The sequence below is a fragment of the Lathamus discolor genome, chromosome 1, assembly GCF_037157495.1.
Source record: "Lathamus discolor isolate bLatDis1 chromosome 1, bLatDis1.hap1, whole genome shotgun sequence".
Taxonomy (NCBI): Eukaryota; Metazoa; Chordata; class Aves; order Psittaciformes; family Psittacidae; genus Lathamus; species Lathamus discolor.
Window position 1 is genome coordinate 27,867,385 of NC_088884.1, and position 121,896 is coordinate 27,989,280.

The 121,896-nt window shown below is 40.3% G+C and overlaps 1 protein-coding gene across 10 annotated transcripts; it reads right to left on the reverse strand.

The window, feature by feature from the left end:
* Positions 1-19,570: 19,570 nt before the first annotated feature.
* CPNE8 (copine 8) lies at positions 19,571-118,891 on the reverse strand. 10 transcript variants are annotated; one of them, XM_065665627.1, is made up of 20 exons: positions 118,629-118,849; positions 105,564-105,604; positions 99,827-99,873; positions 89,145-89,248; positions 82,308-82,347; positions 79,233-79,309; positions 68,941-69,004; positions 66,564-66,667; positions 64,725-64,829; positions 59,508-59,549; positions 53,704-53,779; positions 47,255-47,308; positions 44,494-44,555; positions 36,850-36,896; positions 36,032-36,213; positions 34,079-34,206; positions 30,883-30,985; positions 26,536-26,593; positions 23,706-23,779; positions 19,571-21,527 (listed from the first exon to the last, which is right to left on the reverse strand). In XM_065665627.1, the coding sequence occupies exons 1-20, from the start codon at positions 118,766-118,768 to the stop codon at positions 21,339-21,341; spliced, it is 1,737 nt and encodes a 578-aa protein (XP_065521699.1). In that variant the 5' UTR covers positions 118,769-118,849; the 3' UTR covers positions 19,571-21,338. The 10 variants fall into 10 exon arrangements, 9 of the variants coding, with proteins under 9 accessions (XP_065521699.1, XP_065521686.1, XP_065521696.1 ...); XR_010609772.1 differs by lacking the exon at positions 19,571-21,527 and adding an exon at positions 25,083-25,266 and having other exon boundaries at positions 118,629-118,877; XM_065665597.1 differs by lacking the exon at positions 23,706-23,779 and having other exon boundaries at positions 21,407-21,527; positions 118,629-118,875.
* Between the last annotated feature and the right edge of the window lie 3,005 nt (positions 118,892-121,896).

Here is a 121,896-nt window from a genome sequence, read left to right on the forward strand (position 1 = left end):
CAGTTTTAACTTGGAGAGGGGTCGCATTGCTCTGTTTTACCGTATTGCCCTGTTCTTTGGCAAGAAGGCTCAGAGAAGCACCTGATTTATCTTCCTTCTAGCACTTAATTGCTCTGTGCTTACTGCTGCATCCCCTTTTCTGCTTAGCTAAAGCCTAATAGGTCCAACCTTCCTGGTGCCCTCACACAGCAGTCCCAAGATGTTGCTAATGAGAACAAATTATAATTTGGCATTGAAGTTTTTGAGATCGAGAGGAAAGCCTAAGATATGGTAATCTAGAAGGCGTGTAATATCAATTTGTGCAATGACATTAAAATGGTGCTCTAGTGACTGGAAGCTGATCCTGGATAAATTTAAGCTAGCAGCAAAATAAGGACTTTCTGCAGAGTTTCTGCATCAGTAAAATGGCTGGGCTGGGATGATAGAGTATTCTGTGTCTACTGAAGATCGGATGTCTGCTTTCGGGGGTGAAATACTGGAATTTCTTTTCTGGTCTTTAAATTTATGCAGGAATTCTCCTTTGCTCTTTTTACTGTGTTTTTTTTTGTCGGGGTTTTTTTTTTTTTGTTGTTGTTGTTTTTTTGGGGGGGAGGGGGTGGGTTTTGCCTTTTTTTTTTTGGTTGTTTTTTTTTCCAACTTTGCATACTTTGGAAATGTTTTCTTATAGTTGAAATGGCAATTAGCACAGGGACATCCACAGGGAAGTACTGTGATGTGGGCCATCCTAAGGGGAAGACCAGCTATTTCCCTCCCAGACATGTAGGCCTGATTCTGAGTTCCTGCTTTTCTCTGTTCTGTTTAGTAGCTGGTGCCGTGCTCTTTTTGACTTTCAGCCTCGGAACAGCGCTGATAACACAGATGGTTTTAGTTACTGCTCAGTAATGTTCACTCTGACCAAGGACTTTGTGAGTCTCATGCTCTGCCAGGGAGGAGGGGAAGCCGGGAGGAAGCAGAGACAGGACACCTGACCCAAACTAACCAAAGAGGTATTCCATACCACAGCACGTCATGCCCAGTATATAAACTGGGGGCAGCTACCTGGAAGGGCTTAGGTCACTGCTGGGGTCGGGCTAGGTACTGGTCGGCGGTTGGTGAGCGGTAGTATTCTCTTCCTCTCTCATTTCCCTTATCATTATTATCACTGGTGGTAGCAGCAGTGGTTTGTGTTATACCTTAGTTTCTGGACTGCTCTTATCTCAACCCGTGGGAGTTACATTCTCTAGATTCTCCTCCCCATCCCTCCAGGAGCGGGGGAAGGAAGTGGAGAAGTGAGAGAGAGACTGCGTGGTTCTGGGTTACCGGCTGGGCTTAAACCACAGCATGTGGGTAAGCTAGAGCTGGTACCTTGTGCTTCAGCAACTCCAGGGGCTTTGGGGAGTGTGTGATGTCTACAGACATCATGGATCAGATAGTTGCTGTTGAAGGTCCATCTGCACGTCCAGATACTGAAACACATGTGGCCCTGTTTGCCCTGTGTGCTGCCCAGCTTCAGGAGCCACCCAGCACCCTGGGCAGAGAGGCAGGTAAGAGCGCTGGACTGTGGCAGGTTTGTGCCCTGCCTGCTCAGTGGATGTGTGTTTGCTGCATCTATGAAGAGCAAACCAGCATTTTATGTGCTCATGTCAGAGAAGTGGGGAGCAGCACAAGGAGTGAGACCATGGTGATGCTGGCCAGGGAGGACACAGGCTGAGCCTGGTGCCTTTCTTTTTCTGCAGTGTGAAGGAAACTGCGTGGAGTAGAACTGGACTTTAATTAATAGTCGGTTACCCCTGACAGGTTAGGCAAACCTCTGTTGGGAGTGGCTGCAGCAAAGGCACAGGGTCACCACCCTGGTAGCCTTAGGAAGCTCCTTCCAGCCCTCTTTTTTCACAGCTTTAAGTACAATATGAATCTGACTGGCTCTTTCACTGTGTCACACACATGCCAACAAGACCCATGCTGCTTATATCAGGACTGGATCAAGCCCACATTGCCAGCATCTCTTTATCCTGTTTCCCAGCTTGTGCAGTTTTTTACCCTCCTGACTGCAAGCACCCTCATTCAGCCACAAACCAATGCAGCTCAGGATCTGCAGGCATTTGCTGTCAACTCCTAGTCCCACTGTGGCACAGGCACAGGCTGGCACCACTGGCCCTGTGCAAGCAGGGACAAACCACTGATGCACCTTATGTCTGAAGAAGTCATGGGTGAAGCAGTGGGGTCTGCTACCACACTGCCACATCCCCTGAGCACTCTGTCATATCCCCTGAATGTGTCAGAGCAGCAGCATTGCCCTTTACCGGGCTGGGGAAAGAATCTACTCCCAGACTCTCTTCTGTGCTGTTTGCTTGGCAATGTCTCTGGCAGGGAATGTGCTTTGGAGGAGGAGACACATGAACCTGTAGTAAACCTGGCTGATGGACATTTCTCATGCACTCCACTGAAGGACTCCTCCTCAAGCCTAAAGACCTGCTCTGTGCAAGGCACAGACAGGAAAGCAGAATGGCAAATGGCTCTGCACACTGTCAGAGGGAGCTGTGCCAGCATTTGGAAAACTCTGGCCCCGAGCTGAAAACAAGTGTAACACTGGGTGTCAGGATTTCAGGAGACCATTGCTGTACTTGGGAAGAGTGATGGAGCACCTCTTCTTCATGCAAAGAATAATACAGCACAAGTCAGTCTTCACCTGTGAGATTGTCTTAGGCACCGCTATGAGAAGTTCTCTGACCTATACTGAAGAGAAATGCAGATCATGCAGGACATGTAGTGATAGGACAAGGGGTAATGGCTTCAAGCTGAAAGAGGGCAGATTTAGTTTAAGCATTAGGAAGGAATTATTTCCTGTGAGAGTGTTCAGGCCGTGGCACAGGTTGCTCAGAGAAGCTGTGGCTGCCCCATCACTGGCAGTGTTCAAGGCCAGGTTGGACAGGGCTTGGGGCAGCCTGGTCTAGTGGAAGGTGTCCTGCCCATGACAGGAAAGTTGGAACTGTATGATCTTTGTGTTCCCTTCTGAGTCAAATCACTCTATGTCTTTATGATTCTATTATCATAAAGTCTCTTTTGCTTTTAAAAATGGCATTACTATTGTTTAGAGCAGCTCCTGGTAGATAAGTCTGCGTGTGGAAAGAAGACAAGAAAAGGCACCCTGCTCCAGCCAGGGCATTGGCAAATATCTGCCAGGAGCAACTGTCCATATGGTGGTCTCTGCAGCCGGGAGCTGCGGAAGGGCTCACACCACTGCACAGACACCTCTTCCAAGGCAGCCAAGCAGAGCAAGGTGTCCTTTCAGTGCCTAACATCACTGAGGAAGAAAAGAGAGCTTCCAAGTCCTTCCTAGCGGCAGTGAGATTAAACCTGGCCTGGCCCACGAGGCTCAGCAGCAAATGAGCCAAGAACCAGCTGTCACCCAAAATATATGGTGATGGCCAGAACCAATGCAACAAAGTGCATTGTCTCACCTGGAATCTTTCCCCTCCTGGCCAGCTCCTGGATCTCCAGACAGAGCCATGAGCTCTTGCACCTCCAGAAAGCTGTTAGAAGCTCAACATGGTTTATTGCTGGCTGTCTGTTGTCTATTACAGCATTTATAACCAAGGGGAAGGCCTATTCTTCTCTGACAGTAAATCTATGCCACAGAACAGAAGTAAAAGCTTGTTTTGACTTGTAACATGAGTAAACCTGACAAGGATTGAACAGAAAGGTGAAAGAATAAAAGACCATTTGTATAGCATTTAAAAAATACCAAACCAAGACCAAAGCTGAAGTAAAGCTGCTGAAATGTTTAAGGTGCTGCTGCCAGAGCAGTTCCCTCTCTTAGTTTTTTTCCAAAGTCACTTTTTAAACAACTAATGCAACTGTTGTCTCTGCAACCACGTCAAAACCACTTCCACATTCCTCTGGAGGCTTATCAGCTTCAAACAAAGGGGTTGGAACAATCCTACCTATGCAGTATGGATAGCCAAAATCCTTATTATTTGCTTTGTTTGCGCCTCCCATGGTTGGATGCAAACGGTGCTTGAGACAAGCTCAATGTCGAGGTTCTGACACGACCCTCAAAAGGGAGATCCTGGCTCAGAACAAAAGAGAGAGAAATGAAGGGATGGCAGACCTGTGAGCTGAAGCAGGTCATGACAGCAGGATGAAGCACAAGAGGGACATGTACAAGAAGTGAAGGCAATGTAGACAGTGAAGGAAAAGGACACTCAAAGGACATCTATTTCCTTTTAACAACTTAGTAGCAATGTGATAAAAATTCTGTCTTGGCCATGGTCTGATTTAAATATTTTATTACAATTGATTAATATAGAGAGGCAATAAGCAAGCAGTGCTGGGTGCGTAGGGGAGTCTCTGCTCCACCAAGACGCACACCGGGGTCTTTGGGGTCCAGTCTCTTATACTTCTTGGTCTTGGGTCTCGGCCAGTCCCTTCTTCATCTGTACCCAGATGCTGACATGGTCCCTTTTCATTGTTCTTTTCTTGCTGCCGAGGTCTGCTTTTTGGTGAAGAAACTTCTTGGAAGAGGTACTGAACCCCTTGGTAATTTATTAATAAAGAATCGTTTACCACAAGCTTAATCACAGCCCTAGTTCTATCCTTCTATGGTTATTTAGTCAAAGCATAGGTTTCACAAACCCCTTCCTTAAAGCATTCAAGCAGTAAACCAAAACCTTATTATTTTAACAGTCAAAAATTATTAAAGACTATTCTATTCCTTTGTTTCTTCTTCTCTCCCTTCATTATATTGACAGCAACATTTATTATAATCAAAGTAATTTTTATACATCCTGCACGTGGTACACTGGTCACAGGTGCATTGGTAACAATGATTCCCAAGTTCTTGACACGAATCATTCTTGTATTCTTTACAGCAATAGAAGTTGTATGGACAAGGCAGACGTTCATACAGAAAGCTCTTGCAGAGTTACCTGAACAAGTCTTTCTCCTTGTACCCCCAAACAGAAAGGGCTCTGCCTCCCCACACCAGGCAGAGACATGCCACAAAAGAGTAGACCCAAGTGGACATAGCAGCAGCGTTTCCTCCAGTGCTTCACTGAGGATGAAGTGGAAGCTTTGAGACACAAAGAGCACTCGCAGACGTGTGAGGGATGTGGTGGTTACCAGTAATATCTTTAACAGCCATGCCTGAACCCTGCAGCGACCTGCTCCCAGCAGGGACTGTCCCATTGCCCTTTCCTTTGAACAGGGAGGTCAGCCCAGAGGAGGCGGGCAGTGAGGACTGGTGCTGCCCTTGCTGCTCCCATCTCTTCTGAAGGGGAGCCCCTGTGGCACGGGGGCCTCACTGCTCCCTGGAGGAGACAACTGCAAGTCCAAGTTGAAGGGCAGATGCTTCACAGTCTCTATGGGTGAAAAATCAAACAGAGCAGGCTAAATCGATTACACTAATTAAGAGATGCAATGTCCAGAGAAGAACAAGACAGTATCTTCTCTGGGGGACATTAGCTGTTGCCCAGGTGAAAAATACAGCTTTCCTTACTGATCTGTCCTGGCTAATGTCCTTGCAGATATGCTTTGGAATAAATTAAGCAGAGTCATTGGCTAGGGTTTGTGTCTGTTCAGTTATCCCACACCTCCAAGGGTTTTCCTATTTAAGCTCAGACATTAAAAGAATGAACAGAAGATACTCATAGTAACTGAAAAGAAGACTATTTTAACAGCAGCTAGAAACACAGGGCATGTCTTGCATTCAGCTACGTGAGAGCTAAGCCTTGTGTAATCGTAGTTGTAGGAGGCTTTGTTCTGCACCCGTCTGGCCAGGAGGCTGCCGTGGCTGCCTTTACATTCATCACTGTCCAACGTGATTCCTGCACTGCTGGCACAGATTGGGATCCAGCCCATCAGTGCTGAGCCTCTTGGTGCTGCAATAGCCAACAGCCCTATCCGGATAGAGACTGCTGGCGACAGTAACATCTGCCACCTCTCGTGCTTAAAAATGGAACAGCAGGACCTGAAAGCAGGGCAGAGATGGGAACCAGGGCTGGGAAATGAAAGCACTATCAGGAACAGGGCAAAGGGCTTGCTTATTTGTCACTTCTGGGTGAATGGCAGCGCAGCATGCTGTGAGTGGGTAAGTACTAGAGAGATCATCAGTGGTTCTCTCCTGCGCACTGGAAATCCCACTGCACTTGTCACAAACAGACACTACGCTACCAGGCAAATTAGTACTGAAGGTCTCTTTGCTGACTGAGATCCAAGTGAGTTTCAATGCTGTCGTGTGAACTCCTCCAAACATCGCAAAACCAGACTTGGCCCTGGCAAATCATCCCTGTGGTGAAGGGCAGAAGGACGCTGCTGTTGGCAGTCCCACCGCATGGCTGTGAAGATGCAGAGTCTTCCCAAATAGTGATAGTTTTTTGGCTACTCAGTAGATGTAGCCAGATGTAGCTACTAAACAGATGAGTCTTTGTTTATATATTCACATTTTCTTCAGCCTGTTTGTTCATCATCCAAGTGTTTAATCAGTGATGGTGCTTAAGGAGAGGCTGTATTTTTGTTACCTACTTAATCAGATGAAAGAAGGCTCTTTTTTCTTCTTTTATGTATTATCAATTAAAAAAATGCCTTGATTTGTGCATAGGAGGAGCTCAGCCCTGCCGCTCCTAGGCAGGAGTAAGCAATGCTGCTAGGGAGAATGCTTTGTACACAGTCTTCCTTTCACATCTGGTTAAAAAAGGTAACTGGCACTGACATGGTCGATATAAACAGCAACCACTGACTTACTGAACCCTCTACCAACCCTGGACAGTCAAAAATGCTCTTACTAGAACAGTTTACACCTATTTATTTTTGTACATGAATATATAAACCAATATATGTAATTAATACACGGAGGTTTCTTTTCTTTGAGGCTAGTACCAATTGCAACAAAGCGTGAATATGCTGAGAGAGAAAAAAGAAATATAAAATATATGGTTAATTGAAATTTGAAATCCCCTTGCACAGCTCCCTGCTCTTCCCAAGCCATCTGCTTCTCAGCTGCTTGTCTCCTGTCCTTGCAGCAGGAGCACATCCCTGGCCAGACACCAGGCACCATAAGAATGACCCAATTTTACAGCAGCTTCCCTCCCGCATTGGTTTTAGGTCAGCAGCAACTCATCAGTTTTCTCCCTTTAATATTCACTTCACAGCTTTCTGTGTCATTGCTACTCCTTTTGGGAACTGGGGCAGTGCTCAATTCCTTTCCTTATTGCTACAAAGAATTAGACATAAATGCCTCCACTGGTTCCCCTCTCTCATAAGGGAGCCCCCCTTAGCCACTCTCTCATCCACAGGCCGGGGTCACTGGGTAACAGCATCACCAGTGTTGGCCTCTGTGGGATCCAGTGTCACCAGTGTTATAATGCCCACCGACAACTGCAGTGATGGGGCTGCACCACTCTCCTTGTGCTGTGCTTCTTCCTCTATCTCCTACAGCCCTGCCATGGTGCCCACCACCCTCTGACCACGTACCCACCACTGCTCCAGCAGCTGGTCCCTGGATGTCCTGTCTGCTGGCTGTGGGGCTGCCTTCTGCTCTGGGAAAGGAGTGATGGGAGTATTCGGGTCCCTTTGGAGGTGTGACTGTGTTTGCAAGTCCTCTTGCCCTCCTCTAAGTGCAAGACGGATGCTCATGTACACAGAAGTGCTAACACCTTTGCTCTGTCCTGCTTCTTCCCCTGGAGCCCATGGCAACAGCTGAATCCCTTCAAGACAACCTTCGCCTGCATCGCAGTCAACACTTGAGGAGGGATTTTCATTAGCTTCACAGAGCACTATTGCAGTGCCACGTGTTTCTATTGAATTTAAACTGGAGGCTTCCTTGGAGAGGCTCCTTGCATGCCAGGGCCTTCTGTGCAATCACTCCTGCATCCTCCAGTGACCCCCAGGCATCTGTTGAGGCTCCAGGCAGACTCCTGTCATGGGCAGTGAACAACACGGCTGCTGCTGCTGAAATGCCTCGGAGGCAGGGTGCACAGCTCGGAGGCACTCGGCACAGGCTGCCTTCCTCTCCCATCTCCTGCTCCAGGAACACAGGAACCACTGCTCATGGCAGTGGGAAGAGCCTCCCAGGAATATTTGTCTCACTATTCACCTCAGCAAGCATGCCCATGTGCACGTACATGGGATCAGGGCAGAGGCGGATTTGGTGTACGAGGATTCCAAACGTCTCACCACACGTCGGGAGGAGTCCAGGCATGGAGCAGCGCCATGAGGGCACAAGCCAGAAGGAAAAGCTTTCTCAGACGTATGTGTAACATCTTGGCCTCGCTGCCTTTGTGACAAAGTTGGCCGAGCCCACCTGTTTTGATAATAAAGAACAAACACTAAAGCAGCGATCCTACAGCGATGTGAAAATGAACGGTGGAGAGGAGACAAGAAAATGTTGTGGTCTTCAGGCGCAATCCCACCTAAGGAGTTTCAGCACAAGACAGCTTCCCGTGGTTATAGCTGCTATATGAACCCTCCTAACTGGAAGCATCTATTTGGCTAATCCCTTCCTTCTGGGGGTTTGGGGTTTTCTTCTCAGTTTCCTTGTGAGGGCAAATGCCAGCCCCAGTGCTTTCTGGCAGCAGGTACGATTTGCCTTGTTGGATTTTGCCAGCTTCATGTCTTTGATCCTTGTGAAATTCACCTCTCCCCTTTGACATGTCAGGACTCGGGGTTATTCTTGCTTCTCCTCTTACCTCCCACCAGCAGCTGGGAAAATAATGTCCTTATGAGAAAAGAGCCCTGAAAAGGCTCTGGTTCTGCTTTCATTTCGTCCAGGTTGTGCTTGAGTTTAACTGAAGGTTTGTCAGTATCCACACAGGCGTAAATCAGAAACAGCCTCATGCCTGACTCATTCAATGCTCTGCCACATCTTATCCCACCCAGTGAAAGCTCCTGTTTGGCTGCCTCAGTGCAGACCTCTTGCTCCCAGGAGGCGGAGCTGGGGCCGGGGGGTCCAGGAGCTCAGAGACCCCTCTCAGGAGGGTCTTTGCAACCAAAGTCTGACAGGTCAGTGCTCATACCCCCTTATTTCCTGAGCTGTCTGCACCCCATGTCTGAAGCAGACCTGCCCCATTCCCCTGGCTGGTGGGGCTGTCTCAGCCACCCAGCCCACAGGTATTCTGACATCAGCTTTCCTGCCTCTGCCAGATGGAAATAATGGAGGAAACAAATGTTTTCCCCAAAATAGTGCCTCCCTTTGTGGCTTTGAACAGCCGTGTGTCACTCGTGCTCCTGCTGAGTCTGGCTTTAGGTACAGCTGCCTGCTCCAGGTAAAGTAAAGAGGGCTATTGCTTCTTCCCAGAACAGACTGTCTATGGGATGGACAGATTTTGTATATAGTGACTTTCTATATATATATATATATATATATATATATATATATAGTGACTCAATTGCTATAAAACCACCCCAGACCCAGAAAGGAGCTATTGAACCAACCCATCAGGCTGGGGTGGAGGCAGCAGCACAAGGCTGCACCAGCTGCAAAGGAGTCCAGGATAGGGTCCCCACCGGCCCCACTCCCCTCACCCAGAGCCCACCGAACCCCCACTGGGGCTTGCTCCCTGGAGTGCCTGCATGTGGGGAAACGCACCGCGGGGTGGCTGTCACAGAGATGTCCCCATGCTCCAGCCCTGTGCATGGGAGAAGGTGCTGGGCGAGCCATAAGGGTGGAGGGATAGAAACCACAGCAGAGGGGGGTGCCACTGCTCTGAGTCTCACTGAAGCTCTGATGTGAGGTTAAACACAGCACACAAAACAAGCAGGTGGGAGTTTCCAAAGCATGCAGGGACTTTTTCCTCCTCCTTCACCCCTGTGAGACCTGCCTGGAACCATGAGCACAGGCATGAACTAGTGGGGAAGGTGAAGCGGCGCATCCCCCAGCTCTGTGATCCAGCAACTAATGAAAGCAATCGAGATGTCTGGAGCTTCCTCCGCCTGTCACTGGCTTGTTTCTACCGGGAGCTGTAATGAGGTGCCTGGAGGACAGGATCATTTAGTTTTCTTTACAGTAATCACAATTTAGACGCTCCATAATACAATAACAGCAAGAAAGGAACAGTAACTGGAGTGGCTCGCCAGCTTCTCAGGCCTGATGAGCTGAACACAGCAGGCAGACAGGCAGGCCTTGTCCTACCACTTTGGGAATACAGCATCGTGGTCCTATCTTGCAACAAAACCTGTCCATTGCAGGAAAAGCACATATTTCAGCTCCTACCAACTCAGCTGGGCCTCTTTGAGGACCCTCTGTTGCCTGAGTGTGTGGTCCAGGATGGCCTGAGCATCCCCACAGCACTGAAGCCAGAGTGCAGAGGCACATCTGCCCTTGGAAAGCCCTGGCCTGCACTGCAGAGCACTGCCTTCAAGCTGGAAATGTTACCTACAGATTTTACCATGAACATAGAGCTTGGTGCATCTGCTTATGTATTTCATACATAGATGTAGCTGCAGCTGGCTGTGAAACAACTACTGCACTGCACTGACCAGTGGGAACTCATTCAGCCCCCTTTACATCTGGACCGAGCTGGTGTTCATCACATGGGCAAGAGCTGCAGGCCATGTACAGGCTCTCAGGGGTCACCGACGTGATGAGGTTTGGTGCCCCTTTGCTCCACGGATGCGCATCAGGTCTGGGGCTGACTGCCTCCAGCCTGCAGGAAGTGAATCAGCTCAAGCACCAGCACTGCTGCCAGCTGCTCGTGGCAGGGGTTGGCACTGAACTGGTTTCGCCTTCCCCTAACCCTCCCACGTTTACAGCTTCCCCAAGGAAGGGGGTTCAGTACCGTTTGGCTCTGCCTTTGGTGTCTCCAGCAGTAACTTCTATTTCTGCACGATTGAAAACTAAAGGACCGTTACCAGGGATATCCTAAACTCTCGCCTATGACCGTCTGCTGTCTCCAGAGACATGAAGAAAGAAGCATGCCCATTGAGGAGGACATACTGTGCTGGGAAATGTCCTGGAGGAGGATGCAGGCAAAGATGCCCCAGCCTGGACAAGAGCAGCCACGGCTCTGGTGGCTCTGCAGTGGGTGGCTGTGGGGCTCTTGGGTGGGTATCAGCTCCAGCAGCATCACTGCAAAGGAGACACTGCTCTCTGATGATACAAACATCACTAACCCTTCTCTTACTGTGTTCTCTTCAGCAGCTTTCTCAACTGCTATTCACATCCCTCTCCCCTATCACCCTGTCAGCTCTCCATCGTCTCTCAGCTGCCAGACACATTCAAGGTGCCTGTCAAGCTCCTTGCAGCAATCTCTTTCCATGCCTCCATCCTTCCTGAGCTCTCCTTAGCCCAGCACTGCTGCAGAGGATAGCCAGGCTTGTGGCCTGTGGTCCCCATTGCTGCCCCTAGCGCTGGGGCAGATGGTGCCACAGGGCCCCAGCTCTGGTGTCTTTGATGCAGTGAAGTTGCACTGGTTTTGAGTGTCACTGCCCTCAGCTGCCCACATTCCTGGAGAAATAAACTTTCCATTACTCCATTTTCTCTCTTTACAAACCTCAAGGACTACTTCATTCTCTGGTAATCACAGCTAGTCACTCTCATTTAGCTTCTACCCACAATACAAAACCAAGCCTTAAGTGCCGTATTTATCACCAAGGAGTGCTTGCTGGTGGTGGTGCATATTTTCCCTTTGCTTCCCAAAGCTTTCTTGAATCACCGATGTCCCTGCTGCTCCCAGCTGGCCTTACAGGGCACTCTTCCAAAGGAAATGATCCTAAATGGTTGGCTTTTATCTTATTTGCTGTGATGCTCGTGCAAGTGCCCTCAGACCTGAGCCTTCCCACAGCAGAGCTGGGGGTGCAGCCGCTGCCAGGGCCCCACCAGTGCGGTGTGCCCAGGGCATGTGTAGCAGGAGGGAAATGCTATTCTCCCCTTGCCATCCAGCCTCTGGGATGCGACTTGGTAACTCTGCTGGGTGCAGCATGGTGCTGGGCTGGGTGTCCGAGCTCGTTTAGCACCTCACTGCCCATCCCTGCTTGGGCTGCGTGCGGCAAGCGATGGAGAGCAGCTCCTGCCCCATGCCCTTGACCCCATGCAGTGCTCCTGCAGCACCAGGAGTTCAACATTCATTACATGCTTTCTTCCCATCAGCCCCAGGCACTGGTGCGAGGGGTGTCTGCGTGGGACCCCTGCCTGGTGCGATGTGGAGTAAATGCCCATGCAGGGCAAGGGGGAAGAACCTCGCCTTTGTGGAACAGGCTTGGAGATGGAAGAGAAGGGAGGAAAGTGAAGGACAGAAGGGAGCCCCTGCCCACAGAGTTCACCAATACCTTAAGTGTCTTTGTTTTCATTTCCTACCTCAGATTAACACGTTTTAAATAAAGCAACATTTCATCTGGTTTTACCATTGTTAAAAAGAGGTCTTGGAAGGCTGGTACTTCTTGCAGAGGCAGGTAACAGATGGATCTATTGACAATGACACCATGCACATATGAGCAAGTATTTAAAATCTCTCTGTAGTGCGAGGTATCTAACGGTGCCAGGAAAAAACCCTTGCTAATATCACAGGAATGTGCTGAAATGTGTATTTCTTTTCTTTCCAGTTCTTCCAGGTCAGTGGGAAATGCTGCAGCGCTGCTGACAGCACCTCTCAAGTAATGAAACGCTGCGATTCAGTGGTTTTCCACACTCGTGATGGCATCACCTTCTTCCCATTTGTATTCCTCCAAGAGGCTTAGCAAGATGAGAAAAGCTACTTCAGAAGCAATTGCAGCGTGTCTGCAATTGATTTGTGGGTTTGGGGCTTTTCTTCTTAAGGCTTTACTTGCTGTAACACCTCTTATGCTGGAGGGAATTTAGCAAGGGGCAAATGGCTAATTTCATTAGCAGAAGTAATTTCCTCATAGTCTGAGTTGTACCGATTGAATCACAGTGAAAGGCTAAAAGGAGTTTCATTCTACGCTTTTTGAAAGGCTACCAAAGTGGCACTTGCAGAGGAGATTTGTATAGGTCTGAGTTAGAGACAGGTAACAAGTTTTGAGGTCTAGATAGGGGAAAGTGAGGACGACTCAGGTTCAAAAGCAGTGGGGTTTCTTCTATCAAACACTTGTCATAGTTGTAACAGAAGTGTCTGCAACTCCAGCTGGAAGAGGAAACCATTAGCTCGACAGAAGGTCAGTGGAGGGAGAGCACTATTAAATGAGAGCTTGCATTGTAAAATGCCTCCCTCCCCACCAAGGAGGCATTTGTCTCTGAATTCTTACACGAAGAACATGCAAGCACAGGTTTAAGGGCATCTGATAATGTTGATCCAATTACAGTTCAATTCCAACATCCCTTAAATGTTTCTTCAATTCTTTTACCAAGTGACTTCATCCTCTGTTACAAGTGAGGGAACTCAAGATAGGAGCAAAACAGCAGTTCTTGCTACTGAAGAAACAGAGTGCTTCTGTACAGCCTGGTGCTATCAGTCCCCAGGATCCAACAGAATATTCCATGGCCCTCCCTGTAAAGGAATTGTAGGGAATATTTCTGTTGGGATTTTTTTGTTTACCATCCCACATGCTTAAAACATGAGTTCTAGCTCCCAGGCTATTAAGTGTCAGCCACAAGCACGTGTGGTGGTCATTTACTAAATGGCAAAACTGCCTTAGTACATTGAGCCAAGATATTATGATTGTGGAATTGACTACTTAATTATCAATGGGATTTAAGGGCCACTGCCATCAAGAGCTAACGTACACAGAGACTTCCATGCCCAGTGTGGGATGCCCGTGATTTGGATTCCTGGAGTACCCTGTACCCTGTTGTAGCCCACACTGGACACACAGATCCTTCTGGCTCCATTGCTTCAAGCTCACTCCTGAGACTCCTTGAACATTGTGGTCCTCCCTGAGCACGTGCTTTTACATCCAGTCGGAGGCACTGGTGACAGCAGCAAGCTATCCATATGCTTGCCTTCTGAACCACCCCTGCTCCATGAGCCTCCAGGGGCAGTCTAGTGGAGACGTCTTGTGCTGAAGGCAAGTGAGGAAAACAGAACACTGCAGAATTCCCAGATATTGCAGACAATAACCTAGTGTTGGTTCTTCATAAACTCATTTTCTCTTGGAAACAAGCCAGATTTACTGCTGTGCCGACACCTTATCTCAGTTGTGCTTAGAAACCTCAGCTGTGCAGGCAGTGACTCCCATCTTGCTGTCCTCTTGTACCAACTCGCTTGGCATGCCTTGCTCTCCACCTGACGTTCACCATTCTGGTGTGACCACCAAGACACTTTTCCCCGCTCGTATCCTTTGCTCACAAACAGGGGCTGGTCGTCTCACCTGTCCACATAGCAGAAACCTCTGAAGAGCCTCTCCCTTCACCAGCCCCCAGATGGAAATGGACGGAGTCGGACAGAGCCTTGGGTAACATGGTTTAGTGTGTGGTGTCCCCGTCCATAGCAGGGGCTTGAACTACATGATCTTAACGTCCTTTCCAACCCAAAACATTCTATCATTCTATGATTCTATGAGTCCATCACTTTGAAAATGGCTGACTGGAAGCATACTCATATTCCAGACAAATCTTACCAGAGTCCTCCGAGAGCCTTCCTACCCACCCGCTCCAGTCCCTCTCTCCCAGTGTATTGTGCTTGGCTCTATCATATTTAGGCTGAGTACATTTACAGCACTGACAAACAGGTCTCTAGGAGGATATTTAACTGTTTAATGCATTATTTCCCTGCTCGGAGGGAGGCCACACAACTGGATCATCCTTATCAGCTGTCCTGAACAATTTCTAAGACAAAGATGATGTAATTTCCCCGAGATGCACTAGAAGGGGCCTCCAGTTACTTAGGGAGGTTTGTCTATCAGCTCATATAAGCTTTCCTTGCTGCCAAAGATGATAACATCACCCTTCATCGCTGACCTTTGAGAACAGCTCATTACAGCACCCCTTTGCACGGACACAGAGTTAGCACACTCCCTCTGGTCTTCTGCACACAAAACATACCCAAGTGCTCCATTTGTTTTCCTCACAGGTTAAAACCCATCTGCTTTTTTTTCTCTCCTGGGCTCTTTCAAAATTGTTTGCCTCATTTAAAGTGTGGCCCCATGGTCCAGACACAGTTCTAAGATAAGCCTTCAGCACGGCTGTGCCTGCAGCAATGATCGTCTCCCTCCAAATAAGAACACAAGTGCTGTTTAACATCTTCCAGAGTGATCTTTGTTTTTTATGCAGCAGCATCACAATGTGATTCATATTCTGTTTGGAGCCCAGCCGCAATCTGCAGATTATTAAGCCCAGAAGTGCTGCTTAGCCAGGTATTTTTCATTTTCATTTCATTTGTGCTTATTTATTCCCCTCCTGAATGCAGTATTTTCACTCTACTTTTTATCTCACTGATTCCTGACCTGTCCTCCAATTAATCAAAACCAATTCTGAATTCTCATCAGGCCTCCAAGCCTGTAACCCTGGCAAGCTAATACATTCATTGGTTTTATATACAAAGACTATAATCCTTTTGTTAATTGCATTAATGAGAGTATTTGCCAGAAACAGCCATGAGAGAATCCTGCTGGGCTCCTTTCCTCCAGGTTTGACAACCTATTGGTATTTTCTGTCCTCCCTGCTCACAGAAAGCACTCAGTCAAGGCTGTGTGCTTGCTCCTGTTCTTTTGGGTGTTGCCAATGCCAGTGGAAGTATTTAATGACATTGCGAAGGGATTATTCACTCCCTTCTTCTCCACAGAGAAGTTCCCCCTATGCAGCACTCCTGTGCTCAGTGAAACTGGCCAGTTCACTTCCTCCTGAATTCCCTTTGGCTGGTGATTGCATCCTGATAGTCCATTCAGTTGAAGACACAGCATTCAGTGCTGATCACTTGGCACATGCAGTCAATTGCTTTGATTTAATGACCAGCCTGAGGCAAACCTAACTACAGGCTGCAGCACTGGCCACCCAGTTATATTATGACAATCAATCATGCTCCCCTTGAGGCTGGGCAGAGATATTGCTCCCTGGCGAATGGACCAATGCAGAAGTGATGGAATGGCTCAGTGCAGAGCCGCAGCCCACCACAACATGCGAAGGCGGTCCCACCACCCATGGCACACATGGTGCTAGAACCATGCTGCATATCAGAGGCACAGCAGTTGTACACCTTCTGTAGTGTGGAATAGCTGTAAGAACACTCAGTCACTTCAGTGCCTTTGTTTGCAAAATAAAATCATCAAACAAGGATCCTAATGATGGAATTGATTATTGTAAAATGTTTGGCTGTAGGCACACGTTCAGGAACGTGGTACTCTATGCCCTTTGTTTAGCTGGCCAACTTGAAAATACCAGTCATCTGCAGTCACTTGCACTCTAATGGTAATGAATATAAATGCACAGTGCCGGCCTGAAATAAAACCTGAAATCATACCGTATCAGTTCAGTGGCAAAGAAGAAATAATGCACCATGGAGTGTTGAAGAAAATGTGTACTATTGCCATAAAGCAGTTTGAAAGAAAGCAAGAGTGTATTTTCTACGGAAACAGCAGTATGGAACAACAACCTTCTTACAGTGTGAATGGGCATGGTCATTGGAAGTATTTCTGCCACGATGGCACCAACCTGTTTCCCCCCTGCATTCACATCAGCAGGGCTTTGTCTGATCTCACACAGTGACTCCTGCTGTAGTAGCTCACTGTGGTCATCAGAAAGAGTTAGAGACAACCTCTGGCAGGGAAGCCAGCCCCACGGACACCTTCCCTAAACATCTGCCCAATTTGTTCCAGCATTCGTGGGTGACCTACAGCCCTCTGTCATTTCTTCCTATTGATTCACATGTTATTTAAGTCTCAAAACGACCTGGGACTCTGAGCTAAGGCTTTATTATTTTGAGAACAATGAAGGGATTATTTCAGGTGGCCTATATTCGAAACTTTGACACCTTCCCTTCAATGCCATTTTGTGATCCTCAGACACTATTCTGCAGAGCTGCTGTGCAGCTAGAAACTACGACAACCATGTAGTAGTGTTTTGTTACTGAAGCACTCTTTCTTATTTGCCCTGATTTAATTTGCTCCTTTTTCAGGTATTTTCACTAATTCATAAAAGTTATTTAAGTTTTCCATCTTCGGAAGTGATTATCTCCAGTTGCTATAATACACTAATTTAATAACCATCTTTTGTATATTGCATCATCGGTGGAAATGACCGAATAATACCAAAAGTAAGAGAGATCCCTATGGAACATCAATTGCTGTATTTTTCCAGCTTGATAATGAAATACTGAAAGCATTTTTCTGAGCAGTCTAACCAGTTTTGTAGTATTTCATAACACTTCAAATGAGGCCACTAACTCCTGCTTTGCTTTTAAACTGCTTTTAAAGCAGCTGTTTCTCTCTTTTATCTTGAAGCTCATTATAATGCTTTTTAACATAATTGTTTCAAAAGCATGCATTATGAAAGAAATGAGTCATAGATGTAAACCTAGGCCTAGGTTTATTTTTTAATTGACTATTTAATTCAATGATTATCCCTTTCCTGTAAAGTGTGAAGGAGAAAGACATCGAGCATTTCATTTTCCCCTAGATCTACTATTTGCTCGTTCTTTTGTTAAATAACAGACTCACCTTTCCTTCCCTTTATAGCATGGGTTTTACGAGGCTTTAGCAGTCACAATGGTTTAATGGTTTCATCGTTTAGTGGTGGACTTGGCAGTCCTGGGGTAACGGCTGGACTTGATCTTAAAGGTTTCCCCCAACCTAGCTGATTCTATAATCTGCTCTGTGGTTTTCTGTCCTTTCTCACACATAGCTGTGCTATCTCTTACATTTACCCATAGCAACATACTCTCCCTTTCTATTCTTGATTTTTCTGTTTAAAGAACTTCTGATACGGTCATAATAGCCTCTTACTATGCTGCCTGGTTTCCCACTGCATTGGCATAACTTGTCACTGTGTGTCCTTTTATTAGTTCGCAAAGATGATAATCATTTACCATTCTGATTGTTTTACCCATTTTAACAAGTATTCTGGAGTGAATTGCATTTGTCCCTACTTAGGTGAGAATTTCCAGCTTTTCAGAATCTGCCTTTTCAGAGAATACCTGCTCTCCTGCACTTTGTTCCTCTCCTTCAGATACCTCCATGGGGGACCCCACTTCACAACCCTTTTTGTGTACAGAGGCAAGCCGATTTGAAATCCATGTCAATTCTGCTGTATAAGTTGCTATCTTTGCCTAGAATGACAAAATATTATTTCTCAACTTAGATCAAACCAGTTTTTTCTTCCAGATTAGCAAACAATTCCTCATTAGTCAGAATCAAGCCTAAACTACTCACTCTCAAGTTATATCCTCCGTGAAACCATGCCCTTCCTCATTTGTAGCAACATTTGGGCAGCTTGGACACTGCCATCACATTTCTGTCTGTGGTACAGAGAAAATACCTGTTCCAAGATGAATACCAAAGGAAAAGAGCTTTTGTGATGGCCAACAGCTTCCATTTCTGGACAACTCATCTGCCACCTAATACATCACATTATACCTTTCTTAAATACTGCCTGCTGCTCTTCAGTCAGAGAAAACGACCAAATTTTGGTACGAACCAATATTTCTTGGGAAGGAATATGAGGTTTGTGTTCCATTATTCTTGAAAATAAAGCCAGACGTAAAATGGCTGCATATGGTATTTTTGAGATATTCAAGTTCTGACCATTTACTCTCGTCTCATACTGGAATGCCTGAGACTACTACATGAGTCTCTTTTAACAATTCTCATTCACATTACAGAATCAAGATGTCAAACATGCAGGGAATGTCATGGGTCTGGAAGAATTCTCCTTTTCCCATGAGAATAATTAGTCCACTGAACACATCCATACCTTTCCATTAAATAACTTAGATTCAGAATCCAACCATAGAATCATAGAATGGTTTGGGCTGGAAAGGACTTAGTTCCTTTAGTTCCAACCCCCTGCCACGAACAGGGATACTTCACACTAAATCATGTCGCGCAAGGCTCTGTTCAGCCTGGCCTTGAACACTGCCTGAGATGGAGCATTTACTACTTATTTGGGCAACCCATTCCAGTGCCTCACCACCCTTACAATGAAGAACTTCTTCCTTATATCCAACCTGAACTTCCTCTGTTTCAGTTTAAACCCATTACCCCTTGTCCTGCCACCACAGTCTCTGATGAAGAGTCCCTCCCCAGCATCCTTGTAGGCCCCTTCAGATACTGGAAGGCTGCTATGAGGTCTCCACGCAGACTTCTCTTCTCCAGGCTGAACAGCCCCACTACCAAACAGAAGGAAAAACAGCAGTGCAGAATAGGCTGGATAGACAAAATAGTTTTGACTAAATAATACCAATTTTTAAAAGTTCCTTCACTTCTCAAATCAGTTGTCAAATCAGCTTTGAAACTGATCTTTAGATTGATAAAAGGTGCTGGTTAAATGCGAGCTAATAAATTACTGTAAGCGAAATAAAAGACATTTGTAGTTCTGGCCTTAGAATGAAAACCTGCTAAATACACGGGCCACTAGAAACCAATAGAAAAGTCAGCATAAAATGTCTGATCAAATGAAACAACAGAAATCTAATATTATTTCAGTTATTTCTAAAATGCCAACACTGTAAATATGAAAAATAAATGCAGAAGATAGAAGACCACCACCACCATTCAGTAGATTTAAAGTTATTCTTTATGATGCACTTTCATCAAAATTTGCAGTTGCCAAGTATCAAATTTCATTCATGCAACATTAATCCACTAAGAAATACATATTTTGGTGAGAAAATTAAAGTCCATATTTATGTAAAAACTGTCTTGAAATAAAAATAAAACAAGATTTATTTAAAAAAAACCTTTTTTTTTCCTTTTTTCTTTACTAACAGAATAATTATCTGGAAAAAGTAATTTCCCACATGAGATAGTTAAAGTAAGTTAAATATATTTAAAAATGGAAGAGTCTGCATTTACATCGTTATATGCCATTAATATTGAAGATACGCTTTCCAGCAAAAAACTTCTCATGCTTAAAAAATGCACCTTGGTTTTATACTGTACATTACAACATATATTAGTAAGAAACAGAAGTAGGAAAGAGGTTATATGCAAAGGAGAAAAGTTACACTACAAGACAGCTACAACTGTGACACAAAAAAATTAAAATGGTCCATTTTAACAGTATTTGAAGGCAATTCACAATCATTTCAGGAGTTTTGTGAAATTTAAGGCCATTAGTTCTAAATAAAACGTATCTGACACAAACTCACAAAACCGTGTATTTTGTAAAAACTATACATGCAAAACCATTTTATAAGTATATATGAACAGGCATATCATAAAAATTTTGGGTAGATCAGTACACAAAATAGTGCACAAAGTAACATGGTTGTGTGATCTTTAAACCAGTTTATTAACACCATCATTCATGCATCCTGAATGGCAATGTGATTAAATGACAGTATTAAACCCCAATATTAAGAGTCAGCATCGCTTTGAATGGGCAATCTAGACAAAAAAGTTAAAATTTTAAATTAAGTTTAAAGCAGTCCATTATAAAACATGTCCTGTAATCATTCCAGAAGACTTTTCTGATGCAGAATTTCCAGTGCTTTAAGGGATGCACGATAAGATTTAATGAGCTCAGTGAGTCAACTATAATACTGTGATAGTTCTGATTTGAGGTAATTTTCTTTAATTACTTATAACAAGTAACTCTTCCAATTTGCTTCAGTAACTAGTTTAATAAAAGACTAAGCTGAGATAAACTTAGAAATTGAAGAACCTCTGAAAAAGTACACATACCTCCCCCTCAAAGTTTGGAGTTAGTCATAAGTTACATGCAATTATGTTATTTGCATTTTAGGTGTTTATTCTCAAATTGGGAGATGAATGGATTACTAAGCACTGATTGAAGCAATTCAGGTGTTGGCAAACACAAACTTATTTGTCCTTAGCTTTCATTTGTATTTGTCTGGACAAACATTCAAAGAGATATTGCTTCTCTTGTTATCTTGTGACAAACTATTGCAAGCTAGAAGACACGTGAGTCAATATTCCAAACTTTTATTCTTAAGAATAGTTATAAAAGTACAGAAATTTAAAAATAGTAACATGTAAACATTGATATAGAGGAATAGCATTCCTATACATTTATGTACACAGTATTCAGAGAGGACAGTATCTTCTGAGTTGAAATCCTGACTTGTGCTTTCCCCTCCAATAAATACATCAAAAAGTAGGGTTTTTTCGTAAAAAATAAAACAAAGTAAGACCTAGAGAGAACATCAGCATTTTGTTCCTATCATTTAAAAGCTTTCCAGTTGCTTATGCAACCATAACAGAATTTTGGTATGTGAAGAGAATCTTTCCAGCTCCAAAACGTTATCAGAAGCTACTGCTGCATCCAGAGACTCTTACGAGGAATGCTAAGCACTTTGGAGCAGTCAAATCTGAGTTTGCAACACATGAATCGGTGGTGTATAAGGGGGTGGTGCAGGTGATGGCTTTATTCCTCTGACTCTCATGTAGGACAGAAACTGCTCTGGGATCTCAGCTAAAACATCTTTAGCAAGTCTCGCCATGCTTAGCACGTGGTTTCCACTTCGGTCAATGTAATCTCGGAATGGCACAAACTACAAAACAAAAGAGAGGTCCACACAGGTCATTATGCAGCCACAGAATGCAACTTACACAAACTAAGGAAGTTTTATCTAGGGAGATAGAGTACACACATTATATATATACATGTATTTATATGTTCCACATTTTATATATATGCACACACATTTCCTATTATATTTTTATTTTTATAAGTTTATATATTATATATAAAATATATATGAAATATACAAAAATATGTTTTCAAAAGTACCTAAATATATTACATGTTTATTTTAATATATTTATATATAGCATATTTTATATTGTATTTTTACATATAATAACGATATACAAAATTTTCAAGAGACACAACAGATACATTACTATGTTTAAGTATTTTTCTAAAACATCTTTAACAGAAAAAGGACAGAAAGGGAGCAAAAATGAAATAAACTGAGGAAGAATTTGTAATAGTAAATATAGCAGAGACAGTGATGTACTGCTAGCAGGCAATTTTTTGGCTTTACAAAGTTTACTGGAATATTTCACAATACTGTTATAATTAACATTGATTTCACTAGCTAATTTTAACTAATACACAAAAAAGATAAACTTTTTGTATTTGAGTAGTTAATTTCATTAAAGGGAATCAGTTTTATCCTGCCAGATATAGAATACAGGTCACACCAAACCAAAAGGATTTGATGTTATTTCTTTTTATTTATTTAGCTAGCCTATAATGTATTTGTTAGTATTTAGACAGAAAAAGAGCACAAAATGGTATTGCTTTGGGACAATGACTTGGGGCAAGTTCAGACTGCAATATGTTAACAGTAAATAGATGTTTTATTGCATTTCTGATATTCAGTGAATTCTGAAGAATACAAAAGGGTATTCATGGCATATTATTTTTCTCAGCAGAAATTAGAATACTTCTGATGCAAGGCATTTTCACGAATCTTGTTTACAACATTTAAAGAACTCTCTATATTTACGCTCCTTGAATGCAAACCCAGTAGCTTTGGGAGCTGCTGTTTGGAGAAATTATGTGCAATTACCTTGTGTGTATTTAATGCATTTAAACATAAGTGCAGTGCATGCCAGGGATACCCGAATCAGCTTTAAAAATCTGACATGGCACAGGGCTTTGCAGAAATACTAGACTGGTGTCCAGAAACACTTCCAGCTCTGGAGGAATATCTCCATATACTCCTCTGTTGAACAGCACGGATATATGTAGCGTAACAGGTAACATACAGCTCCTCTCTAGCCCGGTATTAACTACCAAGGAACATTATAAACAGCGGAAGTTTAGGTTAGACATAAAGAAGAAGTTTTTTATTGTAAGGGTGGTGAGACACTGGAATGGGTTGCCCAAGGAAGTTGTGAATGCTTCATCCCTGGCAGTCCCTACAGTCCCTAATGAAGAGTCCTTCCCCAGCATCCTTATAGACCCCCTTCAGATACTGGAAGACTATGGGGCTGACTACATGATAGTAGAGAGCAGGCACAGAACCAGAGTACTCTTGCAGAGAAATGGAGGTGTCAGTGGAATGCAGATGAGAGTAGCACTCTTAGGGCTTGGTTCAGTCACATAAACACAGATCACAGAATCATAGAACAGTTGCAGTGAGCAGGGACATCTTTGACTGGATCAGGTTGCTCAGAGCCTCAACCTGACCTCCAGTGTTTCCAGGGATGGGCCATCTACCGCTTCTCTGGGAAACCTGTTGCAGTTATCATCTGAGGTTTCTTAAAACATGAGACATCTGCACAGTTGTATGTGGCAGACACAACACAAAAACTAGGAGACGCTCATGGTCTTCTGGACTGGCAGTTAGAGGTAAGGCAAGATACCACAGGCATCTCAAATGCACTTGTCAGAAGTCTAGGTATTTCTGACTTCCAAAAATTTGTAGTTTTACTTTATAGAACCGTAGTGAGACTGCAGTAGAGACAACTAACTCTTCTCCCATGGCTCTATCCCCCTGTCCTGCCAGCTAGGGGTCATTTCCTAATGAATGCAGGTTCACTACTATGTGTTATACAAAGGTTTCTAGGTATGACAGAGAGTTTCCGAGCTTGTTATGGACACCCCAAAGTAAAGTTTGTCAATGCTAAGGTAAAATGAAATCCAGCAACACAGATAGAGACAAGAATTCAAAACAAACAGATCAGTAAAATCTATTAGAGTAAATTTTCTCTCCCACCTGCACAATGTCTCTTTCTGCAAACTTTCCCCTTGAAGAAATCCTCACTACATCACCATCCAGTTCTTCCATGGCTTAAAAAAAAAAACCCAAACAAAATGAATTCATCTATGAGTTCAGCTACAGAACAAAAAACAATCTTACTGAGAAAAACTTTAGTCAATTTACACTTTAGGGCAACAAACCCAATAACTGTTATTTAGGTAGCTCTTTAAGATCATTTGCACCATAAATTACATAATCTTTTGTAGTCATTTTGCACTTCTTCATACTGAAAATACAACTTTTTTTGCCTTTTTTTTACCTTCAGAAAAAAACCCAGACCATGATACAGTCCTTAACTTTCCAGCTCTCAAAACAGTGCGTGTATCTGTTTTAGCAAGGCTTTATTTATACGTTCATAGATGGAGAAGAACTCTTCTTCAGCTGTTAGTCCTACAGAAGGTATCATAGGATACAGCACAAAGAGGTAATAACTCACATTCATATGGGAAAAGTAGTAACTGTTACTGCATAGGAATGAGGAGGTCTTAAAAAAAAATACTAAATTTACTGGGCAACTCTTCTCATGTCTTTCTGAGCAGCATCCAGGAGAACTCTCAAAATTGGCCAGATACCCAGAAGTAGAAAGGTGTATCTGCTGTCAGTGTTGAAATGGATGGACTTGGCATCACAGATTTTTGCTTGTCTGTTGGATCTGCAATCCTACAATCTTTCTTTCAGCATATGCTATGAAAATCAAAGCCCTGTGCCACTGAGCTTCTCAGGGGCTTACAAACTGGGCTGAGTTCAATGAAAGCTGCATTTCAAAACCTAGTTCTTCTTACGCAAGAAGTACAAAGCACAAATGATGCTACCAGGAGACAAGTTCAAGCCAAACAAAAGAGCATGTTTGTTGAAAGAAAAACCTAGCAGGTCTGTAAAGCACATTGCCAGATTATGCTGTTGATGCAAAGAAACTGACGTGTGTTCAAACCAGGAGACTGAACACGTATTTGACAGAGAGACTCACTGGAAATTTCCAAAATAGATATAAAGCACAGGAAATTCAAATCTAAGAACTGCATTCAGGGAAGCATCATGTTTGCTTATTCTGTTCTTAATGTTCTTCAGATAACCACCCATGGCCATGACAGATACAGAATGCTTGGCAAAAATGGACCCCTGACCTGACCTCCTGTAGTCATCCTCACATCTTTATGTATGTGCCATCTGTCTGAGCTCCAGACTTTTAGAAACCCCTCTGGTAGCCCCCAGGGGCTAGGACAAATAAAGGCAGTGATATCATGAGAGGAGTAGCTTAGTTTTTCTACAGCAGAACTGAAGCTTGACTGGCATCTGAATTGTGTCTGAACATATACCCTCCTACACACGCACTTTCTCAGCGTCCACATCAGACATAGAGTCTGTTGTTTTATCAGGAAGGAATTTCTTTAGATGGAAAAGTCATCTCTCTTCCCTCATAGGCACTGAAGGACTACAGGTTGGGAATAAATCTAACCCGTGATTTTCACTGAGGCAGCATACTCCAGGAGTGGGGTCCAAAGATGTAAATTGTATCCTGCAGTACAAACAGAATCCTGCCTTAAGAAAAACGATACAGGTGACACTCCAAGAACTCTGCAACGACAACCTCCAGAAGCAAAAAGAAGGCAGAATCTACATGTCCTGACTGAACTAAGGGGAGTCAAGAAAAACCCAAGGACTGCACAAACAGGGAGAGAGGGGAAAGGCAAAAGAGGGATGAGAGAAAAGTAAGTAATGCACAACCAAAGTTGGAATTCACAGGGGTAAAAATGAAGTTTGCACATTTCCTTCATATACATTTATGAAAATAAACTGTCTTTTCTCACTGATAGTGGCATACAATCATCTGAAGTGTACGCACCCACCTAGACAACCTCTTCAGGGAACATGACACTTAGATCACTAACACACTACTTGCCAAAGTCCATAAGAAAGTCAACACCCAATAATTTTTTTATGTTATTTTCTCATCTTTTTTTCATGCTCTTAGAATATTTGTACAAGAATTAAAATGTACAATCATCAGTGACTATTTACATTATACATCTGTGGTGGTACTAAGTATGTTTCATGTATAAAAGAAAGAATATTGTTTAACCAGAAGTACTAGAATTAAAAAGAAAGTAAGTAGGACTTTGAGGAACAGATACACAGGGAATGTCTATACTTCATAATGCAGTGATATACGTGATGGCACTTAATAAAAAGTTCAAATAATGGAAGCAGCTTAGTTATTGCAATAAGGAACGATGTTCCAGAATATTACATCAAAGAGTATGCAAATAATCTTGGTAATTTCTCTCCTGCTGTAATATTCTCTCAATGCTGCTACACAGTAAGATTCACTCCCATTACCTCCTGAAACTCAGTTTAACCCAATCACCTCCTCAAATGCATTTATTTTTCACAGTATTTGATTACTGTGGTAAGAACAAATGATCAATATTTCCAGTGAACTGACACTTCATGAGGCAACTACATATCCGCATTGAAGAAATTCAACATTACTTGAACGCACTTACTTTACTGCAGTCTTTTTTTCTACTCGTCTTTTGGAGCTCTGTAAATGCTGAGCCCCCATATGGTTCTGTGACTCGAACAGAGAGCCTGAGGGGCTATGCAGCTCCACATGGTAGCTTGTAATCACACTGAGATATCAATCAGTCCAGCTGGAAATGTCAACAGTGCTTACAGCCGGTTCCATATTATGCTCTTTTACAGGACAACATTTGTTTGAAAAGCCACATATTACTAAAATGTAAACAAATCTAAAAAATTCTAGGAAAAACACTGGGACACTTACCATCAAACTCTGCTGGTCCTACCCCAACTATAATTATTGACATTGGAAGCCTTGAAGCCTTCAAAAGAAGCAGAAAAAGAGGTTTAACGCATTACATAACCCCTGCCAAAACATGTGAAATCTGAGGACTCTGAATGTGGAAGTAATGTTTTAAAAACCATAGTCTTTTCCACCTAGAAAGTTGAGTGGTGTGAACTGTGCTGCAGTGGTACAAAATGTCTGGGAGGAAGAGAGAAAGGCAGATGATTATTTTAATTTATTTTTCCTTCTAAAGTCTTTGAATCATATGGGATTATAATTAAACACAACAAACTGCATTAAGATTTAATACTGATATGACTCCGAAGATGACAAATCTATCTTAGAAAATTCTGTTAGCTGACAATTGCAAATATGTACCTAATGACAGTTTGACATTTATTTAAATGTTCTTTGCTTCTCCTTGATATTATGTAGCTTCTAGATAGTGTCATACTATGTGACACTATCTTTTACATAGATCTTATGCCAATTTTTCTCAAGAGAATAAATCACCTATTTGAGCAATATGTACCTTATATTTCTTCCATGAATAAAATTTTAGTCAAGTCAGTCATTTGCGCCACAAATTAAACAAGATACTGACCTGGATTATGGTCAGATTTGTAATTTTAGAATCATAGAACAGTTAGGGTTGGAAGGACCTTAAGATCATCCAGTTCCAACCCCCCTGCCATGGGCAGGGACATTCATCCAATTCCATGTCAGCTTCCCACGATCCAGCCCCTAAGGAAGGCAAAGCCTATCCCTTCCCCATGGAGAGGGGCTCAGCAGCTCTTTCCCACCAAGTAATTCCTGGAAAAACCAGCCCCAGGTGAGGATCTGAAGCTGGTGGGATGCTCTTCACCAAGAACTGATGCATCACATCTTGTTTTGCTTTGTATTTTTGCAGTTCACAGCTTTGGCATACTCCAAACCACAGAAGTAGTGCAGCACGGTACTCTGACACTTAAGAGGACTTACTTAATCTTTTCCATTCAATGGAACAAAGAAAAGATGACATCTGTCTTTTCCTGAACACACTTTCTGTAAAACCTTTGAAATTACAAAGTCAGGATTATAAATATTGGACTCTCCTGCCCTGATAGTAGCACCAGATATCTGACAGTTGCCAGAAGTAATCTGAAACTGCCTCTGTTGAGGAGGGTAACAACAGGAAAAAAACATCTGCCAAATGTCAGGGATGACAACCGTTTTTTATTGAGATAATCTGATGAACGGTGAAATGTCTACAGGCATTTTAAACAGGAGTATACTCTGGCCAAAAATCATAGAGGTATACTGTCTGCTAAATTAAACTCGGCTTCTCTGAAATCAGGTGGTTTTATAACACAGTATTGTATTTTTATTTTGGAATGTAGAAAGTATTTTTCTTCCTCATTTAAAAGATATCCTCATTTTAGATATATCATCATTTCCCATTTCTCATCTGTCACAATGCTTCATATAAAACTAACTTTAAGCAGAAGATTTGCAGTTAATTACTGTAAACATGCTACTTAAAACAATGAAAATACACTAACTTAGAAATCACTATTTAATGCCCTACACCACTATATGTTATATACATTGACAGCAAATTCATCACAAATTGTTACTACATAGTCAATCTTCCAGCTACAATTTTGTAACAGAGTAAAGAAAAATATGAATAAGCCTTTGTTAGTGAAATACTAATATGCTACTGAAGATAGCAGTGAAAGCTGTCTGGCCATGGTCCTGGGCAAACAGCTCTAGGTGGCCCTGCTTGAGCATGGGGCTGGACAAGATGTCATCCATAGGTCCCTTCTAACCTCAACCAGCCTGTGATTCTGTGATTAAAGGCCATAAATACAGTGTAACTGCAACTGAATTACTATTACTTCCACATAAGTCAGTGAGTACAGAATGTTTTCAAGACATGAAGGCATTTCTTGGACCAGAACACCTTCCGTTTTTCAAGTATTTTCTAGAATCTTGTTGCCTGATTGTAAAGAAAACATTCTTTAAAGAGACTCCTTCTCACACAGACATGGTATTGTGTGATATAATGTATATGAAACAGTAAATGTCAAGGACAGCATAAAGACAAAGAGTTAAACTTTTGCATATAAGTGTTGGCATTTCCCAAATGACAGCATAACCTTTAAACAGTTTGGTAAAACAGAATGTGTCTGACATACATGTAATGAGATAGATGCCTAAAAGCACAATTAGTGTTAAAAAATGAAATATATTCCTCCTGAGTTTTATACATATCAGGCTGCACTGAACATCATTGCCCTTTTTATTATTTATTTATTATATAAGACTGAAAAAACTGCTATTGAATAACATTTAATTAGCTCTGTCATGGTATCCTGTGCTCACACTTCAAGAAGTACACAGAAAGACGAATGCATCTTCATAAAAAGACAAGACAGCAAATATTCCCAAACTTCAACTCTTTCCAAGCTAACAACACATCTGCTGTATTTCCAGATACTTGCAGACTAATAGGTATTATTCCTGGAAATGAACTATTACTGGAAACATGTTTTTTCTCTATGTCTTACTGGCAAATTACTTAACCTTACAAGATACCAGCAACCTGACTTGCTGGTCTCTTACTTAATGGACTTCAAACTGAAGGGGGAGTTGAATTAACAGCTGCACTTTTTTCACCACAGAGCCCTTTTGTCACCTAACAGAAGCTCATCTAAAAGAAGCTATGTTCTAAACTTCTAGGCTAGGCAAGAAAATGAACTTCTAAGCTTATCTCTGTCCTGGGTTTACCAGGAGCCGTTTTGCTCCTTCTTAGTAACTGGTGCAAGCCCTGTGTTTTGACTTCCAGCCTGGGCAGAGAGCTGATAACACCGATTGTTTTTAATTGTTGCTAAGTAATGTTTATTCTGGCCAAGGATTTTGTGAGTCTCATGCTCTGCTGGGGAGGAGGGGAGGCCGGGAGGAAGCAGAGACAGGACACCTGACCCAGGCTACCCAAAGAGGTATTCCATACCACAGCACGTCATGCCCAGGGAGGTAACTGGGAGTTACCCAGAAGGGCATGTTCTCTCTTGGGGGGGGGGGGGAGTCGAACTCGTTCGGCGGTGGTATTGTATTCTCTTGTTATTTTCTCGTATCAATATTATCATTGGTGGTAGCAGCAGTGGTTTGTGTTATACCTTAGTTACTGGCCTGTTCTTATCTCAACCCGTGGGAGTTACATTCTCTTGATTCTCCTCCCCATCCCTCCGGGAGCGGGGAGGGTCGGGGCGGGCTGTGAGTGGACGAGCTGTGTGGATCGGTTTAAACCATGACAACCTCCTTCAAAAGTGAAAGTCAGTTTATCCTATTTTAATATTGGAAGCTGGAAGAGGAGAGGAAGTAAACTGGTACTTTCAAACACAGTAACAGCTTTGGGTGTAAATACTTCCCAGGTGGGCTGCCAGAGTCCTTATTAACACGCAGAATCTGCCTGTGTGCTGCTGGCAAGAACCTGAGGGCATCTTGCTTGCCAGTGGAAGACAGAACATTTCAGTAATATTTTCATGTGCACTCCACACACTGGAATGTATTGAATCTCTACAGGAGGTATGAAAGTGGGGCTTCAAAAATACGCTGCCTAATTCTACACTACTTAGTTTGACATGATGCTTCATTATTTTAATGAAGGCTTTTCACCCACCACTTCACTTTTAACTAGATCCACTGTGGTATGTACCAAATTAATGGTATAGATATTTTCAAACCCTGTCTGGAAGTTTCTGTATGTACTTCTATCTGACATTTCCCAAGGGCAAAAGCAAAATGGAATCTGTTCATAATACAGAGTAATACTTATATAATTACATCCGTAGCAGTTTTGAAGAGAAAAATATTGAAAATAATGCAGAAACTGAGAAACAATTAAGAATTAAGAAAATTCTAGGGGACTATTTAGAAGGAAATCATATTAGTGGTATGTTTGCCATCTGGGGTCAGAAAATTTGGGGCAGTGTTTACAAAGGGGGGGGGGGATCAAAGCTGTCTGCAATTACTAGAAAGATAAAGAACAATTCACTATGAAAAACTGCATGGTGCGTTTTGCATGAGGAAGGAAGGGCAAGAAGCAGATGAACATACAGTACTGGAGAGAAGAGTATCATTTCCCATAGAATACTATCTAAATTAAGCTGAGATTCAAGTTTTGCTTTCTTTATGTTTTTATGCACAATAAACACCTGGTGTTTGAAAAAAAATATTTATGGAACAAAGGTAGTGCCTGAAGTATTATTTAGTTTATTGCCTGAAATAATAATTCATAGCAAAATAATTCTTTAAAATGTCAACACTTTTAGCAGAACTTACATTCACTATGGATTCTTTTGTCTGAGCCATATCAGAAATAACTCCATCTGTAATAATGAGAAGAACAAAATACTGGGAGCCATCTTTTACTGAAGCAGCATATCTGAGGGAAGAAAAACAACATTATAATAGTAAAAAAACCCTTGGAAATATTATGAAAAATAGCTGTATTTTAAAAATTTGACTAATAAGAAATCCCATGATACAGTGGATTTTGAAAAGTGAAGAAATTCATGATTAAGACGGACATTCCATTTTAAATGAGAACATTAGGAAAATGTACCTAATAGAGTACTGAAATTGATAATCTGCATGTGTTGTATCAGTGAAAAGTGGGAACTGTATCACCACCAAGAGAAGCATGGACAGAATGTCCTTTGTAGAATCATGAGTCATTAGAAAGTCTAAGTTATTTAATAGTTACTATCGCTGGGGAACACAGCTTGGTATGAAAGGCATACATTAATACCGAATGGTTGGTTTTACAGCACAAATAAAATTTATCAGGAATCAGCACATTGCATAAATATTTCTTTTTTGTTGTTGTTGTTGTTATAGAAAACCAGTTTATTTACTGTTGACCATGCTTACAGATATTACATTTATGTGCACACTTGTAAAATGGCTGAACATGCACCCCACAACCCTGGCTTAGATATTCGTATCTTTGCACTACCTACAGATGCCCTTTCAAGACTCAAGCTTCTCCCTGTGCTGTACAAAAATACAAAACACTCCCAGTGTCCTCCAGTCCCACTTCGGCCAAAGGACCTAAGGAGCAATTGATCTTTGAAGAAGAGCAGCTTTTGAAGATTGGGAAAGTTCTGAAAACGGAGTCTGTAGCAGCCCCACTGAACTCTTTGGCCTTCACACCAGAAACTAAAGTTCATGTATCTTTGACTCCCAGGGGTCAAAGCGTCCTATATACTTAGAGAAGAACTTTTTTGTTGTGTGGAGCAGGCTGCTCCACTCATTGCTTCACTCAGCAGCAGCCAGTACAGTTCCTACTTCTAGGAAGGCTCTTAGGGCTGTGATGGAGTCAGACACTAGAACCTTGTAATAAAAGTAGCAACAAGTAGTATGGACAGCAGTACAAAATCCAAAAGTTTGTCTTCATATGAATACTGTGGAATATATGTCCAAGTTCAGAAGAGGAGTGTCAAAGAACTCACTGCCTATGAAAGTCACAGACCATGAAAGGCCTGGGTCACCAGACATGATATTTTCTAATGATGCTCATGATGAGTGCATGCGCTTAAGAAAATTCTAACTGATGTTTCATAACGCATTTCCAAGCGAGTAATGCCAATAAATGATGTGGTAAGCACAATATTTACAAGAGTTTGGAGGAATCTGTGTGAAATGGAATCTACAACCCACAGAAGAGTTGCATTTTTCTCCCTCCCTCCCCAAAACACAAATGGGTGGAGAAACTGCACAGACAATAAACCTGTTGAACATCATTATCTGTTTGCATAGTAGGCACTGATCGTTAAGAATCTACATTAGCAAGACCTACTGTGGAATACATTTTTGCTACCAGGCAGACACTTATTTTATCTCATTTTTTCCACAATGCTTCCAATGATGACTGCAGTGACAAGGAATGATGAGAGTAAAATAAAAATTCATTATCCTTTCTGAGCACTTAATACTGTCTATGTACCTACACTGAAGAAATGGAATAGAAATTTGGTAATTTCAAATTTTCCACAGAATAAAATATTCTGAAGTCTTTTGCAAGAAAGATCTATGCAGGGAGGAGATGACAGCAGACACTAGGTTGAATCTGAGGTAGTTTAGGCAACTTCCTAGCCAGGGAAAGGATAATATTATCTGCTTAAAGAACTTCAGAAGTGTTCTGAGATCACAACAGGCTAGTGGTATCTGACATTGTTTCCAGAGATATCATTAGGGGCATATTTTTAAATAGGAGGGATGAGGGAAGAAGAAATTTCTTTGAAGCTGAAGGTAGGTACAAAGAGTAAGTTCAGATTAAGTCATAATTTCTAGTACCATGTCCATGAGAGTCAATAAAGTAGCCAAGAAACTACACCTTGAAGGAAAATGTACACGGATTGTATTAAGAATGATCATGAAAATCATCATGAAGATAGTTAGCTTTCTCACTATAATATAATGTGGTTTGCTACCAGAACGAGTTCCCAAAGTTTGCAATAACTTGATATGCAGACAAACGTTTAGTATAAGAACTACTTTTGTGGGTGACAGGCTTCTGCAATTCTGCCAGAGTTAACAAATATTCCTGAGAAACAACTGGTGAGAAAAGAAACTCAATTTATGCCAATGCTTTGACGGTACTAGATCAAGATTTCAATTTTAGCAATGAACAGGTGGTTTGGGGTTAATTGTGAAATTCTAAACCAGTTCAGCTGATGTGACCAGTTCTGAAGAAGAAGAAAGAGCCAGAAAAGTCAGTGGGTTAGATTTCCAGTTAACACTGCCAATGCCGACACTGAATGACACATATATGGAATCCAGCTGCCATAACTTTTGGCATATTTCTTCACAGTCTGAAAATTGCTAGTGGAGAAATCCTGTCAAAGGAAAGATTAAAAGGAGAGAGCTAGTTCCTGAAGACAAGCAATGGAATATACATCCACATAATTTGAATGGTGTGATTCAAAGATGGAACAACTAATCCTAATGATAAATAACTGAAATCAGCTATCTGGCAATGCTGGGGTGCACAGAGAATTCCTTGCACCATAGGATTTGCACATTAATTTTCATTGGGCTGTACAATTAACAATTAATTTTGTTGATAATTTGGCCATTTGAGATTAAGGAAACTTCACATGCCTAAAAATATGCATTTTAAAATTTTTTGATAGGTTTATGTCTTTTCTCTGAAGCAAAACCTCTGTGCTCCAAAATGCAAAAATGGAACATGGGAGAGTGATCTCAAAATACTGACTTTCATTTTGATTTTAACACGGGACAGATAAACCGGATCACTTGTATTTATTTTTAATCAGTGATGAAATTCTTCAAAATACTAGCATATGGTCTTCAAAGCTACTCAAAGATAGAAGTTAATTGTGTTAGACTGAATAAACAAAACAACTGTAAATACCTTTTTAAGTGTTGAGCATCACATAGCTGTTAGCCTTTTATATGTGACAGTTACAATGACAATAAAAAGTTTCTGCAAAGTACCTGTTGTGATGCTTACCTGGCTACATGATTTATTACCGGGGCAAAGTTTGTTGGTCCATAAAGCTGTACAGATTTTAGACTCCTGTAATATGCCTCCATAACACCATCAATTCCATGGCAGTATGGATTTTGAGGGTTTCCATTCTAATGAAAATAAGAGATGATTTATCACTAAAAGTAATTATGAAGCAAAACCAATGTAGGTTAGCGAACACTACCCAGAGTACATTTTTAAATGGCAACGACCTAAGCATTCTAGGTTCTATTCAGAGATTTTACTACAAATGGCTAATGTCAGTGTCGTGGCTGGTGGGGAGGGTTAACTGCCTAGGGAAGGAGGTTCTAGTAGCCTCATGTTATATGCAGTCTGAATCACTGGAACTGGTTCCTAGGCATAAATACCATCTTCACTGGAATTAAACAGTCTTTGTTACATGCAACAGCAATAAGTGTTTTCCAGTGCACATTCAAGGTATGAATTACAGGGCAGATGTAAAACTGGCATATTTAGAAACTCAGCTCAGGATCAAAGATTTCTTACTTTAAAAACATCAATCTTTCTGCACTGGAAAATTGATTTTCAAGCTGCTATAAACAGATGAAGAAAGGAACTTATTCTTTGGAAACCCACTGACATGGTTGTAACTGTAAATTCTTGAGGTAGGCATTTTACTGCCTATCTCCATAATGACTCTACATAATGAGGATACCTATTTACAGATAACAATACAAACATATAAACTAAATCCCAGATTAACAACCTATCTTGGGCCATACAAATGATCCAAGTAAGGCTTCAAAATCTTCCAAATCATCTTCCTCTCCTTCAGGTGCCAATACCTCATTGGCTTAATGTTCCAGTATCTTATTCTAAGGCACAGTATTCCTCCCTGAGAATCTAGAAAAGTAAAAGGGGGTTTTCATTGAATTGATCTAGAACGTTAAAAGAGAGTACTGAAAACACTGCTTAGCATTAAATGTGAAACACCTGTATATGTTTATATATGGAGGAAGGAAATAAAGACTTTTTCCTCTGTAAAAGCACCACAATGCCTCATGAATTAATTCATTTTAGAAACACGTTTTAAAACTCAAAGTAGTCAGAAGTAAGCCTGCTGTTTTAATAGCCCTAAGATTATATGTATCAATACATTTGAACTTGCTACAAAAAGTCCAAGCAAAGTCTGTGAGTCAAATGAATATCTGCAATTACACCTGTTTTAAATTACTATTCATGTGGAAAATTACCATCCATTGTTTTCTAGCACAGGCTGACTGAAGAAATACACATCTACAATCACCGGTCTTCTGCCATGTCTTTGCTGCTACCTAATTAAAACTTACCTGATATACCTACACTTGCTGTAATTCTGGCAACTTTATCCTACTCAGAGAACAAAAACCTCAAAATAAGCAAGTAGATAAATATCCACACTAATCACAAGCATCAGTTAACACATTAACCTTTCTGGAAAATCCTGTTAAGATTTAGCTTTGTAATTTACTATTGGCACATAGACCAATCTCAGATTTGTTCTTGTACCTCAGCTTACAGTCCACTTAGTTATCTCTAAACTAGCAGCCTGTAAAAGATAAAGAGATCTCAGAAAATTATAGACAACAATAACAATAATAATGAAGGATTATCTTGGATCATGATTCGTTTGCTACTTAAGATAGATTAGCTTCAATCTGAAGTCTTTCAAGCATCTGTTTCTCATGCTGCTACAGCTGAGGGTAAAGATGATTACTTTTCTTTATGACTACTTTTGGCCTACAGGGACTTCTTGGCTCTGTATTTTTCTCAGTGACTTCACTATGGTGAAAAATTTTGGAAGAGTCTTTTATACAGAAGAATTAGCACAGTCTCTGTTACTTGTCCAGTAACTGCTTAAGACTCCAAACTTAACACCCAAAATTTTGTCGTAGTAAAGAAATTAAAACAATATATAGATACTTATTTACTTACCAGTGCAAATTCATGTGACACTCGTCCATCAGGAGGCAGTCTCGCTCCGAAACCTAGAGCTGGGAACATTTTATCACTGTCGTAGTCTTGAATGATTTCTCCTACTGCTTTCAGTGCCATGCCATAGGCATTCAGTTGATAGGGATTCATGTAGTGCAGTGAAGTCGGCTGTGAAGGGTTACCTGTCGGAGCAAGAACCAGATTTACTTAAAAACTGATTCACTTCAAAATTTTCTCTGTCAAAAATAACAGAAACCTACGAAAGCAGAGATTGAAAAGAAAAGATCATGAAAAGAAAATGAAATTTCATAGATACATAACTGTAGTTGTATGAGGTAAAAATGCAACGTTCTGAATTCATTTTTAATAGGTTAACAGTAGTATCTCTAAAGCTTTCCGGCATGGAAAGGACAGCAAGAAATTGTGATTAGATTCATGAATTCATGTCTTTATAATATGATATACAGTTTTAAGATGAAATTTACAAAAGTATTATCACATTCTGAAAGCAGCTGTGGAGGAAGGTCAAAACTTATCTTGCTTCACCCCACTTCAGCCATAATTCCACCTGAAACTCTTTTTTTGCCCCTCTCAATGGTGTCTTCTAAAACAGCCTGTTTGCTCCCAGCAATTAATAAAGGAAAAAAAATCAGAAAATACACAAATATTTTCAGACTGCTCCTACTTACTCAATTTTATATGTAGCAATAACACAATGAAGTTAAGCAGAATACTGATACAGATACATATGCACACACATGTACACTTGAAACTGAACACAGCACATACATACACAAGGTATTTCTTTTTATTCTTACCATTTGAGGCTGTGAAATCAATAGCTACTGTGAAATTGATTTGGGTTCTGTAGAAAAAGCAAATACAAATCTTATTAACAGTTGTACTGTCATGTGGAAAAATAAACAACAGATTATAAGGTTGTTTGTGGACAAACTGTAGGACACTGACTTTCTAATACAGGAAATAAACACTGAGAAACCTCTTTTATAAGATTCTAGCCAAGAGCTATACAACACTACTTTATTAGCACACTGAAAACTATTACTTTTCTCTATCCTTCTTTTTTCTTCATTGTTTGTGAAAAATCCTAAATCCTTAATAAGATTATGAACATCCATAAACATTATTAATTCAGTTTCAACAGAAATACTGGTTACTCCTTGCGCATATTTTAGCCTTAGTCATGGAAGACTTTGACAAGGGAAGTAGGTTTTTACTAATCTGCTCCTTTCAGCATTAAGAAAACCGTCTTCAATAAGAACATGTTTCAGATAATGCTATGCATAAAATCTCTGGATGGGGTATCACAAGTTTTGGCAGTGGACTGTTGCTCATGTGAGCATAGTCACTACTTCAGGCGAGTGTGTCAAGGTAATTCCTGGAAGACAGAAGTAAAATCTGGAAGCAGGAATACAAAGATCTGTATTTGGAACAGTAGCTAAATAAAGCTATTATTGTGGATGGATCAGTTGTTAGCATAGATTTATTGTCAAAAAAAAAATCATTAATGGACTTCTACAGAGCGGCAATACAATTAAATGCAGTTCTGTTCTGCAGCTTCCTTCAGGACAAAATACTGTCATTCTGGGGATAATCATTCAGCTAGTAAGATTCTACCAAGAAAAAGAGCTTGTATGAATTTGCTCAGATTGAGTATTTTCATCTTCCTTCAAATTTCTGCCTCTTAGTATGTGCAACAATGAACTTAATGAGCAAAAAATAAAGCTCTTTGAAAGTTACTGAACAGATTTAACTCATGTACATTTACATTAAACATCAACAATCTGACACCGGGCTCTGCAGTAGTGGTTCTGCTGCTCAAATAACCTGATGTGCCCAGAGAAGATACTGTTCATTTCACAAAAGGATGGGTATGAAAAAAACCCCTAACATGGAATCATTTTATCATACTGATCAAGGCTAAAACAAACTAAGCTAGGTTATGGGTGGACTGTCTCCAAAAAGTAATAAAAACCTACTAATGCTCACAGTATCAACATGGTCAGCCTGGAATACTTCTAAAAATGCTGTGGCCTCAACATGGACAATGGCAATATCTGAGAAGACCTAAGCTTTATAAGAGAAGTTTACCATCAATATTTCTGCATTATGCTTTATGCAGCTTCACCACAACTTATTAACGGCATGACAAGTCAGATTTAATTTGCTCCATTCCCAAATGTCAGGCCCTGTGGCTTGTTAATCACAATGTCTTTCTGCACTGTCAGTCAGTTGTAAGAATAAAGATTCTAAGAAATGCACATCAACTAGTTTTCTATCACCATCACTATAGTGTGCAGACAAATTGTCCTCGTTAGGTGAGAAGAAGTTTGAAAAAACAACAACAAAAAAGTCTCATACAATACCACTTCTATATTTATGCTTAGAGTCCCTGTGGGCACTGCTAAGCAAAATTGCTTTTGGGCTATAATCTGGCTGCACTTACATTTTAAGGGCTTTGGTGTGGTGCAATGTTTGAAGAGTAGAACAAGACTCCTCCAAGCATTATATGTCAGGTACCTTCAGTACAAAAATCTTCAGAATGCTGAAGATTTTTCCAATGAGGAAAGAAAAAAAGCTTCAGCTTTTCCTCAGCCTAAGAACAGCAAAACTTATTTGTAAACCCATTTCCTGGATCTGCTGTTCTGATCCAATTAGGAAGAAGAAAAAGATAAAATGAACATGGCTAACAAAAGAAAAATATTAAAACCATATCTAATGGCAAAAAAGAAAAAAGTCCTGTGACTACAGGTAATGACTGACAGCATTGGTTTCTGAAGTTTTCCTCAAAGTGGTGTATCTGTATTATATTGCTTCAGATAACAGAAACCCAACTGGTAAACTAGAAAAACTCCCTTTCCCATTTACAACCCACTATAATCTGGATGATTTTTGTTCAAGCAGAAGGGTATATATATCACAGTATCTGCAAGTTTGACAACTATAAAGATCATGATATAAAATAAGATCAAAACAGATGTCTACATCTCTAGAATTTGCTCCCATCTGCATGTACATTTTGATGACACCGCTACAGAAAACATGCAAGAACTTCAACCAACTACTTGATGTCAACAATTTATAGATGACTGTATATAGACTGGATTCCAGTTTCTTAAATATAACTTCTTAATGCTATTTAAAAGACCCCAGTGTACTAACTACACCACGGAAATTTTGGGAAGTCTAAAATGGCATTAAATGCCTACATAGTTCAGAAAACTGAGTCCCACTCTAAATACAGCTGTCATCTGCATTATGGACACATGACCACAGAGAACATCATTTATGACTTACAGAGAACATCATTTATGGCTTACAGAGAACCACGAAAGCCAGAACAAAACTGTTGCCCCAAAAATCTGTTGGGGCAAACCTGAAAACCATGATTGCCCTATGTTTTCAATGACCGTTTTGTTTCATGTATCACACAACGTATGTATGGAGAAAAGGAGGCTCAAGGAAGACCTGATCGCTCTCTACAACTACTTAAAAGGGGATTGTAGGGAGGTGGGGGTCAGTCTCTTCTCCAAGTAACACGTGATAGGACAAGAGGAAATGGCCTCAAGTTGCACCATGACAGGTTTAGGTTGGATATTGGGAAAAGTTTCCTCACAGAAAGGACTGTCAAGCATTGGAACAGGCTGCCCAGGGAAGCGGCTGAGTCACCATTCCTGGAGGTATTTAAAAGACATGCAGGCATATTCCTTAGGGACATGGTTTAGTGGTCGACTTGGCAGTGCGAGGTTAGTGGTTGGACTTGATCATCTTAAGTTGGACTTTATCATCTTAATCATCTTTTCCAATCTAAATAATTCTGATTCCATACCAGAAACATCCCTCTGAACCTGATCTCCTGGAAAAAGAGACATGGAATACTAAGTTACACAAAGCACCAGCGTCCTCTGAGGAAAGGAATAATAAATTGCAAAAAAGGTACAAAACACGGGTAAACCCTGTAGTCAAAATTATCAAAATGCAATTAAACCTTTTTTGAACACAAAGCTGGGTCTTTCAAACAATTTAACTTCAAATTAACAGCATTAGAAAAATATTTTCAAAAGCAGCTGTAATATTGTGCATGCATTTTGTGTTAAAGATTATTAAGAAAAACTATGAATTTCTTTACCATTTCACCAAGACTGAAACAATTAACCAGCCATAACTAAAATTTAAGCCAGAAAGGCTAATTTAAAAGATGTGTGTCATGAAAACATCAGATATAAGTACACTGGAAGCCAAATGGGATGACTGGAAAATTAATCTGGATGACATTTGAAGAAGTGTTTTCATGGTAACACATATTATTCTAGAACCAAATTAAATGTAATGAATATAGCTGGAAGTCCACTGTCCTGCTTTTATTTCCACTACGTTTTATTTCTTTTTAATACACTAATTCTTAAGTTGCATCAACTACATATTTCTAAGTTACTGTTATTATTAACCTATTAGCCTTCATCAACAATTACCTATTTTTAAATAGTAGTCTTGATTACTGTATTTTGTATAAGGGACATTAGCTGAAAATTCCTTGATTCGGAATAAAAACATTCAAAATTTAAAAAAGCTTATAAAATTGGTCCTTGACACAAATTTAGGTGCCTGATTTAATGACGCAAATTTTAAAACACAACTTCTGTTTCTGATAAGGACAATTCTTCATCTAATGCCATGTCCTTGCTTCTCCAGTTGTGTTGTTCTCCAAGGAGCTACACTAAAAGCTCATGACACCTGCTACATGAGTGATGCTGCAACGTCATGAGGCTTTGCACAAAAGCTGCTAAAACACTGACACCTGGCTAGGCAGGCTGAGCTGCTTCATGTCCCACCTCAAGGGAGAACTACAGCAAAATATCCAAGCAGAGCAATGTGTCTTACGGATTCAGAGCTGGATAGATCACTACTGCTCTCCCAGTATTTAGCTGGTACAGAAAGACATGGCCTATTTGCGACCTGGACAGGCGATTTTACCCTATACTACCATGACAAATGGAGAAAGTATCCTAAAAGAAACAGTAATCTTCACCTCACAGTGACAGAGTAGCCATTTTGTGTGTTTCTTTAGGAAAGCAAGTCAAAACCTATTGTCTTTTAATAAGAGCTCTATCATCACTGATATACATAAGGGAACAAACTAAGTCTGGATGTGACATTTGATTAGTCTTGATAACATTTGTAACAATTAGGGTTTTTTAAACAGTACATTGGAAGGAAATACGTATTTCCTCCTGTGGCTTCAGAGTGACAGCCAGCTGGTCTGTTAGCAGGGGGGGGAGCTGTTGAAGGTTTGAGGACCACTTACTGTGCAGAACTCTACAGTGGAGCTAATGGAGTAAGTAACACTACCAACAGGCTGCATCCTCTCCATGGTATTTAAGTCCCCAGTGACAGTTATAATTTCCCCTTTGCAGATTCTTGTTTGGCCAAATGCTGTATCAACTTAGAGAACATATTTCTGACAAAGACTCTACAAGACCTTGCTCTTGTATAGTCTTATTACTCATTATTCTCCAAGGATACAAGAAATATATGGTAAAGCCTCCAAAATGTGTAGTTAGGGCAGCCATTGCTTCATAAGTTTATCTCACAGCAGGTCTGCTCTGAACATCAAATATACATGCCGCTACATTATATGGTGTAGTGGTTGGATGGAAATAGCTGTCATGAAAAGAGTTCTAAATTTCCATTTGACCATTAATGATTAAATACAGTTCAGTTAAAAATGCATGTCCAAAGCCCTCAGAATCTAAACAATGTGTGAGTGTTCATTTCCAAAAACCTGAATGAAGGAAAGGCTTTTAACAGGACGTGAGGAAAACATTTCTTCCTATCTTCCACTAATCTAGGACAGAAGAGATGACAATATTTTTGAGTTGCACAATGATTCAGCTTATCGAATTTCATTGATTTAGATGTCTAGAGTAACTTGGTAGTTCACGCCCTGTTCTAAGTCAAAGGGGTTAGGAACTTCTGCACAGAAATATCCTTTCTGTCCTGAGTCTTGCAACTTTTTGCCTCCTGGTTTCTCTTCCAAACAAACCCAAGCAGACTATGAACTAACTGTTTGACAGTCATTCCTGTAAACCAGGATAATTTCAATTGCTCTCCTCTTCAAGGCCTTATACCTTGCATTCCTGAGCTTATCCATATATGCGGAGCTATTTTGACAGGAATATGTTTTTCACTGGTAAGCAGCAGGCAAAAACAGATTTTGAAATATACATCAATTTTTAGCACAATGTACCTATTTTAAATGTGGGAAGGTCAATGTGGCAAAACATATGATTAAGTATCAAGATGTAAGCAAACGCCAGCTAGTAAGATTCTCAAGAGGTTAAGGTGGATGAAAAAGAGACATCCACCTCTTTCCTGCTATACTGCTATAAAATCCAGTGTTGTGTAGTAAAATGGAATTAGAATTCATGGACAAACTTCTATTTAATTCTTCAGACCTCCAAAAAAACCAAACCACCAAACCACAACCAAGTCATATTGATGATACTGATAATGGAATATCCCAATTAAACAGATGCAGACTCAAACCACAAATGAAATTAAGACTGTAATCCCAATTTATTGCAGTTAAAGCTGTCAAGATTTCCATTAAATCAATATTACTTCTAGACACCTCACATCAATTACAATGAAAGTTCTGAACATGAAGTATTTCATAAGCATCCATTTACCAAAGATTCAATATTGTGCCTATTGCAGAATCAGTGTTTTCTTACCCTTGCCTTACTAAATGGAAGAAAACCAGGGAATTAGAAAAAAACAATTTTGGAGGACATGATGGGAAAACAGACTGATTAATGATGAAATCTTCTCTTCCCCCTTCCCTCATAATCTGCCAACTGGACTGCAACTGATATGTAGTAGTATTAAATGAGATAAATGAAGGGAGAGAGAAGCCAAGAGAATGAGTCTCAGCCTCCCGGTCATGTTTATAAAACTGCATAGGTTGCAGAAAGGTAACGTTTTATACAAGTACTTCTATAGTTTTCACTGGCATGTACACACAAATAACGGTATGAATCACTAAACAAGATTCTATATGAAATAATTAAACAATTAAGTATTAATGCTCTGTTCATGTTTTTAAGCACAGAGCATTGTGCTGAATTATACTTTATTTATATAAAAGAATAGAAAAAAATCTTCAACTGTAATTATCACCATAGGTCTTCTTTGACTTGCAGTTACAGAGATAAATACAAAATATCAGTAAGAACAACAAAGTATTATTTGTAATCAAAATTTCTATTATTTGCCTACAGAATGTAGGTAATTAGGTTTATTAACTTGTATTGTAACATCTCAGTGAGAAACGTGTTAAACCACTCTAAAAAGATTATGAATGCACCCACCATATATTTTTCTTTCCAAATTTAGATATAAAACTTAATTCTTCAGTTCCTTATACATACTCTTCTTGTAGAGATGAATGTTGAATGAATGGGGATAAGATGGTTGTGGCAAATATATACAACATGCTTCACAAAACACTAGAGGTAAAACTGTTTCTTTGTGCATTTGTGCATACATATACTTCATTCAGTACAAACTTCTGGTAAACATGGATGAATGGCCATTTTCTGCTTCTGTTAAAGTCCACAACAGGAACATAGGACTGCCACTGTTGGGAACAAAGTCAAAGCCCTATATTGCTACTGGCAAAATACAACACAGAGTTCTTTTTCATTTCAGCTGAAGCCTGGCTGAAGACTGGCACAAAAAATGTTAACTTTTTTCTTCACAGGTAATCAGTGCTTTAAAACACATGTGGGATGTACATTCAGAGAGTATGCCTCAAAACGCCTTACTAAGTGCCTAGGAACATGTAACAAAGTATTTTCATTTTTCATAAAGAAAAACTATGTTCTGTCAGGCAGGTTAAGAGCCTGTGGAATTCCTGAGATTCAACCTAGGCATGCTCTATGGTAAGCCATGCGATGCTTCTGTCTCTACTTCCCTTTTGGGAAAATGACAATAAACGAGAAATTGGACATGTTATAAATCTTACATAATTAGTATTGAAAAAATATCTTTGAAAGAGAAAGGCTCTAAATAAATGCCAATATTAAATATACCAAAGGTCAGTGTAATCACAAGAACTAAACCAGCATTTTACTAATTTTATAGTATCTAGGTAATTCCCTTTCAGTTAATCCAACTTTCACTGGCTGATCAGAGGCCATTACTCGATGTCAGTGTTTTAGTACCAACACCGATTCCAACATTTTAAATGAAGTTCCATGACTTAACTTACATCAGTAACTGCAGGTTTTATGTAGCAAAGGACAGCCTCTAAAACGAGGAAACAATACATCTCTTTACAAATACTACTCAGAGTCATCATATGCAAAGTACATACACAAATTGTTAGTGAATTACATTGAGACTGTGAAAACAAGAAAAGTTTGTTGCCAATCACATACCCGCCTTTAATATAGTCAAGGAATGAAACTTCCGTTTCAATTAGGAAGGAAAGCAATGTTACCTGAAAGTAAATAAAAGAGAGTCAGATATGAATTGTCATTTCCCAGTTGAACAAGTAGAGACATAAGCACAATGTTTTTGGAGCTCTGTCCTTAAGACAAAATTTCCTACAGTATTAGGGAAAAAAGAAGATTAAAAAAAAAGAGAAAGAAACCATTCCAATAGGCGGTCCTTGAAAAGCAAATTTGGAAGTCTACGACAACTGTTTGTTGGGGCATTTTTAAGCCACATTTAAGGGATAGAAGATTGCATTCCAGGGCAGGCTGCCACATGCACATCTTCTGCTCACACGGGCAGTGGTCTAAATGTGTTACTGGCATTTTCAGCACTCGAGTCCCAGAAGTATAAACTCAAATGGAAAAGATCCAGTATTTAAGATCTTCATATACTGCACATCATTTATGAAACAAAGAATTTAATCCAAATTAGGTTTTTTTCATTAACAAAGTGACACAAAACTCACAACAAAAGCGCATCAGGCAGTCAATGAAAACTGCCTAAGTAACTACTCAAAGCAAATTCACTGATAATGATACATGGAATAAAAAGGGGGTGGTAGTTTCTCATGAAATTTGATTTGCCCCAAACTACAGCAAAATATAAAACCTGAAAATATCCTATGTTGTAAATTTGGACTCAGAATGAGATTACAGGTAGAAATTCTGCCTTCCATCCTACTTTCTTTGTCACAGGTTCTCTGTGAGTCTTAGTGACTTGCAAAGTTTGAAACCATCAAATTACCCTTCTAGCTGAGAACAGATGACCATATATAGTTATATATACATATAGTTCCATTAGACTATCAGTGACATAGTCTTGCATATAAGATTGAAATTTTTATGTGATTTCCCACTGGACACAGCCATTTTAATGGTTCATTTGTTATTACAGTTGGTCATCTTGTTCTTAACTAGTTAAAGCAAATGCTTTCAGTGAATCTGATTTTAAAAGATAAAAAATGGAAACAGACAATAACCCTAACCCTAACGCTAACCCTAAGTGTTTACTTCCATACAGACAATACCAGTGTTTCAAGTTTTATATCGTGATTTTACATTTAACTACTTGGCACTGTTCAAAACTAATCATGTGTAAACTAAACATTTCTGCTTAGCATGTTGTTTTGGCTGTCTCACTTAAAATGACCCCTTAAGTAATAATGAATTGATATGGTTACTGTATGCACACTGTCTTTAAAACAGCAGTGAGAGAGCAGTCCATGATAGTTATCCACTTTACTTAAAGTTCTCCAGAAGCCAGCTCCTCCTGTTAGGGAGAATGATAATGGTGGTGCCTGGTTGAAAATTTAGAAAACTGTAATATAAGGAATATCTTGGATTAATGATGAGGAGAGAAAAAAAACCCGCAAGCAAACACACAGGAAAGTGACAATTTGGAGAAGCATAAGGGAAGCCTGAAGGACTAACAGAAGTAAGGGCAAATGGATGCAGAAAGGACTTGATAAAGAAATTACAAAACCAACAGAATACTGACAGTGAAAGAGCAGAGAAAATTGCTAACTACTGTTTACTGGAAATTTCCATGTAATTTGAGACAAAGGCTAACAAGACACAGTTGATTCTGTCTGTTCAAATGTGACTAATACATGTTCTTTCAAATGCAGATACACATGAAGGTGTTAAAATACTTCAAATTTAACAGGAAAATTGAACATGCAAATGCATTTTTTGCTTTCCTGTATCCAAAGCCAGATTTCATACCATTCTGAGTATACTTAGTATTGATTTAAAATAGTAATTTTTCATAAGTTTCTCACTCACTGATTTAGCATAACAGAACTTTAAACACATTAAATTGTAGTAAAAGGAATATGTAAGAAAAAAGGTTACTTAATGAATCAGATCTTGAATGGTAACTGTTCACGGACAAGCTGCTTATGCTAATTCTTTCACGATTTGAAGCAGAGGTACAAAATAAGTGTTTATTTTCCTACTGATGAACAGACTTATACAAGCTTTGAGAATGACAAAACATTCCTTCCAGGCTAGAGTTCAGAGTGAAAGTAGCCCTACTGACTTCAGTGGAACTGTTCATGTGGAAAAACCCCCACATGCTGGATGTTTCAAAAAACCTATCTTACATCTGATTAGTTTTGCAATATACAATTCTTCAACATTTGTCTTCATTTTTTTAATGATAGTTTGAACTTCATGGATGCCAGAAGACGGAAGCTGAGAAATTGGGAATTATTTGTATTGCTAATGGTTCATAAAACAGATTATGGAATATGAACAACAGGACATTAAACTCTCATCCCAAACTGAACTAACAGATCTTTTAACATCAACCTACAAAAACTCGTATGTAATAAAAAATGTTGACTCATTTTGGTTTAGCCATGCTAAGCACACTAGCTTTTACTGATGATAACTCAGCAGATAAATTTAAGAAGAAAATTGACTTCTGAAAGTCCATCTATGTTTCAGATAAATAGTCCAGTAATTTCAGAAATTTGACTGAAATTGTAGTATAACTTATTTTGGAATTCATTGCACACTTGGTCAGAGCTTTTATCAGACTCTTTAAATTAAAAAAATCTGAAATGAGTGCTGTATGACAGTAAATAATTTACTGTTGTGGCCTTCACAGAAGCTTCTGTTCTAATCCTGTTAAATTACAAGTCAATTACAATCTATTTCACGATAAAAGCATCCAGTAACATAAAATATATTTACTTACTGTTCCAGAATTAACATACTTTTTCTTTTTTCCTTTTTTCTTTGGATTTATTACCTAGAAACACATACAAATATTAAAGCAGCATGATTAATGATTTAACATAAAGATAAGCGTTAAGATACTTTTGATGCAGAAAATAGTCTATTTTTAGTGGATTCTAAATTCACTAAGCGTCCTGTTTACTTAAGCATCCCAATGCTGGGATACAGGAATATCTGAAAACCAGTGAATTTATCTTCGTGGTACCTGCTAGGTAAGCCAGTGCTGTTATTGACAAACAGGGGACCTGCGAAACAGAGGTGACAGTGTTCATTAAATCTGAGTACTCAGTGAAACACTTCATTGAATTTTCACAAGATTCTGCATTTTTCTGCATGCCTGATTCCAGTGTTTCAGTGTACTGTGTCACAGCTTCTCCATCTCACAATGTTCCTCTTCACATTCCGGTCAATCTGTTTCCATCTTCTCAGCACTATCTGAGAAACATGAGAGTTGTTCTGCTCCTAGTTTCTGTATTTGGTGCAACAGGATTTGGCTGACAGAAAGAGCAATTAAGGGGACAGATCATACTGTGCCTGAATGAAAGCTAGTCAGTAGCTTTATGAAAATAGCATAGATCACCACCTTACTGATGTACAGGAGTTGCGGGGCTCTGTGCACTCCCCATACCCAAGCATCTTCACAGAACCCACGCCTATGAGATTTCTCACTGTAGCCACCAATAAAAATTGTTTCCCTTCTAAATACCTACCCATTCAAAGGCAAGTCTCAGTCAGTTTTATTATATACATATTAAAATGTACTCCTGCTTTTTTCAAAATAGTGCATGGAATTTGGAAGCAAAACATTATTTTGTTAATTACGTCAATCTATGATCTGCTATATAACCAGGAAACTCAAATCCTTGTGGCTTACTGCCGAGTTTTGATGTAAGCTACTCACAGATGTTCTGTGAATGACAAAGAATGAAAACATTCCCAACTGAAATTTTAGTCACTTAACTACTATAAAACATTTCAAGAATTTTGCCTGAAAATGGGCAAAATTGTAACCTATGTCCTCCAAAAATTCTCTCCCCCAAAGCAAAATGATGTTACATCTAAAGATCATATTCCCTGTGCAACACAGAACAGCTGTGAAACTTAAGGCAGAAACAGGTAACTATCATCTGAGGTCTTCCCAAACAGGCTAAATGACAGCGCCTCTTTCTTTCCTTCCAGTATGCCACACAGTTATCTGTTAAGTGTTCATCACAGCTTTTACTGCCTTACACATACATAAACCCTTTAATACTTAAAAAAACCCCAGATAACCCATTTCTCTTATTAACAATACGACTTGCAAGCAACGGATTAAATCTGTGGAATGGTGGTTTATTAACAATGCAGCAATTCTTGTTGAACCACAATCTTATCCAGAAAGTGACTCCTGCTGACAACTGCCCAGAAGAGGAAGATGAAGGTAACAGACTGCCTGCCTGCCCTGTGGCCCTTCATTCACAGCTCTCCAGAACCCAATGGTCAGGCCTGAGTTAGCAGCATATTTCTTGCCAGCAGTCAGTAAATGCCAAAAAGGAGATTCATCTGAACTTTCTGCTTCAAGTAACTTGATAATTGGATGCTTAGGAATTGCTAGGAAATGCACTAGAGCTTGGAGTGAAATATTACGGGAAACAAGGCATCTACTTGATCACAGATGAATTAAATGACAGCTGATCTCCCATGTAATTCCAGGTACTACTATTACTATAATATTGATGTGGGGTTTGTGTGTTGTTTGTTGGAAGTTTTTTAATATATTTTATTTGTTTTGTTTTGTTTTCTCAAATTTCAGGTAACTATAAACAAACCGGAGTCTCACAACCCCACAGTAACCTAGGAAGCTACATGAACTCTTACCTTTTAAAAAAAGGTCAATTGAAAAGAGCTTGTTATAGCAATGTTTCTAATCTGAAAATATGGGATTCCTACAAATTTCTCCACCTGCCTTGGGTCAGTTTGTAAATGCAAAACAATTAAGAAAGAATTTGTCCAGCCTCTTTTGTTCTGATATTGCAAAGACAAATCAAGTAGAAGCAGTACCAAAATACAGAGGACTGCAGTGTGGGGAGGCAAACATAAGATGCTCAAGAAATGCACGCTATTCATGTGAGTGAGATACTGATATTATATTCAAGAAACTGCAAAATTAATTAAAATGTTATGACAGAATATTCCTGGTAGGGCAGAAGTCATGTCAGCAATACAACAGGAGAGGACATTTTTACTGCATACAGTAATCTGTGTTGTGACACTATCCATAGGAAACCACAGTAATTCTGGGTTGATCTTGGATCTAAATATGAAAAACCCCATAGCTTTCAGTTATCTCTGTCCTGCTCTGCACAGTAGCACCTTTGACCATTTCTTCAATATAATGCAGTACATAATTGGAGCACCCTATTTCCCTGCCTTGCATTAGTGCATGTCTAAACCATCCTACATGTGATCACCTATATTAGGAACATGAAATTCTACAAAATACTGAAGTTAAATGGCAGTAGTCCAAGACCAATTAAAGGATAGCTTAAGGACTAACAAAGATCTGTACACCATACAGGAAAAAAAAAAACCCAGGCTACAGCCACATAGGCCTGCCTTCTCATTATTAGCAAGAATATAATTCCATGAGGATTAAAAAACATAGCTCAGTTCAGAAAGACACTGTGCATGCAAACTGGGTGACATTAGAACTCACGGCGCAAATACAGAAGCTGACCTAAATACTTCAAAAAGCATATTCACAAACCAGGAGGAAGTCTTAAGTATTTACTTTGAGGGAAGAGGTCTTGAAATTAAACTACCATGATGACCATGACTAATTAGATGGATTTGTATTATATCTGAATCACCCTTGGGAGAAGCAGAACTTGAAAGAAGTTCCAGTCATGGGATTATGATTGCACCAATGAAGATCTTGCAGCCAGGCGAGTCAGGAGTTTCATCAACCTGGACACATATATGAGTCTAAATTCAGGAATAGGCTCTCCTGCCAGAACGGACAAAGAGGGAACAGAAGTGCAGTCGTCAAGACAGCTAGTTGTGCAACTGCCCCAAAAGCAGCTACAGCCCATATGAATCCACAAGTCACCAGGTGGCATCACATAGCAGAAGCACTTGTATTACCTGCAGTATAACTTGAAGGCAAATTAGCCACTAATTTGAAAGAGGAGATGGTCATACTAACAAGACTATGTTAAAGGCAGATTTGGTGGAAAAAGCTGATTTTTTCCTGTTTTTTCAGATGGCACATATGCCCATTGCTCATGTTTGGGAGTCTTAGATATTACCTTCCTCTGGGGAAGGTAGTGGTGAGAGGGATATGATCAAAATCTTGACTTCCGGTAACACCGGAGATCAAGGATACAGTCACTAAAGAAATACCAAGTAAAATATCCCATGCAATGTCCCAGGTAGAAGCTGGGAAGGAATACAGGAAAGAAGGAACACTTTTAGAGACTTCCTAAACAACAGGGGAAAAAAATACTAGGTGCCTTTTTTTTTTTCTTCAAGTACTATATTTGGTCTGCATTATATAAGCCAAGGGTTGAAACTGCTAATGCAGTAAGAGGACCCATTTTATGCTATCAGAACTCCTAGAGAGCACGATTGCTCTGTGTATGATGACACTTTTCAAGAGAGGGCTGCTTTTAACTAGAATAATACCTTGGGTAATCAGACTTAGGAAGGAATGGGCATTTGTTGTGTTGTGATGACAGCAATCTGCTGCATGAGGATAAGAGTCAGGGTCTAAACCCAAAAGAGCAAGGCTCCAATAACCAAGGCAAAATGAAGGCAATTTCTAGTAGGATGCACTGTCACCTTTCCTATATTTCCCTCAAGCACCCTGGCAGAGGCCGTGTTTTCCTGGGTTATATTCATTACTCAACTGATACAAACATCTTGTTAAGTTCATTAGAAGAGACTGTAGACTCTTCAAAGTGAAAGAAAGGAAAACACATCTAAACTCAAAACTGGACCACTCCTGTGTTCAATACTATTTGAACACATATATTTATTATATACTATTATAAACTCTGGCAGGGACAAAAGATTTCATCAAAGGATCTGTCAAGAGTTATCAGACACAGATACTGTCTGGAAATTGTAAAAGAAAAAAATGCACACCAAAATAGTCTCTGTATAACACACTGTTCTTTGGGCTCATGACTCTGTGATCTGAAGTACTGAATGTGAACTTCGTGTTCGGACTCTTCTAAAGTTCCCCTGTCCCCAGTATATAAACACCTTAGGACAATAAATACAGCACAGACTGTACCTTGCCTACACAGTAGTTTTCTTGTGTTGTATGAATGCTCATATCCAGAAATGAAAGACGGCAAAAATTAGAACAGAAATGAGAGAGACAACAAAACAGTGAAGTTAAAGATGACTCTTTGCAAATCTCAGTAAGTGAAGCTATAAAAGCCCTACAGAGCAAAACCTACAGATACAGCACTTCACCTCAGAGAAACTGAAAGTATGTGGCACAATTCATACGCTTTGTCTATGAGCATGTGTGAGATGGAGGGTGCTAAAAACCTTTAACACACACGGCTGGACATGTGCAAATGCAGTAACATGTATTTTCACACAGGAGAATAGAAAAGTGCCTGAAATACACATATTACTTCCATGTGAAAATTGCTGTTCATGAGTCCTTGCAGGGGCTATACGGTGACACCGCTCTAATTAAGCAGACCACTGCTCCCGAACACCACCACTACATCAGTATCATGAGACAGCTGAGGGGTTTTATGTAAATGCACCAAGAATGTCTATCATCAGAACAGTGAATTAGACGCTTAGGTACTAAGCACTAGTTGTGTGCTAAGCACTAGGCTACTACTGGGTGAAAAACCGTAAAGGGAAACACAGGGTTTTACACACATACACACACAGACAAGAGGTGGAGCTTGAAACGATGCACATTGTTTTAGCATGGGAAAGAAAACAATTCCTTTTACAGGAATTCTGGAAGACAACTCCAGCAACACAATGCAATAGAGTGCAGGCACTTGATACAGTATGTGCCAGTATGTGTACATAGCACAGAGTAGACTTCCTATCTCTGGTCCTAAAGAAAGGACAACCATGTCATGTCAGCACCAGAACTGATCACTAGTAAGACAACCTAGGCAGAACTTACTAGCATAACTCCAACTCAGCTGTACTGCTTCTAGCTGGAGAGCACATTCACAGTATTTGAAGTTAAGGTACTACACACTGTTACCTACTGAAGACAACGCTGAAGTGACCTAAGTTATGCATAAGATTAACGGGGACTCAAAATGAAAATGAAATTTCTTGGATCTATAAAAAACTGGGGTTTAACACTGCAGAATGTAAACTGACACTTCTCAGTAACAAAATAAATTTTAATTCTCTTCCTCCCATTACCTCTCCTTATTTAACACATTTTGAAATTTCATGATACACTTCTCATTCTAGACTAGGATTTCTCTGTAATATTAATTTAACAATGAAGTTTTTAATGCAGGAGTCCTAATGATTTTTTTTCCAGTCAATTTTTTTGTGCCCAAATCTGGTATATTTTTTAAAGGGCTCTGTCCAAAGAAAGAAATATGACAAAAATGAGTCCCTTTATGACATTTCAATTTTATGCATCTTAATCTTTGTTTCCACAAACTCAACGATTGCTTCTGAGAGTAAATTACAGCACATTTTGATGCTCAATAAGGTTTCATCTTGGAAAGTTTACTTTTTGGAAAATCCCAATAATCTCAAGCTAAATTAAGAAATGAGTCTTAAACTGGGGACTTATTAGACCTAAAATAAACAAGCCTGCACAATAAAACTCTACTACTGAATTGACAACTTCCTGTCAACCCCGGTAGCTGGCAGATGTATGAATCCTAAACCAGAAGAGTGATACAAAGATGGCAACTGACCACAAAAACCCTGCCAACAAATAAGGTAAATTCTCCGTCACTTGTAAGCCCTGCGTCAAAACTCTAAAGATTGTAAAATCTGCACTTATGGGGAAAGGCATTGTGACTCTGCATTTGCTGTAGGAATCACCAGATATTCCTCGGATAGGACAAAGCAGCATACAACACATGTAACAGTCGGCAAAAGAAATAAATGACAAACTGTTCATACACAAGTGGGGGTAACCCAGTATTTACTCCAAGCATACCAACCCAGCTGCTTGAAGTGCTCTTCTTGCTCTGTCACAGCCCAGAGTGCATACACACATATGCACACATACCTACTTGTCTCTAAATCTTTTTATGAAGCAACGCTTTTACATTCTCTGTTACTGTTTATAAAAGGGAAATGTGAAACATTCCAAAGTTTGATTTTTACAAGTACTGTGCAAATTTAATCAATTTGCCATGAAAATATTGGGAGTGTTCTCATTTATTTCCCGATGCTCACAGTACTTACCTCATAGACGTTGAATTGAGATTGCCCCCTCGACAATTCTCTGTAACTTGTTGTGAATTCTCCGATGAAATCATGGCTGTACAAAGAAAAAGTTTTCAAATCAAGTGCACTGTAAAAATCATCTATTACAGCTATTTACAAAAGAGAGGACAGCCAATATGAACTGGCCCCCAAGAAAGGAGCAATGGCAAAAGATAAAATCTTTTTAAAAATCTTTATTTCTTCCTCTGCTGTGTGTTCACTCTATTAGTAATAAAAATTTAGAGACGAAAAGCTTAAACTTTCTGATAGCTTCTGCTTAACTTAGCTGCACAATGAGGACTAGGTTGTAAATTAGTCACCTGACCCCAATATAACCTTATAGAATCTGAAAACCGAAGCAGGTTATCAAAAACTATCACCATTTTTTCACTGGATGACCACTGGCATCCCAGTGTAAGACTATGTAAGAGAAAGGGAGGTATTATGAGTGTGAAAGGAGTAACTTGAACCAAGAAAGACCATCCCTACCAACTTGTGCAATGTGACACTCAACAGTACTTTTAAGAGGAAGACCCTCTGGGAAGAGAAATTTCTGGGAAGATCTGGGAAGAGAAAAGCAGTCCACTGAGGCTAGTCAACTTAGAGCATCAGACAACATTTGAAAGCAGATCTTAAACTAATGCTAAAGCAGTGGTTAGCAAGCTTCTCCTTTCTAAATTCTATTCCTTCTCGAAGAATACATTCAACACTCCTGTGCTGTCACCTGTATTTTGAAAACTCCTTTGTCAACTCTTAATGAGTGGATGTCATGCTGCAAAACAGCCACTGTGAGCAGGATGGCCGGGGAAGTGAAGCATTGCTGAGTAAGGTGGCTGAGTAAGAGGTCAGGAAGCTTGGGCACAGAAACCACAGGTCTGCCAGAAGTGACTGAACTCTTACCTCAAACAGGTACCTGGAATGGAAGCAACCGCAGGGGTGAGTGCCTAACAGATGGCTACACAACTCCCAGCAGTCACAAGACCTGTTCTCATTCTCCACTCTTCCAGATGAACTTTCTTCACTGCTGCTCCAACTCTCACCTACTCCAACCCCAGCTTATGACTTTGTTACTTGTAAAATTTGTTTTTAACAAATACAGCACACTTCTAATTAAGCTATAAATATTACAAGCAAATTTAAATAAATCTCAATGTTGTAAGAAGAGGAAAAATGGAAATCCACAGCAACATGAATTTTTTTCTTCGTTTATTCATAATGAAATGATATGAAAAAAACTCCAAATATAAATCCCATTTTATGACACCAGCATGAACTCACAAAACATGCAAACCAAACATTTCAAAGGTCCAGTCATCACACCAATGCACATGAAACAAGGCACTTGCAAAGCATCCTGCAAGAAAACCTGAGAAATACCTTATGGAGAAGATATTTCCGATTACTCAGATTCAGAAGGGACCACCTTTCATACAACACTCCCCTTCCAGTTTGAAGATAAGGAAATTGCTTCCAAGACAGACTAAGACTCTCCTTAAGAACACAGTTTTGGAGGCATCATCTCCTTTGAATAAATGCTTTCCAGACTGGAATGACTATTTAACTAGGGGAACAGAGGAAGTCATGCATACAGGCTATGGAATTTGAGATCCATATAGGCTGTAGCATGTAAGAGGTATTTAACCTTGGGTAACCATGGTACTGGAGAAAAATTCACCTTGGTTAACGAGGAATCTTTCCCTTTTGTAACAGTTCATACTTTAAATTTTCAAGTCAGCTTGTATATTTCAAAGGCAGAAATTCAAACAATAGCTTTAAACATCCTGTAGCAAACAGAAAAAACATAAGCAATTCCAGACAGGGCTAACTCTGGGGAAAAAACCCAACATATTGCTTAAAAGTGGTTGTTTCTTTAATTCTAAGAGACACTGGAAAGCCTCTTTTCCTTGCAGCAATATGCACAGACTGACAAGAACTGAGTTACAAAGACATAATTCCTCTGAGTAACCACAGTAAAAAGGTATGGACATATATAAGCAGTCTGAGAGTTCTCTGCACTTCAAAGATCATCAGCCCGGATCTTAACACTCAGTATTCAGATGGATGTATGCCCCTGCACTAGGTTGGTGCAGAAAGATGAGTGCCTGTTAGACAGCATTTGCCTTTGTCTTTGCCATTAAAAGGCACTGACCCCTCCTGATATTCATAATCACACTTCCCCAAATGGCTATCCTTATTAGCCTCTGGATTGAGAATCCAAAGTAGATGTTCTCTTTGCCTTCCTAACACCAAATATTCCTAAACTGGAAGACTTTTGTCCATGAGTGACATATCAGAATACTGATATCAGAGGCTCTTAGCACACAGAATAATCACTTGATCCCCATCTCCCTAAAGCTTCACATTTGAGACTGTGCTTTTAAGTGCTGAAAATCACTTTCGGAATTGCATTAACTTAAGATTATTATTTTTTTTAATCATCTAAAGTTAAAAACCAACAATGGAGGAAAGGCAAATAATCACCAGAAATATGTCAATGAGTAGGGGAAAAGTGCAATAATTTAAAAATCAGCTATCTAGCTGGAGAAGGAGGATGAAGATGGAGAACAAGAAATAAGGTGCGAAAGCCTAGAATCTGAGATTTACAGTCCCTCCTGCAGGGTTTAGATTCTCAGATGAATGTTTCGATGGCCCCAGGTTAGCACGGTAATATTTACAGTTTTAAAATTCAAGAAAAACACACTTCCGTGTAACAGATCACAAACATCAAGTCTGCAAAATGGCTTTCGCACCATGTATGTAAGTAGCAATTTCTCTGAAATTCAGTGAAAAAGCCTTCAGAGAGAAATAAAAACGTCAGAGTATTGTCAATGTGCCGATGCAAAGCTGCACATCATCCTATTCTTTCCTTCTGCAAAACTTGTCTGCATGTACTTCCCTGATAAGGACACTCCACAAAAAAGTCTCTCTGTTTCACACAAGTGGACTTGTCCAAAGTAACAAAACCAACTTTGTGATTTCTTATAGTATCACATATTTTGGATTTGTCACAGCTCTTAGAAGCAATAAAAAGGATCATCTAGAACAAGTGGTTCACATTTTGACACTTTTTGTGCAAAAACTGTTTCAAGACAAAGAAATGTTTACTGTATTAATGTTACAAAGGCCCTATATTACTATTACTCAAGAAAGTTTATGTGATGTTTGAATAAATGAGAGCTAGGAATATATAATTACTCTTATCAGTGTAATTCATGAACATGACAGTAAGAAGCTCAACACAAAGCACCCTGGAACCATTTTTTCAAAGCACAGATACCACAGAATGGGGAAAAAGCAAAAAATCCCTGCAAGTCAGGACCTGAGGTCAGTCAAGTCAAGATTCAGAAACCAAGTATGTGCACAGTAATGCTGCCTTACTGATGGCAGAATAACCTGCAATACTCAGCATAAATTGCTTTGCTATCTAGCAGGCTCTCTGATGACCTTTCAAAGGTTGTTTCTGCCCACTCTGCACATCTCTGGAGCAAACAAATTCAGCATAACAAGGTGATTAGTGCAACAACAGCTTATAAAGAGTCCACCAAAAATGGAAATTAACATAGTTAATTAACATAGTTAATTAACAAGTAACAGCACCACTGCACAAAAAATTGATAGACTAATTCTTGAGAGGGATTCACTTCAGATACATTTGGCAATGTCAAAGTTAAATTAGGCACTTAGGTTCTTTGCTACAACCACTAGTAAGTCAGAGGCCCCATGAACTGGCAATTTATTCCAGTTAGGATGGATTCAATCAGACCATTTTTCCCTGTAAGCTACTGAAGTAGCTTAAATGATTAGTCCAATCTAGTTGTCTGATTTTTACATTGTCTGAAGTTACATGAGACGAGTGCTGTCTCATCTTTCTGAAGAATTGAACATGTAAGATGTCAGTGTCCTGCCTACTTCTAAATGCAAATAGGTACAAAGAAAAAGGCAAAAAAAGTCGCGCAGTTAGAGTAAGAAGGAGTATATGTGAATAAGCCGCCTTCACTTTTTGGGTTTTTTAGATATTGATATATTAAGTATTCAGAGTGGGAGGTAAGCAAAAGCAGATAATATTTCAAACTGTTTGGGAGAGTGTAGAGGCTAATGACTGCCTAAATTGCACAGTATGTTGAAGATTTCACTCAGAATTGCAGCTACATAATACTATTTGTCAGATTTCTTCATTTCCTTTTTAATCATACCTCAGATTGTGATTTTGGATTAAATGGGACAGCACATAGAATTTGATAAATTAATAATAAATAATCTTTGCTTTTTATTAAATTGGTAATGTAATTCAATTGTTATTGTTACATTATTAAAAATATTGCTGTTTATACATAAAAGTATAAATATATCACATATTTTAAGGATTTGGTAAATCTAAGTGAGGAATGAAGGATGTTAATAGAAATTCATAATTACAGAGATGAAGTGATTTTTTGCTAATATGGCTTTGTTATTTTAAATCCTTGTATTTTTAATTGCCAAATACGTTATTTTGTCTCTCCAGGGAATACCTAATCAAGAAGGATGAAATTGCATTAGAGGTATTTATAGAAGGTATAAATGTGAGAAGAATGCTTATAAACCAACAGGCTTCATGATGGAACCAAGAAGATGAAGGTATAAGCTGAGAAGTCTGAAACTGGTTTTTGACCTTGTCAACAAGGAAATGAGTGGGAGCACACAATAAATTTGCCTATTATTATTACAAGATCTGTTGGGCCACAGAAGCACAGTATCATTAGATGTAACATTAGAAGCAAACTGCATTAGCAATATTAAAGACATCACTGTATAATAAATAATATACTCTGAAAAATACAAACAAATGCATATCCATATAGTAAAAGATGTAAATTAAGATTAATAGGAAATATTTAAGACAGACCAACTGAAAGATAAATAGAAATCAATATATTCATTTATTGCATACAAGTTCTAGTACCATGATTTATGAGTAAAGTTTATAACCAAAGTATTAAGATACAAGCTCGAACATTTTTAAATGGTATCCCTCCAGTCTGATAAAAAAATAATTCCATCTAGTTTGTCAAAATAAAGGCAATTTGAAAGCAGAATTTCTTCAGAAAAAAGGTACACTCAGTACAGATAGCAAGCTTGAATAATAACAGAGTGCCTTTCTTGAATTTAGTAACAGAAATGCCAACTATATTCTACCAGCCTCTTTCTAGCAATGGAGTGGTTTAAAACCCAGGTCTTTCAACTTGAGAGTTTAGAGCCACATTTTGATGAAGACAGGCATGGAAATGAACATTCAAACCCAATCTGAAATGCTGATAATTAATAGGTAGTTTCCACATTGCAATATCTAAGCAACCATGAAAGAGCAATTGCAGGCTTATGCATTTTATCATATTTGAAAAGCAATGCTTTATGAAGCAGTGGTTTAAGCAAAAGAAAACAGATTACAAAATATATTATGCCTCCCTTCATATGCATACATTAACTGATAACATGAGATTCACAAAAATGATTTTACAAATCAAAAAGCATTTCATCTTGCTTCTTCCATGTATGAAGGTACACGTACCATGTTTGAGACAGGCTTACCACAACTGCAAAACAAAACAGAACTGTAGCACAGCAAAAATTTATATCCAGTACCTGTACCTCTAAATGTTGATAAATACATTCTCTAGTCCTGTTCTGGACACTGTGTATTTATACATTTTAAAACATGCGCATAAATGTTTAAATATATACAGACCAACCTATTTATTAAGCATGGCTAACCCTACAGTTTAACAATAGAATTAATGTCTTACCTTCCATCTCTATCCCAATCATACACTTCTACTTTAATTGTCCTGAAAAAATAGAAAACACAACCAATTAAAATATATATTAAAATGTACCAGGATTACCTTTAATACTTGTACTTTAATAGCACATGGGTGTAACACTTGTGCCAAATCCAGAAGGCATAATTTTCTAGTAATTTCTCATGGGACAGAAAATAGCAAGACACTCAGGTTACTCAACGTATCTTCATAAATTAAAAGTAAAATACAGTGGAAACTAAAGGAACAATTTGAGTTTAACCAATACATTTTTACCTCCTGAAGCTCTGAACTTTTTGTGGGATTTGTTGTTTGGTTTTTTTTTTAAGAAATGATTTTTTAAACCTAAAGTATTATCAATGTTTTTAGGAACAGTAACTATCTAGAACTTATTGTGAAGGTTTCTTTGGTACATGCCTGGAAACGGGGTATCTACTGTGGGGTAATAACGTCTTACAAAAAAAAGTAATATATCCATATTTGAGAAGTGTGCAGAGATTGAGAGGGCCTTTATAACACAAAATCATTAAGTAGCAAAGTACAGATAAAAAGCAATGTTCACAATACAAAGTAAATACAAAGTAAAGCACATTTAAAGCAAAAAGGAATTTTAATCTATAGATTTTGGTTCCTAAATGAAAGTAACTACTCCAGAACACAATAAAACTTCAATCTTGTAGACAGTATTAACCTTTTCTAAACACTGTGCAGTGATGGAAAATGAAAGCTGGTGAGATCCACCCAAAATTTTGTGAAGGCCTTGTCTGTTTGTGTGTTCAGATGAAAGAATTCGTAGCTCTTTACAGACTGCACTCTTCCCCTCTTAAAATCCCCTCTAGCTCTCAATAGAGGAGGAGGCTGCTTGGCCAACTGACCAAAGAGGACACAAAAGTGCAGCACAATTTTGGTTTTTTAATTCCTATAAAGCCAACAGGATAGTTTAGTTCCTTCACTGGACTACACTAGTTAACCATCAGATTATACGACATAACCATGACTCTGGTTCCTTGGAATGAAATGGGACAAGCAACCTGTGGGATGTGGGGAGAACACAACAGACACTGGGTACCAGTTCTTCCCAAACTGCCAGAATGCCCTGGACAGTGTGGGAATACTCATCCTCCTCTTAGTGAGTAAGGAACTGGTGGGCAAGCTCAAATGGAAGATGAATGTGGAGATGAACTCTTTCCTTACGAGTGAAGTGAACCTCTAAGGACAGCTCTAACTATTTTTGCTTCAGGGATGACTGAAAAGACACAAAATGTGGAAAACAAAAATTTCCCATGTAAAGGATCAATCTTATTTTACATACTTACTTGAAGAGCAGATTTCTTAAAATGCAAATACTATAAAGCATATTATCGTCAGCACCAGTAATGAAACAGGAAGCATATCAGGATGGAGGCAGTTTTTAGTTTTATTTATCTCCCTTTACTAGAGAAGGAGTATATATAAATTCAGCAATTAGTACTAATGAATCCTATCTGGCCTAAAGTGAACTGAACATGGGATAGAAAAATAACACCTCCAGACTTTCTATATTTTAAGCAACAGCTTGCTTACTTCTATTCTTTGGAACAGTTTCACATGAAGTGATTAGGTCTGTGTTATTAATAGATGAGACAGGAATCCAAGCAATGACATTATAATTTGCTTCCACGGAAGCTGCTCCTCATTCTTCCTATGAAATACATTTGAATATGTGTTGGAATAATTTTCTTTACAAGGAAGGGACAGTTTTGGGAAAAAGTTGATCAACAGCTGATACTATGTGCACCAACAAATTCATGCCTAGGTTTTCATTTTTTATGATATTCCAGAACAGGCAAAGGATTTGCTTTGTCTGGATGTTTCTCTTTTCAACTCAAATTTAATGACTCTCACCACACCATTTGCTACCTTTTACCCCTCTTCTAGAATTTCAGTTTGGGGTTAAGTCACCTTAGAATGAAAACTGATTATTCTTTGGAATGAAGTCAAGACCAGCTCCAAACTTTCTCTATCCCACCAAGTATTTGACCCTTCAAAGGAAACTGTATTTAATTTGAAGGATCTTCAAATATGTAACTTCATAAAAGCAATTCTTCCTTGAATAGCTCCTATCTCCTGAAATTTATTTCATACTAAAGGCATTGATCACAGATCTTGAGTTTACCTATTTTGCATGACATGCAAGGTATTAAAAGGCCTTTCAAATCTTCAAATACTGGTATTTTACCATTTCTACAGTACTATGTTATCTTAAATGACATGGTTTAAAAAAATCTTAAAAAATCAAGGTTAGAGAACGTTTGGGTTTGGGTATTTGTGTCCTCAAACCTTTATGCAGAAAGTAACTGTGTGTGCTATTTGAGAGCCCAAATCAATTGAATCAAAATTATTTTTTCTATCCAGGCTATTCTGCACTGCCGTTTGTAATTCTGTTTGGTGTTCGGGCTGTTCAGCCTGGAGAAGAGAAGACTGTATGGTAACCTTACAGCAGCTTCCAGTATCTGAAGGGAGCCTACAAGGATGCTGGAGAGGGATTCTTCATCAGGGACTGCAGTGACAAGATAAGGAGTAACAGGTTCAAACTTAAACAGGGGAAGTTCAGGTTGCACACAAGGAAGTTCTTTATTTTGATGGTGGTGAGGCGCTGGAATGGGTTGCCCAAAGAAGTGGTAAATGCTTCATCCCTGGCAATGTTCAAGGCCAGGCTGGACAGGGCTTGGAGCAACGTGGTCTAGTGGAAGATGTCCCTGCCTGTGGCAAGGGGTTGAATCTAGAAGATCTTTGAAGGTCCCTTCCAAGCCAAACTGTTCTATGATTCTATGACTAAGTATTCTCATGAGAAAAGGAGACTTCTTTCAGAGCTGTGACATTCCCTATACGTTTGACATCTTGATTCTGTAATGTGAATGAGAATTGTTAAGTAGACTCATGTAGTAGTCATGTCTCAGGCATTCCAGTATGAGACAAGAGTAAATGGTCAGAACTTGAATATCTCAAAAATACCATATGCAGCCATTTTTACTTCTGGCTTTATTTTCAAGAATAATGGAACACAAGCCTCATATTACTTCCCAAGAAATACTGGTTCGTACCAAAATTTGATAATTTTCTATGCCTGAAGAGCAGCAGGCAGTATTCATGTTTAAGAAAGGTATAATATGATGTATTAGGTGACAGATGAGTTGTCCAGAAACAGAAGCTGTTGGCCATGACAAAAGCTCTTTTCCTTTGTTATCCATCTTGGAACAGATATTTTCTCTGTACCACAGACAGAAATGCAATGGCAGTGTCCAAGGTGCCCAAATGTTGCTACAAATGAGGAAGGGCATGGTTTCACGGAGGATATAACTTGAGAATGAGTAGTTTAGGTTTGATTCTGACTAAGGAGAACTGTTTGCTAATCTGGAAGAAGAAACTGGTTTGATCTAAGTTGATCCCTTCCAAACTAAACCATTCTATGATTCTGTGATCATACATAAAATAAAGCAAAGATCTGGCAGAAAACTCTAAAAAGGTCCATTCCCTCCCAAAATGATAAATTAATACCACTTTCCTGGGAAAAAAAAAATAATAATCACAAATCAACTAGCTTTTGACTTTGTAATAAGCCATTTATAAAAACAGAGCTTTATGACTGTGAAAGCACTCTACTTAGTCTAGTGTATATAAGCACTTTCTACTGTCCTGCTTTTTCATATTGACTACTGAGATTGTCAGTTGATTCAAGAGTTGATTTGTTTATCCTCTGGCATTAGCTAGTAAATTATAATTTTAAGGAATGCTTCCCTGGAAGACTTGGTTTTCATGGTAAGCAATTAAAATAATTTTAGTGTATGTTTCATGGAATAATTAGCTTGATAAAATAATGCAGTGGAGTTATGACATGCTAAAATCATGTTGTATTACAGTAACATAAAGTGCATATGAAGGAATGGCAATCATGTATATGGAAGCTGAAAATAAAAGTTGAGGTAGAGAAGCAACTACTTAAATTACAGATTAAAGACACACTCACAGGAAAATTACCAATTTAAGCAAAGTCTTACTTAAATTCCCTACATGCAGTAATATATTTCAACAAAGGATTTGGCTTCTGCTGCTTGAAACATTAGTTCATGTTTAACAGAATGCAGTACTGAACCTTTTTGTATTTTAATCAATAAGATAACACACCTTTTGCCTCTGAAGTACCCAGACAAGTGCATTCTACATCTCTTGTAGTCTACATAAAGGTGAACTGAACCTTAGCACACCTATCTACCACATTCAGCTTAGGTATTATGCATATTTTTATTCTAGTCTTCAAACATTTTCTTCATGATTTTAAACTAAATATTGCACTCAAGACTGCTAAAAGCATTATGACTAAGTGATAAATTTCTGCTTCCTCAGAGTCTTACTTAAAATAATTCCAGTACTCCAGATTTTAAGTAGCAGAGATAGATAAACCACCAGAAATTTAACTGGGTACTTAATAATAACACCAATACCTAAATGTATTTCAAAAATATGAATGGTGACAACAGAGCAAGAAGTCATCAATAGGAAGCTAAACACTTTTCTTGCTGATATTGCTATAAGTTAGCATGTCCGTGTTTTAAGGAGTCTAAAAATATCCACCATTCCTCAATGTAACTATTTTGCTTGTTACTACTGGGGAAGGACTGATTAAAAACATGGTATTATTATGATTATAACCAACCAAAAGTGGATCCTTTTGCATGGGATCACAGAAAACTTCAAATCCTAAGATGATGATTACCTTCTGCATTTCCTATCTACTTAGAATCTTACCTTATATATTTTAAACGCTTTCATTTATCAGCATCCTCTGACATTACAATGTCACAAAAGGAAGATGGATCATCATTATTTTTCATTGAAACATTATTAAAAATACTTTGCACACTAGGAACAGTGGCCTTTCTTCAAATTAGTCTTTTTTTTTAACTCTTAATCACACCATAGAGAGCAAAGTATTTTTTTTCCAGAAATCACCACTAACATTTCCTACAGAGTTACTATACTGGATTTATTAAATTCTTTAATGTGACGAATGACTTTGAATACATATTATCCTTTCAAAATTGTGATTAAATAACCTTAACAGCATCAGGAACTGAACTGCATAGAAAAACTCACAGAGAAAAAAACACATGAGTTGGGGGGGGAAGAATTGTGTATGCTAAGAAAGTTTAACCTATAGCTTACCGGTCATAGTCTCCATTACACAGTGCTCTGACAGAAATCTTGAACGCCTGCCACACTGGATTTAATGTATTTTTTATGACTTCAGTTTTGTGGCAGATTGTAAAACTGTAATAAAAAAAAAATAATTTTAATTTATTTACTTTTTCTTTTGTGTCACCAGACACGGAATCTCTATTCATTCGCACAATGTCCAAATAGACTTTAAGATAACTAAAAAAGAAATGCAGTGACATCAGAGAGGAGGAAGAACTGAGGAGGATGGATGGGACTGAGAGAGATAACACACTAGGGTGCTCAACAACTTTAAACCTAAAAGTTTTTACCCCAAACTTTAGCAAGATTTACAAGTATCCAGTGAGTGACTTCAGGCAAAAGCAGCCTCCATCCTACTTATTTAAACAGTCCTTGTACAGCCAGGAATCAGCCACAGATCCAGAAAGAAAGCGGTCTGGTACAGATTAAGAAATGGAGCTAAGGGTGTCCCGGCTTTCTGATTCTTGTTCCCCATTTTATGTCTATGATTTTTTAACCAGGGCTGTCTCAGCTAAAACCTATAAGGCTCCTTAAGACCCTATGATCACCTTTTCTCATGCTTTCTCTAAATAATGCAATATTAAAGAGCACGTTTTAAATCCTTGCCTTGGGGACTGAATTGTTCAAAAGAAAATAGGAGGCAAGGTCACTGGTGAAATCACTATTGAAATTCTACATACAGATGTGACTAAAGCTGTCCTGTAAGGGAGTATCTTCTTTATGTTCCAAAGGCCTGTTTTTATCCTGGCTATGGCTCAGAAGGCATGCCTGAAGTTGAGACAGAAAAGTGAGCATCCTTCTGACCACTGCTGGATTTAGGAGACCAATAAAGACCCAGTGGCTCAACACTCACCTCTTGGAAGGAAGTGGAGAAGCATGGCACTCAAGGCTAAGAGAAACTGCATATACGAGCACTCTCAGTGAATGCCCAGAGAAATTCCACTAATGACCTTAATGCAAGTCACAAAAGAGCCCTAACTCCTCTAGGCTCGCAATTTAAGATATTCAGCGCTTATTAACAAAGTTGTTTCTATAATCTGCCTCCGAAAGGAAAGGAGCAGGGAAGAGACACACAGACCCATACATAGGTTTATATTAACACCTGTTTCAGTTAAGTTACTCAAACAAGTAATATCATATATGTCTAGCCTATGGTTCAATATGAAGTTATATGTGACGACTATCAGCTTCCAAGAAAAATTGCCAGTAGACCTCCCACGTAAGTAGTATGTTGACCTGAAGTTAGCACATCGAGTCTTGGCAGCAGAACAAGAGAGATTAACCTACTTTAACAAATTAAAGCATAAATGTAGCAAACTGCCACTCACTTGATAAAAAAAGAAAAAACAAACACGCAAACAAATAAATATCTATTTAAGGTATTTTCGAATTCTATTTCCTAGAAGTCTGACAAAAGATAAAAGATATTTCCAAATTTGCGGTATCTTTTTATCTAAAACAATTTCTTAGGATTAACATATTCAATTTTCTTTGAGAATTCTATTTAACATAAATGCATACTTTTCTTAGCAAAATTAATACTATTTTACTATTTTTATTACAATTAACTTTCATAGTGCTCTGTATTTATCATACATTTAACTCTTAAAACCCTGAGCTGCAATACTTGATCTATTTGTTACAATAGTTTAATTCTTGTACTGCATAACTTTAGATTCTTAAATCCAACAAACACGATCAAAGAAACAGCTTAATCTGACACATTAAAAATTAAAATTATATTACCACCTGCAAATAAGTAAATTGCCTACTGTTTAGCAGCAGAAATACTTAACAGGCATCTACCTGCCATCTTCGTTGCTTCGATGAAATACGAGGAAAGGATCAGATTTGCCAAAAAAGTCCTTCTTGTCTAGCTTGTTCGCACAAAACTGCATTAAAACTGAATCCTGAAATGGGTAATATAGAAAAAATTACATACAGCATGCAGTTTATTACACTAAAATAGAAAAGCAAAATTCACTAATAATCATGTAAATAGAAAACAAAATAATGAGGGTATCTGTCTTCTAGATGCCCTCTACATATTTGCATTCCTGCCACATCCTTTTAGCGCAGTTTGAGCTGCTGGAACCAAGAATTCTTCTGTAGCGGCTGCAGAGGACAGGTATATTTCTGTGCTAAACGCCTCGGGACTTTCCCATTATTTTCTGACATGCAAAATTGCAGCCTCAAGGAAATAGATGCACAGGCAAGGAAGGCATAATAGAATTAATGTTAGAAACTCCAGTGAGACATGAGTAAGCCTCATCTCTTCAATGACTGGAACCTGAAGTTGTCTGCTCCTGCTGTCTGTAAAGCAAGTGGCTTAGTAGCTTGCTATTAAGAGTCTAGAAGCTTCCAGAAAATGAGCCTGGAACATATGAAATACACCCCTTCTGATGACAAACAAGAAGAGTTTCTTTGCTGTGGGCAGGCTAAGTGATAGTCACACACAGTTCATCTCTTTGGGTTGAGTTAAGAACACGAGGATTATACATGCAAAGATAAATCTGCAGGCTCACCTGCTAACTGGAGCAGGGTCTGCTGGAAGACTGGTCTACAGGTGTAACAGCAGCAAGAGGAAGACTTAAGGAAAATGTGGGATTAGCCCTGAGTACAGCAGGGGACCAGGTGACAAAGGACAAAAGCCTTCTATGACTTGGCTAGGAAAACAAACTAACACGAACCTCACAGAGTTCCACAGAGGGAAATGCCAAGTACTGCACTTGGAGAGGAATAACCCCAGCGCAGCTTATGCAACACAGAGCTGGAAAGCAGCTTTTCAGGAAAGGACTAGCAGGCCTTGGTGGGCACCAAGCTGACCAATGTGCCTTTGGCAACAAAGGTGGCAAATGGCCTCCTGGACTGCATTGGGAAGAATGCTGACAGAAAGCTGAAGGAAGTGACACAGCACTGGTGAGGCCACTCTAAGGGAGTGGACCATCTTTCATACGGTGAGAGGCTAACACCTGCAATTATTTAGCCTGAAAAAGAGAAGGGATCTTATCAATATGTATAAACAGCTGATGGAAAGGAGTAAACAGACTCTGCTTAGTGATATGAAGTGGAAGAACAAGTGGTAATAAGTGCAAATTGAAGCACAGCAAATTCCATTTAAATACAAGAAAAAAATTTTTGCTGTGGCTGTGGCAAAACACTGAAACAGAGAGACTATGGAGTCTTCTTGGATGCATTCAAAACCCGACTGCACAGAGCCCCAAGTAACCTGCTCTATGAAGAGCAAGAAGGTTGGACTAAGCAATCTCCCAAGGTGTCTTCCAATTTCAGCAATTCAGTGATTCTAAAAATCTTTGCTATTCTGAATATGAGCTATAAATGTTTGGTAAAAAAACTCAGAAGATCAAATGAGAATTATTCCAAATAATGAATAAACCTAGGAAGAAAAATATCTCAGTGAAGGTATTCAAGACATGGTGATAGATTGAGTGAGAGGGTGTGCACATTAAAGAGCATGACAGGCAACACAGAAGAGAGTGCAAGAGAGACTGAGCTCCAAATTCTTCACAAGTTCTCTTCAGTGATTTTGAACTAGTCATCATGTATGTAAAACCCGAGTGGGGTGAACCTGGAAGAACACGTGGGCCTTGGAAGGCACCCAGTATTTGTCTCCTTAAAAGGGAAAGAAAAAAAACCACAAACCTCTTCTGATTATGGATTTTATGACATATTTGTGGTTTTTAAATAGTTTGTTACAACTGGGATAAAAATGCTTATCTTGGAGGATAAACCCAGAATACCAGGAAAAAAATTCCTCACCAGGTCTTTCCCCTTCACCAGCCAAATTCCCCACTGCCTTTTAATTATAAGGTTAAAAATCCCAAATTTTACTTTGATGTTCATGTAATGTTCCCTTCCATAATGGAAATATAATTCCATGGCTGAAACAAATAGATCTTTGTTAAAAATAATAAAAATAAGAGATTAAAATATGATTGATTAGTTGGGGAAATAAAGATTACAGATTCATCTAAGAATCAAAACCTTGATGCTGATTCTTTTTTCTGCTGCTTCTATCTAAAACTAAGAGTAACTCATAGGAAAAAGGTACTCTAAATTCCATATGTCACAAAATGTAGATTTCTACATCATACCTTTAAGAATCTGGTGCTGTGTAAATCACAAAATTTAATATTTCAAAAAGCAATGAACAGACACTTACTCGGCAACAGCCTAGCTCCTCTGCTGTTACTATGACTGTCCCACATTTCTTCCCAGGAATTCCTCTGCAAGAAAATACAACTACATCACCTCAGCTCCTTGATACCATTTATGAAAGTTACAGCTGACAGATAAACACAAGGGAAGCTTTCAAGTCACAAAACTGCTGACATGCTGTACAATCACCCTTTTTGACACTTGTCCTGTGTAAAAAAGTTGACTTATCCTACGTGAATTGGTACATGAGTTGTGTATTTGTTCTAACTAGCAAGAAACAAATCAGTTTAATTTTTAAAGAAATAGCATGAAAAGCTTAATGGGATGAAATGACAATACCAGAATCTTTATTTTCTTGCCCTCCCACTGGCACTTTATTTAAAGATGACTCTACAACTTACTGATTTGTGAACAGCAAACTTTTGCAAATTTTCTTTAAACAAAATACCTAAAAAATATTTAAAACTATACACCAGCCTGAAATGTCTATGAAGACACATAATAACCTCACCATATCAGATACAGTAGTTGCAACATAAATTATAATTCACCTAGACAGCCATAAATATCATGCTGCTGCAACACCAAAGAGCACAAAACAGATCCTTACATAAAGAACTATACAGGAATGGAAAAGCCACACATAATCTGACAGCATTCAGTGCCAGCAGCCTTTTTTTGAGGAGGGAGGGGCATGGCAATGGGAAATACACATATTGAGATGCAACTTTTTGCATGACGCTGTATTATAAATGAGTAGCTTGCAATAGCCGAACGTCTGCGTGTGTGTCCGTTTACACACACCTTAGGGATTACTTGTAGATCTTCTTTCCCAAAACTAATGCTATTTCTTAGGCTCATTTTTAGTTCAGAGTTTTAGTTTAAATCTTGAACATAGTTACTGATTTGGATAAAAATGCTTTACAAGAAGACAGTAAGGTAATATTACATTTTAAAATTGCATTTCTTTTTTTCTAAAAGAACTAGAGGGCACTCCTGTTCTTCTGTTAAGACAAGACATTAATATAAACATTTACTTTTGTTCTTATTTTGCTTGTTAGTTTCCTTGATCCTTTTGAAATGTTGTACAATGCTCTAACTCTCATTAAGTGAGACTTAACTAGACTTACCAAGACTGTGGTATAATAAAGAACTGGTGGGAAAATAGTTCTAAGAAGCAGATGAAAGTTTATAAATTATGAACATAGGAGCAAATCCTGATGAAAATTTTTGCAAGCTCACTGAAACTCCTGTTTAGAAGTTGGGTTTTTAAGTCTGTAAGTGTTGTGGTTTAAGCCCAGCCGTAAATCAGTACCATGCAGCCATTCTCTCACTCCCCCTCTTCCTCCCCCCTGCTCCCAGAGGGATGGGGAGGAGAATCGAAAGAGTGTAACTCCCACGGGTTGAGAGAAGAACAGCCCAGTAACTAAGGTATAACACAAATCACTGCTGCTACCGCCAATGATAATAATAATAAATGAAATAACAAGGGAAGAGAATACAACCTCTCACCACCCACCGACCGACACCCAGCCCGACCCAGCAGTGATCTAAGCCCTTCCAGCTAACTGCCCTCAGTTAATATAGTGGGCATGACGTGCTGTGGTATGGAATACCTCTTTGGTCAGTTTGGGTCAGGTGTCCTGTCTCTGCTTCCTCCCGGCTTCCCCTCCTCCCTGGCAGAGCATGAGACTCAGAGTCCTTGGTCAGAGTAAACATTACTGAGTAACAACTAAAAACATAGGTGCTATCAGCACTGTTCCCAGGCTGAAAGTAAAAAACACAGAGCTGCACCAGCTACTAAGAAGGAGAAAAAATGACTGCTATTGCTGAACCCAGGACGATAAGGAACATACAAAGGAATGCTGCTCCTTTACCGCTGCAATCATTTTCCAGTCATCAGAGGCGCACATGACTGCTCTCCTGGACCTCCTCAGTGCTGCATGGTAAGTCTGAATTTCACAAGGAAAACAGTGGATAGGGAAACTATTCAAGGTTAGTTGTGAAATTTTAAATGACTATTCATATACACACAAAACTTATGGCATTCTTCCATTTAATGCGGTATGACATAGAGTACAATACTTCAAGACCAAATCAGAGAACTTTCTTCAAATAACAGGAAAAATAATCTGGACATTGCAAATGTTACATGGTATAATTCACAGTTTTATCAGCTTCTTCAAGTCATAAGGTTTTATATCTGCCACTCTTCTACAGCTCAAGACTGAAAATTACCAATTTTAGCCTCTGTAACAATGGGATATTGAAACTGAAAGATCTTCAAAAGATAAAAAAGCTGCATTTTTTTCTTTTGAACAGTACTTCTTGAAGCTTCAAAAACTTCTGAAATGTTGTAGTAAGAGCAATATGGAAACCAGTTAATTGGTAATATTGCCCAATCCCAAGAGATACATATGTCTGCAGTTATCACTCTGAAGGACTGGGGAAACTGGAGAGGCAATCCCCTGAAGATATTTAGGTGGGTATGGGTAGGCAAAAAAAAGAAAAAGGAATTCTTGGTTGTTGAGTAGATGTGAAAAGTACACATAATGTAGTAATATCTAAAAGCACCTAGTGTAAGCTTTCGCTTCATGTATCTCCAAGGTTCTTAAGGACACATGCCTTAAAAAGGAAGGATAATATTGCCATGATGGCTGGCACAGAGGTGAAATGCTTAATTGAGGTTAGCACAGAATTTCTCTACAGAACAGAAAGTTCTCATTATTCAGGAACTAAAAACTCTATCAAGTGACCTCTACAGCTTGTGACACTATTAAGTACAATCTCTGAATGCTTGTCTTGAGACTACAAGCATAAAAATGTGCTCTGCCATTTGCAGACACTAAAGAGTTTGCTCTCATATGAATTCCCTTACAAACTATTCATTAAGGAAAAAATCCAGAAGTACAAAGTCAGCACCCTGAAAAAAACTTCAGTGGTCACAGATCAGCCAAATGGCAAGACCTTTAAATAGCAATAATGCCTTCTGAGAATAACAAAATAATTTTAATCTGGTCTTATCACTGTATGAAAATACAGTGCTTAGAGATTCAGCAATACAGACCAGTCCTTCCCACTGCCACAGAAATACTGACTAATATTACCTTGAAGATGAGCAGGTTCCACCTGTTTAAATCAAGAATTCAGTGCCACTGCCCGTCTTCTTTCACTTTCATGAGTAACTGGTACTGAGCTGCCATGGAGGTGGTTCTATAGCACTGAAGTGACAATACAGAATTTATGTTTAGGCAACCAGTTTCTCAGGGTAAATTTATGTGGAAACGCTGAGGGTTTGTGGGGTAATTGTGAGGCAATCTGTATTGCATAACTACTGTCAACTCCAATACTCAGTGCTAGCTATCCGACACAGATACAGCAGATGTGCCAGTCTAAGTGTGAATAGGGTGCAAACTGAATAAAAGAAGGTAAAATGTGAGGAAGAACTACGTTTCAGTGGGTCCTACTGGTTTGAGAGCTAGAACCTGCAGGTGCTCTACAACAATCATCTCTTTTTGGACAGTATTCGAAGGAGCAAGTAATTTGACTATTAGAGGAATCAAACAGAAAACCATCAAATGAAAGGTCCTCATCAATATATGCATGTCTCTAGATAAGATACAATCTCGAGGAGTAACTGTCTTAGAGCAAATGATTCCACAACTGAGACTCCACACCTGCAGCACCTACAGAAGTTTGAAAAGACACTCTGAAAACCATTTGGGCTTCAACAAGGATGGAAAGGAACTGGTGGTAAAGTTGGAGAAAGATGACAATTTATCTGGGAATTCAAACCTGAGAGGTTAAACAGAGCCTCCAATTTTGCAAGCTGAAATGGCAATGAGCCAGAGGAAGGAACACCTTTCTGATCATTAAAACATTTAGTCTTATCCCTGAATTTACAAAACCTAGCTCTCTGGCAGTCACAACCACAGATAAGAGGATAGGACAAATACATAGGAAGTCCCAGTTCCAGGGTTCAGATGTTTTTCTATCAATTACGTTCACAGAAAGATGGCAGGAGAATGAAATTTCCAAAATAGGCCAGCTGGCTCCAGTACAACCTCATTAGCAGGCAATAGCACTCAGATGTGAATAACTAGCATGGAACACTCATTAAGCTTTGCAATGTCTCTGCCTCATCATTAAAGGGAATCCCTACAGGAATACACTTAGTAGATCCTGAAAGAAGCATTGCTCAGTTATATACGTGGCTAGCATCTTCTCTCTAGGAAGACAGAACATGAAAATATCCAACGCTGAACAATGCCTGGGAAGGTAATGCTCTGTTGAGAGAAAAATGAAGCTGTGTAATTTCTGGAAGTAGATATATCTGTACCTTGTCCTTTCGTGCTAACACAACTGAGACACACAAGGCCAGTCTGAGTAAATCTTACACACAGAGTTTGTCTTGCGAAGCCATTTAATGAATCTAGTAACCCAACAGGTAAAGAGAGTAAATATTACTGTTAAAATGTCAGGTTCCCCATTTCACCTGCTTTGTATGATAGGATTTACTTTCCAAGTGAAATAATCCCAAGTAAATGTTCATCTCTGTATCTGGCCAGTCTTTAAAATAAAGTGCAACACTAAAGTATGTTCTTGAACAGAACCACTCATAGTCACAAGGACAACAGGCCAGCACACTTCCATTCTGGGAACAAGAGTCTTCTATGGCAGACTGCATTGAATTTAAAGCCCTTAATAGCGTCAGAAACAGAAAGGGATGCTCAGGAGACATCTGCATAACTGCCAAGACCAAATAAAAATACTAGGTTCATGCCTCAGATGAACAATCTGCTGGTGCTTGCAAGACCAATGAAACTTCAAGTCATGCCTGTCATGAAGGCAAAAAAGAAAAATGTGTGTATACACATTCTGAAAAATAAAACATCTTCACTTTTGTACTCACCATGAAGGTTAGCAGCAAGGTATTTTTCAGTCTGCCTGACAGACCACTGTCTGTCAACCCTCTAGGCTTGAGATGATCTACCTTTGTTTTAATGAAGAACAAGAGTATCCTAAGGGAATTTTACCTGGTGATATACAATCTGACTTAGAGTTAGCCAGCTCATGGCAGCCATGGAGTCTTGAATCTCCTGAGTCTTTTGTAAATGTCCGAAGTAGACAGATCTGAAATTCAAGCTTTGAGTATTTATAATTTTCATTTCCAAGAAATGTCACAGCTTTCTTGAATGCCAATCAGAAAATGGAATACAAGCTTCTCAAGCTGCTTAAGTACAAAAAGTGCTACTTCAGTAGAGGAGCTGATTGGGACTAAAACAGCACTGGGCATTCTCTTCTTTGTACATCCACTTGCTGAGAATAGAAAAGACAGAATGATGACGACCTTCAGAAATACTGTGAAGAGAAAAAGCTCTCTGAACTCTAGTCACAGTTCATAAAGAACATCCAAATCATGCGAATGCGGACTTGACTTTGTAAAAAGAAGGGTAAATTCAAAGTAGGAAATATCCTTAAGAACAGAAGACATGCGATATTGCCAACTGAATTACTGCTATATGAATATTAAGAGACACTAAACACATGCCAATAAGCAAATAATGCCGAAATGCAATGCTACAGTTTAATGAATAAAGTAAGACAACAGATGTCTCCTAGTCACCAAGGTATCCAGACCTCAGAGTGAACAACCAACCAGGGAGAGTTGTCTAGCCACAGCACTGTCAAAAGCACCAATGACAAAATAAAATCTGAACACTGGGAAGAGCTGATAAAAAGTCATGAACACTTTCTCATTAACAAATATCTACCCACATCACATATACCAAAAGGAAGTTATATTTCAAAGTCTTTTAGGTGGACAACTGATTTGGGTCCATTTAGTAAATGCCATACAACAGAGTATCAGAAGCCAGACCTGAACAATGCTTGTTTACCCAAGAGAAAAATGCATTACACAGCCCCACACAACTGTGAAATAATTGTAAGACCTTTTTTCCATAGAATCTTCACTGGTATCTTTTCCTTCCTGTTAGTCACATCAGACTTCACTTAACCTGTATCAAGTGATAATAAACTGCTGAATGGATGATGTTTACCTACATGTTTAAAACAAACTTCAGGAATTTTCTCAGAAAAAAAAAAAGTGTAGTGTGCTGAATAATTTACCACTTTTCAGAAAGAAAAATCTATAAAAGAGCTTCAAGAAGTCAGCAAGATTTGCCTTACTAAATATGAGAGGCTAAGAAAGTTGGGGCTGTTCAGCCTGCAGAAGAGAAGGCTGCGTGGAGACCTCAGAGCAGCCTTCCAGTATCTGAAGGGGGCCTAGAAGGATGCCGGAGAGGGACTCTTCATCAGGGACTGCAGTGATAGGACAAGGAGTAATGGGTTAAAACTTAAACAGGGGAAGTTTAGATTGGATATAAGGAAGAAGTTCTTTACTGTGAGGGTGGTGAGGCACTGGAATGGGTTGCCCAGGGAAGTTGTGAATGCTCCATCCCTGGCAGTGTTCAAGTGCCAGGTTGGACAGAGCCTTGGGTGACATGGTTTAGTGTGAGGGGGACTGGAATTAGATGATCTTAAGGTCTTTTCCAACCCAAACTCTTCTCCTTTGTTTGCAGAAAAGCTTTTTCAGTCACACAATCTAACACACCTCTTCTATTGTATCACTTAACTATACTTGTCCTCAAGGCTATTTCCTGGACAGGCTTTTAAAAGTTTAATATCCAGAATGGGATTAAGAGGAGAACTGCAAAACACTCTTGTTTAATAACAACCCTATTTTCAGAAGTTAACCATTTTGTATGATTGTATGAGAAATTTGATCAGCTGATTCTTCATTGTGTGTTTGTAGGGGGATTTTTGCAGGAGCTAGAATACAATCAGCAGTTTCCTACTGCTCCACAGTAGCCATAATAAATTAAACAGCAATTTACCACTCATAAAACTGTTGCAATCAATCTTAGGGATTTAGGGGGTTGATCTGGGGTGTTTGGATTAGATTATTTTTTGGGGGGGGGAAGTGTTACCTTTGCTTAGTGTTGAGTTTTATACAATATTTATTGCAGACAACTTGTCATTAGCTACTGAAGTTGAAGGACATTTTAAAAGTTAAAGTTCATCTGCAAACCTTGATGACACCAGGAAAATGACAGAATTTTAAAGTACCTTTTCTGGGTAGCTTTTCAGGTTATTGAAGGAAGCGATACAGTGATGTAGCACTACTTCTAAGATACGTTAACATGTGCATAGATGTGTTTTTAAGTTTAGATAGTGTGTTTCTAAGAGTTTTGCTGAATTACGCTGCAGATACTGAAACCTGACTCATCTGCAGAGTGAAATACCCTTAAAATGAAGCTGTTCCCAGGGTGCACAGTCCCTCCAATATAGAGAAGGGAACATGTAGTGATATTAATAGAACTGCTTATGTATAGGACAATTAAGCCCCAAAAGGCAGTGGTGTAGTCCTTGGGAAAGGAGGGTGAGGAGGGCAGGAAAGGTTGTGGAGGGGGCAGGGAGGATTGCTAAGGAATTATCATGAAGACCGAGTCTGTAAATACAGAGATCAGGTGACCAAACTATATTCGGAACTCCTACAAATTCAGCAAAAATGCTTTTATTACTGATCTCAATTATGAATATAAAGAGAATATGAATCATATTGTTAAAGTAGGTTGCAGTAGTGATGGTGACAGCAGCGTACTGGTTTTGCACGGCAAGGTTTTGGAAGCAGAAGGGCTGGAAGGGTGGCTCCTGTGAGAAGCTGCTAGAAGCTTCGCCCCGTCCCACTGAACCAATGCAGCTGGCTTCAAGATGGATCTGCACCATGGCGAGGCTGAGCTCATCAGCAATGATGGTACACATCGGGACAACAAAGTTAAGAAGGAGAAAAAGTTACAGGGCAGGAGCAATTGTAGCTGGAGAGAGGACTGAGAATATAAGAGAAAAACATCCCTACAGACACTTGCATCAGTGCAGGAGGGAAGAAGGTGCTGCAGGCACTGGAGCAGAGATTCCCCAGCAGCCCGTGGTACACCCCATGATGAGGCTGCTGTGCCCCTGTAGCCCATGGAGGAGCAGATCTCCACCTGCAGCCACTGGAGGTCCACGGTGGAGCAGATCTCCACCTGCAGCCCAGGGAGGATCCTACGCTGGACCAGGGAAATGCCTAAAGGAGGCTGTGACCCCATGGGAATCCCGTGCTGGAGCAGGCTCCTGGCAGGACCTGTGGCCCCATGGAGAGAAGAGCCCAGGCTGGTGCAGGTTTGCTGCAGTACTTGTGACCCCACAGGGGACCCACACTGGAGCAGTCCGTTTCTGAAGGGCTGCACCCACGGAAGGGACCCACACTGGAGCAGTTCAGGCTGAAAAACTGTAGCCTGTGAGGACTCATGTTGGAGAAGTCTGTGGAGGACTGTCTCCTATTGGAGCGACCCCATACTGCAGCAGGGAAGAGTGTGAGGAGCCTCCCTCCTAAGGAGGAAGGAGCGTCAGAGACATGTGATGAACTGACCACAGCCCCCATTCCCTGTCCCCCTGTAGGGAGGACATAGAGAAATCAGAAGTTAAGCCCAGGAAGAAGGGAGGAGCAGGGGGAAGCTGTTTTTAAGATTTGATTTTATTTCTTATTACTCTACTCCGATTTGATTGGTAATAAATTGAAGTATTTCTTCCCCCGAGTCGAGCCTGTTTTGCCCATGACAGCAATTGCTGAGTGATCTCTCCCTGTCCTTATCTCAACCCATGACACTTTTGTTACAGTTTCTCTCCCTTGTCCAGTTGAGGAGGGGAAGTGACAGAGTGTCAACATCACAACCCCGGTGTCTAGCCAGGGTCAATGCACCACAAGCACTCATGGAATTCAGAAGAGAGCTAAAGGCTTAGAATTGTTACAAATCAATTTGGATCATTTGCTGTTGCCTGTAAATTAGGGGAACTAAATCAAAGGCTTATTTTGATAAAACACCATGTGAAAATGTTTTTTTTTGTCATGTTACTCTTATTTTTCAGCATGAACTGTGCAATAAATGAGTACGCTGAAGAGCTGAAATGTGCCTTTGTACAAAACCCAAATGACTGGAAGTAAGAGATTTACAGACAGAATTTAGTCAAAGCTAATGAACTGGAAGGGCGTAATTGCAGGAATGCCTCCCCACAAAGCAGTGCTAGCCAACCCCTGATAGTTATGATTCAAAAGGATTTGTTCCAGGTATGCACAAGTCTCAGATTCAAGCAGATTAAATCACATTAAAATATCTTCTAAACTTATAATTAAAGTTTGCCATAGTTTAAGGGAAACATTTCTTTTACTTTAAAGATTTTATTTCATAAGGATCCTTAGATTCAAGGAAAACTATGTAAATTCTCTTTTAGTTTATCAATTTAAAAGGTGTGTTCTGAACTGCTATTTCATCCACAATGTGTTCTAGAGACAACCTGAAATTACTTTTGGCATGGAAACAGGAAATTTTAGATGTTTTTCCAACCTAACACTTGCACGGGATTTATAAAAATTAAAGTATTTAATTGGGTTAAAGTATTTAGGTTTTAGCATTTTGTCAGAAAAATGACAAAAATTCCAAGTCAAAAGTTGTTACCGTTACACAAAATGTCCAACTGAGCCTTTAAACATTTGCTTTTAATGTAACAGCTGAGTCTGTAGCATACATTTAGATAAAAATTGTACAATATTTTCAATTATTCAAACATGGAGGAATAGAAAATTAAGATTGTTCAAACAATTCTTATTTTAAATACCCACACATCCCTATGAACAATGGCTTGTAAACATCAAAACCCTCTCAGTGGGAGAAAAAGCCACTGATTCTAAGACAGTTTTTGATAAATTTAGTAGGATAAATAGAAAATATTTGATACCCTACATCACCTCATTGTTTGGGAATTGGATTAGTGGGAACAATAGAAATACAAGTAGGAACATTTGGACTTGAAACACTGAGAGATTTTTTTTCCCTTGATGCTTGAACAAAAGGCAGTAAAGATTTATGATGTGCCAATTTGCGAACTAAATAGAAAAAACATTTTTAAGATTAGTTTGCTCAAACTATTCTTAATGCAAGTTGAAATGAAGCTGACAACAATTTTGGGTGAGTCGATTCTTTTGCTAATTGTCCAAATTCAAACATAAATTATCTTAGTCTACATAAATTATCTTAGTCTATAAAGGACTTCTATTGCACCTAGCAGTTTATTCGCTCTTAGAAGCCTTGTCTGTTGATTCCAAGTATCCAGATACCTCATGGCACAAAAGCCCTGCAACTCACCCCATGAAACAGTATGTATTCATCCAGTGTTCTAGAATGACATACTTACACAATTGATTTTTCCAATCTGCTCCCCTGTGATCCAACTATTTCTCCCAGTGTACAAAACATCTGTCCCAAAAAATCCTGAAAAGCAGTAACATAAAACTCAGAATACATATTTCACATTGAAACAAATTTGGTTTCCCATTTATCTGGGCTGTTTATTACTGTAGAACACACTGCTGAACATCACATCTAAATAATAAATATGCAATAATGAATCATAAGAAAAGACTCACTATTATATATTTCACATAACATTGGTTCATATTTACAGAAGTAACTCTAATACAGTCCACTTACTGGTTTTTTTTTCCTGCCTGTTTCATTGACAAAAATTAAACTGAGATGGAAGCAAATTAAAAGGATTAGAAACATGACTATTTCTTTACCTTCTTTAAATGGAGCTTTTTAATAAATTTTTCTTTTATGAAGATATTGTACACTGATTCTATGAATTTCTTGGAAGTTAATTATGTTGGCAACATTCAAGCCTGAGCAGGATCTGTATGAGCACCCTGGATTGCAAATATACACAAACACTGCCTTAATGACACACTTTATTTATCCCGTTTTATACTTTACCACTAAAAATTTTCATAATATGTTTGCCTGCAACATAAGTAGTATAAAAATATGAAGGGATTTTCAAACTGTTGTATACAATGATTTTATGCTGCAGATGCACTCCTTATGTTCCATGTGAAAATAGCTTGCTAGCTCTGTTCTTCTTCAGCATTACTGGCAGCAGTGGTAACAGTACCTTGTAAGATTTGTTCATAAACAGTAATGATCAAGACACTATGATTCCTATGCAGCAAACTGTAACTTCATGATACTGTGTACAGTAGGGAGTACCTGCACAAGTAGTTCTTACTCTTCTCTCAGCCTAGGTCACTCATTGCTATCTCTGAGCTGTGTTAGTTATGGGTCCATATAATGAATTGCTTCTGAGAACTAACCCCACCAAAGAAAATAACTGCAAAAAAATACTTTTTTCAACTATGTCCCTTAACTGATCTGACACCACAACACTGCTTCCATAAAGGTAAGTCTTTTAAAATGGCTAAAAAATTACTCCGAAAAGACTCATCTCATTCATTTTTAAAAACATTGGGCATGACATATTCTAAAATAACACCATTTTCTACAGTGAAACCACAATTTTCTTCCCCCTTTTTGTGGAGTTTGAATGATTCATTCCTATTAATTCCACAGTCTATTATTAACGACAATTGTCCATTACTCTGTTCTTTCCTTAAATCAGTAAGTTACCATGAACATAAAAGTCTGATTTCAGGTAGTCAGTTTCATAAACATTATTAGAGACAGCTAAAATCTGCCTAAATCAGCTGAAAAACTGCAGACAGCAGCACTGTCTGGTCTGCTTACTTTATACATCCATTATAAAACTCGGCAAAATGCGAAGTAAATGAAGCAAAACTGAGTCGCTGAAATTGAAATTCTTCAGGCTGATTTTTTCATTCCCCCAAACTGTATAACTAGGAAATGACACTGCCCAAAGGAATGGGTCAACAGATTTTTAGGAACAAGGAAGATTTTACTCCACACAGGGTGACTACAACACATGAGCAGTCTAGCTATGCAAATACTATTGACATGCTTCAGAAACAAAGCCGCCAGTGCATGGATATGAGCAAAGCTCTGCTCACTTCCTACCCACACACTGCCGAAATTGTTAAGAGCTACTGAAAAGATACACAGGAACCTGGCAGCAAAAGGAGCAATCCAGACCAACCTTGAGCACTTCAGAAATGATAGAAATTATCGTCTGTGATTAAGAAACACATTTCTAGCTACCATCTTTTGTAGCGTTCTCAGAGCGCCATCTTCTCTGTGTGCATATATTCTATGTGTATAGTTTGGATGCCTTCAGCACAAGTCTACACCAACTCATACAGATTTCCTCTGGAAGACAATGGAGGACAACAGGTATTTCTGATATTAATGTTAATGTGTAAAGAATAAAGTTTCCCTCCACAACTGAAGATTCCAGGAAATAGGCTCTGTTTAAAAGACAGGACCTAATGCATCCAAATATGCCTAGCCTATACTAATTGGAACATTGCAGGCACATATGTAATTCAGGAGCTACTTGAACAGTCTTCAGAAGAACAGTGATTTGTTTTCTCATTGTTTTGTTCTGGTTTTCCATGGGCTCAGCAAGATATTCAAAGCTGAGTTCCAGTTCCCATAATCAAACAATGAAATCTAGGCTGTATATTTGTATACATCTTTCTTTGCACTTCCTTAGTGACTAACTTATACTGTGTCTTATCTTTTTCTTAAAGCTTAATTACAAGTTTTTTTGTGCAAAGAAGTATGTTTCAGGGGAAAAAAAAAGAATTCAGATAAACTAGGTACCACAGAAGTGCAAAACAATCTTGAGCAGAAGCCCGGTATAAGCCTTTATCCTTACTGAAGACAGCATACAGAAGACTTCCCTTTTCTGCATCTTCACAGCTAGCACTGCAATTACACAGACCATCTTTTCAAGATGACAGAGATGAAAAACAGTTTGCCAGGATCTTTAAATCATTACACGGGGGATCCAACTGGAGATCAATGGCTGAAAGTCTTTTATTTTCACTGTGAAACACACACAACATTGCTTCTATTATTCTCCTTTGCTCCAGGTTCCAAAAGGCTCATTTATCAAAGCTATCCCATACTTACTTAACAAAAGTCACTCAGATGCCTCTGAATTCTATTATCACATCTCTAAATTTTAAAGTTACTATTTAACCCTTTCCACTTCAGGATGATATGAGTATAAAAGGTTTCCACCAATATGAATAAGGACAAAATCAAAACATGTTTACACTTCTTAGGTCCCAGAGAAGTAACAACAAAATGCAGCATACCACATATTTAAAAGGTATGCATGGGCGCTTAAATATGCCCTCACCAGGACAAATGTCCTGCTAACATTATAACACAGAACAATAACTGCATTTCTCTCCATTCATCTGGTATTACTTACAGTCAAATGGAAATAAACATATTTAGGAAAGTGTAAGCATTTCAGCAGGAGAAAGCATAACAGTGAGGAAAAACTTACATGTTTTGATAGGTTCGGGCTCTTTGAGTCAACATCATAGCTTAAAGAGAAAAAAAAAAGGTGATATCAGAGTTGCCAGATGACAGATCCGAGATAAATGTAAGAAGATAGAACCCAAACAGTTCTTTCACCTGTTTCAGTGTGTGGAATTTACACAGATACATGAATGGAAGTCTCACCAGTAAGAATGGCAAACTGAATCATCACAGATTATAGGATTAGGCTCACTAGCTATTTGAAACAAAATAGTTTTCAACAAAGTACAGCCTTCTAAGAGAAATTATTTTGATATTCTTGTTTGAACAATGAAATCTGCCAAAGAAGAGAACAAACATTAAAAAATAATCTTAGAAAACAAACTTGTGAATTATTTTATTACGTAGTTCTTCGGTCATTTCACTAATTAAATAGAAATAACTGACAATAAACTAAATTGCTTCTAACTATAGTTTGACTATAAGGATAACAGGAAGGGATTAAGGATAACAGGAACGGATTCTAGGGGTACGTAGCAAATAAAAAACAAACTAGGGACAATGTAGGCCCCCTGAGGAAGCTCTCGGGAGAACTGGCTACACAGGATTTGGAGAAGGCTGAGGTTCTGAATGACTTCTTTGCCTCGGTCTTCACTGGCAAAGGCTCCAACCGCACCACTCAAGTCTTGGAAGTCAGACGCAGGGACTGTGAGAATGAAGACCTTGGGCCCACTGTGGGAGAGGATCTGGTTCGAGACCATCTTAAAAATCTGAACGTGCACAAGTCTGTGGGACCTGATGAAATCCATCTGTGAGTCCTGAAGGAGCTGGCGAATGAAGTTGCTAAGCCACTGGCCATCGTATCTGAAAAATCATGGCAGTCAGTTGAAGTTCCCGACAACTGGAAAAAGGGAAATATAACCCCCATTTTCAAGAAGGGGAAAATGGAAGACCCGGGGAATTACAGACCAGTCAGTCTCACCTCTGTGCCTGTCAAAATCTTGGAGCACATTCTCCTGGACAACATGCTAAGGCACATGAAAAACAACAAGGTGCTTGGTGACAGCCAGCATGGCTTCACTAAGGGGAAATCCTGCCTGACCAATTTGGTGGCCTTCTATGATGGGGCTACAGAATTGATGGACAAGGGTAGAGCAGTTGATGTCATCTACCTGGACTTGTGAAAAGCGTTCCACACTGTCCCACACAACATCCTTGTCTCTAAATTGGAGAGACATCAATTTGATGAATGGACCACTCAGTGGATAAAGAACTGGCTGGATGGCTGCACACAAAGAGTTGGGGTCAATGGCTCAATGTCCAGATGGAGACCAGTAACGAGTGATGTCCCTCAGGGATCGGTGTTGGGACCGGTCTTGTTTAACATCTTTGTTGCTGACATGAACAGTGGGATTGAGTGCACCCTCAGCAAGTTTGCCGATGACACCAAGCTGTGTGGTTCAGCTGATACGCTGGAGAGAAGGGATGCCATCCAGAGGGACCTTGACACGCTTGTAAGGTGGGCTGATGCCAACCTCATGAAGTTCAACCATGACAAGTGCACCTGGGTCAGAGCAATCCCAAGCACAGCTACAGGTTGGGCAGAGAAGAGATTCCGAGCAGCCCTGCGGAGAAGGACTTGGGGGTGCTGGTTGATGAGAAAATGAACATGAGCCGGAGGTGTGCGCCTCGTAGCCCAGAAAGCCAACCGTATCCTGGGCTGCATCAAAAGGAGCGTGACCAGCAGGTTGAAAGAGGTGATCCTGCCCCTCTACTCTGCTCTTGTGAGACCTCACCTGGAGCATTGTGTGCAGTTCTGGTGTCCTCAACATAAAAAGGACATGGAACTGCTGGAGCAAGTCCAGAGGAGGCCACGAGGATGATCAGGGGACTGGAACACCTCCTGTATGAAGACAGGCTGAGGAAGCTGGGGCTGTTCAGCCTGGAGAAGAAAAGGCTGTGCGGGGACCTCATAGCAGCCTTCCAGTACCTGAAGGGGGCCTATAGGGATGCCGGTGAGGGACTCTTCATCAGGGACTGTAGTGACAGGACAAGGGGTAACGGGTTAAAACTTAAACAGGGGAACTTTAGATTGGATATAAGGAGGATGTTCTTTACTGTGAGGGTGGTGTGGCACTGGGATGGGTTGCCCAGGGAGGCTGTGAATGCTCCATCCCTGGCGGTGTTCAAGGCCAGGTTGGACACAGCCTTGGGTGAGATGGTTTAGTGTGAGGTGTCCCTGCCCATGGCAGGGGGGTTGGAACTGGATTATTTTAAGGTCCTTTCCAACCCTAACTGTTCTATGATTCTACAATTCTATGACTTGTTCTTTTCAGTTTATTAAGAGATATACTTTCTGTTGCAAAAAGAATCATATGTGGAGTCTCTTTCTTTAAAAAATAACATTAAAAACAGATACTCTGGTTTCAAGTTCAAAAAAGATTTGTGTTCTGTGGGAAGAGGCAGCCAAATCAACATTCCTACACAGCCCCAGCTGTGTCTTTATTTCAGCAACGCCTTACCTACTTGGAAGAGAATCCTTTATTTTACAAAGTGACTATCTGTTATTTTCAATAGCAGGGAGTGGTTACACTCAGCAGATTTAATGGCATTGAACCCAACTTTTGAAATAAAAAATAAAGTCTGCACCAGGCTTCCATGGTGACGATGACAGAATATGTACCTGGCCATTTAGAAGCACCCTGTAATCTATCTTAGCATTGATTGTTTCCTTTCACTCTTTGACACCGTTTAAGCCTAGATGGAAACAGCTAGCTGCTACTCATGTTTTGAACACAGTGGAACTTTTTTCCTCACTCATCCCTCCAACACTTCTGTTAACTTAGAAAGCATTCTGACCTGCTATTAAAAGACTTTTACAGCTAAAGAAAAATCAGACATTTTTTGTTTGTTTCCATGATACAGGAAATACTGCCATTCAAAAACATTTCAGTACACCAAAAGCACTTTAGTAAAAGCTTGATTATCACAAAGACTGAATTGGTAAGAATGGGGTGAAATGTAACAGATGACATGCAAGGTGACCTGGTGACTAGAATCTCAATTCTGTTTTCCAAAGAATAAAGTGGAACTCAAACCAATCCCCCCAGTGGAATTAAATTAGTACATCTGGAATAATGTCAAAAGCCATCTACTTCTAGAACAATGGCTGTCATTTTAAAATCTTACAGTTTAATATACTTAGATGCATACTGGCATTTATTTCAGTAAAGAAAATTTTGGCTGTGTACTGCCTGTACAACATTATATTTCTGGACATAACGTTCATATCTGTTTTTTTGGCTATGCTGCAAGAATATTTTAACATTCTGACATCCTTAGCTTTTTAACTATTTCTAAAAGTAACGACTGTGAGTAGGATAGTACTTTAACCAGTTAACACCAGTCAATTTCTTAAAAGTCGGTCATCATTGTTACGTTACACATTTATTTCTGATGAAGCAATGCTAAATCAATCATGTTTATTAATAGAATCACAGAATCATAGAATCATAGAACCATAGAATAGTTAGGGCTGGAAAGGACCTCAAGATCATCCAGTTCCAACCCCCCTGCCACAGGCAGGGACACCTCACACCAAACCATGCCACCCAAGGCTTCATCCAACCCAGCCCTGAACACCACCAGGGATGGAGCACTCACACCCCCCTGGGCAACCCATTCCAGTGCCTCACCACCCCCACAGGAAAGAACCTCCTCCCCACATCCAATCCAAACTTCCCCCATGTAAGCTTCAACCTGTTACCCCCCGTCCCGTCACCACAGTCCCTGATGAAGAGTCCCTCCCCAGCATCCCCACAGGCCCCTCCCAGGCACTGGAAGGCCGCCACGAGGCCTCCACGCAGCCCCCTCCTCTCCAGGCTGAACAGCCCCAACTTCCTCAGCCTGTCTTCATACAGGAGGTGCTCCAGTCCCCTGATCATCCTCATGCCCCTCCTCTGGACTTGTTCCAGCAGTTCCATGTCCTTTTTATGTTGAGGACACCAGAACTGCACACAATACACTAGGTGAGTATTTGTTTAGTTCGCTCAGGAGAGGCAGTGGTTACAAATTGCATGTTTGTCACAACACTCCAAATTAATTGAACGAGACAAAAAATAATACAAAGTAAAACTGAAAACATGGCAAAGCCACATAACAAGCAAAATCAAATTTGTTTAACCCACGGGCCTCCTGGAAGCCAGAAAAAAGGGTCAAACTCCCACCCTTCCCAGGTTTGGACAGGAACATGAGCCAATTTTTGGATTCCGGATGTGATTCATTTTACTAGTTTACCTTTTTGTGATTACCTTTTCCTCCTTTCATAATGAGCTGGGGGGAGTACCTCTGTTCTTCATGTCCTGTCTTAACATGTTCCTGGTGGACCAAATTTCCCCCTCTTATAGCCAGCTCTTTCGCTGCCCCTGTCTGCAGCAATTCCTGGGATAGGGATTCATGGGCAGGAATTCCTCACACCATTCCTCCAAATAATGGATGAAAGAGTCTTAGCTCTTTCCCAATCATCCCTCAGGCAATGGCCGGTGGAGTCCCATTTCAGCTTCTCACACCCTTCTCCCAGGCAATGGATGTTGGAGTCTTGCCTCAACTCCTGCCATCCATCTCTGAGAAAAGAGATAGGTGGAATTCCATCTCAGCTTCTCATAGCAACCTTTGAGACAGTGGACAGTGGAGTCTAATTTTGGATCAGTGTCTAACAAATGGGCTTGCAAAAAGATGGAGAGCTCTTCAGAAGAATCGGTTCAGGGATAGCCAGACATCTGAGTTTTGATTGCACCGTGCTGTTCCCTTCTCCCTGAATCCCATAATGAGTTATTGGGGTATTCCATTTCTATTCTATTTTATTCCACTCCACTCTATTCCATTCCATTCTGCCTCGCTCCATCGCATTCCGTTGCGTTCCGCTGCATTCCATGTCAGCAGCCGGCGATGCAGACGTCACAATGCCCCAGGACAGTATGAAAGGGAGCAGCCCGCTGTGTCCCCTGGCAGAGGTGGCACGGGGCAGGCCTAAGGCATCCCAGAGGAAGGCCTTCAGCTTCTGGAGTTAGCTACAGGGCGCTCAGGTAGGAAGAGCAGCGGCTGGTCAAGGCTGCTGGAGGCTCTTGGCTGCAAGGCCAGCTGGTGGCCGGAAGAGCTTCTTAGCTCAGGGGAGGGATAGCAGTCCTTTTCTGCTGGCTAGGCATGGCCAGAGCATAGGGATGTCTTCTTGAGGAGCACTGTAGAGCTCAGCATCCTCATCCCCCACAGAGCCAGGGGCAGCAGCCATAAGCAATAGGATGGAGAGGTGTTTTCCTGGGATGGCGGTGCTTCTGTCAGAAGCCCCTGAGGTGGCTCCAGGTTGAGGAAGAATAGGGCTTGGGTATCTGGTGAGAGGTGTGACCAGGCTGTGGACCAGGAGCAGGTCCTGCTGCCATGCTCAGGGATAGCCGATCGCCAGCGCTGGGGTCAGGAAGGAATTTTCCCCCGGGACAAATTGGCACTGGTCCACGGGGGTTTTTTGCCTTCCTCTGAGCATGGAGCAGGACCACTTATCAGGGCTCCTGTGGTCCATTCTGCGGGGTTACTGCCTGCTGCTTATGCAGCACGAAGGTGGTCCCTCGTGTCCTGCAGCTGGGGGGGGAAGGCGTGCTCCACGCAGGTGGCCCTGGTGTCCCGCAAGTGGGGGGAGGAAGCTTTCTGGCCTGCCAGGGTATCGCCCGGGAATTGCTGCTTGTCCTCTGTAGCGTTGAGCACATGCCTTTGTCAGGGTTCCCCTTTGGACTCGGTTCTTGCCTGCTGCTCTTGCAGCTCCAAGGCACTCTCGTGCCCTGGCTCTCTTTGGCTCCATTGCCCAGTGCAAGCTTGTAGTGGGAGCGAGCTCTGCTCTTCCCTTAGCTTCATGTCCCTGGGGGTTCTGCACAGCAGCCTGTGCTTGGAAGGGCTCCAGCCTTGCTGCCCCAGCAGCAGTTGCCACCCCTCAGCTCTCCCTGTGTGCAACATCAGTGCCGGGCAGGCACGAGAGCGCTTTTCATGCATCCCTGGCGAGGGAGCGCAGCAAAGGAGCGAGTGTTGGAAGTCAGTGGTGTGCTTATACTCAACAGGTGTCATGCTTTGAGAAATAGCCCATGCTACCCCACGCTGCCGACTTCTACTTCTTCTTGCACATTTGTGTGTGGTCGGTGACGATGCTGTTAAATAATCCCATCAAACTTTCCTCTTGGATATAAGGAAGAAGTGTCAGGGTGCTGTTAGGGTGCCGAGCACTGGAAGAGGTCGCCTAAAGAAGCTGCTTGCACTCCTTCCCATGGCGACGTACAGCACATACTACCGTGTTGTACCGAACCTTGGGTGTCATCCTATGGTGACGTATGACACCATGTTGTACAGACCCTTAGGTGACATCGTCTGGCATGGTATAAGACCAGGCTGCACTAAGCCTTGGGCGACCTGTTCTCTTGTGAGGCATCCCTGAAAATGGCAGGGTGGTTGGAACAAGGTGCTCTTGAGGTTCTCTCCAAGCCTAACTATTCCATGATTCTAGGATGTAATGATTCTAGACGAATGTAAACTCTAAGAAACCAAACCAAAATCCAATGGAATAACAAAATAAAATCTTGTTTCCACATGAAAGCTTTGTGATCTGTGTTCTTGAAAGTGGTTTTGGAGCTGAAAACCCCTGACATTGCAGAGAAATCAGTGTCACTGTTATTCAGCTCAGGGTGAGCGGAGGGAATGGAATTGAACGGAACGTAATGTATACCATGTGAACACTTACTATCTCTTTCGAAGTTAATTTTATGGAGCACAAAACTTATTACGTTTATAGAGGCTGCAACATTAGAGTCAGAGATTTTTAACTTACAAATCGAATCGCAGATTCTCTCTTTCTTCAAAGAAGTAGTCCATTATAAATTTTCTTACAAAATCTGGATTTAAAGTATTATCGATTACTTCTGTTCTTCCAAACTGTAAAAGAAAAGTGTAAGTTTAAGCCACATACTATAATGAAGTATAATTAAGTAGACTGCCAATACCAATAACATGTGAGATGCGACAGAGCCTGTAAAAATTCTTTGGAACAGATGCCATGAAAGAAAATGACCCTGTTTACATGAACAGATCAGTTATCTGTGGATGAAGATAGACTGGCAGAAGACTTTGTATGTCAATACAGAGTGGTGCACACCTCCTATTGTATCACTTGAGATTTATAAACATCACGTCCCAATGCCAAGCAGAATCCGCAAAATTTTGTGGAAGAAATTCAGTAACACAAACATCCACCATGGCCTCAAAAAACAAAAAAAAAAAAAAACCAAAACCCCCGACAACAGCAAGCAAAAGTTTGCATATATTGCTTATTTCAGACAGCTTTAAATATTAGGAAACATAGCCCTTCCGCTATAAGTGTGTAATTTTTGCATTACCCAGCTCCTACTTCACCTCAGTTCAGCTCTCTCTTCAGCTCTTCTCTACGGTTTCTGGAAAACGCCTTTTCTTTCTTGGTGTTTACAGGAAGAGCCTCAGCTTTTGTCAACATGAAAATGTTTTAAATAAATAAATAAGAACCCAACCCACCAAAACCAAAAAACTTCAGTTCCTATACATCACAGAAATGACTGATCATAAAATATCAGTGGGATTACTTTGTTCTTGTTTTAGCTGTTCTTTCAAGACGGGGAAGAGATTCACAGCAACCCTGTGGAGAAGGACTGGAGGTGTTGGTCAACAAGAAAATGAATGTGAGGCAGCTGCAGTGTGCACTCGCAGCCCAGAAAGCCAACCGTATCCTGGGCTGCATCAAAAGGAGCGTGACCAGCAGGTCGAAGGAGGTGATCCTGCCCCTCTACTCTGCTCTTGTGAGACCTCACCTGGAGTATTGTGTGCAGTTCTGGTGTCCTCAACATAAAAAGGGCATGGAACTGTTGGAACAAGTCCAGAGGAGGGCCACGAGGATGATCAGGGGACTGGAGCACCTCCCGTATGAAGACAGGCTGAGGAAGTTGGGGCTGTTCAGCCTGGAGAAGAGAAGGCTGCATGGAGACCTCAGAGCAGCTTTCCAGTATCTGAAGGGGGCCTATAGGGATGCTGGGGAAGGACTCTTCACTAGGGACTGTAGTGATAGAACAAGGAGTAAAGGGTTAAAACTTAAACAGGGGAAGTTTAGATTGGATATAAGGAGGATGTTCTTTACTGTTAGGGTGGTGAGGCACCGGAATGGGTTGCCCAGGGAAGTTGTGAATGCTCCATCCCTGGCGGTGTTCAAGGCCAGGCTGGAAAGAGCCTTGGGTGGCACAGTTTAGTGTGAGGTGTCCCTGCCCATGGCAGGGGGGTCAGAACTGGATGATCTTAATGTCCTTTCCAACCCTTACTATTCTCTGAGTCTATGATTCTACGGTACTAAGGAAACAGAACAAAAAAGTGGTTACTGAAATGGGCATTTTATTTTGCCCTACACATTGTTTGTATCAAGACGTGTTTGAATATAGCCTGATGAAAATCCTCTTGACAATCTGCTGAAAGATCATCATTAAGGAGTCCTCAAAACTGCAATTTGGGACTAGAGACTTCTGAATGACTCAAAGACTGTCAAACTCTTCATTGATAGGACTTAGGTAAATCAATAAACATGGATAAAGAAATAATAAACCTCACTGCAACTGCTTTCAGGATGCATTTCCTAAAAAGGTTTTCACATCACAGAAGTGAATCTAACCACTATGACCTGTACAGAGCCCATCAGCTTCCAAGAGGAGCAGCCCTACCTCAGCCCCTGCATACTTAACATATACGCGGTATGAAAGGACAGAGCATACTCCAGTCTCTTCCTCTCAAAATTGAGACATTTCATTGCTTGATTCTTATTAAAATAAAACAGCAAAGAAATCCAGCCACATTATTTGTGTGCTTTAAAGAAACTCCATTACAGTCAGCAACTCTTCTTTTCTCTTTTGAATGACCATGCACGCATGTGTTGAAGTGGCAGGGGACTGACTACAAACACCTTCATTCATGCAGGTCATCTGGAGAAGTGGGCCTATAGCTAAGAGGATGAGCGATTTGCAGAAAGCAACTATCCACCCAAAGGTCTCAGGTGCAATAAAACATTCAACAAAAGTTAATACATCTTCAAGACACAGCTCTATAAATGTCTTAGGAAAAGGAACAATCCTCAAGAGTGACACAGTGGTGATTTGTGTCTTTACAGAATGTACTTGAATACTGTTAGGTACCTTCCACTTTTTTTATGCTGTGAGATGTTCAACTGGGACAGTCTTATTCAGAGATCTCCATATTCCAACACTTCCTATAAAAGACAGAGAAGCAAAACTATCTTCCCAATGAACGATATCATCTCCAAATAAAAAGGCAAAGAATATACAACATATAGCGTCAGTTAGCATACTCCTTTGCCAAGGCGACACCATTTCTTAAAACCTAGGAGGAATGATTTCCTGGTGTCATGGGAACCTTGATATTCCCTGTAAGAAGGCTTCTGAGTATGTTGTAAGGCACAAATTGTTTAGAAAACAAGCTTACTCATTAGCAATCACTATTTCTTCAACTCTCCTAAGCCAAAGCAGTAACTATGAAAGCAGTAAGCATTATACAGACACAGGCAGGAGAAATCTCCAGAAGCTCTCCAGAGTGATGAAGATAATAGACATTCAAAATGAGACCCCGGAGTCTCTTAAGAGAGGAGCAGCACAGGATGCACATGATCCTGGAAACAGATCAGAACAAATAGTGTGATCCTTACTGCTTGTTTTAGATGACAAAAGCCAGTCTCTCGAGAAACGATTTAAGGTATTCTCTGAAACGTGGGGATAAATTTGACAGGCAGACTGCTGTAAACAACACTTTCTTGAACCAGCACTGGTGACTAAAATGGCCGAATATTCATAGCAGTAGTAAAAAGTTAGCATTTCTCAGACAATAAGTATGGCTGGAATATTTGCCTGGGCTAAAAGGCCCTTCTTTCCCCTGTGAATAGTAAGGCTCAAATTTTATGTACATTCAAAGTCTCCAATCAGTTTCCAGGTCAAATAAATCTCAGTGTTTATAAATAAAATCTTCCCCTGTCAGCTGCATGCTTTATAACATTCAACAATATTGAATCCAGGAAAAAATGAAAGCTGGAATAGTTGATAAAATGAAATATGCAGCAATATCTAAGCATTTAGTAGTGTGTGAAGGTATGCACTGAAAATGAGAAGCTGCTCTCTGACACAAGCCAGTAAACGGCATTTCATCACACCAGGGATGAGAAGTGAAAACAGTGGGGTCATAAGGACCATCTATTTTGCAGTTCTGAACAGGAATATATCTCCTGTATTTTTTCCCCTCAAGGGTCCTGTTTCTTCAATTTGCACTTTTACAGCAAACTGTCAAAATTCTCTCAGAGTTGCATAAAGACAAGATTTATTCTTAGTACCGAAATCCAGTAAATCCTGACCTACTCTAGAAGCAAAAGACCCAAGCCTTCAAAAAAGAAGATCCAAGGATGACTGCATTGCAATTGGCGAAGCTACCAGAAGCACAGTAAGTAAGTGAAGAACACACACACTAAGTTCTAGTCTTTCATGCTACGTCCAACAGAATCAGACACACATACACAGATTTTTAAATGAAAACATCTCCCAGCCTTGTGCAGATTCAAGTAGCAAATTGCCCTGGGAGACTCACCAAGCAGGAAAAAGACAGGTTACTAAAGTTCTTAAAATCCTCAAATTAGGACAAGCTTGAAGGAGAATAAGAGAATCTTCAATCTTGTGGGACAGTTCTATATACATGGAAGACAGAGGGAAACAAAGAATACAGGGAGCTGTAGCCTAAGAAAGTTTACTTTCTGCTCCCAAAGCCATTATCTAAATTGAAAGGCACAAACCCCAAATAACTGAGTGAGCTCAGAGGATAACTTGTCAAAAGAGTCCATTTAGGGCCACTAACACTTCTCGACAAACCTCTGGCTTGACACATTCATAAACAGATCATTTTGTGACAGTATGCTCCTTCTTGAAACAGTAAAGGCAGTTTGCACAACAGGAGGATATACCTGACTTTGGAAAAGACATTTAGAGGAAAACAAAGTTAATGGCCAAGGAAAACAGACAAGAATCAGAGAATACTTGAGGCTGGAAGGGGTCTTGGTTGATTCTCCAATTCCACCTTCCTGCTCAAAGCAGATTAGCTACAACAGGTTGTCCAGCCAGGTTTTGAGTATGTCCAAGGACAAAGACTCCACAATGCCTCTGGGCAACCCGTTCCAGTGCAAGATCACCTTCACAGTGAAAAGGGTTTTTCTAACATTTAAATAGAATTTTCTGTATTTCAGTTTGTGCCCATTGACTCCTGTCCTTCCACTGGGTATAGCTGAGAACAGTCTGTCTCTGCCTTCTTTACTGCCTCATACCAGGTATTTATAAACATGGATAACATACAAGCCTCCTCTTCTCCAGTCTGAACAATCCCAGCTCTCTCTGCCCCTCCTCATATGAGAGATGCTCCCACTTCTTTAACTTCTTAGTGCCTGATTTTTTTCATAGAGGGTAGCTCAGCATCAGACATAGCACTCCAGCTATGGTCTCACTGCTGCTGAGGGCAAGGATCACTCCCCTTGACCTGCTAGCAATGCCAACCCTAATGCAGCACAGATGCTGGCTTGCACACTCAGAAACACTCTCCATTTCTCTCACAGGGAAGGTCTAATGGACTGTGAGCATGACAATTTCTACAAGTGCATGAAAAAGCAAGATGAAGGCACATAGCAAGGTAAAAGAAAGCTCTGTTTCCTTTTGTTACTATATACCGTAAAATGACTGCAGCTGGAGGGGGACACAGACACTCCCCTCAGACAAAAAACCCAGCTTATTTGTACTGCCTTGTAGACTCTCTCACAAAGTTCAACAAAGATGAATTCAAACTCCTGTGCTGGTATTGGGGACTGAGTGGTGGGGTACGAGATGTGCAGAAAAAAGGTCCTGGTGCATGTTGAGTTGTATTAGGGTCAGCACAGCCTGCAGATTAAAGGCAATAATTATTCCCCCTCTATTAAACACCTGTGGGGCCCCACCTGGAAAACTGGGTACAGTTTGGGGCTCTAAATGCAACTGAATCAACAGACTGGAAGCAGTTCAGTTAAATAGACACTTAAAATATATATATATATATCAACATAGCAGGCTGGAGCACACAATTTGAGGAAAAGCCAATGGAGCCCAGTTTATTTAGCTTGGAGAAGAGAAGGTTTAGGAAAGATCTCTTTCCATTATCATTCTCTACTACCTAAACAGCATGATAGAAGACATAGCCAGACTGTTCACAGAAAGCACAACAAAAGAACAAGATGCAATAGTCAAAAGTTGCAGCAAAAGAAATTATGAAGGTATATAGGGAAACACTCTTCCAGAATGAGGGACTAAGAACTGGAATGGGTCACTCAGAGAGCTGTGCAGTCTCTGCTTTCAAAGAAAGTCAAATCTTAGCTGGGAAAGGCCCTGAACAACCTGGCCTAACTTTGAAGATGGCTTTGCATGGATCAGTTGATGAACTGGACACAGCAGATAAATGTTGTCCAGGAGGCTGGAAAGATTCCTTTCACCTAAATTATTCCATGACTACATTATCTTGGGGTTTTATAGTACCATAAGAAATATGAATTAGAAGGATGCATGAATTGTATGAATTAGAAAAAAAAAAAAGCTAATTCAGAAGGGAAAAAAGTTATAAAACGACAGCTAAATGTCAGCTTTCATTTTTTTGAAACAGTAAAGTATCATAAATGTGTAAGTACTTTTCCTCCCATCAAATCTGCATTTTTTTCAGTAAACAATATTTCACTTTTCACAATAACCATGCTACACTTGGGAAATCTTTCAGACTTGATTTAAAATGCATGACAGAATTGTATCAGTAAAAAAAAGATAAATGTGCAATACAGTGATGATTTAATTCCACTGAGGCCAGAGAAGGCCTAACAGAATGCCTGTTACATTGCTACCTTTATCGCGCACCAGTTAGACTGAAACTGTTACAAAACTCAGGACATTCAGTGGCACTGCTAGCTTTTCTTTATATTATTTTAATTTACTTTTAATTGAGGCTTTGTTTCTGGTCTCTTTACTTTTTTCCAATGCCTATACAAATCATTCCTTTGCATTAAATATAACTAATTATTTAACTGAGAAATCACTATTAAAATTTATCTTATAGATGACATTAGAATGCTGGCCTCTAAAAACCACCAGTCTACACTTTTCAGTGAAATGAAACATCACCTTTTTAAATCTGTTTTCCCAATTACCTACAGCCTTTTTAAGTAGAATAGGTTATTTCTATAATCCAGTCACAACTAATAACACAGCTGCTAATTAAAGAGTTCTCCACATGGCCAAGTTTCCCCACTAACAGCTGTGTGAAGCTAAAATCTTAATATGGCCAACAAGCAAGTAACTTCAGAGACATCATTTAAGAGAGTAACAGAATCAATCCTTTTCTGGACTCGCTCCGGCAGCTCAGTATCTCTTGTAGTGAGCAGCCCAGAACTGAACACAGGATTCGAGATGCAGCCTCACCAGTGCCAAGTACAGTTATTAGTATTACTTCCCTAAAAGAAAAAAAAAAAAAAAAAAAAAAGAAGCTACAAAACAAATAGATTTTTACAGAATTAAACAAGATAAATACATAAAAGGCAACTATGAAGACTTGGCAGAAGAGCATTAGTCATACTGAATGATCGGACAGTAAAATGGCAGATGAAATTCAATATGGATGAATGAAACACATATGCGTATGAGGAAAAATGTAGCGGCTAACAATACATCAGTTAGGATGGCTGAATAAACAGTGCGAGCACATAAAGGGAGAAGAAGTCTTTCTGTCGATAAACTGTACAAGGACTAGGTTTAGCTCATGATGGTATTTTCTGATTTTCTTACAAACTGGCCACTTTCGCTATCTTAGGGAAATTGCACTGGAATCCCAACTGCCTTCTCTCTCAATTTAATGACAAAATCAAAAAAGATGCTTGTTTTTAGTCTCCAGCATATTTACTCCAGATTTTAAAAAAAGTGAATAAAATCAATGAACAAGAAGGCCTGAAGAATGGGAAGCCACGAACAATAATTTTAGAAGACGCAATGGAAATTTACTGAGGACGTAAAATTACATTTGGCAGCTCATGAAGTCATGTCTGAATTCCAGACAGGTACACAAATGTAATTTGCATCCAATGCATTGCTACAGTAGACGGATCAGAGGCTCAGAGCCTCGCTTCATAGGCAGTTCCTTAACAGTTACCCATTGCTGTGTACTGCCAATAAAACTGCAGTTGGTTGAGTATTTTACAATGCCAACTGCTTATTTAACATTCACCTTTGAAATGCTCGCTCTTGGTTTCAGAATGAACACCTCTTCAAAATGAAGAAATTCAGACTCTTTCCATATATCATTTAAGGCTTCTGTAGATAACAGTAAGTTATACTGAGCCATATTTCAAATGTGTCCTCACAAAGTAAGGAGAAGTAAATATTTTAAAGCCAAAGCTCTGATTCTGATGATGCATTTGTTGCCAGTTATATTAAGTGAGATACCTGATGATCGCACTATAAGTAAAGCCAGGGCAACTGTTTTGAAAAACAACACCCTATTAAACTGAGAACAAAACATTTTAATTCTTTGTTTAGGATTTGGTGCTCAAGAATTACATTGGGTAAAAACACTAGAAGCTGTACCACAGGTAAACAGCCAGTGCCCAGAAACCATCTACCCTTCATTAAATGAAAGATTTTATTTAACTATTGTATTGAATCCATCTGAACAGCTATCCATCTGAACAGCTTATCTGAAGGCAAGAAAAAAAAGCACAATGCTACAACAGAGTGTTAGGAAAATTATGGAGATTATGAAATGATTTACTGTGTTTATGATCCCCAGGTATTTTCTGCAGTGTTCAAAAGAAAATAATTAGGCAAAAGAAGGAAGAGAAATATGCAAAAAAGGATGAACAACGTAAAGTGTGTTGCCATGACAGAACATCATTAACATCTACACATACTATCAGGGGCTTGTTATTTGTCTCAGTTTTGTCTTCTACAAACAGATACAGGTGAAATCCATCTATATAAGCTAGCAAAATATTAGATAAGTGTTTAAATGCAACAAAATGGACACATATACAGATTTTTATTGAAAAAAAACCACAGTATTAGTGCATTCAACATTGCAGGCAAAAAAAGCATTAAAATAAAGATATTTTATATAAGATTACCCATCTAATGTATATATCAATTAATCTTCTACCTACCACCTTATTTTTTACCACTGGTAAAAATATAATACACCACAACATGTAAAATGCAATCCTGAATCAGTCCCTCTATCATGCTAACCTCTGACTTTTAGCTGTCGTAACAGCTAGTAGGAATGGGATTCTACTCACTGAACTTTACATCTGACATAGTTCAAAGTGTAGGCTTTTGATCATTACTTGGAGGCATTTCTAAAGAATGATTCATCTGATATAAGGCAGACATCTAAATTAGGTCTGATTAACTGCCCTTGGGACGTTATCTTTTTCCCTTAACTATAAATAGTTTAAACAGTCAACTGAGCAGGTAAATACCTGTACCAAGACCTCTTCCTGAGAGACTATAGAGATAATTATGTCTTAAAAGAGAAAACAGAAACAAACAGGTAAAAAAAAACCAACACACCAAGCCTCAGATTTTCTAGTAACTGCCATGTCAAAAGTCTGGTTTAACCCCTGTGGTTCCTAAACTGTCATATAATAATGCTATAACTGCATGCCCAAGCGCATTGTGCAGCCAAGATACTCTAAACAGCATCAAGATGCAATCCAAGCAATAATGTTGCACACTGCCCTATTCAGGTGGTTTTGTTCTGGTCAAGGAAATAAAATGGCAAAAGGCAATACAAAGCTATAAAGAGGTGACACACTGCAACTGTTACAAATTTGGACTTGATAAAATCATGAGCAGATGGAACCTTTCCATTGACAACCTCCTAAATCACCTCAAAATGAGCACATGGAACAGTTTTGAAGATGATAATGTTACAATCTTTCCATCAGGACAATTATATTAAAAATGGTTAATACTTCTTCTAATAGTTACAACAGAGAAGCATGAAAATTCCATAAAATTGCAGATGAACCCTAGACAACAATAAAAGCCAGAATTTCTGACAGAGTCCTCTTAACCTTAGGCCAACAGAGGACATGAATACTCTAGTAATGATCAAGGCTTGACTGTCAAACCACACCAATGGTCTTCATGCCTGAAGACTCCTAGTTTTTAGAACTGGCTATCCAGAACATTCAGAACTCTCTGTATGTCCACAGCTGCCAATTTGATTGATGAATTCCAACTTAGGGTCCTCAAAATGACATTTCTTAACATAAATCAGAGGAATGTGATCCAGTAGGTATACTAAGAGGATGTCTAGTGCACAGTTAGAACAGAGAGCAGCAATTTCACTAAACCCAGCAAATTTAATAGGTACAACGTTTCATGTACCGCTCAGTTACACGAGTTTTTCTCCAAGCAGGAGACCAGTTCTCTCATCTCATAAAGACTGAAATCTACATCCATCATTTTTCAGCAAAGCAGAAAATAAGTTTCTCCAGGCAACTACCTAGTATGATGGAACAGGCCTAGTTTCTGTGCCCCTGGCCCCTCCATTGGAATGTTTAAATAGTAGTACTAATATATCAATTCTAAAAACACAAACATCAGTCCTCCTCTCTTTTACAGGGAAAAACCAGTAAGATAGTTCATTCCTCTCCTGGTTCTATTCTTAGAACAAATGACCAAACAGTAGACCATTTATAGTGAAGAACAGTTTCATCAGTTCCTTCTGTAAGGCAGCTAAATAGCACATTTTATCAGTAGAGAGATGAGCACCCTTCCCCCAACACTGTCAACTCTTTCAAATAATAATATTAATGGAGAAAAATCAGATGACTAAGTACAGGGAGACAGTTCCTGGCTACAAATATTGAATTCATGTAGATAATTAATTTAGAGGTACTTGATTTTGTTTCTTAAAACATCTGTCCAGTGTTTATAGGTTAAGACAACATAGTCCAACCTACGCATAATCCCCTCCCTCCCTTGTTGCCTGATGTATACACTATTGAGCAGCACTTCTCTCTAGCACTACATGGGAAAAGTAGATCTCTACCACAACCAGAAGCTAGTTTTGCTGACACCAACCATCACTACAGCTGAATTCTTCCATAGGATTTGTACTGATCGAGTGTTTTCTTCTCTTGATATCCACAGGCATTGGCCAGACTGATAGCTAAGTTTGATTTCACTTATCTCAAGGAGACTCTAAAACAGGAAACATGTATTTTCCCTAATTTTGTTTTCCCTTTTGACGGAAATATGCGATACAGATATGGAAATTGAGATTAATGTGATTAGGTTTTAAAGACTCTTTATTAAAGAAACTATGACATGCCCTCTGTTGCCAGGGCAAACAACCAGCCTGAAGGATACTCAAAAGGTTTATACGTCTTACCTCTCTCCATTCTTTGTTTCCAATGGCTTGTGTGTACAAAACACAGACTGTGAAAAGAAAAATAATAGGAAAAAAAAAAAGTTGGGTCATTTTCAGCATTTGACATATTTTAAGTGAACCAATGTTGCAGTGTGCTGTGCTGCTGAAATTATTAACAATAAAATAGTAATTTGTTTCCCCTCAGTCTTCAGTATGGCCTATTGTTGCAGCACTGACCTAACAAGTAGGGTAGTTCTGAAACAGGAAGCAAAGCTTATGCTTGACCTCCAGCAAAACACTTGACAAACATTAGCAGTAAAATTGGATAAAAGCAGTTCTTCATTAAATGTTGATGGTCTGGCTACTCTAGTTAATCTAATGCAAAATTACCCTGAATTATGTTTCTTTGAAGAGATGAGAGAATTAAAATAAAACCAAACGAGGACCCTACCGGAAAAAGAGAAAGGGGAAATAAAAGTGGAAAAAGGAAAAAATAAGTTCTCATGTTTTCTTCCTTAATTCTGCTTCTAATGATGCATATATATATATTTAAGTATCTTGCATATGCATCTTCAAAAAACAAAACAAAACAACTAAAAAATCACCACAACTAAAACCTAATAAAAAATAGAATTAAGTTTGTTGACCTAGGCCTTTTTTGAAAGACCAAGCAGCATACTCCCACAGGCATCACTCTCCTTGCAGATCTGGTTTTCCATTACAGAACCCACTACACATCAATCTGCAGCGTCCAACACAGGGACTGGTGATGGAGGTATAGTGATTGTAAGCAGGTCTTTTAGATACTATTACAAGTAATCTGCACTGAAGTTGTACTATAAACTTATTTTTTTTCCTACAGTCTTGGACTAGGTGTAGCTGACAACCATAAAACAACTTTTACCTGAAAATCCACTACAGCCCTTTCCTAAGCAGCAGAAATACAGATATTTAAACACTTTTCTCCTAACAAAATCTTCTCCTTTGCCCATCATTATTTTTCAACAGAAGGTTAAAAATAATATTGTTTTGGGTTGCAGCCTTGAACACTAAAGATCGAAGCCTGGTTTTGTTTTCAATAAAATCAGGAACATCAACAGACATGAAATGAAAGCAGAAGTGAAAATGAAAAGCAAAGCAGAAATGAAGTCAAGCTTCAAATTACATTTTCTTCTTACTTGAAAGGTATTTGGTCCACATACATACAAAAAAAAACCCACCCAAACAACAACAACAACAAAATCCCATTAGGTAGTAGCAAAGCAGAAAAAACCAAGTTCAGTATTTTAGCTTACATTCAAGTTAAAAGTTAACACAATTCAACTTTTTCTCATAGAAGATACTTCTGTACAAGAAAAAAAGTTTACAAAAAAAATCAAAATCATTCTTTTGAAATAGACATTTGTATTTCTCCTTTTACTCTAAATGAAACCGTGGACAGTAATTCTCCAAGCTTTGGTTCCTGCTTAAAGTAGGATGATTCCAAACCAACAAGCCTATTTTTACAGCTCAGTCTGGATCAGACATCTGAACTGTATTACATGAAGAATGAAAGTAAATGAGAAAATGTAAGAAAACAGTGAAATGGAAGCTATGAAATCAGCTACAGAAGTGTCTGAAGGTTACTGAACTTCTGACTGACCTTTGTATCTAGTAAGATCTGTGTCAAAGTAACCCTGGGAGAAGAAGGAAATGTCAAAGGAAATTCCCACAGATAAAAAACAAGCAAAGAAAAACAAATAATTCTCCGGAAATACCCTTCCTGCTAACATAGAATCAGCTCTTCCAAGGGTCAGGTGTCCTTTCTCTACAGCCGTACCGATGGGTCAGAAATCTTAACATTTTGTAATTCTTAACTCTGGACACTGATACCACGGTGTCAAACTCAAGGTAAATTTAAGGAAATCTTGCAATGAAGAAGAGGGTGGAAGTGTCAACAGTTATCACTCAGTTGTAGATAGTTCCCAAAATATTATAGTCTGCACCTTCTTATTTTCCCAGATAGTTTGAGCTGCCCTTATCCTGCACTCTGGTGTTTTCCTGTTCAATGCATACATGCTAATCCTTTAGTCTGGCAACTACTGCAACACCCAAACTGCCCACTTGAGTTTTCCCAAACATAACAACACATCTACTCCCTTCTAAAGAATTATGAGCCACAACGAGGTTGGTCTTTTCTCCATGCTACCTAAATCTTTCCATGATTCTACAGCCAGTTGTAGCAGAGGCTTCCCATTACTCTTCACTCACCAGCTTCTATACTTTCTAGGCAGAGCTTCCTGAAGATCCCTTTGTCCCAGCTGCCATGAGATTCTCCTCATTGAAACTATCTTCTATGGAGAGACCCTCCAGGGGAAGAGTTTATACCTCTCCATTCTTTAATATCAGACTTTTTCTATTAAGATAATGTGGAGTCCTGTGACTCCTGGTTAGGACATTCTATCCTGACCACAGTACTGCCACCACAGCTGCACAGTGGTTAAGTTTGCCTAGCCAGTGCATGGAAAGAAAATAATTTTGCCCAACTCTCATTAGACAAAGAAACGTACCAAATTCATTAATCTGTATCTACTTTGAAGATCTTATCCCTGCCTCATGAGGAAAGCACTGCTTTAGGTCATTCTCTCAAAGAGGGGAAAAAAAATTGTCTCAAAAGTATTCCTAGAAAAAGAAATGGTCTCCAAAATGGAAGAACAGAATGGCCCTAATGCTGCAGTAAATCAATATATATGAGCTGCAGTAAATCAGTATGACTTGCTTTGACGCCACTGAGGAGAAAGCACTGTCAGTAAGAGACTTCAGTACTGTTTAAAATACTTCATGAACAGGGCTATCCAAGTCTGTCCCATCTATAGCTAATATCTCTACGTTATTTCTGTAACTTGCCTCGAGGGAGGCAAAGTGCCAGCTTTCTCTTGGCATGTATATTCCAGATTGCAGGGAAGTGGTCAGAACTGGAATAAATACCGAGTAGCAATCAAAGTATCAAAACACAGCTAAGCAAACCTCCCAAGAGAACTGGAAAAATCACAAGTTCCTCTTCAATTTCAGAAGACTGTTTATGTTGACAAGGGAGTCAACTATATCCATGTGTGTCCCTCTCTGAGAAAAAGGCCAAGAGGATGAAATCAGATCTTCACTATCAATATTCTCTCTAGATAACTGCATTGGAGTTTGAAAAGCATATTAGAATTGGCCTAGTCAAATCCAATGAGACCTCAGCATACAGTGACGCTATGTGATTCTATCTTGTACAAGATCTAATGGTTGTTAAATTCAGTGAAGGTATGATGCTGGTTTTGGCACCTTTCTTAGCTAACAGGATAAAGTTACTGTATACAGAGCAGTCTAAGAATGGCCTTTATCCATTATCTTTGTGCTCAACTAAAGGACACTAGGAGCAAACAAACTAAACTGGCTAATAAAAAACCCTACAGAATACTAAAACCAAGTGTACACTGTTCGGAAAGTATCCACAAACTAAGCTGTTTTGCCAAGTAATTTCTTTATTGCAAATACAGTATGAGCACTTCCAGAGCCCAGGCTTCTCCCTTCTCCCTTTGCCAAGGATAGTATTACTGTATTCCATGTTTCTCTACTGCTAACCTGTACAGATAGGCCTGATTGGCAGCTTAAGTGGCTACTCACAACTTGAGACCAGATCTCTAAAGCACCCCAGCAATTTTAGTGCTTTAAATAAGCTATTTACTGGAAACAGGAAAGCAGTGTGTTTTGAACTGACAGGAAAGGTTACGACACTAAAAAATATTACCATATAATCTGAATCCATTAAAAAGCACCACCATTTTGCTTCTCAGAAATATTTTAAAGACAGATATTAGGAATTCTTTAGGTTTTCCTGCATTCCTTCCCCAGCATAGGTCACCCAACCAGCCACCATCACTTGGTTTGCCCACCTGCCCTGTGTTGGGGTGCCTACAGGTCACAGACCCTTCAGAGGTGCACTGACTTTTATATGGATTGTCTCCGTTCAAGAACGCATGGCCAGCACTGTGTCTCTGGAAGTGTGACTGCAGTAGTACCTTCAGCTCTAGCTCACAGCTGCTGCTGCTTTTCTTCTCAAATAGGTTTGAGCAGTGGCCCTGTGTGCTCCCCTGGCTGGCAAAAGTTCTGGCAGGCAATTTACTCACATGGCTTTTAGAGCTGACTGGAACCTGCTGTGATAGCACATGGTGGTCCATGGCCTCCTGCCACACAGGTCACACTGCAGTCCCCTGCTACTCAAACTCTGCAATTTATGCCTGACACAGCTATCTGTCTGGTAAAAACTTGAAGCACTTATCCCTAATAATATCTGAGCTTAAAAACTAGACATCCTCATCACTTTTGTAAAGGTGCCTTGATTCAATAAAGAGATCTCTGAATTCTATCAGCAGCAATAGGTCACTGACCACTCTTCAAAATTGCTTAACCTGAACAAGGGAGTTTTTATTAGCCAATTAAAAAACACGCAGTAATATGCAAAACACTCAGAACTGCTTCTGCATGATCCCTCTACACCAGGGGCAAGGTACGGCTAATATCTCCTTTTTAAAAATAAAAGGTACTGTAGGCTAGGAACGTCAAAGGTACACCTAACTTCATGCAGCTTTTCCCCAGACAGTAGAAGCCTTTCCATCAGAAGTCTATTGTGGGATCTCTCACAAAAACACTTTGGGTTAAAAATGGACAAACAGTCACACGACTCAAGTGTATCCCACCAGGACACATGTCCAGACACTTGACAGAAGTGTATGTGTCCCAAGTTATGGCCAGTCATTAAGCACAGTACGTTGTATTCTAAGGAAGAAAACCCCAGGCTTAAAAAATATCCCTTACACATTAAAATAGATATGGGGTGATAACACGACACATCCCTGGCAGTGTTCAAGGCCAGGCTGCACTGGGCTTGGAGCAACCTGGTTTAGTGGAAGGTGTCCCTGCCCACGGCAGGGGGTTGGAACTGGATGATCTTTAAGCTCCCTTCCGACCCAAACCATTCTATGCTATGATAAGACACCATAATCTAAGGACTAGTCATTCAACACTAGAGCAGTACTTTGATTAAACACTATCAGAAAAAAAAAAAAAGGATTTTTTTTGTGGTCTCAGTTCTTTGATAAACGTATCATAAAGTGTCTGTTACAGGAAGACAGTAATGGATTTTAAATCAAAAGTCTTGTCATATATAAATTCATAGTCACGGTAATTTCTGTCAGATCCAGTCATATATTAACAAAACTTACAGTGAAAGTGGGTATCACTACCTGACATAACTGAAAACATTAAGTCATAAACCATGATGTGATTATTGATCAGGTAAGGTCATATTTCTCAGAAACAATTTAATTTTATTTTTCAGCATTTGACTCTAGGATTAGTGGACACTATATGCATTAGCAGCTACAACTGCTTCCAGTTTGTTTAGGAGGTTGCTTGCTAGCTTTGAAAGAGATCTAGAACAACAGATTAAAGAAAAACCACTTTTCTGCATTTATTAATTTTAGGAAAATGTAGGTTGACTCTAAATAAGGAACCATGTAGCTCAAGAAAGCAACACTGAATACAGACTCTTTAAAATTCCAATTCATATAACAGTCCATAAGCATATCTTATGTAGGTGTAACTTAATTAAATAGTTGTCACAAAGACAATGTAAACCTAACTGAGACTGAAGGAAATCACTCATGTAACTTTTAATCCAGTGTTTACACATGTGGAAGATGGGATGGAAAGAAATAAAATGCTGTATACTTACTTGGATCAGATTTAGAAAATGTATCTCTGTCCAAAAGATTTCTGTTAAAAAAAAAAAAAGAGATAAAATCTTCTTATTTATAAAAAATGGTAGAAGATACAGATCAGATACCAATTCATATATGTTTTTAACAATTTGATAGTCAGCTTAGTTTTATACCCTTCCAATATGTAAGATTTACGAGAAGTCGGTCAGCATTAACACTTAAGTAGTCTCACATTTAATTTTATTACACATTTTGGATTTGAGCAAACTGATTCATACATTCCAGTACCATGAAGTGAGAAGCAACATATGACAAGCATATTAAATATATGTAAGACATCAGGAACAGAAATACCTTAAAATCCCAAGCATCTAGCAGAGATGGACTTGCTAGTTGAACCCAAAAACTTTAGACTTTACTTAAAAGAATAGCTATGAGATCTCAGAGCCATCAGGAAATATAGAATCATAGAATCATAGAATAGTTAGGGTTGGAAAGGACCTCAAGATCATCTAGTTCCAACCCCCCTGCCATAGGCAGGGACACCTCACACTAAACCATCCCACCCAAGGCTTCATCCAACCTGGCCTTGAACACTGACAGGGATGGGGCACTCACAACCTCCCTGGGGAACCCATTCCAGTGCCTCACCACCCTAACAGGAAAGAATTTCCTCCTTATATCCAATCTAAACTTCCCCTGTTTCAGTTTTAACCCGTTACCCCTTGTCCTGTCACTACAGTCCCTGATGAAGAGTCCCTCCCCAGCATCCCTATACGCCCCCTTCAGGTACTGGAAGGCTGCTCTGAGGTCTCCACGCAGCCTTCTCTTCTCCAGGCTGAACAGCCCCAACTTCCTCAGCCTGTCTTCATACGGGAGGTGCTCCAGTCCCTTGATCATCCCCGTGGCCTCCTCTGGACTTGTTCCAACAGTTCCATGTCCTTTTTATGCTGAGGACACCAGAACTGCACATATCTGTAAGAATCTGCCACGGATGAGTAAGGGAAACAAAATGAAAGCACACACAGAACATGCCAAAATCAGGAATTTTCCAAATACCTACAAAATACCTAGGAATAAGCAGTAAGAACCGATTTCTTTGCTGTGCAGTGTAGTGGTCCCAATACTGTAGCCACATTTAGACAACTGAGAATCATTTACAGATGAGGAGGCTCAAATTAACACTAAGTCTAGAGAACTAGGACTGACCAGAAAACTGTCCTTAGAATCGTTACCAACAGTTCATTATTGAAAATTAAAAACAAAGAATAATAAAAAGATTATCTGGACAAACTAGAAAAATTATCTGAAAACAGGAAGTTATTTAACAGGGACAAGGCAGGTAGTTGAAGTTAGCTATTAAACTCAATCCACAGCAAAAATGCAGTTTAGCTGCATGTACCTAGATATACAGGAGTTATATCAAAAATGGTTCGAGACCAGCAGACCAAAAATTGAATGCAAGACAGGAATCTTGTGCTTTTGGGAAAAAGGCATACTGGAATACATAAACAAAAAAGCTATAGAGCAATTCTTCTAGTCTTCATAAAACTCGCAAACACTCAATTCAAGCAATAATGTTTTCAGAAAACAGATTTCTTGCAAGCTAAGAAAGACATGGGGCCACCAGAGTCCAGTGGAAGGAGAACTTGTAAGAAGTCTATAGAATATATCTATGGAGAAAACACTGCTGCAAATTGAAGCTCATCTCCATGCAGACAGCACAAGTAGGAACAGGTTTAACCACAAACTGAGTCTTCTGCTCTGCAAGTGCAGAAGTTGATCTTCATTCCATTGTTTTACCACCTTTCATTGTTAGAGGTGGCCAGACATGACATGAAATCTCCACCACTGACAGTCTTTAAGAACATGTTAGGCAGCTACAAGTACTAATAAGTTCTTTGATCCTACCCTGGAGCAAGAGGAAGGATTAAATAACCAGTTTACACCACTTACAGCTTACTATTTTTAGTAATTAGTATAGCTTCTTCAAAGATCACCGTTTATTACGCTCAGATCTAAATCACATTATTTTTATGCTGCTGAACAGTGCTGAAAAAGTGTATTAATACATTGTTTGATACAGGTGTTCTAAGTATTCCAATTAAGCTTCAACAAGGAAAAAATACTGTATTCCAATTTACGTACTGCCAAGTCCACATTTCAGAATAAGCGATATGAATGAAAGATAGCTTTAGAAGAATATTGGGTGGATCTGTTTTATTTAGCCAAAGTAGGCACTAGGATTAAAATTAGTATTTGTGAATGAACCTGACATCTGCACATGCTTCTTCTTCAGAACTTCTCTAATCCATTCAGAAGTGGGATTTTCATATATGCATTTTATATTTCATATATGTATTCTACCTTACCCCAAAATATACAAATTGAAGTATTAACAAACCCAGGAAAACCAATGATTCCTAGTCTGTATTTGGCAATGACCACTATAACCTACTTTAAGAGACTGTACAGCAAGTTCTACAATATCAGAACTACCAGTCCAAAATGAAAATTGCCTCCTATTCCTCTTTAATTATACATACTTAGGTATGCCATTAATTTATGGTAACTAGTATTGGTTTTACAGCAATTCACCTGGGAATAATAAAAGCCTAGACACAGGGTTATGAGACAGTACATTAGGTTTTGGGATAGGTCGCCCATGCTCACTATTAGGATTCCAAGCAATTTTAATTACTCTCCCTAAACACCCTACAATGACCTTACAATTGGTATGTTAGCATTTGTGACTGCAGATTAAGATTAAACCATTTTAATGATTCTTATACTGAGTTAAGGTGCCTTGAGATTTTTTTAGTATTTCCTACTCTTACTCTGTTTCTATTTAAGTTTTCTTCCTCTATTTTCCCATATACATAAAACCATGAAGCCGGCCCATACCAGCAGCTCAGTCCATCCCAACGCTCTTATTTCAGCAGTTGCAAAAAGTAGCCACTATGGGAACTGAATGAGAGCAAGGTAATTATCTGTAACACTTCCTGAGATGTTCCTGCTTATCAACCATTAGCTGCTCGAGGACTTCTTGAATTCAGAGTATTTCTACGCAGTCAGTATCCCTGGAAGGACTGAAATACCAAAGGTTAACACTGCAATTCAGGTCAGCAAGTGTTTTGAACAAATACAGCTTTCAATATCGTCCATTCGACCCTTCACACATTTCACCATAAATAAAAAACATCTTCAGAGTTTGCAGACACGTCTGATCTTTCAAATCATTAATAGCCAGCCAAAATGGTAACATAAGAATTTATCAAGCTGTTCAAGCAATGCAGCCAGTTTCAGAAGGACTGTAAAGAACAGTGCAAGCAGGTGGCAGGGAAGTCTGGTTTGTCCACCAAATCTCTTAACGGCTCCAGCAGCTGCTCAATTTCCTCTGTACATTTTGATTTCACCAGTCAGTCTCACCTCTGTGCCTGGCAAAATCTTGGAGCACATTCTCCTGGACAACATGCTAAGGCACATGAAAAACAACAAGGTGCTTGGTGACAGCCAGCATGGCTTCACTAAGGGGAAATCCTGCCTGACCAATTTGGTGGCCTTCTATGATGGGGCTACAGAATTGATGGACAAGGGTAGAGCAGTTGATGTCATCTACCTGGACTTGTGCAAAGCGTTTGACACTGTCCCACACAACATCCTTGTCTCTAAATTGGAAAGATATCAATTTGATGGATGGACCACTCGGTGGATAAAGAACTGGCTGGATGGCCGCACACAAAGAGTTGTGGTCAATGGCTCGATGTCCAGATGGAGACCAGTAATGAGTGGTGTCCCTCAGGGATCGGTGTTGGGAGCAGTCTTGTTCAACATCTTCATCGCTGACATGGACAGTGGGATTGAGTGCGCCCTCAGCAAGTTTGCCGATGACACCAAGCTGTGTGGTTCAGCTGATATGCTGGAGGGAAGGGATGCCATCCAGAGGGACCTTGACATGCTTGTGAGGTGGGCTGATGCCAACCTCATGAAGTTCAACCATGCCAAGTGCAAGGTCCTACACCTGGGTCAGAGCAATCCCAAGCACAGCTACCAGTCGGGCAGAGAAGAGATTCAGAGCGGCCCTGCGGAGAAGGACTTGGGGGTGCTGGTTGATGAGAAAATGAACATGAGCCTTCAGTGTGCACTCGCAGCCCAGAAAGCCAACCGTATCCTGGGCTGCATCAAAAGGAGCGTGACCAGCAGGGTGGAGGAGGTGATCCTGCCCCTCCACTCTGCTCTTGTGAGACCTCACCTGGAGCATTGTGTGCAGTTCTGGTGTCCTCAACATAAAAAGGACATGGAACTGCTGGAGCAAGTCCAGAGGAGGGCCACGAGGATGATCAGGGGACTGGAGCACCTCCCGCATGAAGACAGGCTGAGGAAGTTGGGGCTGTTCAGCCTGGAGAAGAGAAGGCTGCGCGGGGACCTCATAGCAGCCTTCCAGTACCTGAAGGGGGCCTATAGGGATGCTGCGGAGGGACTCTTCATTAGGGACTGTAGTGACAGGACAAAGGGTAATGGGTTCAAACTTAAACAGGAGAAGTTTAGATTGGATATAAGGAAGAAGTTCTTTACTGTGAGGTTGCTGAGGCACCAGAATGGGTTGCCCAGGGAAGTTGTGAATGCTCCATCCCTGGCAGTGTTCAAGGCCAGGCTGGACAGAGCCTTGGGTAACATGGTTTAGTGGAAGGTGTCCCTGTCCATGGCAGGGGGTTGGAACTGGATGATCTTAAGGTCCTTTCCAACCCGAACTATTCTATGATTCTATGATTTTAGGGGGAAAACAATCAAAGTGCTCCTTTAAATACACGAAAACTGCATGGCACATAAGCAGATGCCAATCTACAACCAAAAGAAATGCTGAAAGCAAAAGAAGAAAGAAGACTGGATGCATTTCTGGAACTTCATGTTGTCTTTATCACCTCAATAGTCAATGGCACTTCCTGCACAGGCTGAGTGACACAGGGTGCATTTCTTTCCCTTTTACGTGAGAAAAGCACTCTCTTTGGTAGTACACTATTCTGTCTCAGGAAGCAGTCCTAGGAAAGCTCAGAAACTCAGAAACCAGAAAAATCCAAAACTTCTATTTCCTCCTCCGAATCAAAGAACATGGGGAGTATATTTTTAATAGGCACATTCAGCCTTTCAAATAAAGAATGCAAAAAGAAAAGAGGAAGAATTGCTACTGAGTATGAGGAAGGGGAAAAGAAAAAAAAAAAAGGGAGAAAATACGCTTTTACTTGGAGAAACACACACACGTCCAATATGTACAGCACAGAAGTCTAGGAACATCTGTGCAGAAAGCAGCATTCTACCAGCACAGATTCTGAAGGAATTTATTCCATACCTGCCCGTTCTGGAGTGGACCTTCCAAAATGGTTGCAACAGAACAGATGACTAAAGGAAAAAATAAATAGGAACCACAGCAATAACACTTACTTGTCTAAACTGGAAAGCACAAGACTGATTACAAATGCTGGGATAAAGGTTTCTTTTTCTGTATCATGAGATAAATTTCTCCAGGAAAAAATTTAAAGTAATCAGTACATAAGAAAAGTTAAAACCTATTTAGCTATGCCTTGCAGAATCCCTTTGTTCACAGTTTCATCAGGTCCATGAAGGTTTGTTAAAATAACAGTTTCTGTGCTGTGGTGCTTTGCTTGAAAAATTGTTTAAGAATAAAAGAGAGTATTTCTATTGTAAGGAACCTACAACTGACATCTAGTCTTGACTACTTCAGGGCTGGCCAAGTGTTAAAGCATGTTATTAACAACATTGTCCAAATGTCTTTTAAACAGTATGCTGCTTTGTACAGTCTCACATACTCTATGGATTATACGTACATTGACAAAGATTGGCCTATGTTAAAAAATAACATTTACTCACCTTGTTCACATATACTTTGCTTCCAATTTGACTTTATTTTAATGATCAGTATTTGAACTTCCTCCTCTGCAGGGTTTAAATTTAACCCTTTGTTAAATCCAACTGCTAAGCAGAAGTAAATCCAATCCCCCCTTCAGAAACAGCAGAATTCTGGCACTAAAGAACAGAAGTACACAAAAAAATCCCCAACTGTGTTCATATGACTGGAAAAATACTTATTTATACATTGTTTTCAACAGCTCTGAAATCCTTTATGCTAAAAATACAGTTTGCTTCAGATGAATTTGTCACAATCTCTCCAGCTGTTAAGGGTTTATGTTTCTCTTCATCTTTAGATTACATTAAAGTGCAGGCAAAGATTCCTTGGTTGTGAAATAAAGCCCTCGGCAGTTTGCAAACACAGAAGTTAGTTACCCATGCACAATTATTTTTAATTTTTAGAAAATATACATTTTCAAGATATCAGATTCTCATATAAGCGTACACTACTTTCCTCACAGCACACTTGTGTCAGTCCATGGGAAGCGCGGCTGCCCTTAGTTCATTTAACAAATGCATTTCTGTTTCCCGAACTTAATGTTGGGCCCGCGTGCCTTTTTCAAAGAAGAACCATAGGAAAAAAAAAGAAGCATCTCCTCACTTTTTACTGTGCAGAATGGCATCCATTCTACTACTATTTTTAACTTAACTGTATGACGTCCTAGCAAACACTGTCCCTCAGCCTCAACTGATATTACTGGACTTGCAATGGGCAGTCCTATGTAAGACGATGTACGATCCAAAGAGCCTACCTGAGTGAAGAATCCACTTGACTTCTTGCAGAGTAATTGCACAAACAACTTTCCTGTTGTGGTGCTAGCTTAAGTAGCCACCTTTCCCTGGCTATTTAACCCTCTCCTTCTGTATTCTCTCAGAACACAATAAAAAGCAAGCTGTCAGCCTCCAGATCTCTAGATTCAGAAGGCGCTGGACCCAAAAGAAGATTAGACAATTTCTCAGAATTTTATCTTCCTGTCAAAATAACTGGCTCTCTTGGGAAAGGCTCACAGGCGAGAAAATGGTGGCTCTCCTGACCAACAGGCAATTAGAATGATACCTTCCTTCTGGTTTTACATTGTCTCCGCTCTTTGCAGCACTAGAAGGCCTGGGAAGAAAGCAAACATACCTCTGATATGCAAGCTTGAGAAAGCATCTACAATACCTCTTCAGAACCTGCGGAGAAGTAATTGGCTCTGCTTGTTCACAAGGAGACCAAGAAGTAATTTTCAGCCTCCCAGTAACTTTCGTTGACAATTTAAACAGATACTGGTTCAGAAGCCATTCTCTTAAGGGAAAAAGAAAGGGAGAAGCAATGTGAAGGGTTAGACCACCAGTGCTTCCATGATTTTATGACAACCCACAGTCTTCTCTGTCTAGATGTACACACAGTTTCAGGTTGAAACCTCTATTAAAACCGCTGACTACTCCTGAGGGTAAAAAATGAACAAAAAACAAAGCAAGTGCCAAGCTTCTTTACTTAAACATAGCAGTATTTTCCAGGAATACTGTTGGAACAGACAGAAAGTACTGGATTATGAAAAGCTGGGCAAGCTACTCTTGTTAGTGGGTGAAGCACTGCTCGGATGGCAAAGAAAGAGAACGAGGAAAATAATACTACTACAGAAAGTGTTCATAATAATACATTTAAAGTTGCTTCACACTTCCTAGTACCTCTCTCTTTTCCTGCTGTCAGGGTTTCCTTTATAGGACCCTTCTGAGGCTAAAATTGTTGGTGTCAGCTGTGGGAGGGTGTTACAGTGAGCCATCAGTGTCCCACGTCTTGTCTGGGGAGAAGCATGAAGTTTAGTGGTGGCAGGAGTGGAGCAGGTGGTCTCAGGAGGAGTTTGTTATTGATGGCTCCCTCCTCCCCACTCTGAGAATCCCCATCTGGGTTATTTTTCCAACATGCTCTTACACCTCGCTCCTGCTTCATTGGTCTGCAACTCCATTTTACGTCCAAATTTACCGTGTAAGGTGTGTATCACGTCTGCTTAAGACCGGCTCTTTCAGCACCTCATTGTTCCAAAAAACAGGTTTGCCCAGCTCCCAGCCTGCACTTTTTACCAGCCACTGGTGACCTCTTTACAGCACTGGGGTCCCCAGTGGCATCCTGAGCCCCCTCTTTCCAGCTTTGCTCTACTACTCTGTGTCCTGTGTCCCCCCTTGGAAGACCTCTGCTATCACACCATGCCAATGCTCCTCTGTCCTTCAAGAGTCACAAATACATCAATATACACAGAATAACATTACTACTACCTGTAGAAAGAAATATGTTTATACCACACAAAAACAAGCCAAAGAGAAACTAACCAAGCAGTAGCCACCTGGTCATTAGAAAAAACACTGGGTTTGGGTTAGTAGCTAAGCTCCACATAGGCAAAGACAATTTTAGACAAAACTGGGCAAGTTCCAAGACTTGCAGAGTTAGTGCGAAACCTGGGGGCCTAGGAACCACAACATTGAATTCATAGGGCAACAGATGTGCCTTAAACCCTAGAAGTCACATAGTTGCATGCTTAAAGTTCAAACAACACAGACACACAAGTGAAAGCCAAACCATGCAGGCTATCAGGAATGCATTTCCATGACTACCGTGATGGACACTGTCACCCATTTATATTTCTTTTCCCCAATACACTAACTTTTTCCCACCTGGAGGCAGCTGGTTGTCCAGCCAGTTTCATTTCAAAGCAAAAAACACACAAGATCAACTTTCTTTTGCTGGTCACACACAGCCACTCCACAGGCTTTTAATCCAAACTGGACACAAGTACATAAAGAAATCAGGAAAATGAAAACCAGATTTACAATCATGATGGATTTTATATTCTGTATTTTGTACTACAGAGAGCTACAACACCAAATAATCTGTTATGGATATCTCTTTTAGCATTGCATCTTTCTGTGACAGGGATTTCTAACAAATGATTGCTATTTCCAAAATTGAGGAGGCAACTACACTGTCTGGAGAGAAGTGATCTTGCCAGAAATCGATGCCTAGGACAATCAAACATATAATTAAACATACTTTTGGGTGCTGCAACCACCAGAAAGTGGCTAGTTAAGATATTCAGGCTGCCAAACAAAACGCAAAATATCTGAAATAGTAATTTCTGTTCCTCTGTGTGAGAAACTTGAAATTAAATTATCTTCATTACTCAGAATAGGAGTAGCTTAGTTCCATTCAGCCTATTAATTAATATTACATTTCTGTACAAATTGTAAAGTGGCACAGAACTGATGCAAACCAGGCACGAGCAACCAGTTGCATTTCTGTTGAATTAACCATGATAAGGAGTTTATGCGGCCTTTACACACATTATGCCTGGTATGGGAATACAGCCAGCGTAGAGCCTATTCAGCATAAACCCAGAACACTGAGGACAGACTACTTGATTGAGCATATAGCCTTGCAGAGCAATACTATCATAACAAAGTGACCTATGCTGTGTCAGCATGTTACAACACTTTTACTATCTTTCAGATAACCACTAGAAGTCATACACTTTCAGATACACTACTAGAAGTCATAAAGTGACCAAGCTACAGCTTCACTTCCCTATAGACACTAAAAATTAGTCTCAAGAAGATAATTCTGATAACTCCTAATTCAGTAAGTAAATAAACATTAACATGAGGCTTAATGAAACTCTTGGCCATTCTTGTAAGATAAGGTTTCATAAAGGCTGTGGCTCAGTCAGGAGACAACAGGAAAAACGCTGGGTCCACCAAGCTACCATGAGGAGCAGAAATCATTGTGATATACGTCACAATAAATAGTGAAAAACTTTGTACGTTCACATACAGCACAAGCTTTACGATATGTTACAACCATCATCTATCCATGCTCTCAACATTAAGTATGCTGGTTCAGTCAACTACATCATAACTGCACTGATAGTAGGGAAGATTAGAATAGAATATGAAGCTTTTTGAGATTTAACTAGATTGGAATTGGTGAAGAACATCACCATAGGGGGAGAAAAGGGTGGCAGACACATGGCCTAAAGCTTACCTCAGGCTCACATGGGACCATAAGTTTACACAGCTAAAGTGCAGATTCAAGTCTAGGCACAGGCCTACACACAGCATGCAGGGCAAATACCCCTTTAGAGGAAGGGGAACCTTTGGGCTGGAAAACAGTAGTGGAGCAAAAGATAAAGCGCAGCCTATACTCTCTCTTCTGCACTAATTGGAGAGCCAAGGTCCTCATCCTTCACCTCATGACAATCGTGTAAAATTATACCAGGTGGCAACAACCAAAGATCACAGAGCACATGAGAGTGAAATTTTCATCAGACTATGGATGCCCTTCAGGCATGTGATGAAGGGAGCTACAGGGCACAGAGGGAGATGGCTACTTGAACCAGGCAATAGCAGGTTGTTACCAACACCACAGAGGATCCTCTCTGATGACACATTTATGTTGTTCTGCCACACTGCATCTGGCTCTTAAGCCAAAGAATTCAGATTTTTTATTTAAAAAAAAAAAAACCACAAAAAACCTAAACAAACAACTCAGAAGGTTGGAAATCTACACCTTCCAAGAGCCAGAGAAGAATCACCAACATTTTATTTGATAGGCACTGACTAGTAATAACTAAAAAGAATTAATTTCTTGTTCTTCTAGCATTTGTAAAACTACGGCCAAATGCTGGCATTTTATCAGCCATGGGAATCATATGAAAAGTTTTTAGTCATACCCCAGAAAGAACATCACCTGATATCCAAAATATTTCATAATTTTCATAGACAATTTCTCATCTCACAAGATGCACTTCTCCTGAAGGTTACCTCATGTGCCCCTGAAGCTAGAGCAGCCTGGCTTGCAGAATAAGAAGTAGTGCAACGCCACCTGCATAGTACTGGAACCTGGTGAACTTGGTAACACTGACAGTACCAGCATGCAGAGCAAATTAAATTGTGAAGTGCTGACAGATAAACAATACCGAATTAAAAGCTTAAGTGAACAGAAGCTGTTTCCTTACTGAAAAAGAAGGAAAGAAAGAGGGAAAATAAATAAACAGATAGAAGAAAACTGTCTAGAGTAACAAGTTTATTTTGTGACACAAACAGCTTGCACTGCTTCACTGTCCAGCAGGTTATATCATCGTACAAATGGAATAAGTTCCTAGACTTCCTATAATGAAAACAAGCAAAAAATGAAAATCTGTGAAGAAAGAACAGTTATCAGCTGACAATTGTTGACGGAAACAAGTGACTAAATTGGTTCTGTAACTCCAGCTACCAAGAGAAAATTAATGTCATGACCCAAACTATTTTAAAAGCATTTCTCTTCAGGTGCTAAGGAATACACAACTGCTAATTATTAAAGAATTTTCAGCATTCTCTGAACTTTGCAGTTTGCTCTCTATTCCTCAATTTCATTTAACACTGCTTTTTGAGAGCCTGAGCCAATGAATGTTTATAGATGAATCACAAATGTGTTAATAGTTAATCTCTGTCCCAATGTCACTCATTTTACACTCGATTTTGAAGCATGAGCATGATTTTGTAATCCAAAGCTGCCATCCCAGCACATTAAGAAGAAAGGAATCATCATAGAAATCCCCATCCTCTGCACTTGACATCAAGACATGTTGGGAATGCAGACCAATTTGTTTTAAACAAGGAAAAACAAACCAGTTTTAACAAAACAGACATGGCTTTTAAAGATACCTATGAAGAAACAAATATTGAAGCTATATACTGAAATTAGTTACCAGAAAGGTAACTAAGGTCTGAATTCACTGCCTATGTCATATACCTTCATTTCCTTGTAACTATCTGATGGATTCTTAAATCACTACAGAACAAGGATTTAAAGAAAACATTGCAGGTATATACAAACAATACCTGGAACAAAAGAAACTCCCATTATAAGGGAACAGGGTTAAATCCATCATGCGTGTTTTGGTATTTGTAATTGTGACAGGTTACTTAAGGAACCCAGCAGTAACGCTAGAAGCCCTGGATTGCTTTTACATGTAGCAGCCCACCAGGGTGACCAGGGTTTTCTGAGGTTGTTGCTAGTGAACTTTGCAGCGAGAGGCAGTAAATACATCAAGGCATTCATATGTCAGCCTGGTGACTAGTTCAGTATTCCAAATTCAATCTCACTCCTCATTGTCTCAGCCTTCTTTTCACTGTACCCCTCACAAAACATCGAATCATACTTTATTTACTAAGGAAAAAGAGGGAGTGGTCTGAATTTAGGTTCAGAGCACTGTTTCTCTCATTAGAAGTGGTGTTAATAGCAGCAGCTCCCTAGCAGCTCCATCAGAAAATGGAGCAACGAACTGTAGCACAAACTTTGCCTCATTTCCCAACAGGAAACAACACTAACCGTTCAAATTATCCACTAGAAGCTGCCAGCGAAAGGAACTGTTCTGCAACTTCTAGGGAATACCGAAGGAAGTTGCGAAATGTGAACGAACACATGAAGATAAAGGACCACAAATAAAACCACTTTCAGACCCCTGACAGGAAACTCCCAGTGCTTCAAGGGAGAATGCCGATAAACAAACCCCAGCCAAACGAATGTCCGGGAACGAACCTGCATACACTAGATGTGGTGTTAAGGGCTGGCATTTTTGCGATTTATCGGCAGCAGCGTTACTTTAAAACGTGACGAGAAACACGCCCGGTTTCGTAACAGTTTTGCAAGAGGGTGCCTGAAACACGCTGCGAAAGGACTGCTCCGGATGGGAGTTTTCCCCGTCCCCACCGCGGCACTTGGGACAGCTCCAGAAGTTACATACCCGCTGGAAGAGGCTCGGCGCACGGCAAGGCGGCTCCCGCGCCCTCCGGCAGCTTCCCCCCGTGCCGCCAGCAGGGACCAGCCCGCAGCCGCTGCTCCCCCGGCGCACCCCGGCCGGGGCGCGGTAGCGGGCGGGCAGCGGACCCCAAACTGCTCGCAGGCTCTTCCCGAGGCGGGGTATTTACAACTTCCCCGCGCTAGGCAGCGCTCCGCGGGCTGGGCGGAGCGCCCCGAACAGCGCCGGGCTGCGGAGGGCACCCCCGCGCCCGGACGCTGCCCCGCGCCACTGACAACACCCGGGCGGGGGTCCCCAGAGCCGGCACACGGCGCGCCCGGCCCCTCGCCTGTCTCCCTCCGGGGCGAGCGGGTCAGCGCTCCCGAGCCGCCGCCGTACCTGCAGGACACGGAGAGCTCCACCTTGGTGGCCGGGATGCTGGAGCTGAGCACGTTAAAATCCCCCACGGACGCCATGGTCGGAAACCCACCACTTCCACCCGCCGCCGGCTGCCCCGCCGGCTTCTCCAGCGCGAACATGGGGCAACGCTGGCGGCGGGCGGGGCCGGGAGGAGGAGACCGGCCGGAGGAGAGGGAGGGCAGGAGGCGGCGCCACGCGGAGCAGCACCGGCACGGCCCGGCACCGGGGCGCTGACGTCACCGCGAGCGGGAGCCGCGAGGCGCCCGGTGCTGGCGGGCCGGGGGCCGCAGCGGGGGGGTCCCGGCGGCACCGCGGCCGCCGCCACCCCACGTCCTGTGCGGCGGGGAAAGGCGCCGGTAGGCGCCAGCCCGCGGGGCGGACCGAGCGCCGTCGCCCCCGCGCCTCCACGCTGGCGGAAACTCCCGTCCCGCCCCGTAGGCTGTGCGGGGAATCCCCTCTTGTCCCGGCTGGGTGAGCCGAGCGACAGAGTGCCCCGGGCTCCGCGCTGGAGCCGGCGGCTGGGGAGCCGGCCGGTACCGTGCTAACTTCGGCGGCCCGCGGCGAGGCGGACCCGCTCTCCCGGCCAGAGAGGGAGGCGCAGCGGGGCAGGGCCGGCGGGAGAGCCCCACGCCGCTAGGGGGCGCAGCGGGAGCGGTGCGCCTGGCGAGGGGCGCTCTGCGCAGGAGGGCGGTGGAACACGGCGGGGGGTCGTTGGTGCTGATTGCCCGCTGAAGAGCGCGGTCGTTGCTCCTGCAAGGGGCTTGAGGGAAGGCTGTGGCTTACCGGAGTTCTTACCTGCGTCGACGCGTTGAAAACCGGGAATGTCACTTGCTCCCACTTGTGCTCCCCTTTGTTTTAAAGACCTGATCCAGTCTGCGCCGAGTCTGTTCAGGATAGTTCACGATAATCGTAACAGTCCCACCATAGTGGTTATGGTAGTAACCCACCATAGTCACGATAGTCCCACCATCTCATCTCGCACGTCTTTAATTTGTATCCATCGTCATGGCATCTAAGTAGCCCCCGATATTCATGTCTCATCGCAGCAATTTGATGGGAGATGGAAGTGCTAACGTCCCCATGTCACAGGTGGGAAGGTGAGAAGCAAGCAAATTAAATGCCGTGTCTGTGCTCCCGCAGGATGTAGGGCAGGTCAAAGATCATAGGATATCAGCCCAGATCCTGCACAGAAGTCCTCTGCTCCTCTGGCTGCTATGGTTTTATGTGTAAAAATAAAAACACATTTGGTGTTTGTTTCTAAAAGGCAAATGTGGCTCTAAATCCACAAACATTCATAAAATCACAGAATGGTTTGGGTTAGAAGGGCCCTTGAAGATCATCCAGTTCCAGCCCAGCATACGGTTGGCTTTCTGGGCTGCAGGCACACATTGCTGGGTCATATACAACTTTCTGTCGACCAACACCCCCAAGTCCTTCTGTGGGGGATTGGCTTGTCGAAAAAGGTCACGTTCCCATCAACGAGCTGAAACAAGACATCTGTGTAGAGCATGGTGCGAACTTCTCACACCAGATAATGAGGAACTGAAGGACACCGGCAAACAGCAACATACTATGACCAATCACAGCCAAGGACACTAAGCGATAAGTGCATGAGAAGGAGGATGGTGGGGGGGTGCACGGTGTAGCTGCAAAAATGTAGAGCTTACACAATGCCTTATTTGTGCCAGAACCAATCAAGTGCCTAGTATTTGCATATTCACTGTTACATTAACCGAAAGTAGAAGCCCAATAAAGGAAGCTTGCTGTTAACTCATATTGAGTCATCCAAGTCTTCCTTTCACAACATCCTTCTCCACAGGGCTGCTTTCAGCACATTCTCTGCCCAGCCTATGTTTGTGCTTGGGATTGCCCTGACCCAGGTGCAGGACCATTTATATTATTGTATATTATTTATATCATACCTTATCAGAATACATTAATTTTGGATTTAATTTTTAGATTCTTGTTGGTGTAGTTCAAATTTGATGCGTGATGTCCATCAAAATAATGATGGACAGAGAAATTGAATGTTCATACCTGGTTATATCGCAGTCAACAGAATAAGCAGTGGAAATACAGACGGCAGCAACACGGTCTTATGTACAGGATGTATACTCCCTGTGCACAGCACGTGTCTGAAATATAACTTCAATGGAAGAAACTCAGGGAAGATATAACTGAGATTTTTATTCAGAACTTTCTGACTTCACACCCTACTTCTAATCAGGAAGTTATCACCTGAACTCTCCTTTCTTGCTTTTCCTTCTCTTGCACAGTTTTTGCATACAAAGCAATTTCTCATGAGGTATCACGAAAGCATTTCTTCTTAAGCCATCCTGTTTGATATATTCAGTACAGCCAAGAAGCCACGTACATTCACAAGTATTCTAGGTGTGTCTGGTGGCAGCCAATCTACAGCTGAAATGGCTAAAAATAACAAAGTCAAATTTAGTTCACTATTATCTTTGTCAAAACAGTAGTGTGAAAGGATGGGTGAAGGACCACTGGTGTCTTGGGAGGCTTATGCTGAGTACAGATAGGGTTCCAGATGACTAAAATTGGTTTTATGGTAACAATTATAACTCTTTTTTAGCATTATAATACTGTTCATCTGCTGTAAATCTAAACATAATAGTGGATCTCACAGGGCATGACATGGGTGACTTTAAAGGCATGAATAGTTATAATAATAACAATAATATATTGCTATATATTATGTAACTTTATAATAACGATAGACATAGAATCATAGAATAGTTAGGGCTGGAAAGGACCTTAAGATCATCTAGTTCCAACCCCCCTGCCATGGGCAGGGACACCTCACACTAAACCATCTCACCCAAGGCTCTGTCCAACCTGGCCTTGAACACCGCCAGGGATGGAGCATTCACAACTTCCTTGGGCAACCCGTTCCAGTGCCTCACCAGCCTCACAGTAAAGAACTTCCTCCTTATATCCAATGTAAACTTCCCCTGTTTAAGTTTTAACGCATTACCCCTTATCATATCACTACAGTCCCTGATGAAGAGTCCCTGGTATGGGTAGCTTAAAAGTATAGCATTGTAAGTGTGATATGTTCGTGTATTCTTTCCTACTAATGCACTTAAGATCACTGCTTTGGGTCAGGTAGGGGGTTGGTTGGATCATTTTTATATTAGCTGACCTTAATGACCTTAATTCTGCTTAGAAAAATTAAATAGTTGGTTATTGGTGATTTTATAAATAGAGCATCCTATGAAAAAAAAAA

What these genes read in the sequence shown, in the direction of transcription:
- CPNE8 (XM_065665627.1), bottom strand. Translation starts at nt 118,768, where the DNA reads ATGTTCGCGCTGGAGAAGCCGGCGGGGCAGCCGGCGGCGGGTGGAAGT. An exon ending in ATTTTCTAAATCTGATCCAA is followed by an intron (nt 99,874 to 105,563) that starts GTAAGTATACAG and finishes TTCTTTTCACAG; the next exon opens with TCTGTGTTTTGTACACACAA. An exon ending in TGATTTCACAGCCTCAAATG is followed by an intron (nt 36,214 to 36,849) that starts GTAAGAATAAAA and finishes TTGCTCCGACAG; the next exon opens with GTAACCCTTCACAGCCGACT.